At 31.6% G+C, this 143,537-nt stretch overlaps 1 protein-coding gene and 1 long non-coding RNA gene across 2 annotated transcripts; both read left to right on the top strand.

Annotated features, from left to right (window-relative positions):
- The first annotated feature begins 24,030 nt into the window (after positions 1-24,030).
- LOC126734164 (uncharacterized) lies at positions 24,031-98,121 on the top strand. The gene is made up of 4 exons (XM_050437695.1): positions 24,031-24,279; positions 93,155-93,331; positions 93,763-93,997; positions 97,664-98,121. The coding sequence occupies exons 1-4, from the start codon at positions 24,210-24,212 to the stop codon at positions 97,779-97,781; spliced, it is 600 nt and encodes a 199-aa protein (XP_050293652.1). The 5' UTR covers positions 24,031-24,209; the 3' UTR covers positions 97,782-98,121.
- A 25,757-nt stretch (positions 98,122-123,878) lies between these two features.
- LOC126734197 (uncharacterized) lies at positions 123,879-124,631 on the top strand. Its single transcript, XR_007660009.1, has 2 exons — positions 123,879-123,983; positions 124,309-124,631. It is a non-coding gene; the product is annotated as an uncharacterized LOC126734197 (long non-coding RNA).
- Positions 124,632-143,537: the final 18,906 nt, after the last annotated feature.

Below are 143,537 nucleotides of genomic sequence, written 5' to 3'. Positions count from 1 at the left end.
AGAAGAGGAATCTGTAGAACATTTTTCTTTAATACAAAATTATAAAACGACAAGCGAAATGGACGTTCTACAATCCTTTGCTAACATTTTACCAACTTTCTCTGGAAATCCAGAACATTTAGAATCTTTTATTTTTTCAATTAACGAATTTCATGAACTTTACTACAATGGAGAAGAAATTCAGAAAAAATTCGTGTTGAATGTTATACGCTCTAAGTTAATTGATAATTCTAGAGATTTTTTGATGAGTAGGCCAGATCTCAAGACATGGGAAGAAATTAAGGTAGCTCTAAGAGAAAAATATGGTGATCCAATAGGTTATCAAACTTTGCTTCAACAACTTAATTATATTAATAAAGATAGAAACGAACATTTACTAGATTTTGTACAAAGACTTAAACTGTTTGTGCAAAGAATTAACTGTAAGATTCAAAGTCAAAATATTGACAATAATTCTAAGTTAATCCTCTCCACACAAGCCGAAAAAACTGCTGTAATAGTTTTAATGTCCAATGTCCCCGAGTCGTTAAAAACGATGTTACTCATTCAAAACCCCGATAATTTAGATGCCGCACTTGTACATGTTACAAACTATAATTTAATCGAATCACAGATTAATTTAAAAAACCAAACTACACATAGACACCAAAACCCACAGCAAAACACGAACTCTTACCACAACCCACATTTTAACCAAAAATACCATAACCATAAGAATCAGCAACATCCACAACAAACTAATTTTAAAAATCAACCGTTTCCGTCTCAACCCGTTAATGTACAGCCTAGACCGGTAAAACAGCATTTTCCGACAAACGCCGAAGTTTTTGGTCAACAAAAAAATGTTTTTGCCCCTCAAAGAGACTTTAATCCAAGGCACTTGCCGAAACCAACCCCAATGTCGATACAATCTGCAGGACCCTCTCGAATGTATCAACAAGCGCAACAAAGGCCCTATAGAAGTCATTTTCAACCCGCCGGTGCTAGAAACTTTGCTTCCCAAGAATTAAGTAATTTAGAATGTAATTATGATCCATCAGCAGGTCAATATTTTGGTGAATATTATGATGAATCCTTATCGTATGATTGTGAGCCACACAAAACGCCTGTCATGCAAGAAGCAAACCTTATGCCCCCTAATTGTCCGGGTGGGTCAAATCTTGAAAATTTTCAAGAAATAGCCTCTATAGACCCATTAACTTAAATAATATTGCCCAGAAAGTCGAATTGCCGTATTTCTTTTTGCCAAAAATGCAAATTACTGTTCTGATTGACTCAGGAGCGTCTGAATCAATAATGAACCCCAATGTTGCAAATTTGTACCCTGATTTATTATTTCATGAACCCTTCGAAGTAACCGCGTGCAAAAAGACTTACCGTGAAAACTGCAATATTAATATTCCCCTTTTAAAAGAAATTGGAATTAGTACACCCCTAAAAATGCGTGTTCTTAATTGGCACAAAGATTTTGACGCACTAATAGGCACTAAAGATTTAAAAAATTTAAATGCCATTTTAGATTATCAAAATAAACGTCTTACGCTTCAAAACAACAAGAAAATTCAATTTTCACTTGCGTATAATAAGCCTCTCAGTCAACCAATTAAAAATATTAGTAGCAATGCCCTTAACATCCCTGTAAATCTTGAAAATGGAGATGCTATTCTGCCCTCTTTTCAGATTAATAATCAAGTTGTAATCCCAGATAGTTTAATAACGGTTAAAGATGGATTTTGTAAAATCCCAAATCCACTCCCCAACCATAATATTAAATTTGAACAACGAATGAGAGTTATTCCTAAAGAACATTTTGAGATAACTGATCCCCCCGCGAAAAATAAGTCTATTAATATTTCTAGCCAATTGCGTTTAAACCATCTTAATGATTTAGAAAAAAGCAAAATTGTCCCCTTGTGTCAAGAATTTAAAGATGTCATGTACTCAGAAGACTGCGACTTGACCTTTACTAGCCAAACTAAACATCATATTCGTACTACGAATGATCGCCCTATATATGCTAAATCTTTTCGTCACCCTCCAGCCATGTTGCCTGAAATTCAAAAACAGATTCAAAAGCTTTTAGACAACAAAATCATTAGGCCATCGATTTCCCCTTACTCCGCCCCTGTCTGGATTGTTCCAAAAAAGGCTGATGCTTCTGGTAAGAAACAATTCCGCATGGTAATCGATTATCGCAAGTTAAACGATGCCACCATTGAAAATAAATATCCCTTGCCTGTCATAACCGAAATCTTGGATAATCTTGGAAAATGTAGTTATTTTACTACTCTTGACCTAGCTCAAGGTTTTCACCAAATCGAAATGAGCCCTGATTCCATCGAAAAGACCGCATTTACTGTCAATAATGGACATTTTGAGTATTTAAGGATGCCCTTTGGCCTGAAAAACGCTCCCGCCACATTCCAAAGAATGATGGACGAAGTCTTGCGTGATTTCCTTTACAAATTTTGTTTTGTATATATCGATGACGTAGTAATTTTTTCGAAATCTCTTGCTGAGCACATCGATCACATCAGAAAAATCCTCAAAAGGCTCCGGGAAGTGAATCTTAAAGTACAATTAGAAAAATCCGAATTTTTGTCCAAAGAAGTTGCCTTTTTAGGTCATATTATAACTCCTGAAGGCATAAAACCAAATCCTTCAAAAATTCATGCCATCGAAAGATATCCTATGCCTAAAACCCCTAAGGAGATAAAATCATTTTTGGGACTTATTGGTTATTATCGTAGGTTTATTAAAAATTTCTCGAAATTAACCTTCCCAATAACAAAATGTCTAAGGAAAGGTCATGAAAAATTTATTGGTAATCAAGAGTACCAGGAAGCTTTCATCAAATGCAAAGAGTTAATTACTAACTCTCCTGTACTCGCATACCCCGACTTTACGAAAACGTTTCATCTTACTACTGACGCCTCTAATATAGCCCTTGGTAGCGTACTTTCCCAGAATGATCATCCCATTGCATATTACTCCAGAACCTTAAATTCTGCTGAGCGAAATTATTCTACCATCGAGAAAGAGCTTCTAGCTATTATTGAGTCCACCAAACATTTTCGCCCTTATTTATATGGCCAAAAGTTTATTATAGAAACGGATCACAACCCTCTTGTGTGGTTGTCAAAGATTAAAGAGCCGAATTCTCGCCTAATCCGATGGAAATTAAAATTAGGTGAATTTTATTTCGAAATCAAATATAAAAAAGGTAAAGAAAACTTCGTCGCCGATGCTCTATCACGGGTCGACATAAATGTCCTCGAGAAAAACGAGTCAATAGCCCCTATAACCGACGAAACAGTAGCAAATCTCGCCGATTTTGATCTCGCTGACTTTGCACTTAACGAACGTTATAACGAGCTTATCTCCGAAACTCTTGACCAACCTCAACAAAATGTCGATAACCTTAGAGAAAATGACCTCGACTCTAATGCCACAGTACACTCTAATAATGACACAGAAGGTAAATATTTACCCATTTCTGAACTCCCTGTAAATTATTCCTCCTCACGTCTAATTATAGAATCGGGAAATAATTTTGTACATAAATATACTAAACCTTTTAAAAAGAATCATCATTTTGTCAAAGTAGACAAAAATAATCTTGCAGATAATTTTAGTAAGATTTTAAAGGAAATAATTAGACCAGATATAAATTTTGTTATTTTTATCCCAAACTCCGATTTAAAACTAGAATTTCAGAAATATGTTGCCGCCAACCTAAACGGTTCCGCAAAGCTTTATATTTCAAACAGTTATTTAATTGATATAGAAAACCAAGATCAGCAAAAGGATATAATTTCTGAATATCACCAAAAAAATCATAATGGCATAACAGAAACCTATAATCAATTAAAACTTAAGTATTATTGGCCTCAAATGCGAGAAACGATTACTACCCTAATTAATACCTGTGAAATTTGTTTACAGAATAAATATGAAAGACATCCATATAAAATCAATTATGAAGGCCCTTTACTTGCAGAAAAACCATTTAAGACCCTACATATGGATTTATTTCAATTTTCTAATTGTTATTTCTTAACAATTATTGATTCCTTTTCTAAATATGCCCAAGCATATTATATCTCTGATAAAAATGCTACGACCGTTGTAAATAAATTACGCCACTACTTTTCTCATCATAATGTACCGAAGAAAATAGTAGTCGATAGAGGTTCAGAATTTAAAAATCGTTTATTTCAAGAATTTTGTGAACTTTTTTATATTGAAGTACACTACACTACACCTGGCAACTCCACATCTAACAGCCCCATTGAAAGACTACACTCTACCCTTCTCGAAAAACTCAAAACTCAAAAAATGAAAAACCCTGAGGAAACCCCGCAAAATCTGATGATTTCAGCAGTTTTAGTATACAATCAGAGTATTCATTCTACTACAGGTTTTTCACCTTTTTCGCTACTCTATGGCCCGTACTTTAACGAACCTAACATAAACAATGACCTGACAATTTACGAACAATATAATGAAAAACGAAAAAGCGAATTAATCCCCTTTCACCAAAAAGTTTATGAGCAAACTCACAAAACACAATCCAAAAATACTCAAAAACATAATAGAAACTCCAGCCCCATACCTGAACTTTCAGAAGGCCAAATTGTGTACAGAAAAAATCCCTATAGGAATAAGATGAATCCCTCATTTATCCCTACGAAAATTAAGACTATTAAGAAAAACGCTTTTACTGGACTATCAAAAAAGAAAACCGTAGTTGGTCATATTAGGAAACTTAAGAGATTAAGGAAAAATCCATCATCTTTACAGCGTAACCCGACTTCCAAGGATCAACCTTCTACAAGTCGACCCCCTGATGCCGAATAATGGATTCTTTATGGAAAAAATCGCCCCTACTATGACGTTAAATCATTATCATAGTACTTATGTATATTTTAATCTCACTAGTATTAAGTTTACTTTAGCGGGATTAACTTCTAATTTGTTTATATTTAATCATTTTACCGATAAGTATAATAATACCTTAAATTCGCTATTTTTGCAAGCCAATAAAGAATTAAATAACACATACGATTCTTATGAAAAATTAAGTTCGTTTAAGTCTTTAGTTCGCAAAAAAACGCGGATTGGTAAACCTTCTTGGAAGCTACGTTAAATTCATTACTGGCAATTTAGATAATGATGACTTAGAGACTATAAACCAACACATGCAAATCTTGAAAAGTAATGAGATTAATTCCATGCATAAGATTAACGAACTAAGTTCATTCGCCGGTCATATAACTGCTAGATTCCAGGAAAATGTAAATATAGTAAATAAAAATTCAGAGAAACTTAAAGCTAATATAGATGTTTTAAACGACACCATTAGACTTTTAGTTGAAATGCAAAATCAAATTCTGCAAATTAAAAATGTACACTCTTATTTAGAAAAATTATTACGCACGTTAACTTTTGCCCATTTAGAAAGCCTAGATCTTGAAATTTTAAATACTAAAGAAATACATGAAATTTGGAAGTATTTAGAAGTTCAATATCCTAAAAATTTATTATGGCCGATAAGACATATTACAGAACTGACATTAATTTGTAAAACTGGATTAATTTTATCCGATGACATGGCAATTCTAGTGATTAAGATCCCCATTTTTGGAACAAAAACATGTAACCTACAAAATGTATACCCCATTCCTTCATCAAATGACACTATTTTAGTGAGCCCTAGTAAGTTCTATTGTAACAATTTATGGTATAAAAAGTGTTTAGAGATTAATACGAATTGGATATGTATGGATCCAATTATTAATGGTTGTAATTTGTTAACAGACTGTATATTTGCAAAGATAAACAACAACTATCAAGTTCACACGTTAACCTATAATAAAGCTCTATTATTTTGTACAAAATCCCCTGAAACTATTTTTGAAAATTGTTTTCAGTTTGTTAAATATAATTTAACGGGATGTTCACAAATTCAAAGCCAATGTAATGTAATAATAGGTCAGCATAAGTATTCATTACAATCGAATAATTTGAGCATTAAAAATGTTGAAATTGAAAATTCTGTTTTAGATTCAAATGTTCATTTAAATTTACAACTTAAGCATTTAATGTATCCTGAAAAAATCCAGGAAGATCTTAGGGAACCAATTGTATTTAAAGACTCTGTTCCAGAAAAAAGCCATGTAATTAGCACTTCTGTTTTATTCCTAATTCTTGTAATAGTTATTATAGTTATAACTTATTTGTGGCAAAGAAAACATAAGGCGATTCCTCTGAAGACCCTCCAGGACATTATCAACGAGGACGTTGAAGAATCTTAAGGGAGGAGGAGTTATGTGCATGAACCGATTCCAATAAGTGTGCATATAAGCATTTATTCGTAGAATAAGCAGAATAGGCATTTATTATTTTACATCGTTTCTAGGTGGTTTTTAGATTTTATAAGATTAGTTCTAGCATAGAATTTGAACGATAATGTTATAATTATTAAGTTTAGTTAAATAAAACTTTTTTTAAAAAGCATACTGCTGGTTTGAGTTTATAATTCGCGCTCAGCGAACGGCTTGAACGGCTCGACTAGCGATTTACATTCGAGCATTGGGGTACCGTTAAACACGGCTCCTGATGTCTCGCCACCGCCCGGATCTCAATGGGATGATGATGCGATTAGTCTGCACGACAGATCCATCGTTACTAGTGTCAAGGAGTCTGACAATGATGCCTCAAATGTGTTTGATGAGTTGCCGGAGACTGTCAGAAAGGTTTTAGGGGTAGATTTGAATAGTTCTAAAAATGAGTCTTATGAATTACACGAGGCTATTAAATCTGTTTGGATTAAAAATTTATTACAAGGCCTGTCTAAAGAATCTCGTGATCAACTTTTGGAACGTCATAAAATTCCTAAGAACTGTTCTATTCTATCCCCTCCAAAAATAAATCCTGAAATAAATCCTATTCTATCACAGCCGTATACAAAACGTGACGAATGTCACACTAACTATCAAAATTTAGCGAGCAAAGGAGCATCAGCGCTGGGAAAATGTTTAACTTACGTCTTGGATGAGATTAAGAAAAATCCTGAATCGCCATTAAGCTCTATTCTTCTCCCAGATCTAGTAGATGCCGGAAATTTTTTTGACAGAGATATTTCACGAAGCTACTTCTACACGTCGTAGCTATATTTCTCAAATTTTGTCAAAAACCGTTAAAGAGGCGGTAAAAGACACAGTTCCGGGCGAATATCTCTTTGGTCCGGATCTAGGCGAGAAAATTAAAGCGTTAAAAAATTTCGAAAAATCTGGGAATGAAATGAGAGAATTTGCCTTCTCTAACAACAAATCAACTGCTTCAGGTATAAAAAGGGGAGGGGGGCAGTCAATGCGGCAACCAAACAGATTTCAACATTCTGCTGGGTATCAGCGTTCACAGAGTTTTCCGAACACTCGTAAGCCGGAAAACCGAGTACGCCCCTCTCATGTGACAAGAAGGGACATGAGATCGAAAAGGGGATAGCCTTCTGCTCGACGGGACTATCGCCCGAAATTTCAATAGAGGTAAGTAGAGAAAAATTGGCTGGGAGGCTCTCTTATTTTATTAGTTCCTGGTCAAAAATTACAAGGAATAAAACAATCCTATCCTGGATTAAAGGTTACCAGATTCTACTTGTAAGCGAGCCTTATCAAGGATCTGTCAATAACCAAATATATTCCAGGCAAATGTCACATAAAGATCTTTTATTAATGAAGCATGCAGTCAAGGAGCTTTTAAATCTTGGGCCCATCACACCTTGTTACAAGGACAATCAACAGTTTATTTCACCAATCTTCTTAGCAGAGAAATCCAATGGCAAGCAACGTTTTATCCTAAATTTAAAGGAACTAAACAATTATGTAGTTTGTCCTCACTTTAAGATGGAGGATTTTAGAACAGCGCTTAAACTGGTGCAGAAAAATTTTTGGATTTCTACAGTTGACTTGAAAGATGCATACTTTTGTATTTCAATTGATAGTTCCTGTAAAAAATTTTTAAGATTTTATTTTGAAGAAAAATTATATGAGTTTACATGCTTGCCATTTGGACTCTCATCAGCACCACACTGTTTCTCTAAAATAATGAGACCTGTATTAGAATTCTTTCGATCTAGGGGAATTTTGTGTGTTGGATATTTAGATGATTTTTTTATAACAAATGACTCATATGAAGGCTGCATGAAAGATATACAATTTGTTGTAACTACTTTACAAAACTTAGGCTTTGTTTCGACAAGAGTTCACTAATACCTCAACATCGTAAGAAATATTTAGGTTTTATTTATAACACGAGTAATATGACAATTGAACTTCCTTTGGAGAAAAAGAAAATCATAAAAGAACTAGCCAAAAATGTTAAAAGCAAAGATTTTTGTACTATTCGCTATCTTGCCAAATTTATAGGAATTTTAACGTCGGCTTGCCCTGCAGTAAAATATGGCTGGCTGTATACTAAACGCCTAGAAAAATTTAAATGCTTGGCTTTATCAAGAAACAATTTCAACTATGATATTTTGATAAAATTAAGAAATTCTGATTTAACGGAAGACTTGTGTTGGTGGGAACAAAACATATTAGAGGCCAATAATGAAATTTCTCAAAGGTGTTTTGCCATGGAAATTTACACAGACGCTTCTCTCACAGGTTGGGGGGCATGCTGCGCGCATGAAAAGACGCATGGTTTTTGGAGTGACCTAGAAAAATTAAATCACATAAATTTTCTTGAGCTGAAAGCAATTTTTTATGGCTTAAGATGTTTTGCTCCCAACTTACATCATTGTCCGGTGTTAATTAGATCAGATAATACTACTGCAATTTCTTGTATAAATCGTATGGGTAGTATACAGTCAGAAAAATTGTGTAATTTAACAAGGGCCATATGGCAATGGTGCGAACAGCGCAATATCATTATTTTCGCATCATACATCAACTCTAAAGATAATCGGCAGGCTGATGCAGAGTCTAGAGTTATATCTACGGAAACAGAGTGGTCTTTATCTATATCAGCGTTTAAAATCTTGGCTAAATGTTTTGGCACCCCCGATGTAGACTTGTTTGCCTCTAACATTAATAAAAAGTGCAAAAAATTTTGTTCCTATAAAAGAGATCCTGAGGCCATGGCGGTGGATGCTTTTACTATTAACTGGTCTACCTTTTATTTTTATGCCTTTCCGCCATTCTGCTTAATCCTTAAAGTACTTCAAAAAGTAATCCAAGATAGGGCTACAGGTATAGTGGTGGTCCCAGACTGGCCAGCACAGCCCTGGTTTCCATTATTACAAAAACTAAAAATCACAGAACCTATTATTTTTAAACCAGACTTAAACCTGCTTTCTTCTCCTTTCAGCCTGGTTCACCCTCTAGCCAACAATCTTTCATTGGTAGCCATGAAACTATCAGGAGAGCATTTATTGCCAAAGGACTGTCAGAATCTGTAGCTGAGACAATAATGTTTTCTCTCTCTGACGCCACTATAAAGCAATATGGCGGCACATACCAAAAATGGTGGAAGTATTGTCAGGAGAAGCACGTTTCTTTATACAATGCATCAGTTTTTCAAATAATGAATTTTTTACAAACTCTCATAGACAATTCAGACTGTAACTACAGTAGTTTTAACATCCATCGCTCGGCTATTTCCTTAATTTCCTTGGATAGTATAGGTACAAACCCTTTACTTAAAAGATTTTTGAAAGGTATTTCTAGAAAACGACCTCAAGCCCCACGCTATAACTACACATGGGATCCACAACCAGTTTTGAAATACCTTGGGAATTTAAAAGAAAATAGTCTTAAAAATGTAAGCAAAAAACTAGCGACGCTTTTAGCCCTTATAACGGGAGGACGCCTTCAAACTCTATCTTTAATTCGATTGTCAAATATACAAATTAAAGAAGAGAAGATTCAAATCTTCATTTCAGATTTTATAAAAACTTCTTTGTCTCTAAAAAATCAACCCCTATTAAACATACCGTTTTATAGAGATAATACTAAAATTTGTCCTGCAACAACTTTAATAAAATATATAGAAATGACAAAACCTTTACGAAACCCAGAGGACTTCCTCTTTATTACTCATAAAAAACCACATAAGAGGGCCACTAAGCAATCAATCTCTAGATGGGTAAAACAAGCCCTTACGGACTCAGGTATAGACACCAACATTTTTAAACCTCATTCAACTAGGCACTCTGCTACTTCGGCAGCCTTTAGGGCAGGTATTTCAATGGAATCGATTTGCAAAACAGCAGGATGGTCTACTGCAACTTCAACTTTTGCAAAATTCTATAACAGGCCGATAATAAACTCGGAGGAATTCGCTGTTAAAGTGCTAAATAATTATTCTAAAGGGAAATAATCTTTCTTTGTTAAATTACCTATATACAAAACAAAAACTGTATTTTAGTTAATGAAACGATCTTTAATATTCATTTAATATATAGGACTGAAGTATATGTTTGGTTCTTTTCCTTAATTGGATTGTATCTGAAAACCGACATTCTTTAAACATCTACCTAGTTAAATATATCTTCGGAATGGACGTGAGATATAATTAAACGATTAAACGAACTTACCTGAAGTTCGATCGTAATTATATCGATCGTCCATTCCGAAGATATACAAACCCACCCTACTCAAAAATCGACTTCCAGGAAACCTTATATACATACTAAAGAACTTTCCATCAATTTTTATGCCCTTCTTTTCAGATACAATATTTTATACTTTAAATAAATGAGCGGCATAGACGGATGACCCTGGGATGTAGTGGGGATGGGTAGTTTTTTAGTAATTTTCTAGCTTCTTTAAACTTGTGTGGCATGAAGTACACCAGCGGCGTACTACCTAGTTAAATATATCTTCGGAATGGACGATCGATATAATTACGATCGAACTTCAGGTAAGTTCGTTTAATCGTTTAATTATTTTTATTTAATTGCAACCTTATTATTTTTGAATTCTTACTTTTTAAATCAACACTGGTCTTGTTGATCTTGCAGGCATAAAAATAAAATTTTAAATGGTTCATTTTGGAATATCTATTCATTTTTGCGTCGTGTTGCCCTGGTTTTCCAGCCTCGGCTCGTGTTTTTTGCCGCCCTTCCTCCTCTCTGTCTATTGCACAGATGGTACCTATATTAATGTAATTGATATAGTAAATTATTACACTATATTTTTTTTTGTTTTTATCTTTTATATGTTTTTAGGGTTTAATGACTTATTTTCTTAATAATTATAATTGGGAAAGTCTTTATTCTTCTTTTAGTTGTAATTAGGTTAGTATGTTTTAACGGTCTGAGCAGCACATGCGCGCTAGCTCGTGTATGTGTTATCGGTTGTTTTTATAATCGCAGTTCAGTCCGCATTACTCTTAGCATTGTGTAAATTCTTGTAATAAAAAAATGTAATTTTCTATGTACAATGTTTAAGTGGTAATAAAAGTCTTTTGAATTTGAATTTGAATTTGAATAAGGACGAGGCGATAAATGGTGAGTTTCACATGATTACCATGGATGTGCAAGCTGTGAAGCTATCTCCGCAAATACCAGCTAGCACGTTGTACTATAAACAGAAATTGTGCCAAACTTCACGATTTATAATTTAATCGACAACCAAACCGTTTGTTATTGGTTTAACGTTTAACGTTAACGGTTAACTATGCCGGCAAGCATCCTGTTTATGCTTCCTTTTTAGTAGACTACTTACAAGAGCAACTTTTAACCCAAGAGGCCAAAAGACCTATCATTATTTATTCTGATGGCTGTACGGCGCAAAATAGGAATAGTGTGCTCGCTAATGCTCTTCTTTATTTATCAGAGAAGATGTTTCAATTACGCAAAAGTTTTTGGAAAAGGGTCACACTCAGATGGAGTGTGACTCTGTCCATAGTGCTATTGAAACCTGGTTAAAAAACAAAGAAATCTATTTTCCAAGTGATTATTTAAAAATCACTAAGCAAGCACGTATTAAAAATCACTATTTGGTAAAGAATATAGGCTACGAGTTTTTCAAAAACTACGGCCATAAAGATTTTTTAAAGTATGCCTCGATTCGGCCTTCAAGAATGAATAATGATAGGGCTATTGTGACCAATATTAGAACGTTACAATATTTTAATAGGCAAATTTCATTCAAGTTAAAATTTTCTGACGAAGACTTTCACTCCCTTCCCCTAAGACCAAAAAATGTTGAAAATTTAATATTTCCGCCTCTTTACCAATCGCCTCTTCCAATTACGAAAAAAAAGTATGATAATTTACAGAGCATTAAGGCTACAATTCCTAAAGATTGTTGGAGTTTTTATGAACAGTTGCCTTACAAGTAAAAATATTTTGCCAAGAAAAGTTTTTTCAGCTTTTATTTTTTATTTTTTTAATTTAATTTTTATTGTATTAGGTTGCTACATAAAAAATGCTTTTATAAAAAAAATTGTTTTTATATTTAGAAAAAGACCAGTTCACAAACCTTTTAAAGTACCTGATAATGTGATGATATTATTAGAATGTTAATAGGTATTTAATTATGTTAGGAAATAAGTTTAGGGTATTAGTACACACATTTTTATAACGTTTAATACTCCTTTAAACATATGCTCTAGAATATGCTCTTATTTTATTTTCTGTAATAAATACACAAAATTTATTTGTTTTTTTTCGTAGTTTTTTAAGAATGCAATTCCTCGTATCTGTATTATTTAGACACAGTACCTCGTAAATGTAATTTATTTTATAAAAAAAAAGAAAATTATTATTGTTTTCTAGACTGATGTCATTATGTTCCTGCTAAATAAATAAATGTATGAAAAAAATCATTACTTGTCGTTTATTACAAAAATTAAACAGTTTTATTGGTCTCCTGAGAAATTTCCAAAATGTTACTTACAAGGTCCTGCTTTTTAACCCTCGATATATAGATTTAAATTTAAAAAAAATAAGGTAAAATTTTTAGATTTAAGAATTTTAGTCAAAAATTGTATATATCTACAGTTTCAATAAGATGTATAATCTATTCAGCTTACTATTGGTGATTTACTTTTGGAAAATATCATGTCACAAACTTATAAATATACCTGGACTGCTAATGCAAATGGCCACCATGACTAAAAATGACCGCTGCCTGGTGGCTGCTATTTTTATAGTGGTTACGTCCTTTTGATGTTGGTCACTCTGAACATTTTCAGTGTAGCCAACAAAAGATATATCAAATAAAGGTAATGAAGTTGACAACGCTGATGTTTGACATGTGATCTGTCAATGAACTTAAATATAAAAAGTAGTGACTCGTACAGTGTCTTGCACATTCTTTACTCATAAATGAAGTCAAGTCATATTATAAAGGGTGATTCAAAATTGAGTGCAAAGATTTCAGGGGCGTATTTACCAGTTAAAAATAAGAACTCTTTTTTCATATAAACGTATCTCCTGACTTGCTTCGTTTTCTAGATACATAGTGAAAAGTTTTTTAATAAAAACGTTTTTTATCAATTATTCAAAATCCTTTCAGCCGATTTAAATAAAATTTGATAGGCTTATTTGTCGTCATAAAGGCCCTCCTTTGGTGGGAATAAAATAAATTTTTTAATTCCAGTGGCGTTTCAGGGGGCTATCTACTTGATACTTTCGCATCGATTATTGAGATTCGTTTAATTTTTTTTTCAAAATTTAACTTAGCCTAAGTAACAGATACTAATTACAAAAGCAGATTTTCACAACAAAAAACAAATTTATTAAAAAACTTTTACACTCTTTAAACGAAAACGAAACAAGTTGGGACATACGTTTTTATGAAAAACACTTCTTATTTTTGGCTGGTAAATACGCCCTTGAAATTCTTGCACTCAATTTTGAATCACCCTGCATATTCTACAAAAATCATAATTCAAAAATTAACGAAGGTACCTTATGTTTAAAATGCCTTAAATTTATATAACTAAAATATGACTTATGAAAAATTTTAAAACATCTGTACCATTGTTTTCGATACCTCTTCCCTGTCTATTCTAGTTGAGTTGTTTAAAACATTTATCTGTAGATCTTGTCTTTCTTTCTCTCTCTCTTAAATTATATTTTCTCTTTTTATAATTTTATTGAAATAATAAAATTTATTTTCTATTTTAATGTATTGATTAGCTCATTTGTGTTTTCTTATCTAAACCACAAAGTACCTACTTTTTAGTTACATCATTTTATGTCTTTTGTTTTTAAACCATATTCTAAATTGAAAGATATGCGAGATATTAGAATTGTTGAAAGGGGTATAATAAAAATCAAATGATAAAGTTTCAATAACCTTTATTTTTACTCTCAAAAATTTAAATGAAGACCATCATTTTTATAGTATTAGGATTCGTAAGATACAGGTTTATGAGAACAATAAAACACATATTTTAAAGTGCCTGCATTTATCCTTGTAAATTGTTTAAAACTTCGTCAATTTTAACAAAGAAAATATCAGAACTAATCCAATTATCTTAAATTCTTAATTAAATATAATTTTCTATTTCGCTTTTTGTAAACATAACCTCACAAGAACTTTTGTTGTTTTGTTTACCTAGAATTGGCACCACTGAAATTTGTCAGAGTGACCAACATCGAAAGGACACAATCACGCAAAATGGCGGCTATCTAGTAGTGGTCATTTATTGTTCAATGGATTGGCAGTCCAGGTATATTTATTAAGTATGTGTTAGAGATCTTACACGCTATTTTGTTCAGGTTCAAAGCAAAATGGCGGTGATTTTTAAATGTTAATCCAATAATAGAATAGAATTGAATATATTACAGAATTAATAACAAATTCGCATGTTACACTACTCGATTATACCTACAATACTGCACAGAAGTTTTATTATACATCTAGACATGAATATTTATATGTGCTGTTATTATGTTAAAAAGTAATAATGATAGCAAAGCTATACGAAAGAGTATAACTAGGGTGAGTAAAATCTTAATTGATTAATAGAAAAGGAAGGAAAAACACGTGTGTACTACATAAGTATATAGTGTAAAGCAGTGACAAAAACATATTTAGATTTTAAGATACTCTGGTTTAAACATATGTTTTCTGTGTATCAATCTTAGTTATACAGATCGTGTTATCGTGAGCTACGTATTATCCAAAATAATGGTAACACTGCTTGATTGCGGCTTGCAGGCGGCGGAATTTTTCGTTTTTATTTTTTGAACCGGGAGTCAGCAGACCTCACTTTGCTGTGTTACTGCACGTTGCATTAATAATTTTTGAGCGTTATTTTTGTGTTTTTTTCACTATGGCTGTTTATACCCCTTCCGAAAGAGTTCAACTAATTAAATGCTTTTATGGAGGCCAATCGGCAGTACAATGTAGAGATTTGTTTTCAGTGACATTTGAGAATAGACCGTTTCCTTGTGCAAAAACGGTTTTAAATGTGGTTACAAATTTGCAGACATCTTTTTGTCTTCAAGATTGTAAAAAACCTGTTGAAGTGGTCCAGGATATAGAACGGCGGGAAGAAATGGTTTGCAGTACCCTAGAACTTGATTCGACACGGTCCACTAGAAGTGTTGGAGAGGAACTGGGAATGAGCAATAAAACTGATGCTCGTATCTGGAAAAAATATGGGTACAAATGTTTCAAGTATTCAAAAACTCGGGAAATATTTCCTGAAGACCAGTGGCGAAGAATGGAATTTTGTAAAACCATGATGGAAAAGGTAAAAAATGAAAACGAATATTTTTTTAAAAATATTTTGTTTTCTGATGAACCTTCTTTTCCATTACATGGCAAACACAATCCTTTCATTGTTCGTTATTGGTCTCAGGAAAACGAACACAGAAGTTTTCAGTTTCGTACCCAGTATCCTCAGAAATTGGATGTTTGAGCAGGTATTTTGGGCGACAATGTTATAGGGCCATTTTTTATTGATTTTTAAAGCACTATAAACGCCCAAAAGTACCTTAAGTTGCTGCAAAACCAAGTTCTTCCTGCCATTCAAATCCTACCTGATGTAGACCTGGGATCGGTTTATTTTCAGCAAGATGGGTGTCCTGCTTATAACGCGGCTAGGGTAAAAGAATTTTTAACAAATACTTTTCCTAACCGTCTTATTAGTGGGACTGGCGATATTAAATGGCCTCCTAGATCTCCAGATTTGTCTCCAAATGACTTTTATCTGTGGGGTTACTTTAAGCAGACCATTTACAAGCATGAATTTAGTAGGCCAACAAATTTAGAGGAGTTGCGAAATAGCTTTTACGATAGGTTAAGTTTATTTGAGCCTTTTATTTAAAAAATGATATGTTGTTAAGTTTGTTTATTAGAGTTTTATTTACTGATTTTTTATTATATTTTTATCAGAGTTGATATTTTATTTTTTATTAGAATAACGCTTTAATTTTCATTATGCAAAACACAGCATATTAAACATTTTAAGATTACAATTCTATGCGGGTTTTACACATTGTCATGTCTGTAAAACCCGCATTAAAATAAATATTTTAAAAATGCCCGGATTTTCGAGTAATATTTTGGGACATTTTGTCGCCAAACGACGCAGCTCCCACGAAAGTCAGATGTTTACTAATCCCAAATTCCCCACAGAACACAAATATATAGCTAATATCTAGCTAATCCCGTCCTCGGGCAGGCCGGGGCGGTGCTCTGTCGCAGGCACTCGTACACGCGCGACGTTGCAAAATACACGATCTGTATATGAGTTGGCAACAGATTGTAAAACTTAGGGATTCATTGCATACATTACATAAACATTTCGGCTATTGTAATAAGTAATAGTTATTATCAGATTGTAAAAAAAATACAGAAATCATAAACTTCTAATTATTTAATAAGTACTAAAAACCTACTAGAACTATATAAAACACAAAAGTCTTGAAATGCAGATAAATATTGATTTTATGGTACTGACAAAAAAAATAAAATATTACGAACAATATATCTAGAGATATGTACCTATGTTAAGTGCATGCAAATATTTAAAACTTCGATACAGGTCAGATTTAGATATGTACAAATGTACGATTTATGTAAAATAGGATAAAAAACGATGAGCAACTCCTGCGTACGTATTTTGAAGAGGAAAAGTAGGTATTTTTTCAAGAATATATTAATTATTATTTATTTATTTAGGAGGACTAATTGAATTAAAAATTTCAAGCTGTTAAAGTTGTTCATTATTGCAAATATAGTGAGTAGATTGAATAGCGCTATTTATTTTGAAAACTTCCGATAAGTCCAATTTTAACCCCTTCTGAGAGACATGAAGGATTTTTGTATTTTGTTTTGGATATTGGGAAGTTATGACCTGACTCTAAAATATAGTTCGCAAAAGGACAATTGTAATCGGTTATAAAAGTATTTTTATTTCTGTTATCGAGTCTGAGATGTTTATTTACTCTAACCTTAATTATCCTTTTGCTTGGACCCACGTATCAAACTACATTCTGGACGGGAACAATTAATTCGGTAAACAACAGATCTATATATTACTGCTCTCTATCTGTGGTGTCGATCAATGGTTTTCCTTAGCTGTTCTCTGTTCTAAAACATATATTAGGCTTTAATTTTATTGTGGGAAGAACGAAGACCCTATGTTCAGTAATGGCATTAGCATTACTTGCATTAATTGTTTAAATACTTATATTAATCTCACTTTTCTAAGTAAATTTCAAATGACCCCTATATATAAAAATATGTCTGCTCGCTAACACCAAAATTCCTCATTCCCCTCCTAAAAACGAACGAGGAACCAGACGTGAGAGGAGTGGACAAGCACTTAAAAGGGAACCATTTTCGTGTATTCGATGCATTTTTGGTGTATACTTCACTAGTATTCAAATTAAGTAACTAATCCCGTAAACCTTGTCAGAGTTATCAAAATACCGGCCGGTAACGGGAGTGACTTGCAGCTCAAGTATATCGGAGAAAGGAATCAACAGCTTATGGTATGTTCATTTTTATTATCCTTTTTCTCTCATAAATTTAGCATGTTTGTTTGGTGTACCAACATGTGGGGGTGAGAGCAATAAATATAAATAAATAAAATAAAAGCTTTGATGAAGTTGTTGTAATAATTGCCAGCGTGAAAGACGATCAATATTGATAGCACTCAAGTCAAGTTCAGGAAAAGAATTCAAAGGGGCGAGCGTTAGGAAATGTCTTGGAGTTAAAACCTTAAAATCATTCGGGTCCGAGCTTTGAGGGCATAAGGGGCGAGAGTTAAGAACACTTTCTATTTGAATGAGGACGGTATTGAGTTCTTCAAATGTGAGTGTTTGTAAACCAATTACACGAACAAGGTGTGTTTTTACTGATTTAACACCTGCTTCCCACAAACCTCCGAAATTTGGAGCATAGGGTGGATTAAAATGCTATTACATTTTTTCTTCTTGTGAGGCGAGATGCATAAAAGAATTAATTTCTTTCTATGCACCATAATATTTCTAGTTTCACTCTTCTGCTAAGTAAGGACTTCTATACTACTATAAAATCTTAAATATTAATATTGAAATTACTCTGAGGTAGAGTAAAATTCAGTCATTAAGTTATTTATAATTTTATAGGAGTGATTAACTTTTGAAATTGTATATTTGGTGTACGCAAACAGACCAACTGAATGGAAATATAAATGTTTACCTTTAGAATATTCTCAGAATATAGGAGATTTGTAGTAAACCTACTATTCTTTTCAAACGTTACTGTTTAGTTATTGTAAAGACTATCCCATATAGGTATTCCGTATGGTAGCAAGAATTCTATCAGTCCCTTGTAAACAATTATTAGGATATTTTCACCTAAAATGTGCTTTAAAATGTAAAATCTGGGAATAAGTCATCGTATATTGTACTATTTATATTTCTTTATACTTCGTCTATTATATATATTTGACCCATTTTAAATGGTTGTTGATTGTTCTTCCAAAATATCTGTAGACTCCATCTCCCTAATATTCTTTACGGCGAGCATTACAGTAGCGAAATGTGGTCGATTGACAGACGTAAGTGATAAAGCCATATAATTGGTTTTGCTTATATTAAGAGTGAGTTTGAATGTTTGTAGCTAGTTTAATATCTTTGAAAGTTCATCTTCTGACAATACTTTTTGGCACGACTACATAAAGAATTTTTAAAGAATATCATCAACGTATGATATATTGAGTGTGATTAGTTTAGTTGAAGAATTTATATGAGTAATAACAAAGAGCCTAGTACGATACTTTTGTAACACCCATTTTAACTGAATCTTTAAGGCAACGAACAACTCAAGACCTGACTCTCGCTACAGACAGCTTCTTAAATACATATATGAAAATACGACAATCGCCATTAAAATCACGGAAATTATAGACACGAACAAAATTCAAACAAAAAGAGGAATAAGACCACACGACATCATCACGCCAAAGCTGTTCACACTTGCACTGGAAGAGGTTTTTAAAACTCTAGACTAGAAAGGCATTAAAATTGACGGCAAATATCGGAACTATCTACGGTTTGCGGACGATATAGTGCTCTTTAGCCAGTTTAGTGAGTTACAAGAGATGTTAGAAGAACTTCTTAAGAAAAAAGAAAATCCAGAAAATAAGATTACTCAAGAATTTAAATAAAGCAAAAGTCATGACACGCGACAATATGCAAATACATATAGGAGACTAAGTCGTTGACAACGTCAAAGACTATGTATATTTGAGACATTGTATCAAGTTAGGCAAAAAAATTAAAGCGCCTTTATAAACAGACGGGTTTATTTGACAAGGGCAGCCACGGTTAAACTGTCACACATCTTGAGAAATCGAACTATTTTAATAAATTTGAAAACTAAGGTTTTCAACGCATGTTTATTGCCTGTGATGACATACGGAATGAAAACCATCGCACTTACTGTTAAATCAGCTAACAAGCCACCCAAGACCATCCAAGGAGCCACAAAACGGATGATGTTAGGGATAAGCCTTAGAGGCCACATCATAAAAAAAGTATTCAGCAAAGAACAAAGTGGGCAACAGATCGCATCAACTCAACCACGACAAAGAAATATAGAAGAATATAGGGATGACCTATGTCCAGAAGTAGATTGTGAAGTGTTGTTAAAAAAAGAAGATGAAGCACGTTTGTGAAAGATTTTTTGAAAAGATAAGATAGGAATCTTGTTGATATAATCTTTGAACTTTTAGTTGAATAGAAATTTTCATATTACTAGAATCCCCATATCATATCCTGTTGGTAACGTTATTCTTAAACTATATTCGGTATTCTTAATTCTATTAGCGTATCTTTTCTCAGGAATATATGCAATATAACTTCTGAATATACTTCTAGCACTAGAAGGTCTAGAAAATTCAGGTACATTTTTCACAGGTTCTATCTTAGGCTTTACAGGAGATTCTTAAGGTAGAAATGAAATATAATTTTTTGTATTTAGAGAAATTATTGATGTATTGCTTAATGCAGGCAAAGCGCATTCATTCCTTAGAATATCTTTCATCATTGACCACACTATATTAATTGCTCTAAATACAAAAAAATTATCATCATTGCTATGAAAATCAGCATATATATTTTTATTGTAATCTTTAATAATTAATTCCTGTTCCTTAATTTTATGTCTATCAAAGTTGACCATCTTGGTGTGGTAGATATGGCCCACTCGCATCGCCCGATGAGATCTCATCGGATTTAGGCGACGTGAATTGACCCTACGGGACTCAAGTTTCGTCGCCATGCCGATGTGGTCGGTTTACTTTGGATCTCCAGGTGGAGACTTATCTGGGGGAATCCATCAGACCTGAAAAATTTAAGAATGGATCTATGTAATATAACAGGTTTGGACATGAACATAAACGCCGTGCAGCAACTCTTCAAACAAACAGACCTCACATTTTAGCTACGAGACGAAACTCGGAAATAACCAATATCCAGATCTCGTATACTGAATACGACCTTCACACCCGAATTAACTTTGAATTCGCCGTCTCCATAAGAGGCCTCACATCTTCACAGCGGGAAGAAGACCTGGAACCCTCAAGGTCCTCGCAACTGATCTTGACTTGTACAATATTACCGCATGTACACCACTAGAAACATCAGATCACAATACGTAAAGACAAAGAGATCACAACATTAATAAACGCAACAGAAATGAAATGAATTAGAAATGAAAACTTAGAATCCACCCATGCCGCGTAGCCGCTCTGCCGCCTCAAGCATTATTATGTCCGAGCTTACTCTGTCGCAGTTCCACTTGTTAGGGGTAAAGGTTCGAAGGGAATAACTAAATCAGCTTCTCAAAAACTTAAAGCTTTTTATGGAGAAGTGTAAATCTGTGGAATCGCAAAGCAAGTCTTTCCCGAACAATACAACTTACAGAACTTTAAGAAACATATTGACATCTTCGTAGCACTACCGCTACTCGTGATAATCGAGTACTATAGGGTCTGCTCTTTTGTGTCAGTATATTTCGTAAAAGAATCTTCATCATAACATAACATTCTATGAACATTCACCGAATCTTCATATAGAGGTTAACAAATATTCTATGAATGTTTTGATATATCTATGAACATTTTGCAAATATTTAGGCAGCTATCAGCAATTTGAATATTCTTAGTGGATTTCACCAAAAATACTTTAATTAACTCTTTACTCGTAGTTACTCTACAATGATCATGTAAGAATTTTCAGGAGAAGATTAAAATATGGTTATTTAATTTGAATATTTGTTGAATATTTTGTGTGGAACATTCACTTAATGTTTTCGTATTTCATATATTCCACTTTTGTTGCTTTACTCTCTTTCTGTGAATTTGCGATTTCGTGAATTTAAATAATGACGACCTATTGATAATTCACTTACTTGTACCTGCCTGCTAAAATTAATTTAAGAAAATCCTCAACGTAAACTGCCATATTAATAATAACAACTTTCACCTATATGACCACGTTTTTTCAGGAATGCTTCTATTCTTTCGTAAATAAAAATTAAAGTTCCAATTGTGTCAAATAATTTGACATGCTTTAACGCTCTTAGATCCTTGAAAGGAAAATTGAATTGGAAAGTTTTTGTGATACATAAAGAAGAAATATTCATATACATTCAATCTGTACCTTCGAACTGGAATGTTCCAAGACTATTGGAAAGAGAGTTTCCTAAAGCCTATTCATAAGTCGGGCAACAAAAGCAGTGCTACCAACTATCGTCCTGTCACTACACTTAGTGCAGTTCCCAAAGTTTTGAAAGCTTAGTATGTGACATCATCACACCCCTTCTTGAACCTCTACTAACTGATCAGCAGTTTGGATTTAGACCACGCAAATCTACAGAGCTGAACCTTCTTACTCAGGTGAACTTTTTGTTGGATGCCTTGGAGAAGGGATATCAAGTGGATACAATATACACAGATTTCTCCAAGGCATTCGACAAGGTACCTCACAATAATTTGTTGCATAAACTAAAAATGATTGGTATTGATGAACCTGTATTATCCTGGTTCAAGAGCTATTTATCTAATCGTAGACTGATTGTTAAAATTGGTAATTTTTTCCTAAAAATATTCAGGTGACATCTAGAGTGCCTCAAGGCTCTCATCTCGCGCCACTTCTTTTTAATATTTTTATTTAATGCTTTACTAGCTGCCTATTTTTGTTGTTTGTCGATGATCTGAAATTTAGTTGTATAATCGAGTCCCCTGAGGATTGGGACAAATTACAATATGATCTAAATAATTTGGTAGTTTGATGTGAAGGAAATGGTATAGAACTTAATCCAGCTAAATGTAAAATAATGACCTTTTTGACTACAAGATCGGTCGCTATACCCTTGAAAGAGCTCTTCTTTTTAAGGATTTGGGTGTCACTTTCGATACAAATTTACAATTTCCTCATTACTTAGGTAGTGCTATCAATAAAGCTTTCCGCATGCTTGCTTTGAAAACACTCTACTGTGCCCTGGTCCATTCTAATCTGGAGTATGTCTCCTGTGTGTGGTCTCCTTTCTATGGGGTACATATTGATGCTTTTCAACTAGTTGCACACCAATTTTTAAAATAAATTGCATATAAATTGAAGATCTTGGATAATTACAATAATGCAGATATATTTGATATGCTACATATGGCTCTCATCACTATCCGCCATAAGAGGAGGGATCTTATTACTTTTTACAATATCCTACATGGGAAATCTGGAGCTTCATAGCTACTTAAAAAAATCAATATTCATGCTCCACTAAGAACAACTAGAGCCACTGATAGCTTTCATTACCCAATCCACCGTACTAACTATGGTCTTAATAACTTCCTCACTAGAATAATGACATTAGCAAACCAACATCATGATATTGACCTTTTTGAAACTTATAACAAATTCCTGCGTCAATTTTTGGTAAGCTTATGTTAGATATTATTAATAATTATTACTTAATGATTTTCTGTATTTCTGTATATTACCTATATTATGTATTACTGTTGTGAATTTAAAAGTTTAACAGAATTGTAATTGGGCTTAGCTCGTTTATAAGTAAATAAATAAATAACTTAATAAATTAGTGGAAAACATACTCTTAAAAAATTTTGAAATATTGATAGAATTTTGGAGGTAAATTTCCTAAACGACCTGTGCTATCAACGGACTTCTAAACCAAGGTTTCTAATTCGTAAATTTAAATGGTTTTTACTTTTAAGACGGACACTCTGTATGTGTTCTCAGATATATAAATAAAATATTCCTCAATATTTTACACATGCATAAAATCCGCAGTTAAGAAAAATACAACTTTCCATGATCACGGTCTTATTCATAAATACAAGAAATGCGTGCACCAGACAGTACGTTGCGTGTTTTTCAGATAATTGTATGCAAGCTTTTACCCATAAAACATAAAAACAAACACGCCAAGCATGAAAACTTAAAGAACCAAATAAAAACTGCCATAAGAGAAAAAAACGAAGAATCGCAAATCAGCTCCTTCCTCCCCCCTCTGAAGAATTTATTTGTGTTGCATGTTTTTTAGCCTCGTTCAGTATCATACAAGATGCGAAGGTACTGCTGACCTGTCTGACAGTACTTACTACTTACTATCAGCCGTCGCTTGTGAAAGTTAAAATAACTTATGGACACGTGCTGATTTTTTGTTTGTTTTTAATTGACTGATTATTCAATATTTACTAGTGAATATATCGGTAATAAAACAATGATTTACAGGACAAGTTTAGTGCAAATGGTAATTGTTGTTATCGGATATTTTCTAATTTGCATGTCAGGTGAGTTGACATTCAGATTGTAAGAAATGAAAGGATATACATATTATGATATGGGAGTGAAGATGACCGGTTTAGTAAATAATTTTGTATGTTAATTTTGAACATTGATTTTATTAAGAGAATGAGGACTAGATGTTAATTTTTAATGGGTTTTATAAAATTAAATAAAAACTAGGACGTAAATTTAAAATAGAATAGCATGACTTAATAATTAATCGATATAACTTGACGAACTTGACTTAGATGCTTTTTAAATAAGCCGAGAAATTTTATTTATGTCGCACATTTGATTTATATTTCTATAAATTATTATTAAATGGTAAACGAATCAAATGGCACGTCTTTCATGCTTAGTATGAATGTGTTTAAATAAAAATGGCATTAATATAATTAATCCAAGCACATAGAGAAGCTTTCCTGAATATCATTGTGTGGTGTGTTTGATGAAAGGGAAGAACTGTTTTTATTTATATTTGATACAATATAGATAAATTTTTATTACTTTTATGCTAGATCAACAACAAAGTAATGATTAAAATCATTTAGGGCTTTTTTTCAGTGGCATAGATATTGTTAAGTTTTAACTTAACTAACTGAATTATTGATTATGATGATATGATATGATATGATTAAGTGTTAACTTTTTGGATTCCTCCAATTAGTACAGGTTTTTTAGAGGACATATGACCAAATTTCGAAATTCCTATATTTGAAATTTATCAAACATTGAGCATGAGGTACATAAAACGTTTCTCTAGAAAAACTCATGGAATTTTTGGTATTGATATTCTTTGAACATACTAGGAGTTTTCTTCTTTTTTGAGCATATTCTCAGCGAAAAAAGGGTAAAAATTATTCTTCTATTTTTTCCCCTTTTATCGTTGAAAAAATTAATCTTCTTTTTGTCAACAAAGGTTTAATACAAATCAAATTTTTAGGCATAACTTAGAACCCATCGACACTATTTTATATATTTTTTTGCTTTGACATATAGAGAGGACTGATAAAATGTGCCATAACAAAATTTTTTTTTAAGGTTTTTTTAAAAAATTTTTGGTTAAGGATTTAAGTATTTTTGGTCGGAACATTTTTTTTTTGCTAATACTCTTTATTTTTTGCATTTCTAAAAAATAATATTTGCATCAAGTAATAAGAATTTTTTAGTTTTGGCTAAAATCAGAGCATTTCTAACCAAAAATATAGAAAGATTTTGAGGTACATCAGTACTTATTTTGAGGTACAGGGTCTCCTTTTTTAATTTTCTTTCTTTTTCTAATTTATATGGTAATACTAAGATTTTTATTCATTATTTGATATTGTTGGATAGAACTTCAGAAACATCGTTTAAAGTATTTTCAAGTGAAGAAATATGATATCTGAAGAATTAACAAAATCTTATCATATGCCAAAACTATTACTAAGTTATCAACTATTGAATGTGCCTTTTTAATGAATTGTATACCGGATATCTTTAGTGCCTATCTAGTAGAATTTTGCAATGCACAATAAATGCGTTTGATAATTTATAGAATGTTCACAGGAATACCTAATATTCGCAATCAAAAGTACGATTATGCAAAGTGAAAAATCGTTTTGAGGTTGCATTTTATTTATTTATTACAAAATAATTTTATTATTTAATATTTTTAATAATTTTATGGTTGGCATTTACTTCCTTTCTTTCAAAAAAATATATTTTGACCTAATAGAAAAATCCAAGAGTATCCTTGACATATAGAGAACTTTTTCCTTAAGGGTACTATCAAGGTACTTTTTATTAAAATATAAATTAATGTGTAATTGGATTAAGGAACATTAATAAGAATAGCAAGTGTTTTTTTTTCCATTGAACAAAACTTGGTTTTTTATTATGTTAAAGCAACACTATATTACCATCAAATTTCATACATAGACATTATATATTTCGTATCTGCCTAAATTAGATCCTAACTTTTCATGCCTAACAAATGTATACTTTTAGAAAAACGGCAAATAAAAGTTTCGTTGATTACAAAATCATTAAAACTCAACTCACAAAAAAAAATTTAAATCCCCACACGAAACACACGTCACTATTTATTATTTCATTTGTCTCACGGTGCAATATGCAACACCTAAATGAACATTCACGGTTTCGATTTTTCTATTGATGTTGACATTCAATTGTTCCGATGGAATGGTTTGATGAAAATGGGATGTTAAACAAATTAGAAGCTATTATAAGTTAGGATTGGTGAGTAATTAACATACGGGGTAGTTTAAATTGAGATTTTATAAACGGTAAGATATACACAGGGTTGGTTAAATTTTGATATATTTGGGAAATCATATTACGGAAAAATAACTCCGCTATACCTAAGACTAATAATTTTGACTGAAGATAAGCTTAGATTCATATATCCGCAATGACAAATAATTTTATTCCAGAAAACGTATTGGTGTTAATCCAATGCAAAAAATACATTTTATTTAAATATTAATAATTGTTGTTTTAGTACAGCAATACTCGGCAGAACACGTTTGCAAATTTTATTACAATAGGATAAAAGCTTTATTTAAGAATAGTAATATTTTAATACAATTTTTTAATTTTATTGTTAGTTAGAAGTAACTAAACTTGAAATAAGTATAGCTTATATTTTATTAATAATGGGCTATTCTTAAGTAGAATGTAACTATAATTTTGAATTTAAAATACACATCTTCAAATAAAAACTAAGGTTTTTATCACAAAGAATAGTTATGCTTGTATATATTTTATAAATAAGATTATAAAATTTGTTGTATCATCGAAGTTGAAAAATGCGATACAATTTAAAAAACAAAAGGCACTTTCGCCCAGTATCTAATTTTCAACATTTTTTTAATAGATTGGTTAATGAATTAGGCTAGGTAAAAAAAAACTCAAATATTATGCAACACGTCAAATTAGATATACAGGGGGACGCATTTACTGAAGTTCTGTCAATCACCTCCTCACCTCCAGCTAACCTCACTTTAATATGTCAAATGGGAACCCCCATCGTGTGATACATCATAGTAAGCAGCGAAATTCTCTATTCAACGGTCCTAAAAAAAATGAAATCGGTAAATGTGTAAGCAAATAGTTAGCGAAAATGTCTAGAAATAATGAATATTTTATTTACGCCAAACTTTGGTATGTCAAATGGCTACCCCATGGTGTGATACATTATTTTAAAGGGCATTCATTATGCTATCAATGGTTGTAAAAAAAAATAAAATTGATTGACCAAGAAGCAATTAAAGTGTAAATCAGTAGGGTAGAAAAACAAATTTAATTAGTTTAACAAATTTATTTTATTAGCAAGACAATAAAAAAGCCTATTTTCAAACTTCTTACGAACATTGGCTAGGGTCTGCCCGTTAATTTCTCTGTATTCTTGAAATATTCTATTTTTTAAATTCTCAATACTCAGGTGGGGTTTTATAAACTTTGCTTTTTAAGTAGCCCCAAAAAAAAGTCTAGTGGGGTTAGGTCCGGAGACCGCGCAGGCCATTCGATTGCACCACGTCTGCCAATCCACTTTTCTCGAAAATTTTCATCAAGCCACTCTCGAACTACCAAAGTGTAGTGCGCGGGAGCTCCATCCTGCTGAAAATGTATATTATTTTCATTCAATAATATAGCACCATGTTGATCTACTTGATTTTCCATAGATTGGATGATGGAAGGGTATATTCGTAGCCGATCGATAGTTCTAGCCGTGACACTGGTTTCGTGGCGTCAAAATTGAAGCCGAGATTTGGTGGCGCACGCCGTACAGTGGAACGACTAAGTGGAGATACCGCGGGACCTAATATTTTACATTTTACAAGATAATATATTTTTTTTATTATTTAGTATTTTTAGGTATATGATAAATGTTTTAAATATTTATTATTATTTATTTTATTGGAAAAATATACATAAACGGTGTTTCAAATTCGTCTACCCTCAAAATACGAAAATGGATAATTTACCCCAAAGTTGCACATTATTTACTTATAAAAGAATATGCCATATAAAAAAATATATATATATATATTTTATGTGGTTTTGAAGATTATTGAAAAAAAAACAAATTTTCAAAAACTTATTCTTGACACTTTTGTGGGTTATCTTGGTTACTATGGGAAAGTTTTTGCATTGCTGTATTACTTTTTCGTAAAAATGTTAATGCCGAAAACAAAATTAGGTAGGTACCTACGCCAAATTTTTTCTGCTTATTTAAAAAATCGAAAATTTGAATGATTCCGAAGATAATCAAAAAAAAACAAAAAAAAATTAAAAATCCATTTTAATTTTTTCAAAATAAAATTTTAAAAAAATGAAATTGTTAATTTACCCACCTAATTTAAATACCGAATTTTTATTATTTTTAAAACTCAAAACTAGTATCAACATAGTTTGGTAGTTTAAAATTTTAAATGCGTAATCTTACTATAAACTACAATAATTGCAGTAAAATATTATTTCGAATCAACGCAAAATATGTGCCCCAGCGCGGAATTTTTGCCATCGCGATGCGGTTGTCGCCTCGCATGATTTCGGCTTCTGTTGTGAGGTATCGATGGAAGCGGGGATAAGTGTCCAGGATAGAACTATCGATCGGCTACAGTATATTGCATTTTCTAAAAGGTTTAAATCAATTTCGCCAGTTAAATTTTCTTCCAAAAAAATTGGCCCGAATATTTCATTCCCATAAATTCCTGCCCAAACATTAATTTTTTGGGGATATTGGGTATGGCTTTCCCGAAAAACATGCGGATTTTCATTATCCCAGTATCTACAGTTATGTCTGTTCACCAGGCCATTTAAAAAAAAGGTCGATTCGTCACTGAAGCAAATGTTCTTCAATAAATGGGGATCGTCGTCAATTCGCTGGCACATCACTTCACAAAATTGAATTCTCCTATCAAAATCATCTTCTCCGAGTTCATGAAGAATATGAATTTTATAAGGAAAGAACTTATTTTTTTTTTAAACTTTATGTACGGAACCAGTGGAAATATTTGTTAGTTTTGCGGCCTTTGGTATAGACAAAGTTGGATCCATAGCAAATTGTCCTAGTACTTCAACTTGGCATGCTTCATCGACAACTCTATTTTCATATTTTTTCTTATTGCAAATCGATCCCGTCTCTTCAAATTTTCGTATCAATTCTAATACGTATTTATGGCTCACGTTTTTATCCTGATACCTTTCATTAAATGCTCTCGCGGTTCTGCGAGCACACCGATCTTGAGCTCCATAAAGGAAAATTATTTCTATTCTTTCGGCTAACGTATACACCATTTTATTAACTCACTGTTTTAACTAAAGTTGAAAAATGACACGCGTCAAACTGACAGTTTTAACAATAATAAATCGCCTGCTTTTTAAACGCCTTAAAAATGTAAGGTATTGCAGTGTTTTTTTGTACCTATTAGGTAGGTTTCGCAAAAAATATAAGTGAAATAAATACACATACAAAGTTATAAGACTGCAAAGATTTTTGCAAAAAATTTGAAGACACTCTTTTTTCTCCCAAATAACGGTACACATTCTTTACTTAAAAAAATAAATAATTTGCTTGAACTAAATGTACTGTTTGTTACCACACATTTTAACTTCTAAATTGCTTGTATTTTTTTTTTGATGATCTATTATAAAAAATGTAAGAATTTTAAATTGATGTAGGTACCACACTAAAAGTATTCATATAAAATACCAAAGTTTGGCGTAAATAAAATATTCATTATTTTTAGACATTTTCGCTATTTGCTTACACATTTACCGATTTCATTTTTTTGGTACCGTTGAATAGGGAATTTTACGCTGCTTACTAGGATGTATCACACGATGGGGGTTCCCATTTGACATATTAAAGTGAGGTTAGCTGGAGGTGAGGAGGTGATTGACAGAACTTCAGTAAATGCATAATTAAACGTCCCCCTGTATATCTAATTTGACGTATTTTTTTTTTTTTTTTTTTTAAGTTATTAAGGGTGGATCGTTTTGAAATGAAAGCACTGTATAATATACGTGGACTAAATAATTCATAACAAAAAACATTTTATTCTATTCTAGGGTTTTGAGAATGAATTTGCATTAAAACATTTTAAAGTAACACCCCCGCCCATGAGGCATTTACATACAGCAAAGTAAATTTAAAAATGAAATAAACAGTTTTTCCAGTTAACTACTTTCCAATTAAGAAAGAATTTAAATTTAAAAACAAAAAATATTTAAAATTCCAGCACACAATGAAGAACACACGGTATTTATCCAACAAACTGATTTAAAAAAAAATACGGAGAAATCAAAACTCGATTCATTTTTATTATATACCTCTAAAGGGTTAATTGCATTGAAGGGATCAAATAACACTCGTGGAAATCACAAATTACAAACTACGTTTAAGGCAAATCATTAAACAAACAATTTGAAAGGGAAAATGAAAATTTACCGAATCGAGCCTAAATGAAATTTACTCGCTTCTGCTATTGGTCGAAGCTCGAAGTAAGTGTTAAACGATAAAAAACAACAAGAAGACCTACTTTTTTTTGGTTCAAATTAGGTATTTTTAAAAAAAGTAGGTCTTCTTGTTGTTTTTTATCGTTTTTAATTATAATATTCATAACAAAGTTAGGTAGGATATTGAAAAGAAGAAACGAGCTCAGAGATTAATAGATTGAACCTCAGCTCCTAGGTATATAAAAAAATCTATTATACCTCAAGTAAATTATTGTATTTAAAATTTATTGAACTTAAATTAAATTAAGTATATCGAACGGTATCGTTACAGATTTAAGTTCATATTTCTTTTAAATACGTGAATAAGTCTATTTTCTTCTTCTTTTCAATTGTTGAGCGTGTGAGATAAAAATTTCTAAATTGATTTTTGCTATAAGTGACGTAATACCCAATATAATAAGTAACTCATTAAAAGTATAAATCTGCTAGCTGCCTCCTAATTTATCGTCATCGGATTTATCCGTTCTTTTAATATAGTCGATTATGGATCATAGCTTTTTCTTAATGCCGAAGTGAATCGATGGATTTTATAATGCCAACAGAGCGATTAAAAAAATTAGATTGTGTTGTTGGCAGCTGGATATAATTCATTCTTCTCTGTCATTCACAGCATTTTTTCTACACCTCCCAACAATGTCATGAATTTCCTTTTTCCATTTAGATCTCCCATGAATATCTCATTTCTCTCTGATCGCCGGTTGAAATAAGAGTTTAGCTAATGTACATAAAAAAGTTATCTTTAAATCATGGAAATTGAGTCATTGGTTGGAGCTGTTTATCTTCCAATAATTTCGATGAGTGATATATAGTGTAATAATACGTTTTTCTTATTATTATGGACACTCCTTTAGCGGCTCATTCTTTTTTAGGTACATACTGTAGATATGGTAATATTTTATTATTTACTAATCCTGTTTCCTTTTTTTAGTTTTGGTGAGCACTGCTATGTCGATATTCTTTGTTTGGATTTCCCATAAAATGTCAGTCAATTTATTCCTTAATCCTCATATGTTCCACAGTTCATATCCGATATGCGTAGCGAAGGTAGTCATTTTTTAGAGTAATATTGATTCCGAGGTTTGCCATTCGTTGCAAAGAGGCATTTGACAAGGACTGGTAGTTCGACATCTAGGTTTTTATTCTCTAGGCTCAACCCATAGATATATAAAGGAGGGTCCTCCTTCAACATCATGGCTCAACCCAATATGACCTAACATCGAACTAGAAGGCACTGGATTGTAGCTGTAAAAAATATTTCAATATGGGGATCCATCTTTCAAACGACTACAAATTTTATACTTAGCGACATTTTATAAGGTGTGAAAAAAAATTAGAGACTAAATATCAGAAGACAGAAAAACAATTGAACCTCTAAACCCATATATAAATATATTTAAATAAAGTCATGTAAAGAAATAACAAAAAAAGTTTGAAAAGAATTCAACATTTTGCTTTGAATATTTTATGTATTGGAGACTTAAAAAAAAAATTAAATTAAAAAAAATATTAAATTTATTCTATTTTAAATTAAAGCCCCTAATTATGATTTTTTTAAAATTTATTTGTTTAGTGTTTTGCCAATATAATATTTATAAAAGAAGATACAGTATTTGCTAAAAAACATAAATTCATCTAATTTTAATCATATAAAGAAAAAATCGCAAATATTCGTATATAAATTTATTTATTTTATTTTACTTTTCTTTTATTACTTTATTAATTAGCTGCCTTAAATGACTAGTAAGGCAGCTTTTAGTACATTTTTATAGAGCCGTTTAGTATAGTCTCCCATCAAATAAAAGTATACTGGATAGGACATGTTTGGGATTTCTCAGGAACACATTCTAGGATATTCCCGAAAAGTTTTAAATCTCTGAAATATATGTATATACCTTTAACATTTTTTATATATCTATGGCATAGCTATTAAAGCTCGTAACAAATGACTTATTCTCTATAATTAGGTAACGTTTAAAGATATCTAAAATGTTTTTGTTATATCATTAGGCAACTAGCGTTTTTTCTTTTCAATTCATTATCATAAGTAGTACATTAAAAAGCAAAAAAAATACTGAGAACATGCTGTATATAAGTTAACAATGCTAAAAAATGGCATATAGAATGTCCACAATAGAACGGTAATCAAAAGTTATCATTATGCAAATTAAATTATAAGACATGGAAGTCAACTGGTGAAAAAAACCGTTTGCATTGAGCCAAAGCACGTTATAAGCCTAAAATATGGGTTAAGGTTGTCACAGTAAGATTTTACATTGTTTATCAATGAAAATCTGCGGTTAAGTATAATATACTTGATGTATGTATGTATATGGTATGTACGTAATTATATGGTGTTTTACTGGGCACACCCATATTTACTGTGGGTTATGCCGGATGGTATTTTATGGCCGTAATTAATCATTGAAAATCATATTTTTCCGCGCTATTAAAATATTGTAAAAAAGTATGAAACTGTGAATTAAGCATATAAATAATATAATTAATGTTATAGTTATAAGCATAATGTGTTTTAAAATTAAAGACATAAATGGTGTATTACTGTTTTAAAACAAGTAAAGACTCCTGGGATCTCCCACTGATGTCACATAAAGATTTGAATGTTCAGTACATTACAAGTATGTTCTGAGAACGCTTCGGTGAAACGTTTCTAAGATATCTGAAAAATTATTAATATTTCCTAAAATAATTAACTTTCAAGTTAATAAATTGATGCTAAGAGTAACAATTTTTTTGATGTCTATTATACAGTTATGATGTCTTTTTAGCAAATGTTTAATCTGCATTATGTTATTTTTTAGAAATGATTATTTTTTTTTGTATAATCTTTTTTAATTCAAATTTTTTTGAAAGGTAATTAAATGAAAAAATTGAAAAGAAAACACCCATTATTATTTTTTTATACTTTGAACTATAGAAACTTAAAAAAATTAAAGAGAACAAAGAAGAGGACTAATAGAAATAATACACTTGAAACTTTTTACAAGATATCTAGTTTACAAAAAAGTTATTGAAAAAGGAGTTGGAATTTATTTTTAACACATAGAGAAAAGTGCGACTGACATATACTTTTAGGAGATATTAATATATATCTCTTGGAAATTATTAATTTTAGAATTAAAATTTTCATTAATTGAAGGAATGTATAAATGTCCCGAATAGAAAATCTAACAGTAAAGAGACATGCATTGATCACAATTTTTTTAAATGCGAAAAAACCGATACTCTTTTGAACGCATTTTGCTTTAATATCACTATATCCGATCACTATTTATTCGGGGGAGAACTGCTGCCTGGCCTCAAATAGAGGGGGACACAATTGTTTAATTGTGTCACTGGAGAATACTAGTGGACGGTACTAATTTACTTTGTTTATCGAAGGACCACAGCCTATATGGCTGAACCAATTAACTTCATAAATGAAACAAAACTTTAACAATAAAAAATATGCTCATTTATTAGATCCGAAGACAGGAACATAGAACAGTTATTCGTTACAGCAGTTGTAAATTATGGATTGTCTTTGCTGTCTTTCTGTATACTTAAGTTAAGCTTATTTACACTCACTTTGCTTCTTAGCAGGTAACTTCACTTATTTCTTACTAACTACCAACAATGTTGCTTATACTCTAATCATAATGGGTTAAAGACTCTAACCTATAATAGAGATAATAGGGAAAACTTCCGTGAGCAACTTCTCACTCCGATCGCGACTACGACTCGCGACTCGACTCACACACTACTTCTCGACGACAGTGACCCAACCTGACTTCTGCAACAACTGAGATCGACTGTGTAACTAAATTTTGATCGTGTGACTTTTACCAGCTTTTTTACTTAGTGGGTGTAAAAATGCTCAATAAGTGCATCTTTCATCAACAAGGGATGTAAAAAAGAGCTTAAGATCTAAGAGCCTGACAGTTTTATAGCAATTTATGGGTTATATTTGTTGTCTTTAAAAATTTGAAGCGTTTGAAAGTAACCACTTTAAATTGATAATTTTCTGACCTGTGGGAACCTTCTAGGGATCGATGATGTCCTTAAAATTATAAACATAAACCAAAGAAAAATAATTACAAGGTGAACAAAATAGTGTTATTGGCTTATTTAAATTTTTTTTCATGGAAAAATGTTGTATGATTTAAACTAGGAAAAAAAAATCACTTCATAAATGAAATAATAAATATGACTAAAACAAACTGGGCTACAATTTGGCATAAAGTAGCGTTGGATGATTGAGTTCAAATCTATTTTGAAAAACAATTGAATCATGTACATAACAAAAAAAAAGGATCAGAAGTTTCAAGAAAGGCTTATTAGACTTCTCCCACTTTAATTAGGTCAAATAAAAGGAAATTATCTCAACAAAAAAATCCGGGAAGGATTCCGCTTAAAACAGAAGTTATAGCATCCTTGAGCAAGCAAAACTAAATTTATAAAAAATAGCTAGAAGGCAGTAGAAATTGTAGCTACAAATTATAGAAATGCGAAAAAATAATAAATAACAAAAATAAGAGAAAAACAAATAGTATAAGGCAAATTAAAATAGGCTGCTTAGTTTAATATGATATTGCAATGATTTTATTACTTTTTTTGTTGATTTGCAAAAGTCCCAGCAGCAGCAAAAATAATACAGACATTTAAAAAAAATTAAAATCACCCGGCTTAGATATAGTTCGCCAAACATCCTTACAAATATTGCTGAACATGAAAAAACCGTTGACCTATAGTTTAAACAAAGCAATAAATGATGGACAGATCACATCCCTCATATATCCCTCATCAAAAATTTGTCAAAAGTTTTTGAAACAGTATTGAAGGAACAAGATTTAGCCCACATAGAGCAACACAATACTTTGTCGGAAAAGCAATAAGGTTTTAGAAAGGTGGTCAAAGCATTTGACACAGTTTATATCCGTTTATGTTGCAAAAGCTTGAAAATTTTGGTTTCTTAGGAAAGAGAAAATGATCTTTTTAGAAGTTGTAATTATAACTAAGAGGGTTTAAAATGTTAATGTAAATACTGTAAATAATCCCTTGAAATTAACGTGTGGCGTTGCTTAAGGAACAGTTCTTGGACCTTTTCTATTTATAATTATGATGCGAGTATTATTTAAAAGGGAAGACTTGGGAACAGTTAAAAAATTAAAAAAATAATTTTTTTCTAAATATATTAAGTGGTTCAATAATAATTTGTTGAATATTAATTTTACAAGATAATTTTTATACCTTTTAGTTTTTAGTTGTTACAGCAATAATTTACTTCACTATACTTATTTAAATATAAATTTAAATTTAACAACTATATAAATAAAAAATGTATTCAAACTAAATACCTTGGAGTAGTAGTTGACATATGTATCGAATGTTAGTTTTTGTGTCGAAAAAATTAAGATCTCTTATACTTACATTCCACAGTACTAAGAGAATTTTTTTACATTAAATATTTAAAAACTGTCTACTATGACTGTCTAAAACTGTCTAATATCCATATTGCACCAGAAATAAAACCAAGCTAATTTCTGTCAAACATAGAGAAAAAAACTATTGGTCAATAGTCATTTACGTATCTGTCTTAAACGTAAATTGAAGCATTACATAAGAATGAGACATCAAGGAATGAAATACATTGTTTAATTGATGCAAAAAATAATTAAGAACATTTCCTTTTCCTTTCCCTTTTCAGTTATATTTCTCAAGGATTAAACTAAATTAAGTTAAATTTAAATTAATTTATTCCTTATTATGGAAGTAGTATTACTCTCTTATTTAGTTACTAAGTTTCTTGCATTTTGTTTGTTATACTTAGGACTCAATAATTGGAGGTTCCTCTTGTGGATGTAAATCATTTTTGGCTTCTTGTTATAAAAAAAATACATTTTTTAGAATAAATGCTTTTTAATAATAAACAGAAACAAAAAAAAATTAAATTTAAAAACTAATATTATTTAGTTAAAAGATGCGTAAAATTAAATATATAATAGAAAGTATTTATAATTTTGATTAGAGAAAGGCGAATGAATGATTAAAAAATAATTCAAAGTTGTCAAAAATGTAAAAAATATAAACAAAAATGTAAACAACTTAGAAACCTAATAAAAACTTAGATAAACAAAGAATTCTTATTTTAATAATAAATTTGCCAATTTTTAGTTATTTTAACCAAGATTCTAAAAAATTATTAGACGGATAACAAATATTAAAAAAAATTGTTAGAAAAGAAAAAAAAAGAAAATAAAAATTTAAAAATATATAGTTAATGCATAAAATAACATTTAAAAAAAATATTTTTAAACAGGCATTAAAGAAAGTTCATTGTTGGGAAATAACCCAACAATATCATGTTCTGTCATTAAGATGTATTTATTTTCATTTGGTTTATGTTTACAATTACTTTTCACAATTTGGTTTATGATTCCTAAAGAAAGATCATATAGCAATCAATATTAAGTAAGCTCTTAAACGCTAATACCATAAGTATAACCCATAAATTCCCTGTGAATGAAACTGACAAGTTCTTAGGTCTCTTTTTTCCGCATCCCTTTTCAATGAAATATGCACTTTATGAGCACGTTTGCACCAACTAAAGCAAAAAAAACTGGAAAAAGTCACATGGTTAAAGTTTGGTTGGTATAGTCATCTTAATTGCTGTCGCAGTCAGTTGGATTATTGTCGCGGAGATGTAGTTTGTGATTCTAGTTTCGAGTCGCAGTCGCGGTCGAAGTGAGAAGTTGCTCACGTGATACCCCTTTTTTCCATGAATTTTTAGACACCAATATGAGTCTCTCCAGACTCTTGGTGACCAACTACGTTCAAAGATGCAGTACGCAATCGAATTGAGTCGTTGTCGGAGAAAGTGTATGAGGCGCGTCGTGAGACATGATCATAGTGAGAAATTGCTCACGGCGTTTTCCCTATTACGCCTCACGTATATACTCATGGGTTGGGTTGGTCTCTTTTTCTCTGTTTACACCTTTAACGATGAAGTTTAAGTCCATAATCGCTAACAACCCAAACATGGGTCTCTATCATAACACTTTTAGTGATCTAGTGAATGTCTGCCAATGCACTTATACCCTGAACCCAATTAAAACCTACCATTATAAGTATAAATGTCTTTAGTTATGAGTTTGGTCGTTGTTTGTTAATGCAAAACACCATTGCTCCTAGTCAGTACGGAATGTTACGAAGTTGCGTGCTAAGAAGCAAAAGTTAATGTATCTAAGGTTAAATTAAGTATACATAAAGGCAGCAAAGACATCCCATGGTTTACAGTTGCCATACTGTACCATTTTCGTAGCTTTGGAGCTAATAAATGGGCGTATTTTGTATTGTACAAGTTTGTTTCATTAATTACCTTGATTAATTCAGCGCGCTCCTTCGGTGAAGGTAAAAAGTAAATAAATACTATCCACGAATACTCTTCATTGCACAAATAAGCAATTCTGTCATTTAAATGATTTTAAATTGAAATATTTTAACTTTAATTATGAATATTTTATTTTCTTTTAAAAACCTTACTGTCTATCATACCACCAAAAATCGTTTTTATGTAGTTTTAAAATTTAAGAAAGTTATTGCGATGCAACTTTTAATTTAAGCTTTTTAACTTTGATCATGGCTCTTCATTTATTTTTTACAATTCAGAAGATTTTACTGACTTTAACTAATACTAAACAGTCAATAGGCAAATATTTTTTGCAAAAATATTCAAATAAAATAAGAAGATAAATATAGTTTAAATATAAATATAAAATAAATAAATATAAAAACATTCTTTCCAGGAATATCCTAAAAATTTTTGACTTTCTTTTAAATCAAAAAGAAAAATCCTAAAAACTGCTACCAAAAACACACATTTCTAATTTCGTCGATAATCAATGTCGATATTTAATATTATTGCTTTTACATGTAGTAAGAGCAGAAGTTGTACGATAGTATGATTAGTACAATAAAGTTTGAATTCAAATATATAACGACATACAACTACAATTTCTGAAAAGTTCCACTTGCTTCTCTGGGGATATTTATAAAGGTAGGCAATGGTGAAATCTGTCTATCTGTAGATAATATCTCCTTGGTTTGCTTTTGTTTTAAATTTGATAATGGCTGAAAATTCTAACTAACCGAAAAACGGTTAGTTTTATTTCCTTTTTAAAGATAAAAACAGTGCGAGTGGAGTTATTCTACTAATGTCTTTTATTAGCAATATTTTTGTTTTTCCAATAAACTATGATTTTTTTTGCCTTAAGGACAGTAAGCATTTTAGATTAAGAAAAAAAATCATTTACCAAACAAAAGGTGCATCATGCCATCAAAACTTGTCAAGCAAAAATCCGGTAATTTCCTTGCAAGACCTAATCGTAAGACTCGTCAATTCAACCAGGTACATAAATTAAATTTATGTAACATACGAGTTTTAGAAAATAAATAACTTTTACCTTACTATCTTACAACCGTTAACCGGGAGTGTTTAACGAAAATTTTATTGTTTTAATATTACCTGCTAATGTGCCACATGGGATGAGATTGTATTATGCAGGTGAAAGTTACGGACGGACTTACGTATTAGTACATCTCACCCATATGGGTTGGGTCTCAGGTCTTGTTCTCAGCTGAGCACATACATAAATATAAAGATCTCAATATGTATCACCTTTTGTTATGTAATTGCTGTCTGATTTATTTTATCTGTTGTTTATTTAATTTTTAAATTGTTTTTTTATTTATATGGAATAATTAACACCTTTTATCCCCTTGTCCAGAAAAGATTAACAAGCAATTAGTCGACTGATCTCATATAAATATTAACTTATCGATTTATGTACATAGAGTTAAACAAACAATTACACCAAGCCCACATTGGTTTTATATCTCAGCACCTTTAATTGCTTTTTAATTAAATCTCATATTAGTATTGTCAAATCATAAATTGTTTTGCAATTTAAGACAATGGTAGTTATGAAAATTAGACATCTTGCCAATCACGCCGGTACAAGTGTTATATTTCAGCTGTTAGTTATGCCATTTTGCAGCATTAAAAAATTAATTTAAATGCTAATAGTGTAAACGATTGATTATAGAGCCTAAAAAAATATAATCAATAAGAAGTATTGTTGAAATAATCAAAATGTTCATCCAATTTCATGATGTGTTTAAAGAAACTCATAGAAATACAGAAATTCTACTATTCTTTATTTGATCGTGTTGAGCAAAGAGTTTAATTGGTGAATCTTGATTTCGCACTGATTCTTGATCACTGAAGAGCAAAATTAAAAAGTTAATAAAAAACAGATTACAATAATATAAGGGATATTAACTGCGTATTGTTTGCTAAGAAATCAGTAATATTGATAATGAATATATCATCATGAACCACTATGCAGACTGTGTAATTAGGGCGGTGAGGAAGTATCAGTCTAATAAAGACGCTATTAAATGTAGCAAATATTCTAATCTCCCCAGGCACAATCAAATAAACTTTACCTTGTATATAATCAATTAATGAAGGTGCTGCAGCTCTTTATTTGGAGAAAGTTACATAATTATTAGATAATGGTTGAGAATAATATGTGAAACGAACGGGGTCTCAAGGGCTGTTTAATATTAGATTATTATAAGATCTATTTTTTTGAGTGAAACATGAAGAACTAGTACTTGATAACATATTAACTCCAATCAAGTATATTTTATTAAAATCAATTGTAAAAATATGTAAGAAAAAAATCCTCATTCAGAATCTTAAAGAAGATCTAATGAATAAATAAGAGTTGTGTAAGCTGAAGCAGAAACTAATGAACACAAGCTCTCAATTTTGTCACTAATTGAGTTAAAGTAGTAGTTAAAATGTAATCTTACTCTCTAAAATCCTATATTTTTTTGATTTCATAATTTTTTGATGGATTTTTTGTATAACTCTTGGAATTTTTTTTTTCATTTTTTGACAATGGAAAAGTGACGTCTTGGACATGTGAATGCTTTTTATAGCGGTATGATTTGAAGAGGAATGCCTTTGCTATCTTTGTTGTTAAAGAGAATACTTGGTCAAGGGTGCAGCAAAAATTGAAAATCATTAAATTTTTTGATAAGTAAAACGTAGAATACCTTTGTAAAAAATAATCAAATCTATTTTCAATACTAACCAGTAATCCACGACATATCAAAACATTTTAATCGCATAGCTCTTTATAATTGACTTCATGCCAATAGTATGAGATACTAAAGAAGTCGGGAATTTTGCATATCCTTTAAGGCTCAATGTGGTTAAATCATCTAGATCTCGAATTCCTCATATCATACTTTGAATCCTATTTTCATCATAAATTCAAGGTGCGAAACACCCAATAACTTACGACAAGAGCAATAATTTATCTAGCGTACCTTTGATAACTGTCGTCGTCAGACTTTTGATTTAGTGGACTGTATTAAGTTTTTGAGATGGATTGAGATTTAATATGGTTCTTCGTTTTTTCAATGAATGTTCGAATGCATATTAGTGATGCATAATGGCTTACCTTGCTTCGTTGAAGTCGGGCTTGGTAGCGCTACCAGTTCGTCGTTCCTTCCATATCAGGCACTCACACTTTAGGTAAAGTTTAATTTAAGTCGTTATTAAAAGTTTAATTTAATTCGTTAAATAATTACTGCAGGAAAATCACCGGCGGTCAATATGTATAAGGCTGTTAGCGGTTAGCTGTTTTACAAAACCTACTTCCAAGTGTGTGTAGGTACTACTGCGCGTACTTCCTTCCAATTTTTGGCAAGGCATTTGGCCTGTATTGCGCAAGGTCAGTAAGGTTACAAACCCGCAAAACAATGTGCGTATTTTCGCGGAAAAATGTATTTTAAATAAAATAGTGAATTATTAAAGAACGATCCTATGATTTCCCAATTTAAACATTCCAAAAAATAATTTCAAAAAAATAAAAATATTTAATATTAATTAATCTTATATTGATATCCAACATTCCACCCACCAAAAACACGTTTTTTTTTTCCAAAAATAAACAAAAAAAGTAAATTACCGTTAATTAGAAAATAATTTAAGCTACTAATAATAAAAAATTTATTGTCGTGGTAGGGGACATATCTTAACCGCGGGCCATTGCAGAATCCCATTAGAGGTCTTTAGAGACACAACTCGTATAACACCGTCTTTACCCGGGTGCGTACTAATAATTCGAGCAAGAGCCCATTCAAGGGAGGGTTTTTGTTCGTTTTTTATCAGGACTAACAATCCTTCACGAAAATTGGGTACGTGGTTAATCCATTTACTTCGTTGTTAAAGCGTATGTGAATGTTCTTTCCAAAATTATCTTTTCCAAAAATCAGAATGCATACGTTGCAATAATTGCCAACGGTTGAGACGATTTAAAGATATAGAAGAATAATCAGATTCGGGAAATGAAGAAAGTGGTTCCAAAGTAAGGAAATGTCCGGGAGTCAATGGAGTGAGATCGTTCGGATCTTCACTAATTGGTGACAAAGGTCGAGAATTAAGAAGAGATTCTATTTGGGTTAAAAGAGTATACAACTCCTCGTATGTCATTATTTGATTGCCAACAACTCTATAAATGCCACTTTTTGTTTGTTTCACCATAGATTCTATTAGCCCATTGAAATGAGGTGACCCACTAGGGTTAAAATACCAATTAATGGAAAGCTTAATAGCTGCAGCTTTAGATAGCTCGATCAATTGGTTATTTGCTCCTTTATAGTTCGTTCCTTGATCCGAATATAAATCAGAGACTCTACCGCGACGGCTATAAATCGACTAAAACTAGCTAGGAAAGCCACCGAAGTCAAATCCGATGACAATTCAAGGTGAAGAGCTTTAGTGACGCAGCAAGCAAATAAAGAAATATAAGCCTTGGTTTCGCCCCCCTGTGCTACCCCATAGTAAGCAGAAAATGTCCTGCATAGTCCAAAGCTACATGAGAAGAAGCTTTAACTTGAGAAATCCTAAAAGATGGAAGGTCTGCCATATATGGTTGGGGTGCTTGAGGTCTCAAACTAAAACAAGTCAAACACTTTGATATGCAACGGTAAATTGCGTTTCTGGGACACATAATCCAGAAATTTTGTATAATTAAGTTATGCATATTTTTAAGGAGGTTTTCATTATGAACCTTCTCCACTATCAGATCAGTTAATCTGTGCCCTTTTGGCAGCAATATAGGGTGTTTTGCCTCATAAGAAAGGGATGCTCTATCCAACCTACCACCCACCCTAACACCTGATTCATCCAGAAAGGGTGCGAGCTTTCTAAAGGACTTGGGAATAGCTTGGTTACTTTTACAAGCTAAGATGAGCTCCTTAAAGCACTCATTTTGTATTTCTTTTAGCAAATGTGTCATAGAACTATTAAGTTCAGATATACTTAAGTCAAGTAAAGAAAATGTTTGCGATTGTTTGCGATGGCCGCAAAACAATGTGTGTATTTTCGTGGAAAAATGTATTTTAAATAAAATAGTTAATTATTAAAGAACCATCCTATGATTTCCCAATTTAAACATTCCAAAAAATAATTAAAAAAAAATTAAAATATTCAATATTAATTAATCTTGGATTGATATCCATATATAAAAAATCCCTATATAAAAAAAAATCCCTATAATCCCTATAAAAGGATCCACTAATCTATGTCAATGAGTATTTTAATTGTATCCATCTCTATCCCCAAAAGCAGGTGTACTTTTTAAATAAAATGTTCAGATATTTCAATCAGATAGAGTCCTGATTGAGTTGGGGAACCTGAAATTCACTAAATTTTTAAATCAGGCTATACTTGGAATAGGTCAAACTCAAAACGCCAATGCATTTATCAGTAGGCGAAATCTTAGCAGTATTGAACTGAAAGGATTTGAACTTGAAAAAGAAAACCCGGATGCAAATATAGATTTTTTAAGTAATTCAATATCTCCTCCATCTACACACATACATATGTGTGTTTCGTTTCTATGATATAAAAAGACAACCATGAAAAATGATCAACATGATATAGAAAGGATTTTGTTTATTTTTCTATTTAAGAGAAAGAAGAATTTCAGAAGACTTATTTATTCTTTAGATTTTCTAAAATGAAACTTATTGCACTTTTTCTCAACTTCTTGGCTCAACTACGATAATGATACAACTTTAAGCCAATGTTTAAAAATTCAGCCCACAATGATCTTTCTACAGTAGGGAGGCTGTGTGATGGAATTGCTATAAGTTATATTTTTTAATATATTTTTATCAGTATTATCTGCTCAAAAGTGTTTTAATTATATCACAGCTAGAATTTCACAAACAGCAGATATGCACCAAAATACCACTCGATTCAATCAGTTTACTCTTATAGTTTATCTATTATCTCGACTTAAAGCTGAATGATGATAGTTGTAAAGTTGTGAGTTCAACTTCTCCCAAAGATGACATCTCTTAGGGCTTGATTGAAGATTAAACGAATATAAAAATATAAATGCTTTGTAATAGCATATAAATTAAAAAAAATATATATTTCTTCGATCAGAAAACTGGGGAAGTATTCTTAAAGAAAAAAAAACCAAGCAAATATTCTCATTAAATATTCTTCCCAAGTAAATACTCTCTAGCCGCTAAAACAAAAATTATTATTAATCCGGAAAATAACTGTAAAAGTCGTTTTCTTAAACCTATTTTGGAAAGTGAACTTATTACTGTAATTGGATCTTTGGAAAATAGTGATTCAAATATTAATGTTGGCATATCTGATATTTTGATAGGCATGGATGAAATATAACAGATACTTCATAGTCCCTCTTTTACATCTGGTAAATATTATCTTCAAGTCTGGAGTTTACCCTGAATTATTAAAAAATACAATAGTTATACTACTTATTAAATCCGGCGCAAGGGATGAGTGACAAAATTATAAACGCATAGCTCCCACCAACAGGGTAACTAATGACATAATTAATGCTTTTAACACCAATATAAAATGTATGACAATAATCCTAGTCCTGGCTAAAGCCTTTGATACTGTTCCACACCGCATCTTGCTGGAGCGCTTATAAGCTAAATCTGTAAGAGGAAATATTAAATTTATTAAAATTATTTATCGAAAATCGTTATCAGCAAGTTAAGATAGGTGAAGTTAACAGCAGCAAAATTTTAGTAGGATGTTGTGTGCCACAGGGAACGGTCCTAGATCCAATATTATTTATTCTCTATGTGGATTAGTATATTTTAGATAATTACAAGCTTACAAGCGTATAAGTTTGTGTACAAGTACTTCGATAATTACAAGTCAGGGCTGGCGCATGGAATGAGGTATTTCATAAATCCGATCAAGTCCTTGGTAAGTTTAAAGAATGACTAGATTTTAGTTTATTATCGCTTAGTATTGACAAGACTCATGTGTTACTCCATGACAAATGCAGGAATGCCTTATAACTTTAGGACTGTTAAAATTCATGATAATAGTTGTAATAATGTAAAACCGTACTTGTGTGCGGATTAGTGCAGTCAACGAAATTAAATATTTGGGTATCTGTTTCGATAGGCATCTAAAATGGGAGACACTGATGCAATATATTTGTGGTAAACTAAGAAAACTTATGTATAAATTCTATATGCTAAAACAAAGTTTGTCTTATACAACAATACTAAATGTATATATAAAAGTTTGGTAGAATCGATTATTAACTATGGAATTTGTATTTGGAGGGCTACCAGTAAGACTTTCTTGAATTCTCTTGAAATTACCCAGAAAAGAATAATAAAGATATCTCTTAAAATATGCATTCTACCGAATTATTATTCCACGAATTTTATTTGCTTACTATTACCAAATTATATTTAAGATCAATAATTAGACTCTTTAGTAACCAGAAAATTGACATTAATACATTAATCCACTCAATAGCAACTAGATTTTCCGAAAATAAATCAGTAATTCCATTACCTCCAGTGCGTTATACCGCATTTTATAAAAGTATGGTCTTCTTAGCTCCAGCTGGTTTGGGGTCCTTTTTAAAAAATTTTTAAAAATGCTCGGACTCGCCGATTTTTGATTTTAGGGGGACATTTTTTTTAATACTTTCAACCTCTTAACATCAATCCCTTGGCGGGAGTTGCAACCACCCTCAAAATCTTAAATAGGAGAGGGGGTCAAATGATTATTCTAGTCATAATTGCCAAGTTCGAAATTGCTAACTTGAGTTTTTGCAGTATGACAGCTTGACAAAGATTGTGAAACAATACCATTGTTTACTACTTTTAGAGCTAGTTTTTAGAAGTTATTGATTTACAAAATAAAAACGCTCGCAACCATCCATTTTTGATTTTAGGGAAACAATTTTTTGTTTAAATCTTTAACCCCACAACTTCAACCCCTTAGCAGGGGCGATATTCACCCTTATTAAAAAGGGGTACCTATGTTGTGAAAGGTCATCTTTTGAAAGGTCATTCAATTTTCTTTACAATAGCGCTTTGTTTTCTAGATTTGAGCTACACATCGCCAAGCAATTGATTTCTAAACATTTTACTGGATATTTTAGGTGTGTGAGTATAAAATTGTTTTTAAACTATCAAAAATTAGTTAACAATCCGACTTTATCTTAACAGTAAGTAAACAGTAAGTAAATAATTAAATCACATCAACTAGTAAACAAGTTGTTGTGATTTAATTCTTTTTGTGCTTTTCTTTCGATTCGATAAAAATGGTTTATTTTATTGCGGAGAGAGTGGAAATTATTGAATTATACTTTATAAACAAACAATGTGCAAGACAAGCGGCAACTTTGTTTAATGAGAGACATGCAGATAAACACGTATATCATGGTTACATCATAGAGTTAGTGGCAAAATTTCGGGAAGCTGACTCGATGGCAAATAAAAAACGGAATATTAAAAATCCAGTGAGAAATGAGGCGGTAGAAGTCGGTGTTCTTGGTGAAGTTAGTATGAACCCTACATTAAGTACCAAAAAACTTTCTCATGTAACGGGAGTCTCACGGACCACTGTACAGAGAATCCTAAAATATAATAAATGGCACCCATATAAAATTCAACTTCTTTAAGAATTAAATGAAGATGATAACGATCGCCGTTTACAGTTTTGTGCAATAATATCCGAACTAATTTTAAATAATCCCAAGTATCTTTTAAATTTTTGCTTCTCAGACGAATGTTCATTTTTTCTCAATGGCTGTCAATCGTCATGATTGTCGGTACTGGTCCGACACGAATCCAAGGATCTACCATGAGGTTCATACTCAACACCCTCAAAAATTAAACGTTTGGGTTGTTATTTTTGGTGATCACATAATTGGGCCATTTTTCTTACCGGGAGAAATATAAAAATACCATAAATGGAGATACGTACTTAGACTTTTTGGAGAATGCCGTTAACCCAGCATTAATTGAAATTATGGAAAACTACCAACGCTACCATAAAGAAAATGCGATATTTCAGCAAAAGGGCTCCTCCCCATTATGCATTACCAGTACGGCAGTTTCTGGATGAAACGTTTCCTGGTAGATGGATTGGGAGAAGGGGTGCTATCAAATGGCCCGCGAGATCACCCGATTTATCTCCCCTTGATTTCTTTTTGTAGGAACATCTGGAATCGAAAATGTATGCCATCCAACCTGAATCGTTAGAAGATTTACGGAACCGCATCATTCATGAATGCCAACAAATAACACCCGATATTTGAACAGTTACTGTGACACTTTGAACAGTTACTGTACTATTGTATGGAGGTAAACGGCGGACATTTTCAACATTTAATCAGATAATGCGCAAGTATTAATCAATAAAATTAAATTAGATTTCTCTGGAACCCGCACCTGAAATTTAAAAAACAAAGCGTTATTGTCAAGAAAATTGAATGCCCTTTCAAAAGAGGTTAAAATTGTGGGGTTAAAAATTTAAATAAAAAATCGTTTTTCTAAAATCAAAAATCGACGGGTGCGAACATTTTTGTTTTGTAAGTCAAGTAAACCTTGCTGGACTATTTTCAATGGGCCACCCTGTATAATAGATTGCCTCAGGAACTAAGAAATAAAAAATTTTCTGAAATTAAACGAATAATTAACTCATGGCTAACCTTCAAGAAGATATACTTCTAACAGTAGTATAGGATAATTTACTGTAATATATTGTTCTTTCATATATGTGTGTTGTTTTTTTTTGTGTTGTTTCGACTAACGACAAATAAAAAGCATTTTCTGCTTATATTTAATAATCGATGATTATATAGACACACGCACAACTTTTAAAAGTAATAGTGTGTCTAGTCTTAAGTAAGTGTTATTCTCGTGAAATAAAGTGATTATTTATTTATTATTATTTATTTATCTTATTGTATATTTTATAAGCCTACAAAAATATTCAATATTAACAGTCGTCAACTGATTACTAGTTCAAACTAAACAAAACGCAGATGATAAGTATTTTCTCCTTAATATATTAGATCCACTTAAAGTTGGAGTGAAGGAAGTGAATTGGGAGGGTATGTAAGGTTATACTATTACTTTATGGAATCTATTGAAACGATGGTCGCTTTGGGAATTATAGACTTTTTTTAGAAGCGTCAGTAAATTTATCCTTAAAATTCGAGCAACGAATAATGAACAATACTAAATATCCAAAAAAAAACTGCATGAAAAGGTAGATTCTTTAAATAATTTTAAATCTTGTCTGGCTTAACCTTATCATATTATAAAGCTTATCGTGAAACATACATGTGTACTCTTGAGATTACTTAAAGACATGAATTGTGGTTTAAATTAATATATCAATTGCTATATGCAGGGTGTTCCATTGATCATGTTACAAACTTCTAGGGCAGATAGAAAACGTCAAAAGAAAAACAAAAGTTCATATAAACATGGGTCCAAAAAAGCTTCCTCAGGGAACTAGAGCTCTTTGAAAATAATATTTAAAAACTAGTTTTTTTTTTAATAGCTCCGGAACTACTTTAGCTACCGCAACCAATTTTGGGAGGTAAATTATTGTTAGTACGTTTATTCTTTTGAACCTACTAAATAAAAAAAATATTTACCAGGGGCTTCAGAATCAGGGGGGTATTTGGTAAATTTAGGCCAATTTCTTTAAGACTTTAATTTCTGCCCGTTTGGGCATTAGATTATGATGTTCCTATGTTTTTTACATAAAAAAGGTGCTCTTAGTAAAAGTCGGTAAATATCACCCTTTTTGTGGAAATTGACTAAAACCAAACTAAGATACAGCACCTGAATTAATTATTTTAATAATAATAATAATGCTAATTTATTGCCACTGTCAGTATTTTTTAAATTTGTCACTGTCAGGTTTTTTTTACATGATATTAATTCCCTTTTTATTACGGTTAAGTAATGGAATATTACACTTTTGCTGAATACGCCGATATGCTTTTAATTTATGGGGAAGTTCGATGTAATGGTAGAGCTGCTTCTCGACTATATGAAGAGCGGTTTCCCGAAAGGCGAATCCCAGCTCACACACTTTTTGAAAGGGTCAATCAACGGCTCAGGGAGACTGGCTCCGTTAAAATAAAACGCCAAGATAATGGCGCGCAAAGGAACATCCGAATCCCGGATTTTGAGGAAGAAGTGCTTCAGCGATTTGAAGATAACCCATCAGTAAGTACTCGAGCAGTAGCTGATGCGATGCATGTAAATCATGTTAGGGTATGGAACGTTGTTAATGAACAGCTTCTTCGGCCCTACCACCTGCAAAAGGTGCAATCATTAGGACCCAATGATTTTATGCCCCGCGTGAATTTTTGCCAGTGGTTTCTTGACTGGTGTACAGAAGAACCTCAATTTCCAAAATATGTCCTTTTTACTGACGACGCTTTATTTACAAAAGAAGGCACTTTTAATTCTAAGAATAATCATGTATGGAGTGAGGAAAACCCTTATGGTTATCATTTTAGGAGCTATCAACATAAGTTTTCGGTCAATATGTGGGCCGGCATTGTTGGAGAATGCTTAATTGGTCCAATTATGTTGCCTCCTCGTTTAACGGGAAATATTTATTTAAATTTTTTAAGAAATGTACTGCCAGAACTATTAGATGATCTGCCCCTAAATATACGACAGAACTTATGGCTACAACACAATGGAGCGCCAGCTCATTTTTCACTTGTCCGCGAGTTTATAAATGAACATTTTGGAAGGCGCTGGATTTGCCGTGGAGGCCCTGTCACCTGGCCAGCGCGCTCACCAGATTTGACACCCTTAGATTTTTTTCTTTGGGGGCATATGAAAAGTCTTGTATATGAAACTCAAGTCGAATCAGAAGAAGACCTGGTGGCCAGAATTTCCGCAGCTGCTGAAGTAATCCAAACCACGCCTGATATTTTTAACCACGTCAACCTTAATATGGTGCGTAGATACAATAAATGTATCGATCGTGGCGGCCGGCATTTTGAGCAATTAATATTTTAAGTTTATTTTTGTAATACCAATCTTTAATAAAATTTGTTTACGTTTCTAAAATTGTTAATTTGTTGGTTTTTTATTACACTTAAAATCATTTAAACATTTTATGCCTCAAGGTAATTAAAGTGACAGTTAATTAATTTGAGTACCAATTTAATAAAGTGGCTACCTTAACTTTTTGTAAACATTTATTTTTTATTTACGCCAGATTTTTTTATTAATTGTTTATTAATAATAATAGGTAATTCATTTTTGTATCTCATAACTTGCTTTTCGTCAATTTTCACATAAAAGGTGATATTTATTATTTACGGACTTTTACTAAGAGCACCTTTTTTATGTAAAAAGCATAGGAACATCATAATCTAATGCCCAAACGGTCAGAAATTAAAGTCTTAAAGAAATGGGCCTAAATTTACCAAATACCCCCCTGATTCTGAAGCCCCTGGTAAATATTTTTTTTATTTAGTAGGTAAACATACTAACAATAATTTACCTCCCAAAATTGGTTGCGGTAGCTAAAGTAGTTCCGGAGCTATTAAAAAAAACTAGTTTTTAAAGGTTATTTTCAAAGAGCTCGGCCCTGAGGAAGCCGGACCTATGTTTATATGAACTTTTGTTTTTCTTTTGACGTTTTCTATCTGCCCTAGAAGTTTGTAACATGATCAACGGAACACCCTGTATAAACCATAATTTGTTAATATAATATGACTTTGGGATCATTTTGACAAATGATTTAGAGCATCATTAAAATATATTTTTTTTCAAAAACAAACAAATGTTACTATTTATAGCTACTATCCCCTAGATTTCAAATCGAAGACTTAAAGAAGCTCTTGTTTAATTGAAAAAAAGGGAAAGCCTATAAGAGCTTGTGGATTCCGTGAGCGCAAAACAATTTGGTAAAATCCCGTTTTAATTAAATTTTAATTTTTTTTAATTAACTCCGAAAACACTAAATTATAAATTGGTTAGCACGAACTAAAACATTTTTTATCATGGTTCAATAGATACAAGCGTTTCATTAAATGCGGGTTGCACTATTGTATAACTGCTTATTAATCCAATTTTATTCTCTTAGTCATGTGTTAATTAAATGCTCATTATAAGAATGCATGTCGTAATATTGTAAAAAAAAAAAACATTTGTAAAAACTATGACTTAAGCGATGTTTAGTTCTTCCGTCAAAGATAAATGAGTCCATTTAAATTTTTCATGTGTGAGATGTAATGATGTTTTTATACACATGACAAGCAATTGGAAAGAGAAGAAATATACGAAAATCATGCCAAGGCAATTGATCAATGGTAGTCAAAACTACGGCCATAATATCCAAGTCAATATCATTAAAAATTGTGTCACAGTTATTGGTATTGTTTCGTTACAAAAAAAAATGGGCGTTGATATTATGCTGGGCATACGCAAGTGAATAATTATTATGAAATATGTAACTACCTATTACATTATGTATTTTTCATATGTGCAATTATTAAATTAAATCGGTAGGTATATCGGATTTATTTTATGGTGGTTTTGTTTTTAATGAGTTACTTAATGGTGTTTTTATTGGAGCTATTTACTCTACACTTTTTTTCAAGAATTAGTTTTTTTAATTTTTTTAAATAAAATAACTGTTTTATTTCTTTCATTCTTAATCAAAAGCTAGCACGTCAAACACAGCTCTCTGGCGTTCTATTATGAAAGATATATTGCTTCGTGATTTAGATATTAGCCACGTAAACGGCATTTTCGAAGTATAAATGGGTTTGTAGGTAAATTTAAAAGGGTTTATTGCAACTAGGCTGACAAATTTCAATTTTACGTGAGAGAACGAGAGGCGTCATTGTTGAAAACCAATTAAGAAAACAATCCTGTTTTAATTAATTTTATTTTTCTCGAGAAGAAATTGTATTGCCGAGAACTTAATATTAAATTCAACTTCAATTAGATTTTAAACATTTATTCCAGAGACAATATTAATAAATATACTTTTTTAATATTAGACTTTTATAACTACTTATTCAGTTTTATTAAAATTTTACAAAAGAGAAAGACCTTTTCATCCAAAGTACAGAATTTTAATTAAATTAAAAGATGTAAATTGAATACTATTAACTGAATTCTCAAAATAATAATAACAATTATTATTTCTTTTACTTTTTACGCACTAGTGTCTAAAAACAAAATCTTATATTTATTTGAAATTTGAGGTGAGCAATATAATACAAATAGCCCTGCTTAAAATTTGTGTTATGAAAATATGGAAATTCTGATTATTGAAACGTCGGTAATTTCCCATTCATAAAAAAGAGAATAATTTTACACATTTATTACATAAATAACTATTTTAGGTTGACACCATAGTGTCCAACAATTTTTAGTAAAATAAGGTTTAATATTATTAAAAAACTTTATATTATAAGTATATTATTCATATCAACAGATGTTCAATTTTAAGAAAGGTTCATAGAGTGTAAAACTGGGTGTTCCATTAAAAATATCTGCATACATTCAGTTTAAAACATACGACGACGTTGATCCCATATCTAGATCCCATTTGCTTTTATCCTCTATTATCCATCATCAAATAAGTTTGTTACGCTCATTATTTGCTGGATTGATTTTCCTCTTTCCAGGTTCTTTTTGGGCTCCCTCTTTTTTGCCGATGGTATGGTATCCAATTCATTATTTGTTTAGGAATTCTGTTTTTGTTCATACGTTGTACATGGCCGTATCAGATTGGGATCTATTTTGGTTGTTTTTACTATTCTATGTATTCCGTCATTTTCCAAGTTTCTGAACCGTACAATAAATTGATTTTAATTAGACTATTATATTTTTTACTCTTCCGTATATTTTTACTTCGTCAATTGCTATTCGTGCCTGTATCACTCTCGTTTTAATTTCTTTGTCGTCTGACACCGTTTTATCCAATGTACTTCTTAGGTATTTACATTCTTCACAGGCTTCTATGTCTTGTATGTTTTCTAGCTCTAGATTATAATTTTCTCTGCTTATGCATAAGTACTTGATTTTTTCAAAATTCATAGTTAGTCTCCAATCGTTGTAAGTTTCTTTTAGTTTGATTTACTACATTATTTTTTTTTTGTAAATTCTACTCAATCTCTTAATATTGTTCCATACAATCTGCTAATTGTACTTATAACTGATATCTCCCTTTAATTATGACAGTATGCTTTGTTGCCTTTTTTGAAGACAGAAAATATTTATGCCACGTTTCATTGGCTAGGAACTTCCTGTCCATTCATACATTTGTCAAATATTTGTGTTAAATATGTTATCATTATAAATACTTCTCAATTAAACAATACAGCTAAACTCTGGAAAACTCTTCAAGCTTTAAATGCTCGCTCACAAAAAAACACATTATACCAAGTAACCTCTCAAATCCTAATGAAATTAATAGTTATTTTACATCCTTTTTGCAATCCATCAAATAATCAAATTTTATATTATAACACCCATATATTCAACCCAGAAATAAACTTCAAATTTTCTTTAGCTACAATAGATGAAATACACTCCGCTCTACATAACATCCGAACTAACGCTGTTGGTATAGATCAAATTAATGCAAAAATGCTAAAAATATGTAGCCCTTTAATAGATCATATAATTTTACACATTGTTAACACGGCCATAGAGAAGAAACAAGTCCCAACAATCTGGAAAACTGCTCTGAGAATCCCACTACCAAAGAACAGTCAGCTCTCTCATTTTTCTGAGTTGAGGATCATAAGTATTCTTCCCACCTTGTCAAAAATTTTTGAGCGAATCCTTTATAACCAAATATTCACTTATTTTACTGTTTTTAAATCCTGCCTGATAATCAATATGAATTTCGAGAGAATTTTAGTACAGTATCTGCTTTAGCATCTGTGCTTGATGATATATTCAGGGCCTGCGATGAAGGCTACATAAATATTTTGGTACTTCTTGACTTCTCCAAGGCCTTTGATACTCTGGATCACCGTCTCCTATTAGCTAAGCTAAAATATTATGGGTTCGACGCGGACTCTGTTCAATTAATTAATTCATTTCTAAGCAAACGATCGCAAAAGGTGGTCTATAACAATATTACGTCGAATGCATTGGATGTTCTGTCGGGTGTGCCACAAGGAGCTATTTTATCACCCCTTCTATTTATTATTTACACCATTGATATAATTTTCACACCTAAATACTGTAAAACACAAGCATACGCGGATGACACACAAATCTATGTCTCTTTTGATTATAACAAATCTCAAGAAATGGCCGATAAATAAACGCTGATCTTCAGCTAATTAAAGAATTATCTGCTGAACATAACCTAAACTTAAATTCTGACAAAACTATACTATTATGTATTGGCAGCAAAATCAAAAGAAACTCTATTAAAAACAACTTAAAATTAAAAATAAATGACACTACATTAAAATTTGTATCCAGCGCAAAAAATCTTGGCTTAACTATCGACGAAGATCTCAGATTTAGTGCACACGTTCAGAATATAACAAGAAAAAGCTTCTGTACGCTGAAATTATTATATAATAATCGGCACATTCTTAACTACTCGTTGAAAAAAAGTTTATGCGACACATTAGTACTCTCACATTTTAACTATGGTGACTTTATATACGGTCCATGTCTTACAGCTCTCGATAAACAAAAAATACAAAGGGTACAGAACGCATGCTGTCGATTGATATATGGAATCAGGAAGCATGACCATATTACTCTATTTTACTACTAATTTATTCATGATGAGTTTGTTGATTAAACAGAAACACACGCATTTTGTATTTAAATTTATTAATATTAAATATTTTAAAATTATCAGGTATGGAATTATATAAGGTGATTGCATTATATGAAATTATACATAGATGTTTTATGTAACGGGATGATGAATTTGTTTTTGTTTCTAATATTTTGTCCATGAATGCTTGTCCTTGGCAGAAATTTATTTTTAAGAGTATTCGATGTGTTAAAGTGGTATTGAGAAGCTTATGCACAAAATTTGAAATATGTAGTTTTCTACGGCTTTCCATATTTAGCCAGTTAGATTCTACAGTTTTTTGAGTAATATGATCATGCTTCCTGATTCCATATATCAATCGACAGCATGCGTTCTGTACCCTTTGTATTTTCTGTTTATCGAGAGCTGTAAGACTATATATAAAGTAACCATAGTTAAAATGTGAGAGTACTAATGTGTCGCATAAACTTTTTTTGAACGAGTAGTTAAGAAAGTGCCGATTATTATATAATAATTTCAGTGCACAAAAGCTTTTTCTTGTTATATTCTGAACGTGTGCACGAATAAATCTGAGATCTTCGTCGATAGTTAAGCCCAGATTTTTTGCGCTGGATACAAATTTTAATGTAGTATCATTTATTTTTTATTTTAAGTTGTTCTTAATAGAGTTTGTTTTCATTTTGCTGCCAATACGTAATAGCGTAGTTTTGTCAGAATTTAAGTTTAGGTTATGTTCAGCAGATATTTCTTTAATTACCTGAAGATCAGCGTTTATTTTATCGGCCATTTCTTACGATTTTCTATAATCAAAAGAGACATAGATTTGTGTGTCATCCGCGTATGCTTGTGTTTTACAGTATTTAGGTGCGAGAATTATATCAATGGTGTAAATAATAAATAGAAGGGGTGACAAAATAGCTCATTGTGGCACACCCGACAGAAAATCCAATGCATTCGACGTAATATTGTTATAGACCACCTATGTTTTTAATTTATTATGACAACCAAGTCTTTTTCATACTTTGTCTCCTGTAATTGTGCATCATTAATACTATAAGTACATTTGACTATATTTTTATTAAGCGTTAGAGACACAGAGCAATACTTTTTTTCATTAAAAGTAAAATGATTCAAATTACACCAGCTTACAACTCTTTTTAAATTTCTCTGTAAACTATTACAATCCTCCATTCAACTTATTTCCATTACATTATAAAGTCATCAGCAAAATATAAGGTCTTTGAATTTAGAAATTGGAACCCCAGTAGTGCTAGATAAACATTAGATTTAGCACCCTTAACTTTAACATATCTCTACCTATCATTTAAATAGGAGATAAGTAATGTAATTAAACTAATTGTCACATTACTTTATAGAAAGAGTTTATTATCTGATTATGCCTTACTTCATCAAAAGACTTCTCCATATAAGTTTAAGGTATCTATTTTTAAAAAATTAAAAGCGTTATGTACACATTAACAAAATGTTATTAAGTTAGTTAATGATGATTTTTTCGCATCATCATCACTTTACTTTATCATATAATCGATCAAATAATATAATTTTTAAAACTTTTCATACGGAATTCAAAATAGTAACAGGTTTATCACTTCATTCCTGTCTCCTTTCTTTAATATTGGAATCAACTTACTTGTACATTAAGCCTTACGATAGATTAAAGTTTGTAAGCCGAGGTTAAAAATGTACAAAAGAGGCTTTCCTAAAAAATCACCGCGACCTTTAATAATATATCCTCAAACCCCATCAGGACCAACAGATCTCTTGCCTTTTAACTTTGTAATAGCATTTTTGGTTTCCGATTCGGTAAGATCTCTATAACAAAAAAATCCTTGGAGCATACCTTACTCTGACACAAGCTCAGTTAAGAAAACAGAACAAAAATACTGAGCAAACAAATCTGCAATATTTTGAGCGCCATTCACGGAAACTTGTTATAAGGCATTTGGGCTGGTATATCTACTTCTAATTGCACTTGTTTTCCTTCAATGTTAACTGTATTTCTTTTTGCCTTTATTGTATTCTTGTTTCTGTTAATAGGCTACTATAGTAATATATCCACTGTTCTTCTAATGTTTTCGAATATTTCAGTTCGCGTTGATCTAACTTTATTAATGAATCACCATGTTTCTGTATATCTTCTTCTACCTACGTATGTATCCATTTATTTCCTGGCATTTTTTTAACCCACATCTTATTTTTAAGATGATTTAGTTTATTTTGTGTTTTTTGTTTAGTCCTGCTATATGCTTTTTTTTCTTCTATCTTATAATTTTATTCTCTTTCATAATTAGATAATCTCTTCTCAACTTCGGTTTTCGAGTTTGTTATTCCCGTGTACATATTTATGTATCATTTTATGTTTGAAGGAACCATTCATTATTCTCAATTCTTTTTGAGCGCAGATGTCGATTACTCGTGCCTCATTATCATTTACAGCTTCTTTTTTCTAGGTTCACACTATATTATCTGCATAATTTCCGATTTAAACGTAAAATTTCATTAAACGTATTAAATTTTTTTTTAAACTAAATTTTTTACTAACAAAAAAATGCAGTAATAGATTATCGCGAAAATTAAAATGGAATAAAACACGTATTCAGCGTAAAAATTAATGCACCAATATCTGCTTAGCGCGTTCGGCCTTAGGCCGTCATCAAGGCTATGACTTTGTCAAAAGAACTACTTTTTTAAAACTAAAACAACTACGTGCTTTTTTACTCCGATTAACAAATATATCTTTAGCTCCTAATTTTTTATGTTTAAAAGCTTTAGTTAGTTTTAAAAATTTTATAGCTTATCGGTTTTTTTTACGTGTTCGTGTAGACCTAGCCTTATATTTGGCGTTGCTACAGTATAAAATCCACACCTTGGAATAGGATTGTTTTGGTATCGATATAAATTTTTTCTAGCAGACTTCTAAATCATATTTTGGCTTTATCTCTCGAGCTTACCGATTGTTTTTGTCTTGCAGTTTTTGTAATATTATTAAAACAATAGGTGCCATATATAGGATACTTTTAGTTAATATTTTTTCTTAGTTTTTAAGTGTTCTAGTTGTTAGGCTTTTGGCTACTTATTATTAACAAAGTCTAGTATTATTTTTGGCTTAGTATTTTTTTCTTAACACCCCCTTTTTAATTCTTTTATTTTTAATTGTTTTAACTGCGAGTTTGTCATTTATTTATAATACAAAATACGTAATATGTTTTATTTTAATTTGAGTTTCCCGACAGAAAACTCAGGTAGAAACTTGCTTCAAATATCTGAAAGAAATAAAAAATAACCTAAAATATCTGGAATCGAGTAAGAAATTAAAGTAATCTACGGAACTGATTCTGAAGGCCTGAACGACAAATATTCAATTTCCTGTAATAAAATTAAAAATAACAAAAATTTAAAATATTAAAAAATGATTTGACCTTCCTGAGAGACATTTAAAATTATTTCATAAGCTTGGAAAGTATGAACAATTATTTAAATTTCCTATGTGCTATGAAATATTTAAAATTGCTTGAAATTACTGAAAGAAGCAAAACATGAATTTAAAAGACTGGAATGAAATAAAAAGTTACATCCGATGCCTAGAAGACATAGGTATAATTTCAAAAACATTTTTTATGGAATATAAATCTTAGAATCATAAAAGAAATAACTTGAAAGATATAAAAAATTACTTTCAAATATCTCCAACAATATTAAGAAGTATTCTAATGTATAAAAAAACACATATATTCTAGATTTTTTGAAAATTTGCTTGAAATGTCTTATATAAAAATTTAATTCGAAAATTAATAATTGGAACCCTATAGTAATTTTTAAGTATCATTTTTATCATTTTAGGGTAGGTATCATTAATAGCAATCTAGTGGAAAATGAAAACCTAATAATCAAATTTCAAAGATAAAAAACAAAAGACTCACAAACACTATAAACGAAGTAATAGTAATTATATGTAAAATATATAACAAGGAAAAGACCAAACACTTTCTAACCCGCTAATTTTTTTATTAAAGACGTAGTATTACAGGTATTTATATAAAATAGATTCTTATTAATTATTCTTAATCTAACTGTTTAGTCTTTTAATCACGGCTTTTGTATTTAGTATCATTGATGATAAAATATACGAGCAAAACTGCATTATTCTGTCTTCTATATTAGAGCATTTGAAACTCGAATGTTTTCAACGGTGACCTGTACGATGCCACATATGGGAATTCTTTATTTTTTTCTTACATACAAGAATCTTAAAAAACCTTTGTGTACCTTTTTAATCATGTCCGAATGTGATTATGCTATAGATCACCAGATGTTTGAGGTATATATCAGATGTATCCTCACAAGGACATTATAAATTCAATGAACGATAAGCCTTATTAACTAGTTCGTTATAGTGAGAATTAAATTTTATGTTGGCCTAAAATGTTACACCCAAATCTGTGATAATGTTCTTTCATGTCATTTTTGGTATCACCAACATAGTAATCCCCAAGAAGATAGTTGGCTTTACGGGTATCAGTTTTCAATTTTTTAACATTAAGAGATTTATCCGCTTAATATATAGGATCTCAGAATATTTTTGTAAATGATAATTTTAATAATTACGACATTTTGTTCGAGGAATTTTATAACAATTTTAAACAACTTATTCATTATCCGTGTACTACACTAAATAATTTTGTTTAATATTTATTGAATTACAGATTTATTCGTTTAATATATAGTCTGTTAGAAGTTCGATTTCCGATATTTCATCGACGTGTTGTACGTCCAATTTTATCTACAAAAATCCATATAAATACTCTTCATATCTCTGAAGATCACTGAAACTGATTTTTCTATCACTTTTATGCCCTTCACACGCATAAGAGTTGTCTTACTTTAAAGATAAGTGAATTTACTAGCTTTTAAAACCAATTTTACAAAAATACTCAAAATATTAAACAAAAAACTTTGATTTTGATAAAAAGTGTGGTAAACTGTGTGGATTTGTTCAGTAATTAACTTAAAAAAACCAGGCCCTTAACATATCTTTTTTCTTCTAGTTGGCACGCAATAAATTATGTGATTAGTTTATTTAGCTTAAGTTATTTGTTTAATGGTGCGACACTGTATAATAGCTAAATTTGATTTATCATTCCTGCGTTTCTCGATCCTTTATTCCATTATGCGAGAAACAAAGAAACGAGACAATCTGTACTCTACTTTTGCGTCACGTGACCGGGCAGGCCAATCGAGGCTCTCCGCTTTAACCTGCGCGATCGCGACGAGTCAACGGGGGAGAATCGTAGAGAAGAGGCTGTGAAGAAGTATTTTTTAGTTCGTTCAGTTTAAGAATATAACAAAAATGTAACTCAAACCATTAAAGGCAAGCTGTAAATTGAGTAGCCTTTTTTATTAAACCGATATTGGGAATATCTTAGCCCAGCCAGGGGCAACACAAGAATCCCGAAACATTATGCTAACCAATAAACATCAAATTATTATCGGCACTTATGCACAGAATAAACGATCTCAGATCTGAGATCGTTTATTCTGTGACTTATGCTAGTAATTTACGTAAATGGCCTGGCAAAAACAGGTAAAAATTCACTATACCTATGCAAAATAAGTCCCTATACCTATGCATGTAATATTTAATTAGTTAGTAAGGAAGAGAATTAAGTTCGACGAATAAGTACGTGTTATGTGAAAAATACCTTTATTAAAAAATTAAATTAACAAAATTTGCTCAAAGTGGTCACCATTATTCTGATCGCAAGCTATTGACCTCAATCCAACCTGCTGAGTAGCTCTCATAATCATTTCTCGATCGGTCTTAATCTCCTCAGCTGTAGCCATAATCTTTTTTGGAAACTCTTCCCTGATTTCTGGAACTTCCTGGTACACTTTATGTTTCATAGTTTCAAAAAAAAGTCCAGAGGTGTTAAATAGGAATGAGGTGGCCAGGCGATTGTACCACTACGTACAATCCCTGTCCTTACCTTTCCGTAAAAATACCCCCCTTTCTTACTACCTAATGAAATGGTACCTGCATAGATCTAGGGATTTAGGGATTTAGTAATTTCTTAGTAAAATTGGTTTTATAAGCTGGTAAATTTAATCACCTTTAAAATAAGACAACTTTTATGCGTGTAAAGGGTATAAACATATAGAAAAATGAGTTTCAGTGAAGTGTACAAATTCGAAAAATAAAACTTTGATATGGCTCCCATCAAGCGGGTGAAGAGTGCGATCTTTATTTATATGTTTTTTTTGTCGATATTATTAGACATACAACATGTGTTTAAAGTATCTGAAATCGAACCCCTAACACACTGTATATGATTAAAATTTGGTAGTTTTTTTTTAATTTATTTATTTACAGTAGCGGCTTAAGGTTTACATAATAGGAAAGACACCAAAATTATTAAAAGTAATAATATAATTAAAGTTTATTATTACATTTTACACCAAATTATTATTAAAGAGAACTTAGAGGCGTAAATATTACTTCAGAATTCCAATTATTAAGTTTTTATATCTTTTCTTAAATTAATTTGTTAAGATTCCAGTATATTTTTGTAAGTAATTATGGTAAGTTTAAAATCGTTAGCATACATCAAACTTGCAGATAAAGAGACACACTCAGGTAAGTCAGAAATGAAAAGTATAAAAAGTAACGGACCAAGTTTATTCTTCCCTGAGGGACTCTTGAAGTTGAAATAAGTATATTTATTTGACAAACAGTTACCAATTTTAGTTACGTTAATTCTCCCTGAAAAGCTCACTTTGACTCGGTTGCCTAAGTGATTTGTTCTGAGAGGACGTAAATATTTATGTTGTACATATAAATTATCCTGATGGATATTTTCAAGTATTTTTTATTTCTAATTCTTTAATTCATCGCCACTGTTATACCTGCATTTTTAATTTGGACTTAAAAAAATCCAGAATGTGTTTATATAATCAATTAAATGACCTTCTATTAAGATCTTATATCAGTTAAATTTAAATTTAGTTTAAAATTTAATTTTAGCTCTAAGGAGCCGATATTCAACATAGTAAGTATTTTCCTTACTACTTATTTGACGATGAATATTTTATTTCAATTATGCTTTAAATCGTAAGAAAACTAGTTAGGAAATTTAGCGGAGGTATCGAATTTAATTCTTGTTCCTTAAATCAGCGTATCTAAAAACTGATACATTACCTCGTAACCAAGTATTAAAACCGATACGAACATCATAATATTGAAAATCTGTGAATAATTTCATTGTCCTTCCTAAAAATATGAACAAAAATGAACCACAGGCCGCCACTATAAATGAATAATTTAAAAAAAATCCACGAACTTTGTTTAAAATAATTAAACAATTATTATAAAATTCTTCAAATAAAATATCATAATTATTAAAACTAATATTTTCAAAAATATACTGGCATTTTAGGGAAATTATTTAAAAGATAAAAAATTAATTCGGAATTCTGAAGTCATCAGCGAAGTTCTTATTAATAATAATTACTAAATCAAACGAACTTACCTGTAATGAAGTTCTATTGTAATTATATAAGTCCTCGTGAAGTAAATAAGACAACAACGTAGTATCCCTACTTTATAACGCACACCACGAATTTTAAAGTGAACCAATAGCTTCCTATATACCTGCGCAGACATACCCCTCGGTCCTCCAACGTCATCCGGCTCATTATTTTAAAGACTAGTTAGTCTGCAGTGCCACAAAAAAGGGGTACCTACACTTAAAGACAGGGAGGGTGGGACTTATTTACTTCACGAGGACTTATATAATTACAAATATAATTACAATCAAACTTCATTACACGTAAGTTCGTTTGATTTAGTAATTATATTACGTCCTCGTTCCGTAAATAAGACAACAACGTAGATGTTCAAAGAATTTGTGCATCTGTAGACTAATACAGGAATCTTTTATTACAAAATTAGAAATAAAAACAAACACTCTAGTGGCAAAAAACTTTTTTATAAGGCATAATTGTTGAATAAACTAAGTATAACCCTAAAGTTTAAGTAGAGACTTTATACTGCAAATGAGACACTACTCTAAGCAAAAAACAAAAACAAAAAATTTTCCAAATCTATCAGCTTTTATATTCTTAGCTAATGACTAAATGGTAACAAAATAAGTCAATCCAAACACAACAAAAAATAAGTAAACAAAAAATATATATACAAAATATAGAAATATATTCTATACACTAACTTCAATTTGTATTTAAATAATATATTTAAATAACAAGGTTACTTTAATTAATCTAATATAGCCCTTGCATAAGAATACGGATCAGAAACAGGTTTCTTATAAAATTTAGCAAATGTTTTTGAGTGATCGGTCCAGCCTGCTGCTGACCTAATAACATCCATCGAAACACCTCTACGATCTGCTAGAGATGTAGATGCGTGTCTCGTAGAATGGAACCCGTATTCTGAGATATTAATGCTTGACTTAACCATAACATTCTGGATCCATCGAGAAATTGTTTGTGATGACGCATTGTGATAGGGTCTTTTAAAGGTTATGAAAAGTCTATTGCATTCTGAATTTCGCATGGATTCTGTTTTGTTCAACTAAAATAATAAATTGGTAGCTACGCAAATGGTCTTATCTTGTTCATGAAAAGGAAAAGAAATGATGGGTTGTTTTCTACTTGGCCCAGAAGTTTTTATTCAGTTACGAATAAATATTTGAACCCCCTGGGAGGAAGATTTTATATCTTGACATTCTATTACTGAGAGGGTCTGAACTCTCTGGCCAGAAGTAAGGGCCAACAACATGGCAAATTTACGTGAAATTAGTTCCATAGAAACAACTTCATTTATTAAAGACCTTAGATAATTTAAAACCTGAAAAGGATTCCAAGTGTTAACATATTTAGGTAAACTGGGTCTTAAATGAAAGATACCCTTAAAAAACCTTTTTACAATTAAGTCTTCAGCTAAAGAGGGTCCTAAAATTTGGGCTATAGCAGAACGATAGGAATTTAGTATTCCATATGAACAGCCCCTGCTGTATTGCTCCTGCAAAAATTCTAAAACGACTTCAGTTGAGGCAGAAAAACAGTTCTTGTTTCATGAATGACAGAACTGGTACCATTGTTTAAGGCCCGAGTCATACGGTTTCATGGTGGAAGAAGTAATTCAACATGCCAGGCAAACATCCACCGCGGCCTTTGGTGTCCCCCTCTTTTCTAAGGCCTGCTGGATAAGTATCCTGCCACCAGGGTAAGTTGCCTCCAAAGAGGGTGCGACCGAGACCTATCAAAACATAAAAGTAATTCTTCATTAGGTTTTAAATAAACAGGAGGTATCTTTAGAAGAGATATAAAAACGGGGGTACCAAGGCTGGGTGGGCCAATAAGGTACAATTACAATACCCTCTGCTTTATATTTAATAATTTTCTGCATAACTTTAAGAATTAAAGAAAATGGCGGGAAATCATAAAATTTAAAATCTTTCCAGTCAAGAGTAAAGGCATCTACCTTAAATGCATGAGGGTCTGGGTGCCAAGAAACAAACCGGGAACATTTGGAATTGATGCGAGTTGCAAAAAAGTCTATGCGTCTGATCGCCCAAATTTTAGGATTACCTGTTTGTAAAATTTATCGTTCAATTCCCATTCTGTTTCGAAATCTAACCTTCGAGATTCTGAATCTGCAATCACATTCTCCTTAGTATTGATGTAAGAAGGATGGCTAGCAAGATTCCTCTCTTCACACCATTGCGAAATTTCCCGACAGAGGGAATTTAATTTAGGGTACTGAATCCCCCCCACTCGATTAATGTAGGCGATGGCCGTTGTATTATCGATACGCAGAAGAATGTTTTTATTATTAAGATTACTAGCACAGCATTTGAGACTAAAAAATGCAGCCTTCTATTCTAAAAAATTTATGTGCTCTTTCTTTTCTTCTAATGACCAGAAACCATGTAATTTTATATTGTTACAGTGAATGCCCCAACCTGTTAAACAAGCATCTGAAAAAATTTCTAGATGGAAAAAACTTAATTTGATAGAATTACAACTGTTTTCTTCGAAATTTTACAAGTTTTGGACCTTAGCAAAAATTTAACACATTTTAAAAGATGAGGCTTTTTGTCATCCGGTATACACAATGTCATATTTAGTGAATTATAATTAAACCCCAGATAACGACATGTCTGTGAAGGGGTTAATTGGCTTTTATTATAATTAATAACAAAACCCAAATGTTCAAGAAAATTTACAGTTTTTAAAAGATTTTCTTGACAGTCTTTGAATGTTTTACCCAAGAGCAAAAAACATCAAGAAAAAGTACTGAAAGTAAGCCTTTTCCTCTGAGGTGAAAAAGAACAGGTTTCATTAATTTAGTAAATATAAATGATGCACAATTAAGGCCAAATGGCCTACAATTATATTCAAATAATTCACCGTTAAACATAAATCTTAAAAATTTCTTATAACTTTTATTGATGGCAATTAAATAATAAGCATTTTTAAGATCCAGAGTAGACATGAAAAAATTTTCATGAATAATGTTGGAAACCGTTCTTTGGTCTTCCAGTCTATTGACTTTAAGTTTAAAATTAAACGTTTAGAACCGTCAGGTTTTGGCACTAAAAAAATAATAGAGATATATTCTCCTCTACGATGATCTACTTTACTAATAGCACCAGAATCCAACAATTCGTCAAGTGACTCCCTTAAGGCAGTTTTTTCTGAGTCTGTCCACTGTCTCTCGGAAGGCCTTAAGCATTGTCTGGGCTTAGTTACAAAGGGAATTTTTAAACTTAATATCCAGGATAAAATATTTTTGTCATGGGTAATTTTTTTTCTCAATTTTTTCCATTTTTCCAAAAATTTTGACAAACGTCCTACTAAACTAACCTCATCGTCTATCGACTGTGTCTCGGGGCTGGACGGTCGACGACAGTCCTGGTTGGACGACCTTGTCTGGGTCGCATAAGGCCTTTGATGGGCCAACTGGGAGGGAAGTGTCCTGTTCTGCCGTCCACCTCGATAGTTCCCCTTTTGCTGCATTTGTCGAGGTGGACGTTGAGAGTTTCCCAGAACCGGTCCCGGAAACTTTTTGGTTGAGGTACTAGGTCTGGATGACCTCGCAGGCTTTAAGTCCAGTCCAACCTTTTCGATGTCCTTGAAGGCCCTTATCCGCTCTCCAAGGTTTCTCCCGAATAGCCATTCATCTAAGATTGGAGTCCCTACGAGAGACCTGCTAGTTTAATACAGAAGAGATCTCCGGATTAATTTGGGGACTATTCAGGAGAGGACAGTTCTCTGCCGGTGGGTATTTATTGAATAAGCTTTTTACTGTCTCTTCCTTAAGCCCTTTAGTAAGAATGAAGGACCACCGACTAGCAACATCTTCATAGCAACCAACATGAATGTTAGGGCCTCGTAATTCTGGAGGTGGCTGCTCGTCCCCCAAAAGAGCTAAGATGGTGGCATCCAAACCTTCTCGGTTTTCTGTAAAAGAAACTTACTGTTTAGAACTTTGCTAATAAGGATGTTTGTACTTTAGCGAGTACTTTAGGAAACTATTTCCACAGTAAGCAAAGAAAAACTACTATTACCATAAATAGTAAAAACTTATACATGGTTTTGTCTGAAATACAGCATAATATCACAGGAAAAGGTAAATAATTTTATTAAAATACATTAGGATTAAAGAAAAGCTAGGTAGATGACACCAGTCTTAAAAGTATAATATTTTATTATACTGGTCCTATTTATTTAGTATAATATACCATACTATATACCAGTCCTTTTATATATATATTATATTATATACCATAATATTATACCGAATTAAACTTCAAAATAAAACCAACAGGGGTTATTCAATTTTTTCTGTCAAAATAATCAGAGTTTGACCTTTCATTGGCGGGAGCTCTAATGTCAGTTGAATTAGCGGCTAAAACCAATAATGGTACATCATCACCCTCCGAATATTCTGAAGAAATCAAATATTCGTCAACGGGGTCAGCGTTCTCAGTCTGAGAGCGAGAGCAGCTCGGATTTTGAAATATAGACGGCGACACTGACCTCAACGATCTCCTGACGTCACTCTCGTTCTCGCTCAGGTTCGGGCTGTTCCGGCGGTCGTTCTGTGAGCGAGAGCGGCCATGATGGCGTCTTTCACACCCTTTCTTCAACCGCTTTTTCAATTTCGAAATTTTACATTGAATATAATCCTCTTCGTCCAAATCTGAATTGGAATAACGCCTCTTACGTTTCTCTGACATTTCCACACACAAAATGAATAAAAAACTTAAAAAATTTGGCTCACACACGCGAAAAACTACGAAAAACCCGGGTGCAATAACGTGGCGTATGGCACGAAAACAGAGAATGAGCCGGATGACGTTGGAGGACCGAGGGGTATGTCTGCGCAGGTATATAGGGAGCTATTGGTTCACTTTAAAATTCGTGGTGTGCGTTATGAAGTAAGGATACTACGTTGTTGTCTTATTTACGGAACGAGGACGTAATATAATTTGGTGTAAAATGTAATAATCAAATGGCTTTTAATAACTTCAGTATCTTTTCTGTTCAACTAAAATATATAAAATTTTAATCCTATACATTAAACGAGTAAATAATTATAATATAAAGTTAATGCAATAAAATGTCGTAATATTGAAATTAATATTTACAAGAATATACTAGGAATATAACGAGCTAATTAAATAAAAAGCTAATTAAAAGAAGATTTATTGACATATATTTAATTTTGGTTATTATGCATACTGATTATGCATATTACAAGATTAAACTAGATAATTATTTTTTAATGGAGATTTGGAACCCAGGATATGCGTACTATTAGTAGATTTAAATCATATAATTCATTATTATTTTTAATATATTGTAAAAGTGAAGTGCAAAGCTTTTTACCTTTAGTTAGTTCATTATATTATCTCTTGTACAGACCTTTAATTTAATCAAATTTATTTTTTTTTGTTTTGTTACATGACTTATTTTGTTACATGGTTTATTTTTTTCTTTTTAGATTTTTGCATTTAGCATTCTTCGCTACAGGGTCTCTGAAAAGTTTTTTAAGAAATTCGTTCCTTTGGACCATATTGATAACAAAATTTTAAGTTGGTATCTCAATAAACGTATCATTATTATTAAAATTAAAAATATATTTTTAAGAATTTTAGAAATATTCGTGATTTTTCCTAAAATAAAAATTAAAAACCTCAAAAATTAACTGGATAATCAATCACAATCCTATGAATAAATAGAATAATAAATTATACCTCAAAACGGCTATAACCGAATAATATTTACTTTAAAAAATAATACAATTATGCTTTTAAGTTATCACTAAGACTGGAAATAATGATATTAAGCGCATAAAATTATGTGAATATATATATTCGATATATAAGTTATATATATATATATATATATATTCACATAATTTTATGCGCTTAATATCATTATTTCCAGTCTTAGTGATAACTTAAAAGCATAATTGTATTATTTTTTAAAATAAATATTATTCGGTTATAGCCGTTTTGAGGCATATATATATATATATATATATATTTTATATATATATTTTTTATTAATATATATATATATATATTATTAAAAAAATCATATATAATTTATTTGTAGAGCTTGGGCAACTAGTACATATCTAAGTAAGAGAGAAAAAAATAGAGAAAAGATTACGAAGAGGTCAAATGGGTTCAAAGGAGTTTAAATTCATTAAACAAAAATCATTTCTAATAATAATAATAATAAATTGTCTTTTAGTAAATACCACAAAATACATATTTTCAAAAAATAAAACTATTGTATATGGCCTGCTAATAATTGCCAAAAAAAGTAAAGTATAGAATTTTTGTATAAAATTTTCTTTGGCCTAAATTTTAGGTTAGAAATAAGATATCAACATGCGGTTTTCGCGAGCCTACTTGGGCATCAAAAATCATACTTTCTAACACAAATTTACCATTTCTGTCAGAATGTTCAAAAAAACCCTCTGGCGGCGACATGTGAAACTAACAAAACTTTGAATATTAAAATAGTTAAAGCCCAAGAATGGCTCTTTTTAAAGAACACATAAGTTTTAAAGTCGACCAAGCCATTTTTAAGATACAGGCTGTTTTTTACAGAAACCTTTGAATACCCTTCATCACTTTATTTTCAGAGATACAGCAAAACCTGTCAGGCAAAAAAGTTTTAGATTGTCCTCTACTTTAAAGATTTTTTTGTTCATCTCATTGCGGTCATTTTAAAAACTTATAATATTTTCCAGGTTTTTTTTCTTGGCCGTTTTAGTAATATTTTTTACCGCAAGCCTCTGCGATGAGTACGTTCCGACCTCTTATCTTAGTCTTGTCGACCTCTTTCGACATTCTTAGTTGGCCACCCTGTACATATTACAATTATTATTATTATTAATTGAAAATAAACAGCTTAAGCTTTTTCCTAAATTGGATAAAGGCTATAGACTTAAAAACTATCAGGTAATGCATTGTTTAATTTAATGGCATTATAAACAAAACTTCTTTTAAATAAAGCTGTCTGGTGACGTGTTATAGTAAGTGAATTCACGATACGAAGACTTTGTATATGTCCAATGCTTCAACAAAAGAGATGTTGTCATTAAGCAGTTTATCAAAAAAATTATCCACGTGAAATTTTCTACAAGTCAAAAATAAATCTTGTGCACGAGTTTTGAACTTTCTTGATTCTATACTTTGTATCCATATCTAAACAGGATTCATATATAAAGTCGCAGTAGTTGAAATCAGATAGTGCCAAAGGTTCCCAGAGATTTTTCCGAATATGATTGCTCGAAATAAGTCTATTAGCGGATCAAAGTTTTTTTATTGTACGAATGGAATTTAAGTAAATTGCAAAAAAGTAAAAAAATTGATTTTAAAAAACTAATTATTTTTAGAGATGATAGAAAAAATTCGCAAGTTTCATACAATTTGAAACTGCTTACAATTTTGCATTTAACTGAGGGGTAATAAGATAAATATATAATAAAAAAGACATGCATCGAACTGCAGTACAACATAAGAAAAAATACAAAATTTGTTGCTATACCCAAAAAATTTGCTAATACGGGACGATTTGACAACTGCGTATCATTTTGAATTTAATTTTAGAATATTCAATTATATATGTAATAAAAAGCATTCACGTAAATGCAGACCAACTGACAAATGTTTACAAATATTAAGAAAAATAACTGTTACTAACTTATTATTGTTTTATGGACATGTTTTAGCAAGCTTTTGTTTTTTCGGTATGTTTCAATATACAATTTATTTGGTTTAGTATGTTTGCTTTAAAAAAAGAGTTACTACAAAAAAAACAGAAACATCAATCAAGCAAAATCTAAATTTTATTACATTAATTTTCATTATTATCCATGGCAGCGATCAACTCGTGATCCGAATCGGAATCACAGTCATCTTTTTCCTAATCGTCATCCTGAAAGTCTATTACTTGTTCTTTCTCCTCATTTTCACTGGCGGATTCATCTATTGGACCATCTTGTACCTGCAATTATATCTTCGATATTTTAAGGTACTTCATCCTGTGTAAATCATACGAAACTGTAGTTGTTTTCTTCAATTTTCCGTCTAAAGTTTTTTGGTACTAGACCATTATTCGGAATTGGTTCCGATGAATCTTTCGATACATGGCTAATGTACGAAGTTCGCAAAAGCGGCTGCAGAAGTTCATGCTTGCAAGGGGACAGAGTGCAAGCGTTAATGTCTCGCAGCTTTTGCCGGAATTTGGCTCAATGTCCTAGCCGTAGGTCGTGGAATAAATTGTAAGACGCACCTTATCTACACTTTTCCAGCCTCTCAAGCTATATTTAGATGTGCAGTATAATCTACAAATGAATTACTCCATTATTTTAAGCGCCTGTTCAAAATGTTCACTGCCAGGGTTTTGCAGGGTGAAAAATGCTTCCTGGAAAGATTCGTTAGCGCAGTACAACTGCCATGGTTTTATTTTTTCTTTTGGATAACCAACGAGATATAATAGCAACCGGTTAGTGCGTGGAATGGCCGCAAGCCACGGCATATGTTTTCTCCCGATGCATTAAATATTTACCATGTCGATGATTACCGATGCTAAGCATTACCCATATATTTAAACTTTTTGATATTTTCTCCATGTTGTCCAGGAGAATGATGAGGTTGTTGGTATCGGAGTATTGTATCAGATCTTCTTTGTTTTCACCGAGCCGGGACAGAAAAAATACTATTTAAGTGTCGGCCTCCTCATAACCTTCACATTTTAAATAGACATTTCACACACAACTGGTAATTCTTCAGCTGTATATCTTAAGAATCTGTAGAATGAGACAAACACAAGTTTGTATTTCAATAGTTAAAATTCTTATTTCAATATTTTAAATTCTTTCAATACTTTAAAACGAAATATTGTCTTTGAAAGTTTATGAGGCTAATGTAGAAATTTAGCATTAGAAAGTTGCTTTTTTTAAGTATATTCTTTATATTCTTTAAGTATATTGTTTTATATTCAAATTATTTTAATTTATGTACTTAACCATTTAGTCTTTATATTACTCTTAAATAAAATAGTATATTTAAGTTAGTTAAGATAAGTTTGTGGATACTTTTTTGGGCTTGTAGTCTGTTGTATCCCTATATGGTCACAAATAAATAAATCAATAAATAAATATACTCTGGCACAGAGGCCCAAAAATCGTAAACTTCCTACCTATATCAAATCGACATATACGGATCAACGACATCAACTCTTTATATATGCAGTAAAAATTGATATTTTGTGGTACACATCAATATCATCATCTTCTGATCGCCTTTTAATTAAATGCGAAATGGCAAGCAGTTTCAAATTGTACAAAATTTGCGATTTTTTCTTGAACTTTATTTATTTTTTATAATAAGATGGTTTTATTATACATGCTTGCCCTTCGGGTTGACATTATTTTATTACGAAATTAATATTTTTCTTTGTTTGAAGCAGCTTCTATTTTTCTTTAAATTTTACAAGATGTCCCTGAATTTATTTAAATATGTAATGAATGGCACGCTTTCTGGGTACTTTTCATTACATGTGTTTTAAATCTTAAATCAGTGTCTAACCAAATATCCAATTTTTTTGCAATATTAACGACAGGAATATTAATACCATTAATATGTATATTTATTGCTCCCTTATTATGTTTAGCCTGGCCTTGGACCCAAATATTAGCATGGAAGATCTTGCTGCATTAAGTTTTAAATTATGTTGACTAGGTAACTCACTCACAATACCAAGATCCTTGTTTATTAAATTATTGACAAGTAACATGATGTCCGATTTACAACTCAAATATGATTGAGTGTCGTCAGCATAGGTCTGAATTTTACAATGTTTAACTGAGTGCAAGATACTTGAGGTGTAAATTAAAAATAAAAGAGGTCTCAGTACAGTACCCTGAGGAACACCAGATAAAATAGATATTTAATTGGACATTTGGTGTATAAACTGTGTTTTTTCCTTAAAGGTTAGCCAATTACGTACGAAAACAATAATTTTAGTAAAATTATTCGAAATACCTTTTAGAGTGAAATGCGAATTTAGGTTAAAAAAACGTAAAAATTTAGATTTTTTATTTTAATTTTAAGTATAGTATATTATAATTAGAATTTTGTCGAGTTGGTTTCAGTACTAAAGTTCTCACAAAAATCTGAGAATGTTAATTTTATTGTTTTTTGGATCATTTTTTGTATTAATATTTCTTATGAACTAATATGCATCTCTAATCAATCTTAAAATTTCATTTTGAAATATTTCTACCATTTTAATATTAATGTTAAAGCTATTCGATCAATTGTTAATATTAAAAAATAAAAAAACTATCATTATTAAAAATAAAAAAAAACAGATCAGCACTTGTTTGCAACACCTGAAATACTTACGATTCAAGTGTTAAACTGCAATAAATCAATCAACCCAAATATATTCACGTAAATGAAGATTACAAACGCAAACAAATAAACAATAGGCACATTCTATTACTCCATACTCATTATAGTAATATAGTTTTGCAATTTTATGACGGTCGACATGTTGAAACGCTTTATTTTCTTCGATGTCAATTTTTGCAGTGGTGCAAATGATGCCACCAATCTTAAAAAGGCAAAAAACCTGTAAAAGAAGAACTTGCTGAGAGAATGGATTTTTAATTTTCTAATTTATAAGTTCTAATAATTTTTAAAACAGAGTCGCCTCGGTACTGATTTACACCTAATAAACCCTTTATTAACTTAAATATCCACTTGAATAAGTATTAGATTGTATAGCCGTATAAGATACATCTGATTCAATGCAATTCCGGTTATAATCTAAGGTGAAAACCAGTGTTATCTGATATAATTATAGCTAATAATTGCACAATACCGGTCAGCTGCCTACATAGGAATGCATTAACATAATAAACAATTCAAACAAGCAATATTGGTTTACAGGGTGAACTGATTATTAGTAACCTTGGATAAGATGTCCTTTCCATGTACCACCGTTGATTCAGATTGAGAGATAAATTAACTAATTTCTGGGGATTTTTAGTTAAAATAAAATACACCTACTAAATTGAATTGCTGATATGAAAAGAAATTAATAAAAATGGATGTAAGGGACACAGTAGGGCATGAAAAATAGTGACTTTAATATATCATGTAAAGTTTAATCTGTAAGAAAAATTTATAACAATTTGGTTTTTTTCAATTTATTTATTGAAACCATAGTTAGACTTTCCTTGCAAATTAAAAACAATGCTTTAGAACAAAATTTTTATTTATTCAAATTTTTATTTATATAGTAATTAAGCATATATACTTGTTATTGTAATTAAGCATATATATACTTGAACGAAAATTCACTTAAAAAGAGAGGCAATAATGAAATTAAGGAAAAGTTGAAAAAATTATACTTATTTTTTCCATATTAAATTTCAATAATCTTTTTGGAGTAATTTTTATTTAGTATATGTAATAAACCTTTCGTAAGTTTTTGTAAATCCATGTTTGGTTACATTCTCATGTATCTTAATTTGTTTTAACCTTTTAACCTTGTCTGTGGCACTAGATCTGTAAGATGTATTGACAGAATCGCTTAATTTTTTATCCCTGATGACGGACATGTTATATGTCCGAAACATGTAGGATTAATATTTTAAATAAATTTAGTGGAGGATGACCGAAGTATTTTTAGTTATCCATTCATTTTTTTATTACTAAAAACTTGTAATTTATTAATATTTTTTAAATAGTTTATATTTCTTTATTAAATGTATCATGTTATTGTCATGACATTTTTTTTTCTCTCAGTATTCTTTTAAATTGATGTTAGCAATATTATCAACATATTATATTTTTTATTGTTTTTTATCTTTAATTAATTAATGCTACTAGAATCTAGCAATTTTTTGGTTCTGAAGTGGATTTATTTACATATATATAAATAAAAATAGTAACATATTTACATATATATTCACTAAATTCATATGATCAATAGTTTCTAATTTTTTCTGAAAGAGAAATTGATTTTGGTCTCTTTTTTGATTTTTTTCTTAAGTTTCATTAGTAATTTGTAATTTTATAAATTTTTTGCTTTTTAACGAAATTATTTATTAAATTTATGTAAGTAATATTTGTTAGCTGATTTTCCTCCTATTTTGTTTATTAATTTGAACAATATTGTCATATTTAATTTTTTTCTAGCCAACCTCTATTAAATTTTATTACAAAAATTATGCGATTGTTTATTATATCTTTTTAAGAAACTTTATTAAATTAATTAAATATTTTTTGAAGTGTAGTATCTTATTTTCAATTAAATTTACCATTTTACTTCTTTGATTTATTATTTTCGACATTTTTTTTATTATATAAAATAAATTTAGATCATTACCATTATAAATTTTGTTTAGTCTTTTTTATCTATTCATAAATCCAAAAATCTTCCTATGATTTACCTTCTTATTTTAAACCCCACTCCAAAATGATATTAAGACTGGCATTATTGGTTGCTACCTGGCGACGCTTAAGGTACTGGGTGTCAGCACAGATATAACTAGCTAACTGCGTTAGCTAGTTATATCTGTGGTGTCAGCGTTGATTGAAAAGGGAAAGGATGCGCAGATACTGTATAAAATTTCGTGACCGCGGCAGCCAGCCGTTCTTTGCTTTATCTAGCAATTTAGAAGCTAAGAGGTGGCGCCCCCATACGTAGGAATGATGAAACTCGCTTGGCAGCCTTGGTATTAAAAATTACCAGACATAATATCGCAGAGAAATGGAAGTTTTCGCATTGCGCTATTTCTGTTTGAGGACATATTCGCATATTCCATAGTATAAATTTCGGAGAAAATATTGAAAGGTTTAGTTTCATATTTTGTTTTTTTTTTTCTAATTTTTAAGTATAAAATCTAATAAGTAATATAAGTAATATAATTTTGCTTATTTTTAAAAGTACAGTATATTATAGAGTTTGCCTACATTTCGGCAGAACCAGAGGCTGTTATTTTTGATACAAGGTGCAAAAATATACATATGGTAAAGTGTTTTAAGCTTTTGGGCCTACGGCTTATAAATTTAAAAAAAATACCTTGAAAAAAAATTAATTTTAAAAACATATCCAGGGTGTTCCGTTCATCATGTTACAAACTTCTATGGCTGATAGAAAACGTCAAAAGAAAAATAAAAGTTCATATAAACATGGGTCCGGAAAAGCTTCCTCAGGGAGCTAGAGCTCTTTGAAAATAACCTTTAAAAACTAGTTTTTTTTATAGCTCTGGAACTACTTTAGCTACCGCAACCAATTTTGGGAGGTAAATTATTGTTAGTACGTTTATTCTTTTGAACCTACTAAATAAAAAAAATATTTACCAGGAACTTCAGAATTAGGGGAGTATTTGGTAAATTTGGGCCCATTTCTTTAAGACTTTAATTTCTGCCCGTTTGGGTATTAGATTATGATGTTCCTATGCTTTTTACATAAAAAAGGTGCTCTTAGTAAAAGTCGGTAAATGATAAATATCACCGTTTTTGTGAAAATTGACGAAAAGCAAGTTATGAGATACAAAAATGAATTATCTATTATTATTAATAAACAATTAAAAAAAAATCTGGCGTAAATATAAAATAAATGTTTAAAAAAAGTTAAGGTAGCCACTTTATTAAATTGGTACTCAAATTAATTAACTGTCACTTTAATTACCTTGTGGCATAAAATGTTTAAATGATTTTAAGTGTACTAAAAAACCAACAAATTAACAATTTTAGAAACGTAAACAAATTTTATTAAAAATTGGCATTACAAAAATAAACTTAAAATATTAATTGCTCAAAATGCCGGCCGCCACGATCGATACATTTATTGTATCTACGTACCATATTAAGGTTGACGTGGTTAAAAATATCAGGCGTTGTTTGGATTACTTCAGCAGCTGCGGAAATTCTGGCCACCAGGTCTTCTTCTGACTCGACTGGAGTTTCATATACGAGACTTTTCATATGCCCCCAAAGAAAAAAATCTAAGGGTGTCAAATCTGGTGAGCGCGCTGGCCAGGTGACAGGGCCTCCGCGGCCAATCCAGCGCCTTCCAAAATTTTCATTTATAAACTCGCGGACAATAAGTGGAAAATGAGCTGGCGCTCCATCGTGTTGTAGCCATAAGTTCTGTCGTATATTTAGGGGCAGATCATCTAATAGTTCTGGCAGTACATTTCTTAAAAAAATTAAATAAATATTTCCCGTTAAACGAGGAGGCAACATAATTGGACCAATTAAGCGTTCTTCAACAATGCCGGCCCACAAATGACCGAAAACTTATGTTGATAGCTGCTAAAATTAATACCATGGGTATTCATCATCCACCAAGGGTTTTCCTCACTTCACACATGATTATTCTTAGAATTAAAAATGCCTTCTTTTGTAAATAAGGCCTCGTCAGCAAAAAGGACATATTTTGGAAATTGAGGTTCTTCTGTACACCGGTCAAGAAACCACTGGCAAAAATTCATGCGGGGCCTAAAATCATTGGGTTCTAATGATTCCACCTTTTGCAGGTGGTAGGGCCGAAGAAGCTGTTCATTAACAACGTTCCAAACCCTAACATGATTTACATGCATCGCATCAGCAACTGCTCGAGTATTTACTGATGGGTTATCTTCAAATCGCTGAAGCACTTCTTCCTCAAAATCCGGGATTCGGATGTTCCTTTGCGCGCCATTATCTTGGCGTTTTATTTTAACATAGCCAGTTTCCCTGAGCCGTTGATTGACCCTTTCAAAAAGTGTGTGAGCTGGGATTCGCCTTTCGGGAAACCACTCTTCATATAGTCCAGAAGCAGCTCTACCATTACATCGAACTTCCCCATAAATTAAAAGCATATCGGCGTATTCAGCAAAAGTGTAATCCATTACTTAACCGTAATAAAAAGGGAATTAATATCATGTAAAAAATACTGACAGTGACAAATTTAAAAAATACTGACAGTGGCAATGAATTAGCATTATTATTATTATTAAAATAATTAATTCAAGATACAGCATCTTAGTTTGGTTTTAGTCAATTTCCACAAAAACGGTGATATTTACCGACTTTTACTAAGAGCACCTTTTTTTATGTAAAAAGTATAGGAACATCATAATCTAATGTCCAAACCATGTTGGGGCAAAAATTAAAGTCTTAAAGAAATGGGCCAAATTTACCAAATACTCTCCTGATTCTGAAGCCCCTGGTAAATATTTTTTTTATTTAGTAGGTTCAAAAGAATAAACGTACTAACAATAATTTACCTCCCAAAATTGGTTGCGGTAGCTAAAGTAGTTCCAGAGCTATAAAAAAAAAACTAGTTTTTAAAGGTCATTTTCAAAGAGCTCTAGCTCCCTGAGGAAGCTTTTACGGGCCCATGTTTATATGAACTTTTGTTTTTCTTTTGACGTTTTCTATCAGCCATAGAAGTTTGTAACATGATCAACGGAACACCCTGTATATGTTACTCACCTTTAGATTGACTTTTATGTTTTATAGGGTAAGTTTTTAGCTGAAAACTTTTAAATGTCTTTTTTTTAAATCTAAAAATGTCTACTGTAGATTTGATAAAGGTCAAGAATATGAAGACCGAAACGTTATTAAAATTATATGTTAAAGCAAGATAAATTTTATGTTTTAACAATTACCAATACCCAAGAAAATAATTGATTTCAAAAATACATAAGCAGCATACATAACCCAAAAACAATCCAACCCTATATATCCAACCAAAGAAAATGGTAAAATTGGATTATTTTTGGGTTAATATTCTGGTTTGATAAATAGCATCATATTTCTTAAATTGCCCGGGCATTGGGCATTATGAATAATCGCCATGTAATTACATTGTTCATATTATACGAGCCCCGTCCCACTTCAGTTGGCCCAATTGAAAATTCTTAATTATTCTTAAAATTTCTGTTTAAACCCCCAAAAAAAAAGACAAATTTTATAGTGTTATATAGTTTTAAACAAATAATAAGCTTTACTTACTCTATAAACACAACGAAATGGGAAAGTAAACTTATTTATATTGAACATATATTTATTTTTTAAAACAGTCGCAATTCTTTGAGGCATGGGGTTTATTAAGTTCTGATACTACCCCTGATTAAAACTATCCCAAATTTCTTGCTAGTGGATTTCGGACCTAAGGAATAGAACACTTGTATATGCCTAAAGAGTTAAAATAAAATAAAAAATAGAAACAAGAAATTTATTTCTACTATTTAAAATATGATTCAAAAATTTATCAATCAACCAAAATCTAATTTTAGAGATAACACATAATGTTTATATGAGATACTTTTTGGTATTGTAATATTGTGGAATAAAGATTCTCAATAAAAGAATAATAAATTCATTTTTTACTAAGCGGGCCAACTGAAATAAGACGGGGCTCGTATATATTTTTACCAGAAAATTTTACATAACGAAATAATCATAAATAAATGGTAGTAAAAGTATTTACATATAAAGATGATTTAAACAATCTTTATCAATATTTTTTATTTTATTTGTTTAAACATTGACTGAAGAGGCAAGATTTAATTTTCAATCATTGATTAGATACGATACGTATTTTGCTATGCGGCTTCTTAGAAGTTTGTTTTTCTCTCGTTTGCTGGTATTTTTCAGTTTCCCATTTAAAAAAACTAAAAGAATTTTCAAAAACCTAAGAGAATTGTTTTTTCTCTTCCTAGTATTAGTACATCCCCGATAAGCACACTCGTTAATTTTGCTTGAATTTGACATAATTCAAAACAATAATAATACAAAATAATACGCCAAACATGCAAAAACTCCCTTAGACGATGCTGGCGAGCTCCGCTAAACAATAATGAGACACAAACGGCAAAAAGATTTCCGCGCGCGTTTGAGCGTGGCGCCATCTACCCGCCGCGCGCTTTTTGGGTCACGTTTTTGCCCGTAAATATGCGTATCTTCTCGCCTCTTCAATCAACGGTGTCAGCTAAAGTCATCTAGGTGGGCGAAGCCTTGTAGAGAAGGCCGTTGATATATAAGAGGAAGAGGATAGAAGACAAGAAGTAATCCTAATGGCTACCATCGTTAATTTGTATTCATCAACGACAATCTGGGTGAATCGAAAGCTTCCAAGCCAAGCAAGGAGAGTTGGCGGCAAACCATAACAATACAGTTTGCTTAAGAGGTTTTCATGCCAGACCCTATCGAATGCCTTTAAAATATCCAGACGTAGGTATTACAGATAATTCACTGTATTTCTCGATATCTGCAATCTAAGCATGCGTGACATAGGCCAACACATCACCAGTAGATTTGCATTTGCAAAAATCATACTGACAGTTGATAATGATATTGTTTAGTGGATTCCAAATATTTAAAAATTTGTATTTTTCCCTGTGGGTCTACGGTAGAATTTGGGGCGAACATCTGACCCAGCAAGTCTGCCTTGTCCATTGCGACCATTGCAATAGAACCATTTTCAGTAGCCAAAGGTAGAATTTTTGACCTACAGAAATCTTGATGAACTGCTTGTGCTACAGACCAAAACGCTCTTGATCCAATTGGGCAATTAAATAGTTCAGTCTCTCATTATATTTTTCTTTGTAGATATCGATAGTCTGCTTGCATGTATTACTTAAGGCAACAAAGTTGCTGTTGAGCATATAAGCCTCCTGATAATTTACGTTATGTAATACCGACGGTTACCAGAGACCAATAGCCTTGGAAAAGTTAATGAGGCACTTTGGTCTGAGAAATTTGATGTCCCTGTGCAAACTGCAAATATTTATTTGAATGGCAGGCACTCCCTGAAGACGTTTTCTGTAGCTTCTGCCTTCTTCTAAAACCAACGGCACTCTCGAATATCCGAAATACTGCAGTCTTAAGTGCTGTTGTATAGTTAAAAGAACCGGCACTAGTCGGATGTTGCGTGTCTAGATGCAGTAATTGTCTGGCCTGTCGCAGCAGTGCAAGTGCAGGTTTGGAGTTCATCTTTTCGGCCGTAAATGCTTTAATGCCGGCTCTGTTGTTCGAGAACATTCAGACGACTGTGTTATGGTGTCTGTTAAAATTTTCGGTCCGCATTTTAACACAGTAAATACTTCAGCCTCGAAGACAGTAGTGTGCTACTTCAAAGAGTAGGTCCTGGTTGTATCTAACCTACACCAGCTCTATGGTTCATTCTGGAGTTTTCTGTGTTCCAGATTATTAATGTAGGTATTTTAAAGCCTTGCCACTCCCCTCTGCCTACCTCATAGTGGATTGTCACAGGTGCCATATCTCCTCATCAGAAAATAAGGACATTCTGTGAACAGCTCTGGTTAGAGCCATTCGCATAAGCTTTAGCTAGCAAGCAAGGTCAATGCAATTTTTAATAAACTTAATAGTCTTATGGCTGGAATCTTTGAGGTAACTTTGGTGGTATTGCAATAACAATCAAAAATTAGATGCGTACAAAAGTTTTGCATTCAAAAATTTAAAAATCCATTCTTAATAGGAGTCCAATCCCCTTAACTTTATTGTCAACTTTATGGTTTAGCTAATATTTAAATTTTGTTCATGCTTCATTGGATTTTTCGATCTATTAGTTAGATCTTTAGAATATACGGCCACATGTAGGTAGTTTTAGTTTAGTTTTAACCTTTTCCCGAAGATTCGCTAACAATGTTATCAAAACACGTGTTGAGAACAAAACAAAGAGGTTTGGATGGTGGTAAAAATGTTTTGTGGTTTAAACTTTTATTACAATATAATATAAAATTTTACAAAATGTTTATATTATAGCAAATTCCTTGTTTCAAAAAGCCAAGTTATAAAAATTTAATACATTTAACAACTAGAAGTAATTAAATCAAGTTTTCTACCTCCGAAGGTAACATTTTACTATAAAAAAATCTAATTCCAACGTTGGCCCCGTAGTCTTGCATCTGACAATGCAATTATTATTAAAAGCACAGAATTCCCGGTGTGTTTGCCCAAAGACAAAACCGACATTGCGTAACTTCTAAGCAAATTGTTTAATTAGATAATTAAGCCAAAACTCGTTTTTCAGAACCGCTTAGATTTTCGTTATATACGCGAAATAATTTCGACGCCCGTCTAGATTACATTGTATTTATTTTGAATCTCTATAACAAACGGAGGTTAAAATGGATAATTATGGGGTATTAAATATTAAATGAATAGACTTCGTAACTTAATATTTTTGTTCCAGAATAGTTTAAAAATCATTAGTTACTTATTAAAGGGAACCAGTTTTAGTGTAGATCTTAATTATGACCCTAAATAAAGGTTTGAATGATTGTAAATGGTTTCAATATTTTAAAAAATATAAATAAACAATTTTAAATTTTTTTAATATATTCCTAAGTAGCATTAAAAAGGATAAAAAGGATTTGCATTCCAGTAAGATTCCAGTAGACTTTTAATAACGGCTAATCGGCTAATAAAAAAATCTAATTAGATACATCAAGCCAGGAAAACACAATTTCCAGACGATGCAAACAGTAACTTAGAAATAAAAAAAAACGACATAGTAAAAAGGTCTAATTTTCATTCTTATATCATCATCTCAGTCTGAGGTAAAATAACATTATATTTTTTCTATTTATATTTCTTTTGTGCTAGAACAAAACACAAAAGATCTGGACAGCAATTTTGAAATACATGAAATGAACGCAAATGAAAGAAAGTTATATTTTTAATCTTACACCACGCTCTCTGTCTGAGGTATGATAGGCAATCATTGAGAAATTCTTGGTGAAACAAGATTTTTGTCTAGTGACTTTTTTTTTAACGTGGTTCAATTCTGCGTGCTTTTCTTCCATAGTCATAACAATGAATATGACTAACCCACTATATGACTTTTAAATGCTCTTTGAAGAAGATTATTTCAACCGCATTTTTCACTTTATTAAAGGACAAGGAGAAGGCATTGTCGATTTTAATACCGCAACTTAAAGGTATTTATTCAAAACAAAGTTGGCATTTAATATTTTAACCTCATTTTTTCCAACAAACAGAAGTCATTATAGAAATTTAAATATTCAATTAATAAGAAGCTATTATGGATATTATAGACGCCATTGAAGGTCTTAATTGTTTTTATTATATAACTATTTATAATTATAATAAAGTAAAAGTCTCATCGGCTATAGAATGTATTTAAATCGTTTTATTTATTGTCGTAAATCTTTTTGCTTATATGGAGACAATCTCTTCCTATGTTATCCAATAGTATCAGGACAGGTTTCATATAATAGTAATAGGTTTAAAATGCAATGGCTAAAACACTTTTTTTAAACATGGAAATGTTTTTTGTTCACACTTAATGACTAAAAACTTAAATAAATGTTTTGTATCGATGAAAATATTCGTTATTATTCGTTATATTTCGTTATACCTAAAGTAAAGAAGACAAACTCATATAATAAATATGGTCTAATTAATTGGGTGCCTACTTATGAGAAAGCTTTACAAAAACTTGTACAAAACATAGTACGGAAGAGAGAACATATTTTTTTTTATATTAAAAAAAAATTATAAATAATTAGTGCCGACCCCGGTAGCACCGTGGGCAAAGTATTCACGATGCGATCGTGTGGTTTCAGGTTCGAATCCTGGCATGGGCATTGTTGTTTGTGTCTGTCTTATAAAACGAAAGCACTTGTGGTTCGGAACTCACATTAAACTGTAGGTCCATAATAAACAACAAAATTAGGCGGCCGTCGAAATTCGAGGCGAGTCCATTGTAATTGAGGCAGAAGAAGAAGAAATAATTAAAGTTTTAAGAAAATCCTTCTTGTGAATATGTGGTTGGTACTTGTAATGCACTTTTCAGGGCGATTGATTGTGCTAACTTTATGATGTGTTAGTCTTTTTTTAGGTTTCAGGAGAGCTTTTGAAATATGATCAATCTGTTTTTTACAAAAATATTTGATCGAATTTGTGAGTTAAAAATACAGCGTAAAGGAATGGTTTTAGGTCCATTTTTGGTTTAATACCCAGTTATTTATGTGATATGTTAAGGATCTTATATAAGTCCAAAACCTAAACAAATTCAAGCTGTTCTTAATAAACTTTGTTTTAAATAAATATTCCTATTTTAGTTTATTTTATTTTTGTCTTGTTCTAATCATTTTATTTGTACTCTTTTTATTTCTATTATTGTAATTTCTTAGGCCGAAGATAATTCATTGATCGAATCGTTGTTAAATAAGTAAGAACGTCTGATAGTATACATGCTGTCTATTATAAAAACCGCCAACTTTAAGAGGTGATTATACAAGTGATTTGCAACAAAAAAGTCGTATAACATTTTTTCCAAAAGTTGTTAGTTCTTCTGGTATTTAACATGTTTTGATTTTTCAAATTTCTTTGTTTTTTTTTTCATATAAACAAGAAGATCTCCGTTATTCTTATCATCATATAAAATTTAGATATACCATCTGAAAGAGATATACATTTGCTGTAAGATGGGTATATTTAAGTTTTTGAGTAATTTTTTATACCGGGTGTTATCAGAGGTTAAATGTAACATTTGGGAAATGTACAAAATTAGTGGTATCTTCTTCGTTGTCGTTTTTCTAAAATTTGGTAAATAGGGACATGATTTTTTTTCTGCTAAAACTACTGCATTTAATATGCTTTTCAATAATATACTTACTTTTGTGATAGCTATTTATTTTTACAGCAATATCATGGGCAAAAGAAAGAAAACTACAAAAATTGAAAATTTTCAAATGTTATATTTCTTGATTGACCAAAATTAAAAAATAAAAATTTCATTAAACAAACCTAAAATTATAACAATTTCCTACAATTGTTATAATTTTATAATTATGTTATAATTATAGAAGTATTATAGGCCCGAAAAGGCGACTTCTCATTAATTCTATCCATACGTTGACCCTTATCTCATGCTGAAAATGTGAAACAACACGTCACTTGAATTAAGCTGTATATTAGCTAAGTTTGAATTAAGCCACTTTTTATAAAAATAATATGTTTGAATAATTATTTAAATAAAAAAAATGGAAAGTTGAATGTTTGACTTATAAAAAAATAGTACTAAAGTATGTAGGTTCATGGTTTAAAGGGAATATTACTTGGGTTTTTCAGAAAGGGTTAAAAACCCCCTTCAAAAAAGATACGCCCCTAAGTTTTTTTTATAAAATTAAGTTCAAAAGGAAAATATGACATACAAATAAAATAAATACATGTTTTCTCGTTAACATCAAGTTTGTTTTATTAATAAATGACAATTTTTTTAGTAGAGTAATTTTACGCCAGAAAAAGTATAATATACATATGGGAGTTAATGGAAACAATTTTTTTTTCTTTGAGTGTCGGTACAGATCATAGATCTAAACTGAAAAACAGAATTCAAAAAAAAAAACACAACAACAAATCTTACAAGTTAGTATTGACTTAAACTTTTAATAATAAATGTTTGTTAGTGTGGTAATTCCTTGTAAAACATTACATGCTCGGGAAGTTTTATCACTGACGTTGAGGTAGTGCACAAGCTCATTAAGTCGTTAAACTTTTCAGAGGAAATTTTGGGCCCAGAGGGATGATTTAAGCGGGGTGGAGTAAATTTAGCTTGCATAGCAGTGCGTGTTAGTGTGATACATTGATAATCAATTTGTAGGTGACTGCTTTTAAAATAAATTTTGTCAATGGTTTCTTTTTTCAACATTATTTCGCGAATAATTTTCCAGTCGATAGGATTTCCGTCATCGACTATTCTTACTGAAAGAATCTTCAAATTTTTTGACAGCTCTTTAAAATTTAGAAAATCATCAGATGTAAGAGAATGCACAATACAAGGATTTTGGCGCCTTGCTAATCTTAATATCGGTGTTAGCTGTGAGGGTACAAATAAATCACCAGATTTTTTAATTGCGTTATCAATCGCACTATGTGCAGAATCACCCTCACTCTAACCATGATATGGCTCAAAAAATCGCAGTGAAATGGTTTCTATGTTTTCTAATGAGCTAGTAATAATATAGATACTACAATGGAATTTTTGTTCTTGCCGCTACATCCATCAGAAAACAAAGAAACATTTTTTGTGCCTTTTTGGTCAAGTTCGTTAAGGTAGATATACTAGCAAGTAGAAGTTTCACTACAACCCCGCTTACTCAAACCCTCATGCCATAAAAAACAATGACACTCCTTAGATTTAATATTGTAAATAGTGAAGTTATAGTTCGCTAATCTACGTTTATAAAATAACTTGTTCTCGTTGGTATACCTATTACCAATAAAAAATTACTTGTTGGAGATCGAATACAGCACATACTTTGGAAATGTCTGGATCGTTTTTTTCTTGCTGCTTCTTACTCCGAACACACTTTTTTTCGGCTACATGCTGCTGGTACTCTTGCTCTAATTCTCTTTTTTTGTCGGCGTTACCCTCTCGGTAGGAAAAACATAATCCGCACTGGTCTTTTTCCGGATGATGGAAAGATAATTTAAGACTTTTGAACACCTGGAGATACAGTTGATAGCTAAGGTTATTATCACTATTCTCATTTGTAAACATGCTATACATTTTTTTAATTGTAAGATCAGGGTGAAGTTATTCACGCTTGGAGTTTTTTCGGCAATAGTGCGATTCCATCCGAGGAAATCTTTTAATATGTTCTAATATAAGCTGTCGAATATATTTATCATGTTTTTTTAAATTTGAACATCTACCTCCACGTTTGTCTTTTTTAATAATACCAGTTTATTTTAATTTGGCTAAGGTATTATGTACAAATTTATCAGTAATGCCTAAAATAAGTATTAAGAAACATTGTTTTGCACACAGGTATTGGTATTGAGTCATTCCCCGGCAAAAAGTAATAGTTACTTTTTTCCCGTCTAGAAACATGGCCTTTTTCTGTTGTTTTCTGTTTGGTATCTCTACGCTTTACAAACCGAGCTAGAAATTCCCTCTGAAGTTGTAAGTTTCCAGTCCCATAAAAGTCATTTAGAATTTTGTGACATCCTTCATCTGTTATTATTAAAAAACATTTCCCTACTTTATTATAAAAAGAACCACTACACCTGGCTCGAAGAACCTTCCTGGCAGGTATTTGCTTTTTACTATTGTAACTAAAATATGCTTCACCTAGATTTCTAAGATGGGAAGCAACTTTTTTTTTTATTTTCCTTCTTGTGTGCAGTCAAATCTGTCTCATTTTCCTTAGAATTTAAGTCAACTGTGAAGTCCTCTGGTACTTCTGAAATCTCTTCTATTAAGCTGACTACAGGAAGCTCATGCATGCGCTGACACGTACCATCCTCGGAGAAATGAGTCCAACACAATAAGCGCAGGCAATTTGGACACGCAGCAAATACCTCATCTGATTCTCTGCAATGTGGAACTTCACAGTGCTGAATGTATGTCGGATCTTTATCCGAATCATCTCGAAATTCGCACGGTTCGGAGTCGGAGAACAGTTCATTGCTAATACCAAAAACTTTCTCATTACTGAGAGGTATTGTATTATCTTTAGGTTTTTCCCTCGGTTTTTCCACTTCAACAATAGCTGCAATCTTGAGTGAAATGCTATGTGCACCAATAAGCTTCTCTCTTAACTTCTGAAGCGGAAGATCTTCTTCGCTATCGCCTATAATGAGTTTTTAGACAACAAATTTAATGGAATATCATCAGAGTCGCTATCACTACTAGTGAAGCTATTTTCGATCGCAATCACTGTTAATACCATCACCAAATCACCAAAATACCATTTCTTATGCGGCTTCCAATACATTTTTATTTCAGTACCCATTTTCACTACCGTATCTGATTTATTGACACACTCTATTTGGCTAATTAAAATGACATTTTCAGTTCCATCTTGCCATCTTATAACTACTTCCATTTTAACAACCTAACCTTGTGGATCCTTTAATCTATTATAAAAGTAAATTCTTTATAGAATACAATTCATAAAAACAAAACCTCCTATACATTACCAATTACTAACCACCAGAAACTCCCAAAAGCCACTATAAAATAAAATTATTGTAGTAATAAACCTCACCATTAGTCAACACACTAATAAAACGTTTGTTTATAAACTATTTTAGGTTAGGTTGTTATTGTTTACTGGCGCGCACGTCGCGTGGTGTGAGTGGGGCGGAACACAAACGCTACAGTTTTAAAATACGACATGGGCGTAAGTGGAGTTAAGCCCCTTCGTCATATTATATACCGTCCTTACGTGAGTTAGATCCAGACCTATTTGCGGAATGGGTAGGTAGATAGATACGCCCTTCTGCCATATAATACTACTCTCAAAAATATAATCTTTTCGAGGCTTATCTCAAAAATGGCTTTTTTTGAGATACGCCCCTATGTCTTTACAGTGACGAACAGTCGCGAAAGGAACCAGTTTCCCCCACAGCGTCTGAACACTTCTGGAAATGTACTTCTATGGGGTTACCGTCTATTAGGAAAACGAAGCCCATACTCCCTTGCTGCCTCCCGCGAGTTTCCATTTGCGATACCGTAAATAAATAAAATTTCCCGATATTCAATGTTTGTGAAACTAGGCATTATTTTTTTAAGCACGTTTAAATCAAATTACTTATTTAACTACTTTAAGTCGAAGTGAAAACTTAATGACAGTTCTTGTCAAATTGTAAATATCTATGCTTTTATTTTAAAATCAAGTAATCAAATTTCCAAAAAATGGTTTGTGAATTTCAAAATTCATTGCCATTTACAAATTGTTGTAAATGGCAATGAATCCGCAAAAGAAGGAAAACCTGCCTTTCTTCCTAAAGAATGAATATCGCGATATGTTATTTCTTTACGACTTCTCTAATGGAAATTTGTGGAGTTGTTGTGTTAGGGAAGATAGATCTACAAGTACTCACCGCATTGGTGCTCAAAAGATCAAGAAATATAAAATTTGAAAATTATCAATTTTTGTGGTTTTCTTTCTTTTGCCCATGATATTGCTGTGAAAACAAATAGCTATTACAAAAGTAAGTATATCATTGAAAAGCATATTAAATGCAGTAGTTTTTGCTGAAAAAAAAAAACATGTCCCTATTTACCAAATTTTAGAAAAACAACGAAGAAGATACCACTAATTTTGCACATTTCCCAAATATTACATTTAACTTCTGATAACACTCGGTATAAAAAATTACTCAAAAACTTAAATATACCCGTCTTATAGCAAATTTAATTCTCTTTTAGATGGTATTTCCAAATTTTATGTGGTGCTAAGAATAACGGAGATATTCTTGTTTATATGAAAAAAAACAAAGGAATCTGATAAAATCAAAAAATGTTAAATACCAGAAGAACTAACAACTTTTCTAAAAAATGTTATACGACTTTTTTGTTGCAAATGACTTGTATAATCACCTCTTAAAGTTTGGCGGATTTTATAGTAGACACCCTGTATATTAACAAAAAGTAAATAATAGAGAAAAACTGAAACCAGAATTTTGTTGAAACGTTTTGTGATATTAAGGGTGTGGCTTATAAAACACATCTCGTGAGAGTAAGCAATATAAAATAACTGGTATAAATAAACGAAATAAAAAGTAACTTTAGTAATATAACTTACGGAGTACCTCAATGCACTGTAGTTGAACCATTATTATTGATTACATGTGTCAACGCATTACATAAAATTAGTGTTTTGGGGCAGATAATCTGTTACGCATATAATATTGTTATATTTTACTCTGGTGATTCAAGAAACTCTGTAAATCTTACATCTGATAATGATTTTAGAAATATTGTTAACTGGTTTTAAAAAAAAAAACAACTGTCTTTGAATACTTCCAAAATAAAATATGCTTCTTTGAAGACCAGAACCAGACACAATAAAAAGTTTGAGGATTACATTAGACACATTTTTAAAATGGGACACACAAGCAACTGAAAAGAATGAAAACTCTTTTGTAAAGACTTAAAAGTTTTTTTACCATCACCGTATGATATAAAGGCGACTAAAGAGTTGCTCCTGGTCAGATACTCATAGAGCTTATCAAACTTTTTGATATTTTTCGGAACCTCTTTAACAATATTTATGATAAGGAAGAAATTCCTAAACACTGAATATCATCCATTTTGTAGGTACTCATACCCAAGAAATCAAATCCAAAAGCAGGCGGAAATTACTGAACTATCGCACTTGACTCGCAATGAGCCACACCTTAAAGTTGTTCTTAGAGATCCTTACAAAATGATTTGCAGGAGACTCAAGTTGCATGACAAGTTGCATCAGCTGATCGTTAGTAAGAAATTAACTCCGATGACGTCAATTACTAAGCTCTATTGAGGCCAAAAAGCTAATACAATGGTAGAAAATCACCAACAGAAGAAATTGAGATTCTTAGTAGTGATATTAGTGAGATAAGGTTGCATCCGATCACCGCTGGTATTTAATCTCGATATCGAATTTATTAAGAGCGAGGATAAATTAGTGGGAGTAGTTAATAGTAATAAATAGAAAAGTAATTAATAATATGAGGTATGCTGATGACACCATCTTGTTAACAAGTAATATTAAAGATACACAAATGCCGGTTAGAAAAATGAAATGATCAATGTAATGGTAATGGACTAAAATTAACTTAAAGATAACCAAGTTAATAATAGTTATAAAATTTTCACAAGATCTGTACCATGTCAACCTGACGGTAAAAAACACGATAGAGAATATGCCCACATATAAATATCGTATATATAAATATAGTAACCTAGATGGAACAATTTGGTGACAAAACAAGAGAAATAACAACAAGGATGGAGATAGCCAGCTCAAAATTTATAAAAATGAAAAAGTTATGTCAAGTCGAGATATTGACGTAGAACTACTTTTTTACACTTTTGCACAAAGTTCAAGTATTACATTCAAAAAAAATTTAACGAACAAACTACAAGCCTTTGTGTGGTGCTGCCATAGATACGCGGATTTCCTCAAGCAATAAAATTACAAATAGCGAAGTACTGAATTAGCTTTGCCTTGGAACTATGGTCAGTTTGTTTGCTTGCAACCTCTCTGGTGCAATAATGCTAAATGCTTCTGTAGAAATGGCAAGAAAATACTTTATAAAATCATAAAAATTTTTATAAATCTTTATTTTGATAGGCACAAAACAATACCTACTACTCTTCCTCTTTAATAAAATATGAAGCTTCTTTTAAAAATGAAATACGATAAAAAACTCTATAAAGAAATCAATATTTAAAGTTAAATGAATGTAAAAAACGTATATTAGAGAAAAAAGCGACAACATGGCAACACCGCTCAATTGCGTTATTGATTTCACCGACACAAGGAATCCTTACCACTGACGTCAAAACATATTCACATGATGAATTATTATTAATAATAGATTATGCTTTAAATTATCCACAATATTACCGTTTATGAACTCTTTAAGCCTTTGTTTAATGTACTTCATGAAAGTAAAAGTAGCTATATAATAAAACACATTTTTATGGAACTTAAATATTTTAGAATTATTATTGATTTCTTATTAAGTTTTTATATAGGTTAATTTCTATGTTCCTTTATTCTACGTTTATGATGACGGTTCTCCCTTGATATGATGTTATGACAGTATTGATATTTACTTGTGAAAAGATCGGCTTGAATCGCGTTTTTCCCATTGTGCGGCACAAATGGCAGCATTGTAACAGTTCACAATAACAAATGAGACCTTTTTCCTTTTTCAACCAAAAACTAAAGAAAAAACACATAACTTTAAAAATGCCGAATGTAAACACAAAACCGTTTGACAAGGTGACATTTCACCATCACATCAGTTTTTGCTTGCGGAGTTGCCATTCCAATTTTTTCAGAAACGGTGACGGTTGTTAATTGTTTTTGGGGTGAAGATGTTATTTTTGTGCTTAGAATATGTTATATTTATAACTACTTTTTATTTTTAATGGAAATTAGTTAAATGAACAATATTATATGTGTTAATATATAGCTAAACATTTCTTGACAACAGAGAAGCGGTGAATATCTTTCTGAATAAAATACCCCCCTTGCCCCTGACACCACAAAAAAATCAAACTCAAACAAAGTGGTTCTTTATCAATTTTAGTCTTTCAAGACTTTTTGTCATAACTAGAATACAGGACATAATGACAATTTTAGAATACCGAGGCATAGGACAGCAAATTATCAGACATCATTTGAGCTTATCGCAACATAATTTTGTAATAATTTAACCGGAAAAGTTTAAACTTACAAAAGTTTAAACTTTCTCAATATAGTAGCATAATATATACGACATATTTTGTTAACGTATATGTATTATAAATTAATTTTTTTCTCTTAAATATGGAATTAAGAACGTCTTCTTTCATTGATGAATAAATGTGTTGTAAAAATGGTTGGCTCCCTTGTAGTGTTTGTTGGTTATCGTGTTTAAGGTGGCTAAGTTTAATACGAATAATTTAGTTTGAGAATCTGCACATACTTGCGACCATATTTTTTTTACCGTTTAGAATTATGCTTGCCACCGATTTTTTATTTATTAAAAGCTTACTTACTTAAATTTTAAGGTTTTATTAATTACTTATTATTTACTAAAAGGTTTTTTTAATTTGGGTATTTTGTTTTTTTTTATTATGAGACTTAATATCGTACTTATTATATTATCGCATTTAAACCAATAGGGCCAAATACATTCTTACAAAATTCTAAAAGACGGTATGTAGCAATCATAAAAAAAAAATAAAACATTTGACCCTAATCCTCAACGTGACTTGATATAAATATAAAAACGAGTATAAGTTTCAGTCATAAGTCTCGTAACCCATATTTTGTTTTTTATACTCACTTAATTCTGGGAACTTTTAAAATTACAAGGTCATAGGATAAATAAGAAAAAAAAGTTAACAAAAAATATTATTTTAGGTATTGCAGGTCGGAGGAATTTTTAAATCATTGTCAAGATAGATGAATAATTTGTGGCATCAGAGCCGATAAGAAAATTACATAATTTTTTTTGCTAGTCGTTTATTGATAAACCTTAAAAAATATTGCTGAATAACTTAGAGTTTTTATGTTTAATAAGAACTTGTTGATTGTTTTATTGTCAAAATATTTTTTGATCGTAGAATAATGACAAATGTTAATAAATTCATGGATATGACGAGAATATGGTCAAAAGGTAGTCAACGTATGCTGTAATGTACTTCAAGACCTGTTACTTTTAATAGTAACTTAATTTGCAAGTTAATATCAGTCCAGTAAATATAAAAATTAAAATATAACCAGTATATAGCATTGGGGCCGAGACCTTGTCTGATAAATTTCAATTTCTATATGAACTTTTTTAGGGTCACGCGAACAATGCATTGAACTAGTCATAGTTGACAACGAATTGCAGTTTTTTAATTAACTGAAAGGTATTTTTAATTAATTGATACTTAAATTATCTAGGGATGTTTGTAAATTGTGTGAAAATTAGTTTTTGTAACAAGGTCATCGCAAATCAACTTTATATGATTAAACAGTTTATATAAATTTTTTTTTAACTTTGAAAATATAATTTTTGGTTTTTCACTAAGGAAGAATTGCTTTTTGTTTCAAGATGGATTAGAGCAAAAATCAAGGATCAAAAGACCGAGAGCACCACCATCTGAACCTGAAAATGACGTAGAAAGCGACTTTGAAGAAAGAAATAATGAGTTGAACGACAACTTTCTACCTCCCGGATTCCTTAGTCCTTCAGTTTTAGAATATTTCGAATTGGGAAAGTCGATACCTGGTAAGCAAATTCGTTTATTCATTACGCTTCCGGAATACTTACTTAAAGGCCACTTTAATATCCAAACAAGATATATTTCTACGACAGTGCTGTTATTGTGTTCCTTAATGGTAACTATAACAATAAACTACATTAACATCTAATGACCATAAAAGTTGTTATTGATACTTGTAATTAATAATGAATAACACCTCCAATATGGAGCAAGGCTATTCTTAACTAAAGCAATAATAATATCCTCTACGTCAGAGTAGATTTTTTATAACTAATTAATAATGAAAAAGGCTAAGGTCGATTGAAGTTAATAACCCAAAACGTTGTTCTCCGGGTGTTTGTATAAGAAGATAATTAAAGAATAGTAATTAAGACTATTGGCAAAACATGTTATAATGAGTATGTTTGAATTTATGCCTAATGAGTTTTTCTTGTAGGTCGCCCAGGTACAGATTACCCAGTCTTAGGTATGGTACCCTATACGAATTTCTATTGTGATGAGCAAGATTATCCAGGTTTTTACGCTGATCAAGAAACGAGATGCCAAAGTTGGCATTATTGCGATATAGATGGCAGACAGACTACCTTTCTATGTCCGAATGGAACCCAGTTCAGTCAACTGGTACTAGTTTGCGATTGGTGGTTTAATGTACGTTGTGATCTGAGCAAAAAGTAAGTTTCAATTTAAAAAAAATAAATATATAGTATTTTAAAAGCATAGTACCAACTTAAATATAATTTTAATTGCATTTTTAAGTTGATATTAAAATTAATTAAAGTATTGAAGAAATAAAAAAATAATTCATTTGAATTTGGATATAGTGAACAGCAAGAAAGGTGCATGCGCATAAAGGTTTCCTTATCCACCCGTCATACTGAGGGTTACCATAGGCAAAGACAATGATATTCACTGACATAAATAAACTATATTTGTTTACCAAATATTAGAATATTTAGAACCTAGCGCCCACGAACAAAAAATACATTCCAATGACGTTGTCTGCTGCAGTTTTTCCACCTCACAGCACTAACGACATTGTGGATTGTCCGCAATACGTAGGTTATGGAGATGGCATCTTAAGAGTCAGTGTGCAATTAAAAGACCCATCCCATAATTAGCTGGCAGAGGACCCAGATATGTGTGCCTTAGATTGTCTTATGCCAGGTGCTTCCATTTATCTCCTTTAGTAATGCGACAGCTACCCATTTAGCTATGCCGATTATAGGGTCGGATCCTACCGGTAGTTGCTCGGATGGCAGCCTAGCAAGGACCAGCATTGTCTTTAACCCTGTGTGGCGACGCATCCAGACAAGTTTCACCCTGCAGATTTTTTTTATCAGTTCCGCTAGGAAATTATCTGTTTGACCGAAACAGGTAGTGTCCATAATTTCAAATTTTCTCTTTACAATTTAAAACAACGAATGCTTCAGCTTAAAAGACAGTAGCGTATTTTCCCAGCGAGTAGACCCTCCGGGTATATGGTATAACCAGTTTGTATAATATATAATCAGATAATAAGAAGATACATGAGAAATATAAAAAACTTGATTAAAATATATTATTAAGATCAAGTTAGGAACATCGAAGTATCAAGAACAATTGAAAAAAGAGATAAACTATATATGATTATAATACAAAGCGAAAAAACATACGTAGGAATAAGGATAAATAGAAGGGCGCACCATGGATATATATCAAAGTATTAATTAAATTTGTATCAAAAATGGAGCCAACCTATGCCAGATCAGCATAATGATCACAAAATGCCCAGGGATAAAAACGTATTCATCTAGTACCAAAATAAAAAGTGTCTCTGGGTGATAAGTTTCAACAGTATAAGAAATTAAATAACATTCAGTTATGATTTATCTTCATTTGTATAACACCATTATAGAAATTATTGCAAAAGGGGCTACGTATGAGGACATATTTTTCAAACGGATCCACTAATTTGTAGAATTCAAACTCAATTTAATTGATCTTGGAACATGCTTCTTGGAATCTTTTCTCATATGATATTTTAGCTACTGAACAAAGCTGTATTAAAATTATTTGAATATTACTTAGATATTAGACCCCCTTCTAGCTAAAACCTACGGCTAGTTGAAGTATTTATTGCCATATGCCCATTTGATGCAATATATGCATACATCATCTTTTCCAGAGTGTACATATTTGCCATCTTAAGTAACAAATTAGGATGAATGATGTACGGCAACATGAATTTAATCTGATTTATAAATTCCTTATTAATTCTTTAAGAATACGACATAGACTTTTCGATCAGAAAAATAAAAAACATCATAATTAATATTTTAATATTACATCTAGTTTGACGGAAGGCTTAATAAGTCAAGAAAATAAAGAACGATATGATAAAAGATTATCAACTAGACGACATAGATTCTATCTAGCTGAAGACAAAAAATCTACTTGTATAGCAGAAATACAAAACGAAAAAAAGGGCATATCTGGTTTTGTTATTAGGTTGTGAAAGTGATATGAGGAAAGGTAGATAATGCAAATTTTAAAGAATACTAAGTTTTAATAAAGATTAGATTATTTCATAAATTCTTATTCTATACTATTCTATCTTTGTTTTCTTGGACTTCATTTATTTTGGTCATTTTAAATTTCTACTGGTTAAGCCTCCACATTTTACAATCCTTGACTTCCAATAAAGACAGGAGACATCTTAAATGACTACTATTCAGAATGGCAAAATAGAAATCTAGTTTACATAAGAAGAAAGATTATTCCGTAGTTAGTGATTATAGGAAATGAATCTGTTACCTATTTAAAAAAATCCAATTAAATTCATATCTATTTAGTATTACAGATCTTAAGCATTATATGGTTTCTGCAGTCAAATCAATTTAAAAGAATCGTTCAGCCAGTTCAGCAACAAGGTTTATTTAAAGCTGATTAGAACAGACCCTATAACAAACAAAAATATACTCGAAATAAATATTACAATGATAAAGTAAAAGTTTTAATTGTTAACGTTAATAAATCAGAAAAGTCCTGTAAAGAAAAGGACTCCTATGGGCCTTCAACCTAAATTCATTTTAATATGCAAGGTAATCCATGAGAAAACCAAAAAGGTTATCAATACAAGAAATTTAAATTAAAGGAAGAAGTTTTTGGTTCTTTATTCAAATTATCCAAAAAAGTGCTTTTAGAATAAAAGAAAAGTAGAAATCTTCTTGTGTTTAAACATTATGAATGTAACTGAAGATAATTTTGATTCGGGTTGGGTTAATTCAGTATCCCAGAGTAATATGGTCTATGTATTTTATATAAGGCGAGCAATAATTCACTGCTGGCAATTGAAATATCTTTGATTGTTTTTGAATTGGTACTCTCGATAATGACCATCGCATAACCCAGACATAAATACCAGGAAAAACCAGGACGTAGATACTTGAAATGATAACGACAATCAAAAATATCATTTCAAGTTTTACGATGATAATGCCTTTCCCTTCTAGTAAGGGTTATACGTTGTCTCATTCTCCTTACAGTCCACATCTGGCACTGCCAGGTATCCTTCTTATTTCTCTGTTGAGAGAGAGCTTAAAGAAAACTAATAAGACTATTTAGAAAACGGCTAAGAAATCGTGGCAGCATCTGAAGAAGATTCCGGACGGAACTTCCAAAAGGCATAGACGTAATGGGGATCGCATTATGATGAACCACATTAGGGCTATTTCGCAACTACTAAGGATTTGTTCGATTAGTTCAATAAATAAAAATTCAGCCCCACTACTTTTTCATACTTCTATCCTATATTTTATATGCTGTTCTAATTTTACAGTTAGAGTGTTAATGATTTGTATTACTCACCTTGCTTAAAATATACACATTTTAATAAACGGATATGCTGACCGCATTATTCAAAGGTGTTATTAAGATTAAGGTGACCGTACCGAACATCTTAATAAGTGGGTAACTTAAGATTAATATTTTCAAAAAAAAAAAATCGGGTCCTATTATAAACAATGACGATAATTTTCTACCTGCAAAACATAATGACGTGGTTTTCTAGCAAGAAAAATTATTGAATGAAAAAAATAAAAACGTGCTTATAACGCAACCATTGTATCTTATAAACTATTAGTAATCATCGTCAAGGTTTATTTTTTGTAAATATTTTTAACATTCATTCATATATCTTTTTACTCGCTGTGCCGAGTAACAATAATAATAAACTTCCTTGTTGGATAAATGGAGCAATTTATTTTATGGCTCGTAATTATGTGGTTCTGTGTTTTTTTAAGGCATTTAACTTTTGTTATTGTTGTAAAAGTTCTATAGCTGAGTTATATAATTTTTAGGTTATACATAATCAACAGTCGACTCTATGGCAGGCCCAAGATGGACCCAACAAAACCCCACCGCAGCATCACAAAACAACTATTAGAAGATATTTTTAATGACGAAGATGAAAGATAAACACCATGACGATTGAAGAAAGATTTTTATTTAACTCTTTAGTTATAAACAAAATAATATTGTCGTTTTGTTATCACCTTTCTTGTTCTTGAAACCAAATTTACATGGTGACTTTATTAATATTTACGTAAAGAGTTTTTGTTAATATTAGCATGTAAAAGGCCAAACAGGGTAAACATCCCGAACAGATACAACTACACTTTTGTTTGTTTTGTTAGCAATAAACCAGTTTCGATATGTATATTTATGTTGAAATGCGATTTCCATGTTATGACTCTTAGTTTCAGACTTTGTTTATGCTCATAATAAAAATGCAAAATAAATAAAAGTATTAAATCCCCGCTTGCAAGTTTATTTAGTTACAAAGTCCAATAAAAAGTCTTTAATCTTGTCGATGCGATTGTTTTAAAATTCAAGATATATTATTAAATCACAAACACGCTTAGTTTATTTATCAGACTAAGAATACATGTATACCATAAAATTATTTAGTTATAAAACTAATTATTAGTACTGTCTTTGTAGTGTAGCATATAGTTTTAATACTGTGACTTTAGTTTTAAGCAACAGAGCCATAGCTGATATCAGTATAAAAGCATATTAATGTTTCAATAGATCAACTGTTATTATGTTAAAATGATTTTTATTAACCGCAATATTTTTTCTAAGGTTAAAAGTATTGGATTGAATCTGTAAGCAAATTCAAAAATTAGTAATGTTTAGGTTTAGTTGGATATGGGGTCAAAACCAAACCCAGCCTTTCAAATTCTTCCTTTATGCCAACGTTTAAGCCTACATTAGGCTTTCTTCAGGGTGACAGAAATAAGTAACGCTTTTTTATTGCAAAGCATTAAATGGAACATTGACACAACGTTTAAGATGTCGATTAAGCGTCTATTTTTGGAGAACCTATACCAACTCACTAATTTTTGAGTTATTAGATGACATCTTCAAAGTTGTGCCAATGTTCCATTTAACTCTTTACACCGAAAGATCTTAACTTATAATAAGGCTTAATATAGGCTGAATAATTAGAATATTTATTTATATACAAAGCAATAACTTAAGCTTAAATACTTAAAAATAATATAATAAAAACTATAACTTATAAATTACTCAACCAATAGCAATGTTAGGAATATGCATTTTGTGAAATACTCCATTCAAAATTAAAAAGAAACGTTATAAAGAAAATGCATTACATTTAAACTAAATTAAATTCCAAATACGGCCTGAGCTCATGGCCCCGGCCAGCCTCTCCCTGAAATCCCTCTCAACATCAAAAAAATGTAAATTATGAAACTCACTGGCCAGCTTAACACAATGACAAATATAACTATTGGAACCATAGTTGGTTCTATGAAAAGGGACATCAAATACAAGGTTGCTCCGAGTTGTTCGAGCAGGCACATGAAAGGACACCTTCCGAAGTAGTCCGGGACAATCGACCTTAGAGTGGATCAGTTTGTAAAACAAAATCATGTAATGAGAAATTCTTCTTCAAAAAAGTGGCAAAAGATTAAGAGTTTGATAAAGGACATGGTAATAAAACTCTTGGTTGTTCATGTAGTGCAAAAAATTTTCTCTGAACCATTTCAATTATATGCACATGATTAGCGTAATATGGATTCCAGACCGACGAGGCATACTCAAGTTGGGATCTTACTAGGCTACAATAAAGTATTTTAAGAGCTGACACACTAGAAAACTCTCCAGAGTGGCGCTTTATGAAACCCAAAAGTCTTAGAGCCTTATTTGAAATGTGTTCAATGAATGATAGTTCGGGGTCAACAGTAACACCCAAGTCCTTAATATTTTCGGCGGTTGACAACTTATTTAGCTAAATAAAATATTCAAAATCTATCTGACGTCTTAGTTTAGAAAATCTCATAAAAAAACACTTCGAGACTTTAAGCTCCATTCCATTTTTCTGACACCACCACACCAAACTATTTAAATTCTGCTGCAGCAAGAAACAATCTTGAATGTTTTGAACTGCATAACTGAAAGCATAACTTAAAATCATCAGCGAAGAGAAGGCATTTTAAGTGAATGAAACAACCATACGTTGAAGAGCAGTGACTCTATATGAGAGCCCTACGGAACCCCGGAAGGAACAGGAATATCACGTGAGAGAAAATTATTCAGTTTGATAACCTGTGAACGTCCCGTCAAGTAACTTCTTAACCAATCAAACATAGCTCCAGAGATACCCGCGCGAGTTACGTTTGGGCTGAGGGCATCAAAGTTTTAAAACAAAACAAACTTTATTTGAAATACCTCGTATAATGTAACAAATTTATATTTTTGGAAGTTAGTTAATAGTTAATAGAGAAGTAGTGGTATATTGTGCTGGCATAAGCTATAGTAGGGATGTAACTCGCGTTCTAATTTATTTAACAGTATGTGATGAGGAACCCTGTCACAGGCCTTGGAGAAATCGGCGTAAATAGAATGCACTCCCCACCTCCCTCCAAAGCTTCTGATAAATAGTGATTTGTATAAAAGGAGGCTTAGCTCAGTATTTTTCTTGGCTATAATAAAGTAAACCTAATGCTCTGGCATCAGAAGAGAAGACAGTTGAGAAGTAAGAAATCTAGTGAACAGTCTCTCAAGGACCTTCGGTACAACGCGGAGGATAGAAACCAGTTTATAGTTCTTAAAGTTGGTTTGCTCTCCAGATTTGTGGATAGGAACTACATAACTGGTCTTCCAAAATTCCGGAAATTTTCCGAGCAATAGTGATCGATTGAAAATATGTTACAGGGGACGAGCCAGAACAAATGAGCAGCTTCGAAGAAATAAAAGATGAAGGCAGTAAAGCCCTGGACCCTTGTTGATGTTTAACTAAGGCAGTTCAGAATAGACGTCTGCTATTGGGATTTCGTAGTTTAAGATGTGTGTGTTATTTAGTGACGGATGACTGTCATTAAGATTGACATCACTATCGTGAGTAAAAACTGATCCAAAATAAGTAGCAAAGATATCTGCTGATTCTGGCCCGATACTTGCAGAAACATTCTCCAATGAATTGTCATTGGGCAATTTGAAAAGTCATTAGACAATTGTTCGTTGTCGATTTAGAATTGATATAGTTCTAAAAATATTAGGGGTCTCTATGTAAAGAGTTTTCAATATCTTCAATATAATTTGCGTGGCATTGCTTAGAAAGGGTTTTACATTGTGATCATAACTGGGAAAAAAATGTGATAATCTGCAGGTATTTTTTTCAGTGGTACATAAAGTTTTAAAGTTTTACTTCTTACTTCAATGTTATCAACTATTTTTCACTGGGTCCCCTCCACAAATAGCTGTAAATTATCCATGACAATTTTTTTCTTATTTTTTGAAGCGAAACACATTGCAGAATATTAGATAGGATTTAATTACAAATTATTGCTCGACAAGAAAGTTGAAACACATGACAAGTCTCCATTTATTGTACTACAACCCTACATACATCATCAGCTTTAAAAGAATAATAAATTTGCATATTATCCGCAAAGCCCTGGATACTGTCACATTTAACAAGCTCCAGAATTTATATAAAACCTGTTTGACTCAACTTAAATTTTCTAATATTACCAGCTGCTCTCTTTTAGAAAGATGAGACCTAAAAAAGTTTAATGAATTATTATCGAATCCATAATAGGTCAATTTTGCTGAAAGTAGGCTGACTGTGATCATGAGCGATGAGCTGTGATCGAACGTATCGGAAGCTTTAGAAAAGTCAAGCAATACGAGCGCTGTAGTATCACCCTATCCAAAGCATCAATGATTTCTTGAGTTACTTTTAACAAGGCAGATGCGGTGTTGTGCTGATTTCGGAAGCCAGACTGGTCCTGCGGAATTATGTTATTTGTGATAAGGAAATCATAAATCTGTAGTTGAATAAACTTTTCTAAAATTTTTGAAATTACTGGAATAATGGATATAGGTCGAAGGTCGATTTTAGCTAAAAGCATTATAAAAGAAGCCTTCCAAACATCAGGATCAACACAAAACAACCTCTTTCCAAATAGGAGTTTATAACATAAGTTAGTGAGGAGCAAGATGTTGAATACAATGTTGGAGCTTATTCGCTGAGATGCAGGCACTACCACAGGTATTAGATTTAAGGTCTAAAACTATTTTTGAAATTTCTGTTACAGTGGCTAAACGACTATAAACTGATGAAAAATATTCATTAATTTGGTCAGAATTTTGAAGGTTTATAGGTATAGAACGGTAAGAAGAATTTCTGAAGCTGAGGTTTTATATTACTTTCGATAGTTTTTTACTATTACTTCTATTTTGATGAAATGATTGACAGAAATTTGTCAAATATAAAATGAAACGTCCCCCTGTGTATCTAAATTGACGTTTTTTAAAGAAGTTATTAAGGATTCGTTTTGAAAAGAAAGCACTGTATATTTTTAAGCTATTGTACTTACTGATTTTCCGGCGATACAAGTACAATTTGGGAGGTCAGTAGCCACAACAGGTGAAGACAAATACCAAGGCCGCCTCTACAACGTCAGTAAACAATTTACAAGAAAAGGGACAATTTACCCATAAGTATCCTTTTTAAACAAAACCAGGGATTGGAGGTAAGCCTTTATTCATCACTTTGCATGTCATTATTGGTCAATCACGGGAAAAGAAGTGCTCCTGTAATATCGGATTGCAGTTCAAGCTGAGTGGCTTCGCCCGCATTAATGTATTGAACAATAGTCAGTAATTAGTATTAAAAGAGACGTTAATACTTATTAATCGCATTTCAATTCATATATTACATAATCAAGTATCGTCATAGTCGTCGTTGTTCATACCCACTACTGCATTCCAGAATTTACATGTATTCATAATGATGTGTTATTTTAGAATTTAGTGTACATAGTTTCAATCAGCTACATTCATATTTACATTATATTTTATTTTATCGCATATAGGCTAAATTTTAGCATATACAATTAGAATTTGTAAAGAAGTTCTAATAGTGCAATTCTGTCAAATTAGCAAATTTGTGTCAAAGAGTACAAAATACATACCTTTGTAATTCATTTGGATCATCAGAGGCTGCTCATTTTTCATACCTCTTATATTTCTTTGGGAAATTGAACACATTTTTAAACTAAAACAAACCTTGTCGAGTTTTTCATAATGGCACCAAGAAAAGGAGCAAAGGGTAAAAATGAGTTAGATGAAGATGAAACACTACCCCGAATTTAAAATCTAGTAAGAAAGAAGGGTATGATTAGTTCAAAATTATCACGTTTATTAAACTATTTTAATTCTTCAAAGGAAAATGCTAATCCATCAACAATTCTTGAAATTGAATTGAGGTTGAAATAAATCGAAATAAAATTGCTCACAGAGTTTTCAGAGATTCATTTTGAACTCGAAAGTTTAGATCCTGATAATTTCACTGAACAGGACCTAAATGATTTTGAAACTTTATATTTTAAAATAATTGCTGATATTAAACAATTTCTTTCAATTAAAACAACTTCAAGTGATCAGCAAGTTATACACAATGAATCCATTCATTCTTTACCACCCTATATTACATCCTTACAACGTCTCTGTTAAAAGGCAAAACACAAAATTGCCTGTCATTGAATTGCCTAAGTCTTCTGGCCAATATAATAAGTGGCTAGAATTCAGGGATTTGTACACTTTTCTAGTTCACAAAAATAATTGCCTTGAGCCAATCGAGAAATTTCAATATTTAAAGGCTACACTAGAGGGTGCGGCAGCACAATCAATTCAGGCTATTAACATCACAAATGAAAACTATGATTTGAAAACAAAAGATTAATAGTGCATAATCACATTAAATCCTTATTCAATATTTATGATAGAAGACCGGATTCTGCTAATTCATTTCGCAATGTACTAGACATTATTTCGAAAAATATACGCTCTCTTAACAATTTAGGTGTTATAACGAACTCTTGGGATCCATTAATCATATATTTAGTAACCAGTAAGCTAGATGTTGAGTCAATCCGGGAATGGGAACAATCAGGCTTCGCTGAAGAACTGCCCTCTTTGGCAGAATTATATGATTTCCTGTCATCTCGTGCAGATTTCTTAGATAAGGTAGCAATGCATAAGGGTAAACCACGCAAAACCTTCATTGTCAATCAACCGTCAACTTATCAGAGTTCTAACTTATGTTGTTTTTATTGTAAACAACAGCATGCAATCTAACATTGTCCTAAATTTACTGCTCTTTCAGTAGATCAGAGATAGTCTACAATTAAATCACAAAAATTATGTGTTAATTGTTTGCGCAGTGGCCACAAACTAGATAAATGTCGGTTTAGTCATTGTAGACATTGTAAACAACGGCATAATTCATTACTTCATAAACAGCAACCTTTAATTCCAGTTGAAGATGGCCACCTTGTTTCAAGTAAAGAAACTACTCAAGGTCAAGTTGCCTTATATAATTCAACTAAGAGTCAAATCTTACTAGCCACAGCAGTGGTGCAAGTTTTCGATATTCATGGTAAAAGGCATTCATGCAGAGCCCTCCTAGACAATGCTTCAATGTCTAATTTTGTATCCCAAAATTTTGTGAATAAATTAGGCATCACACAATACAAAATTAATTCCTCAATCCTAGGAATTGGGCATTCAGTGTCTAATATTAACAAATCATGTCGAGTCAAATTCAAGTCTTGTTATAACAACTTCAATGTTTCATTAGATTGTTTAGTCATTCCAGAAATCACAGGTGATTTAGCTAACACATATTTCAATCCAGAATGTCTAGATATTCCAACTAACTATCATTTAGCTGATCCAGCATTCTTTGAGCCCAATCACGTTGACTTACTTATTAGAGCTCAAGTATTTTGGGATATTATTTCTGCGGAACGCATTACTTTAGGCCCCAATAAGCCTATTCTGCAGAATAGCAAATTGGGTTGGTTGGTGTCAGGTCCCATAGGCATTCCTAACTCATCAAAGAATACCCTTTGTCATTTCTCAAAAACCTTAGATATTCAAAATCAGTTGCAAAAGTTTTGGGAAATTGAAGAGGTTTCAACCTCATTGCCAATCCTTTCAGAAGAAGAACTCTTAGCAGAGAAACATTTCATCGAAAATGTTGAGAGAGATTCAGATGGCAGATTCATTGTAGGGATTCCGCTAAAGAAGTCTTTAGAAGTCTTGGGTGATACAAAGGTTCAAGCAACACAACAATTTTTATCCTTAGAGAGAAAATTACATAAAAATCCGAAGTTGAAGCAAATGTATCAGGAATTTATGTCCGAGTATCAAAGTTTAAATCATATATCACCATTTATACCTTCTAATAATCAAATTTGTTATTTTTCTCCCCATCACGGTGTGCTACGTGAGAAAAGTCAAACTATCAAGCTCAGAGTCGTCTTCAATAGTTCGTTTCCAAGCACTACTGGTTTATCATACAATTCAATTCAAATGGTTGGGCCAGTAGTTCAGGACGATTTAGTTTCTATAATCTTAAGATCTCGACAGCATCAAATCGTTTTTTCAGCAGATGTTTGCAAGATGTATAGGCAAATACAGGTAAAGCAAGAGTTTCGCCCTTTACAATTAATTTTATGGCGAAGCGATCCAAAGGATGATCTAAAGGTTTTCGCTTTAAACACTGTCACATATGGTACGGCTAGCGCCCCTTTCTTAGCAGCACACGGTGTCTTAAGCAGTTAGCATTAGATCACATCTCATAACACCCTCAGGCATCAAAAATCATAAGTAAGAATTTCTACGTTGATGATTTGCTCGCAGGAGCAGACTCAGTGGAGGATGCAACTCGGTTATGCCTCGAAATTTCCTCAATTTTAAAGTCAGCATGTTTTGACTTACGAAAATGGAAGTCCAACAGCAAAGATCTTTTATCAAACATTGCACATGGAAGTTGAACTCCTGATCATTTTTTCGGGTCTTCAGAAAAAAACAAAACCTTGGGCATGTTTTGGCCTTGTGAAACAGATAACCTTTCATTTCATATCGATATCCCCTCAAAAGTTGGGCAATTCTCAAAACGACTTATTTTGTACGAAGTGGCAAAGATTTTTGATCCCCTTAGTCTCTTAAGTCCAGTTGTCATTAAAGCGAAAATACTTCTACAGATTTTATGGACACTAAAACTTTCATGGGACGAACCAGTTCCAGTTGACATAGCCAAGAAGCGGTTACATTTCAGATCGCAACTGTTTAATTTAAATAAATTACAAATTTCAAGAGGTATTTCAGTAAAAAATCCAGTCACTGTTCAACTCCATGGATTTTCGGATGCATCAAATAGTGCATATGGAGCATGTATCTATGTTCGAACTGTGGACGAATATAATAAAGTTCATGTCGAACTTCTTACATCCAAAACTAGGGTAGCGCCACTCAAATCTTTAAGCATTCCAAGATTGGAATTATGTGGCACTTTACTTTTGGCACAACTGTATATCAAGGTCAAATCTTCTTTAACTTTACAATTCAGTGAAGTCTATTTTTGGTGTGACTCGACTGTAGCCCTTGCGTGGTTAAGATGTTCACCCAACACTCTACAGGTTTTTGTGGGAAATTGCGTTTCCACTATACAACAAATTACTCCAATTGACTCATGGAGATATGTCTCTACGGATCAGAACCCTGCAGACATTCTATCAAGAGGAATGCTACCCAACGATATTATTAATTCAGAGATTGTGGTTTCATGGTCCATTGTGGCTTCGTGAGCCATCTATCAATTGGCCCTTAGATATTCACATGCACAAACCAATAGCTGTTACAGAATTGCCACATTCCACCAACATTTGTGGAAATCGAAAATCAAAATTTATTTCCTTTCCACAAATTTTCAACTTTTACTCGTATTACTCGAATTATGGCATTCTGCCTTAGGTTCATTTTTAATTGCCGAATTAAAAAAATCGATAGGCATTTTAGCCATTTGACAATATCTGAACTTCGCAATGCCAAAGGCATGTTAGTCAAGCTATCACAGCGTGAGTCATTTTTTGATGACTATCAACAACTGTTAAAATTTGGGGTAGTGTCAAATAAAAGTAGGCTACTCAGTCTCACTTCTTTTATTAAAGAAGGAATTATCCGAGTTGGTGGAAGACTAAAGAACTGATCGTACTAATTTCATAAGAAACATCCAGCAGGGTTATGTCCCAAGCATCACCTAACCAAGTTGATTCTTCAGCATGAACACAAAGTGCTTATACATTTCGGCTCTCAATTATTGCTTGCACACATCAGAGATAATTACTGGCCTATATCTGGTAAGAATTTAGCAAAGCGAATTATCAAAGAGTGCCTCATTTGTTTTCGTTTCAATCCTACTTCACCTAACCCTATCATGGGTAATCTTCCAAGTTCCCGAGTCAGTCCTCGAATTCTGTTCTCTGATGTTGGCATTGACTATGCTGGACCTTTTCAAATAAAGGATCGAAAGGGACGTGGTTGCAAGATCAGCAAATGTTATTTAGCACTCTTCATTTGTTTAACAATAAAAGCGATCCATTTGGAGCTGGTTACTGAGTTAAGCACGTGGGCCTTTCTTGAAGCTTTTCAGAAATTTATTGCAAGACGTGGTAAACCATTGAATGTTTATTCTGACAATGGTACTAATTTTGTAGGTGCATGCAATTATTTGAAGGAACTAGGTACCTTCCTAAAAAGCAATTCACCAACACTTAAGGAAAATCATCTTTTGAAGTTTCATGGCATTTTATTGCAGCATATTCTCCTCATCATGGTGGTTTGTGGGAAGCTGGTGTTAAAGCGGCAAAACATCACATAAAAAGGATTTTATTTAACACAATATTGACTTTCGAAGGTCTTTACACAGTAATTACCCAGATAGAAGCTATTCTAAATTCACGACCTTTAACGCCACGCTCGACAGATCCAAATGATTTGCAAGTGCTCACCCGAGCACATTTTTTAATTGGGCGATCACTTCAATCTGTTATTCACCCTGATTTACAGAATACTGCTATCAATAGATTATCGAAATTTGAGCAATTAGAACTTTTAAGACAATAAATTCTGGTCGCGCTGGACCAAAGAGTATATTTGTAATTTGCAAACTAGACTTAAATGGAAGAAGAACCAACCGAACATTCAATTAGGGACTATGGTTCTTATCAAAGACAATCACTTGCCACCGTTTAAGAGGAAATTAGGTCGCGTTAATACCTTCTATCCAGGGAATGATGGTGTTGTGCGCATTGTATCCGTGAAAACTATATCGGGTAACATTAGATGCACTGTTACCAAACTGTGTCCGCTTCCAATTAGTGAAAATTGACATTTAGCAAAGTTGACATTGTTTAGAATAGTTCTAATTTAGTAAGTCTGTTATTAATAATTATTAAGTTCATTTTCATTTTTACTTCATTTATTTCAACTAACCTGCGTATTTTCATTTTTTACTTAGGTTAAGTCATGTTTTTTATGTTTAGTGATTTGTATTCCTCTAGTTTTCATTGAAAGTATTTTCATTCTTTCAAGGTGAGGGGCATGTTAAGGTTTACGTTAATTAAAACACCTAAATCGTTTTTGACAGACAGAAGAAAAGTCACGTTGTTGTCAACGACTAACTAACGCCGTAAAATAAGCCCTCCACTTTCTTTACACATTAAGTGCATTTCTTAAATAAAGAAGTGGTTCACGATGGACTTGTTTGTTTAATTTAACTATAAAAAAAAATACAGTCCACAATTAACCCTTGCTGTTCCCAGCAGCAGAGACACTACACAATTTGGTGATCCAGCAGCGGAGCAGCAACAAAACAATCACAAACTCTTAAGTAAGGCAAAATGTACAAATGCACAGTACGTATCTACGAATAACGTCATTACTCCATGTCGGCAATACGAAAAAGATGATAATACAAATAAAAATAATAATAATAATAATTTATTATATTTAATTTATTTTACTATATATAATAATATTATTATTATAATATTATATTTGCACAACAAACCAGTGCCAAATCTGTGTGGGACAGTGCTAACATAAAGCAAGAACAGCACAGGTCTAAGAATGGACGCTTAAGACCATTTTTATGCATACAGATTCTGACGAAAAGTATTCTGATCGATTTGTCAAACAGATCTGCTGTCTTATACTTACGTACGATTCCAAGAGAGAGAAACACAATCTTATAGCCCCTCATATTAATATTAATGTTAATATTTAATGTTATTATTAATGCTCCTCTCTCTTGGAATAATATTAAAACTGTTAATAATAATATTAATACTAAAGAAAGAAAGTCTGCTCTTATATATAGGATTTTTTTTTCTACCTTAAGCATACTGGTATAATCAAAATATGGAAAGATTTTTTAAGTCTTAAATTACAACAATATATTACAATTAAAATCCAATGAAAATATTATATAACATAGCATCAATAATGTAATTAAAATATTTTAACACTAAGAACTTCGAGTAACATGTTTATTAAAATTGCTGACACAGACTGATTCTCTAAACACGAAACTTCTATATATATATATATATATATATACAGTTCTTGTATGTATCTATATGTATAGGGTGGTCCATTTAACTTGAGACCTACCTCACAATATCTCAAAAACTAAACATGTATCCAGAAAATGTTTCATGTGAAGTTTGAATGGATTCCAGAGGACCATAAGATGACGTCATTGGCTTGACCTTGAGTGGACGTCTTCAAAGTCAAATGAAGGTCAACTTCATTTTTTTGCATTGAAACCTATATTTTTTTAATAGTATCTGACTAAGCGTTACAAAATAAGTAACTTTTATCTGACACTTTTTTACATGCGACCTCTCGTTTTCAAGATATTATTTCTTGATTCTTTTACGATTTTTTTCCTTGACAATGATATTAGAAAGAGGAATAACTTTGGTTCAGCAATTCTTCAATATTGTTGTGACAAGGCATTGTTGATCAATGATCAATGCAAGTTGTTAAGATGCGAAAATTTTCTATAGTGAACAGATCTCACGAATTTATCCCAGGTATTTCAGTATATGTAAATTGTAAACAAATACTGATGAATAAAGTAAATGAGAGATTATTTTGGTTCACAGTATTCGTTCAGTTATCAAGTATTTGACTATTTTGTTGAGTGATTATGGAATGCCTAACAATAAATGAAAAAGTTGAAATGGTCCTTATCTATGGTGAATCTGAATGGAATATTAATAGAGCCATTGGACTGTATACCATGCGACATCCTCAACGGCGACTTCCATGGCGAGCATCATTTTATGGTGTAGTGAACCACTTTATAGAAGATCGAAGTGTGAGAACGATAAATTGATCACGAAAGAGAAGCATTATTGGTCAAAATAATGAAATTGCCGTCTTAGCTGCAGTTGCCCATAATCCTGGAGTCAGCTCACGATCATCTTCTTCTGCTTCTGAAATCTTCAAAACAAGTGTCCTGAGAATTTTGAAACGCCACAAGTTTCATTCGTATCACTTGTCGTTACATAAGAGCTTCACGGGAATGATTTCCAAGATCGAGTGTTGTTTTGTGAATGGGCCCAAAATCAGTTGCATGAAAATAACAATTTCTTTCTGCGTCTTATTCACCGATGCAGCTTAATTTATAAACTATGGTGTAATTAATCGTCATAACATGCATTATTGGGCAGTTGAAAATCACAGGTGTCACAGGTGGTTTCGAGCGATAGAACATCAGCGGCCATGGTCTGTGAATATCTGGTGTGGCATCATCAATGATAAAGTCATAGGACCTTATTTTATTGATGGTGTCCTTACAGGCCACAAATACCGTAATTTTTTACTGGAGATTCTACCAGTATTTTTGAAAGATGTGTGTTTTGAAGTGAGACTAAATATGTGGTACCAGCATGATGTCATGCACATTATTCACGCGTTGCACGCCAAGTGTTGGATCGTGACTTTAATGGACGTTGGATAGGTCGTGGTGGAGCAGTCCACTGGCCGCCACGGTCACCTGATTTGACGCCCTTAAATTTTTTCTATGGGGTTATTTGAAGGAGATCGTATATCGCTATCTACCAACGACTCCCGAAAATATGAAGCCGCGAATCACAGAGGTTTGCGGGCAGATAACTCCACAGATGCTGCACTCTGTTCATAGATCGTTTAGAAATGTATAGAAGTGGAAGGTCAACACTTTGACATTTATTGATATAATTTTCTGACTTTTTTGTTTCAATTTCTTTTATTTGAACTTTGTACGTTTTATTTTCAAGTTTTCGATTCTGTTGATAATAAAATTCTATCATAAGATACTTTTACTCCTTTTGATAGATCATCAGATACTACCTACAAGGGCAAATGTCATTGTCAAGGAAAAAAAATCGTAAAATAATCAAGAATTAATATCTTGAAAAGGAGAGATCGCACGTAAAAAAATGTCAGATGAAAGTTACTTATTTTTTAACGCTAAATCAGATACTATTATAAAAAATAGAGGTTTCTATGAAAAAAAGTGATGTTAACCTTCATTTGACCTTGATTCCCTGGAAAACATTCAAACTTCACATGAAACATTTTCTGCATACGTGTTCAGTTTTCAAGATATTGCGATGTCTTAAGTTAAATGGACCACCCTGTATATATAGAATAGACGCTTGAGGCCATTGTCATGCATACCGACTCTGACGAAAAGTATTCTGAGCGATTTGTCAAGCAGATCTGCTGTCTTATACTTACGTACGATTACAAGAGAGAGGAGCACAATCTCATAGCCCCTCAGCTTCTCCAAGAGCATCCTATGGCATTTTGAGTCAAAAGCTATCCACAGATCAAAGAAATGGCCTGCTACTTTGTTGTTATTTTATATATTGTTAATAATATAATCAATAATATAACAAGTTTTGTGTAAAAGACCCTCTCGAAGAACTTTGATCTAAATTAAAATAAATATATCATTCTAGTTTGCTATGTCAAATCTGTCACCTTCTAAACATGATTTCTTTACAGCCCTAGTTTATAATGCGTAACTGGATGTAAAAATTATTGGAAAGATAAGATTTAGTAGGTACGTTGAAATTTAAGTTCGCTTCTATTACATTAAGCATATAAAGCATTAGGAAAAAGAAAAGAATTCTCTTTAATCATATTGTTATGTTTAAGTTTGATTATCTGTTTGATCAGATTTGCTCTTATAAATGTTAAAAGCTGTTTTTGCTTTGTCAGTTGAGCTAAGAATGTTATTTTATTCATAGATGGCTTAATGTGAGAAACGTAGGTTCTATATCTCATTTTTATAATGCAAATAATCTACTATTGTCTTATATTCTCTTTGTTGTTTTATACCATACATACAAATCTTTAATGAACTCATCAGATGCTTTTATTTCAAAACTCACCCATGACGTTTTCGTATTATTTATTTGGGTACGTGGAAAGCATTTATCAAAATAAAAATTATACTCGTAATGCCCTATATCATTTACCTTAATAGTTATAGTTGCCGGCAGACATAACTCATGTTTTTGAAGGTGGTAGACAATGGTACAGTGAAAACATCTTGTCGGACTTGCATTGTCTTATTTATTTACACTACTTTGTGTTACATTAAATAAATAAGACAATGCAAGTCCGACAAGATGTTTTTTTTTTGACATAACTCATGTTAGCTACTTCATCAAAGAACCTGCTTGAACCAGTCAAACAATGCGAATAGCAGGTGTCACAATAGTTGTAACAGGTAAAATGCAGGAGTTTTGTCAGATAACCAAAATAAATCATCTGGCGGTGACTATAACTTCTGTTCTGTAGTTTGAGGCTCTTTTTTTAAATCTCAAAAATAAAACTTAATTTAAAACGTAATTATTAGATAAGGGATAGGGATTTGATTGCAGCCTGAAAAGCAATCAGAATTGCACAGGTGATTCGCGCCTTTGCGTATCAACCGGGCGCAATCCTTCCGGAAAATTCATTCGAATAACAAAGTGACAATAATAAACCTAATATTTAATGCAAAACCCGGAACTCTGGCAGTAACTACGCCACTCCGGGGAAATTAGGCGTATAAGGATCATCCCAAAACGAATTAATGGAAAACGCACCTCGCATAGGAAAATTATTGTGGGCGCGATCATTCGGAAAATCACATCGTTGTGGCGAGACGAGATGCACTTTCCGTGTATATTTCAACAACTTTCTCAATTTTCTCGATTGCAATATTCTCTTTTTGGGTGAGAGCGGGTTTATTTTACGGCTATGGCATGCACAAAGGGAGCAAATTGATGAAATTGAGTTCAGGGGCGCCGACCGTGATGCGTGCGTATTAATTACAATTTTCACATTTTTATCCTTAATATTTGTTGATAAATATAACATAGTGTATATTATATTTCCTATATAATATAACATAATATAGTAAATAAGTGGCTTAATTTTAGGCGTTTTAGGAGTTAAGAAATGAAGTAATAATCTAATTGGCGTCGGTCCAGTCTCCATTGATGTAGGATGTCTATTATGGATGGAAATTATATTTCTTCATTTAGGTATCCGCTAAACAACCTTTTTTTCTTCCCCTTTATAGTTTCATTTATTGTTGTTTTTATGTCTTCATTGTTTTCTCTGCGGTTCTCGATGTTGGTATTTTCCAATTCGGTAATCGACAACCAAAAATAATCAAATTTCTGTAAGAAAAAGTTGATGACACGATATGTCGTGTCTGTTTTGCTATAATTACATCTGATGCTGAACCTATGAATTTTTCAAAATTTTTGTTTGATTCTCTTCAACTTTACTTTTTTTCATAAGCCTTCCCAACTATGCCGGAAATGATATCTTCAATATTTATTTTACTAGGGTCTCAGATGTTTATCTACTTATCAATCAGCTGTGCATATGAGAAGAAAGTGTCAATTTAAAAAAATTCTCTTTGCACTAAACCACAAAATATTAAAACAGACTTACAACTTTTGCTGACCAGTGATGAAACGGTTGATTTTTTAAATACCAGCATTAAAGCATTAATTTGATTTCAAAGATAAATATTGGTATCAGAAGCATTGGTTAAATATATTCCAGCTACTTATGAGATACCAGTTTTTTAATGACATTCTATTATTTAATTTCCTTGCTATAATTATCTCCACCAGTAATCTGTATTTTCTGTTTTTTTAGCAGCATATTTGACAAATTAACCTCAAAATAGTATATTGGTCGCAGATACTATCCAATATATCTATTTAAGTTGGCAACAGATGGGAAACTTTTTAATTATTAGTTTTATAAAAGTTGTTCTTTATAAAAAGTTCTCCATGGTCCAAAACGTGAAATGCAATAATTAATCAAATTATTATCAAATTTTATTAGTCGTATACGAGGTTTGTCAAAAAATGTGAATTTTGCTCAAGTACCTTTATTTTTAAAAATACCGAAAACTGTTATAAAGAGAAGTTGGTAAGAACTAAAAATGTTGTTTAAATCTAAAATTAGATCCTGATATATAAATAATATTTTTTACACATTTTTCTCAAGTTATATAGGGATAGCAAACATATATTATATTTTTTATTTATAACAAACATGAGAGCCTTTACGTTAAGAAATTAATGAGCAAATTTTCATAAAACAAAATAATTAATAATAAGAACTAATCTTCTCATTTTTATTGAACATTTATACACTTATAACCTTTCAATTATTTAACATCTTTCTTGTAACAATTTAGAGATGCATTTAAATTAATAATATCATAATAACAATTAGGTAATTGTTGTAATAATTTTATCAAACATTATTCGCTCCTTTAATTTGCCTCAATTTAATAACCTTCTCTTTCCGTACACGTAATTGCTCTAGTCTGTCACAAAAGTTTTTCAATACCCTTCTATAATCATAGCATGAGTAAGACTTTGAACCTATTCTATAATGGTTCTTGTCATATACCTTTGAAGAGATACTGAGTGGCGTCAAATCTGGAGAGCCAGATGTCCAAAAAATTTCCGAAAACCTATAACTCTTCCATTAAAACAATTTTAAAGGTTTTATAAATTCCTTTATTATTACCTGATATTTAACCTACATGTGCACCATCCTGTTGGAACCATATTTGTTGACGCTGAAGCAGGGAAACGTTATCCTTAATTCATTATCCAAAAAAATAAATGAATAAAAACGGTTCGCATTCAAACACTCGTGAAAAAAAAGGTTTAGTTATTTTATGTCGCTAAATTCTACACCACATATTTGTTTTGAATGCATACTGCTCATAAGTTTAGATACTAAAATTTGGACTACCGATCCTCTGGCAATTTTGGGAAGAAATTATTCCATTTGATAAAAATGTTTCTTCATCCGAAAGAAGAATATGTCTCCATAAATGTAAGGTTATCTTCTAACATTCCTCGAATATTACAGCAGAATTTAAAGTGTGTATCACAATCACCTGGTTTTAATGTATGAATAAATTGAGACTTGTATGGGTTAAACCTGTTCTTTTTTTAAATTTTTGAAACCGTATCTTTGTTAATAGGATATGACTCGCAAGGATTTTTTAGGATGTTCGTCTACATCTCCAAATGTTGCTGGGATTTCTACTAAATTTTAAGTAGGTAATAAGAAAACCGATGACTTTATAATTCATTTAGTCGTAAATCGCCCTGTATGAAATCTTTCTAGATATCAATTCAAAATTTTTATGACAATTCTTGAAAATTTTACTGGTTTTATCTTCTTATAAATTTATACTGTAAAAGTTATCTAGTGGTGAGGATTGTCTATCCGTAATAGATTCTGCATGACTTTAAATAGTAACATTAAGAGATAAAGTTCCTTTATTGACTATTGTTCTTTTACACTTTTGGACCAATACATTTTTGTCATTTGGTCTTGATGTTTTTTGCTAATATAATTATTCATCTAGTTCTTGTTCTTAGTGTTTTCTTAGGATTATCTTCATGCTTTATTACACTTAGTCTCATATGAACACTATGTCTCGTTTTGGATAAAATTGTAGGGTATCTCTGTCATTTTTTAATATATAGCTTTGTGGTTTTTGCGACTCTGTATCACTTTTTTAAAAAAAATCTAAAGCCACAAATAGAAATATTCTACTAACTATTTTTGTTCCTAAAATGTTATTATTACTCTATGTATAATACTAATTATGTATATGTCGAAGCAGCTCTGGAATTATTTTTGAACAGGTAAAGAATCAGCTTATTTTATGTTGTTACAAAATTCAAACAATAAAAAAGATGCTGTTAGGTTTCTAGAAAGACGTCAGCCATCTAGGTCTACGGTATTCAGATCAAAATCTAATCTTTTAAATTATGGCTACTAATCAAAGGCTAGGCAACCTCATATTGAAATAAATAAAATTGGCAAAAATAATATTTTAGCGTGTGTGGATAAAGGATCTCCTAGAAGAAATCCTCTAGAACCTCAGAGGTAGAAGTTTCAAAAACAAAAGTGCAAAAAATAAAAAAAGCATAAATTAGAACTGCATTCAGTAATCAACTATAATAATCAAGAATTGCATCTTAACCATTCATTTAAATGATTGGAATTTTCTATTTAGTTTCTAATCAAAACTAATAAAGATCCAGTTTTTACAAAAAAGAGGATTTGATCTGACAAATCCCATACAAGCGATAAAAATACGGTGGTTTATTTTGGAATATCTATTCATTTTTGCGTCGCGTTGCCCTGGTTTTCCAGCCTCGGCTCGTGTTTTTTGCTGCCCTTCCTCCTCTCTGCCTATTGCACAAATGGTACCTATATTAATGTAATTGATATAGTCAATTATTACTCTATATTTTTTTTGTTGTTAGCTTTTATATGTTTTTAGGGTTTAATAACTTATTTTCTTAATAATTTTAAATGGAAAGTATTTTCGTTTTAGTTGTAATTAGGTTAGTATGTTTTAACGGTTTAAGCAGCACATGCGCGCTAGCTCGCGTATGTGTTATCGGTTGTTTTTATAATCGCAGTTTAGTCAGCATTACTCTTAGCATTGTGTAAATTCTTGTAATAAAAAAAATGTAATTTTTTATGTACAATGTTTAAGTGATAATAAAAGTCTTTTGAATCTGAATTTAAATAAGCAGCAGAGGTATCTTTAATAGGCAAAATACAAGACATTGGTATCAAGAAAACCAACAACATAAAATCTATGCAAATCGGCATAATAAAAAAGATGAACTTCGAGCCTCCACCGAAGAAGCATTCAGAAACTGACAAAGGTAACCCTTATAATATAATATATTTATAATATATTTTTTCTTGGATTTGTAATTAATTTTCTAGCTCGATTCTTGTAATAAAAGTAAAGACGCCAGTCGATCTCAGGCTGAACTCATTAAGCAAGTTTCGGACTAAAATTAGGATGTTATTTAGGGTAAATGGCTTATTTTCTTTCTGGTGTTTAAAATTTTGGAAAATTTTTAAAATTTTATAATAAAAATTAGTTATTTTACGTATTTGCGTTATTAAAATTTGCGCCTCTAATGAAGATTTTGGTTCTCTACTTTCAATATTGTTTTTAATTTCTTAATTTGGATGTAGAATGTATGTTATGGAGAGTACATATACTTGCATCTTATAATATATATTTTAATGATTGGAATATTTTCTATACTTTCACAATTATATCATATCTATTAAATTCAATTTTTGCATTCTTTTTTTTTTTGCTTCTTGTATTATTAACAAATGGGACTGCTGGGGTTTATTGCCATTATTTTTTACATATTATGGATTTCTCAGATTATTATTATTTAGGTACTATTAAGTTATATTTAGGTATAGTAATTTGTTTACGGTCAAAATTGTTTTCATTGGTATTTAGGAGGGTCGTTTGTTTTTGGTTTGTGTGTCATAGGTCTAGTCTGGTCGGGGGGAGGATTTGCTCCATGGGGGTGCAATATATATAATGTTTTTTTCTAAATAATAATAACCCACAGGTGCACGGGGGTGCTGACGTTAGTAACTTTTCAACAGCACATCTAAACACCCGGTCAAAATACAGGTTTCGACGAATTTCTCAACTATGTTCAATAATATAAATTTGATATTTTTCGGCTATAAGAAACGTGGCTAGCTGTTGAGTGTGATAGTAAAAACTTGTTAGCACTTGGGTACATTCTTGAGCGCCAGGATAGGTAAACTCGTCGAGGGTTTATAAGTGATATATAAGTGATTATGTATGCTATGTATGTACATTAGAGACTCGATAAAATAGGAGAGTTATATTTAAAGATATTTGACTAAATATTTAATATATTAGTTTAAAAATTAGGCTTCAAGGCAAAACTTTATTGCTTTTAAACCTTTATAGACCTCCCACTCTAAAATGTGACTTTTTCTTGGAAAATCTGGAAAATATTTTTCGTAATAACATTTTTGCGTATACGATTATATAATTTTAATGGGGGATATTAATATTATTATGTTGATTGACTCTAATAAAAAAAAAATTTCAAAATTTATTAACAGAGTTTAAAGCAATGGATCTTAGAACCAACAAGTAGACACAAATTCGGGAAGAGAGAGCCTTATTGATTTAATTATCTCTAATGTTGAGTGCCCTCCGCACTGCTCCTTTTTTGTGCCAATATCTGATCAGGTTAGTGGTTTCAATTTAGATTTTGGAATTTTTAATATGCAAATCAGGAATCATAATATATAAAAATATATATAATATTAATAAAAAATAACATATTTATTTATTTACAAAGGAAACAAAAACTTTTTTGTCTTTGTATTAATGAAAGGAAATGAAAAAGTTTAAACACATGCCTAATTTGCAGTCTAGTAAAATTTTTCGTTTCATTCTTATGGATTCGAATTTTTGTTAAAATATCTATAGTTAGTATTATGAATTATATTATAACTTTTAAGTTAAGTCTATAAGTTGAATTGTGTGTTTGTGAAAGTTTATATATTATTGTATATATTTTATCTGAAGGGAAATTTACTTTAGAAACTATATAAATATACATTTTACTGTAAATGTGGATGTTAAGGTGGATATTTTGACTAAAAACATATATGTATATTTAATAAATTAATATGCACCCATAAAAAAAGAAGAAAATTAAAATAAGCCATTTATTCCGTGGATAACACCAAACATAAAATTATTTATTAAACTAAGAGATAAAGCTTTAAAAAAATATCAAAAAAATAAAACCAATAACAACTTAAAAAGAACGAACAAACAAACTAGAAAATTAAAACTACAGGGATTTACAAAAATACAACCTAAATAACCTAAACTGGGGCCAAAATAAGGCTCTTAAACAAGATGAACTACTTAAAAACTAGACACTATAGATAAAAATAATAAAACAAACATAAGTAGAACCCTAAATAAATCCTACGAATCAGCTTTAACCACAGAATACTAATAAAATAGTACAAAAACTATGAGAATAATTAACGTTTTTACATTTTCATAATATTATTAGGAATTTAAGAAATTATACGAAACATGCGATTATAAGAGAAAAAATAACTTATTTTAATCAGTTTTCTAAACAAAAGGGCAAAGATTTTTGGTATTTCCCAAAAATCTTTATGTAATATTACAAACAAATTAAATAATTAAATATTACAACCGATAAAAATAATTTAATATCAAGTGACCTATTAAACCCCATGCAATTAAACCAATATTTTGAAGAATGTACTAATAAAACTAACACAGTCTGTCAAGAATTAATTGATTTTTATAATTCTAGTAAATTTACAAATAATAATCTTGAATTTTTTTCCAGCCTGTGGATCAAAACTCGATAATTAAATATATTAATCAAATAAAAAGTAAGGCTAAGGGAGAATATAATTTATCAATTTGAGCTTTGGTTTATCAGCTTGATATAAAGCTTTGTCTGCCATTTTGTTTAAACCATTTAACAAATATTATAAACTCTTGTTTCTTAGAAAGCTTATTTCCGAATAAGTGGAAAAAAGCCGCTATTGAACCTGCGTCAAAAGTTTTTAAGCCTAAGGAAATACAAGATCTTCGTCCTATAAGTATTTTATCCATTCTCTCTAAGATCATAGAAAAACACATATATTGCCAAATCTCGAAATACATAGATTACATTTTGAATAATTTCTAGCTCCCAATCAGGTTTTCGTAAACATTGTAATACAATAGTTACGTTAGTAAATAACACAACTGTAATAGGACCTGCTCAATAAAAAAATTATAGTACAATTGTAGCTTTATTAGATTTTAGTAAAGCTTTTGACACGATCTTTCATAATTTACTTCTAGCGAAATTCAAATTTTTTTGGTTTTTCTGTCCAGGCTTTAACCCTAATATTAAATTATCTAAGTAACAGAATGCATTGTGTCTCCGTTACTAAGATGGCATCTTAGAGAAATCGACTTATTTAAATATTACAACTGGTATGGCACAAGTGTCTATTTTGGCTACTCTTGTTTTCTATACATGTTTTAGACATGAATTAAACCTTGCAATACTCTAAATTACAACAATATGCAGATGACTTCCAGGTATAAAACTTTTGCACTTTATTAAATTACAATACTCAATTAAATAGTGACCTGAATAAATTAAATAAATATGCACAAGTCATAACTTAAATTTAAGGAAGTGACTCCGCTGCCGGCGCCGGTTTCCAAAAAAAAAAATAATATGGGTGCCGGCTCCGGCAATCCAATGAAGGGAGTATGGAAACCGGCGCCGGTAGCCGAGTTATTCCACGTTGTTTTGACTCGGGAACCGGCGCAACGCTCATAACCTAGAAATCTCTTTTGTTTTGAAGTTTAGTTAATTAGTTTATTTCACTGTTTGAAGTCATGAAAAATTATGTTCGTGTTAACTAATATAGGTAATTAATTGCTAACTGTTAATAAAAGTAAAGTATCTTCTAAAATAGTGAAGAGCAAAATGAAAGTGAATGATAAGTTTTCTTCATTTGAGGAATTTGAAAGTGCTTTATATAAGTTTAAACAAACTACTAATAATGAATATTGGTTCCGCGATAGCAGAAGAACTGAAAAACAAAAAATTCGAAATCCTAATACTATAGTGAACATCAACTTATCGCTGAAATACTATTATATTCGCCTAGCATGTGTTAGAGGAAGAAGACCATTTAAGAGTAAAAATGAAAATTCCTTGAGAAAATCTAGTACTTTCAAACAGCAGTGCCCAGCAAGTATTTTCATAAAAGTAAGTAGCTGTAAACAATTTCTGAATAATAAAATAAAATAAATCATCTGAATAAAAGAAAATAAAGATTACCACAATCATACGTCGTCAAAAGCATATTTTAATTCTCTTGCAAAACAAAGGTTAAATTTGCCCGAAAATATTAAAGTTAATACGCAACATGCTTTAAACGCAGGAGCAAATAAAAAAATTATTTTAAATCAAATAACACAAAAAACGGGCTGTAGACTAACTTTAAAAGATCTGACCAATTGAAATAATAGATCAAAACCTCAAAAGAAAAATCTTGAATAATGTGTTAGAATTTAAAAAATAATATATACGTATACCCTGAAATAATCTTTATTGATGGAACCTATTGTCTTGTTGATCTTCGTTTCGCTACATATATCATAATGATAGAAGATGGAAATGGTTTAAGTGAAATTGTTGCAATTTGCTTGCTTGCCGAAGAAAATGAAGAGTCTCTAAATTTTTTTATCAATTCTTTTAAAAAACAAAATCCTGCTTGGGAAAGAGTACAAGTTGTTATGTCTGACAAAGATAAAACAGAAAGAAGCGTTTTTTCGAAAAGTTTTCCTAATGCAAAATTAATGATTTGTCTTTTTCACGTTTTTCAAATATTTAATAGAGAAGTGTCAACTAAAAAAATGGGTATTACATCTGAGGAAGTTCAAATCAGCAAAGAGTATTTGCAAAAATTCGCACATGCATTGTCTGAAAGTAATTATGATGAGGTTTACACTCAAATGATTATGAACGTACCCGAATGTGTCAAAAATTACTATGACGCAAATTGGGAAAATATAATTGATCAATGGGTGCAGTACTTAACTTTGAAAAATCAGTGCATGGGGAACAAGACTAATAACCGATTAGAGTCTATTAATGCAAAACTAAAAAGTGTAATTACAAGATACAGTCCACTGGAATATTTTATTGATCATCTTTTTATTATCATTAACAGTATGCGAGCCGGCAAGGATGTAAAAAAATTACAGATGCTAAACAAAACATTAACACGACCATGTAAAAACAATTCCATAGAATGTTTGTACTATGAACATTTAACTGACTTTGCTTTTCAGAAAATTGAAAGACAGCTTAAACTTAGTAGCTCCTATAAGGACATAAAACAGCTCGATAATGGGACATTTTTGGTTGTAACATCAGAAGGTTTGCTTCAAGTTACGGCTTTAACTTGCAAATGTCTATTTAGAAAATCGACAGGGCTTCCCTGCAGACACATTTTTAAATGTAGATCTGTTAGATCATTGTCTTTATTTGATGTTAGTTTGTGCCCAACTCGATGGACTAGATCCTATTGTGAAAAAATATTAAATGATTGTGAAGCCATTCGCCCACTTCTTGCACCTGTCCATGATCCAGTTAATAATAATTCTGATTGTAATATTGACGGGGATCATACTGTAAAAGTTTTGCAAGCCTTAAATAAAAAAACAAGGTATTTAAGTAATCATGAAAAATTCAATCTAAGCAAGAGGGAGAAAACTAGCAAAACTAAGCAGTGAGGTATCAACTGGTATTTTTTATAAAAGACTAAATATTATTTAAACTATCGCAGAGCATTGGACTGACCATCAAGATTCAGTTATTTTAAAATTATTTAACAATTTAACAGAACACAGTAATCAAGTATCAGACCAACAATTTCAATCATCAACAGCAACAGACATGGAACTACAGATACAAACAAGTGAGACTTTTATTGAGAATGAGGAATATCTACAAAAAAACACCCAAAACCTAACTGAGTTTACAGAGTTGTTAAATAAAAAGACAAATGGAGATGACAACGAAGATATTATTCTGGAGTTTGTAGTTAATACAGATGGTGAGCCTTTCTCAAATGCAAACTGCAATGAAGAAACAGTTGAATTAGGTTTGTAAAATTTTTCATATGACTACGACAGTTTGACCATTTTTTTCTTTTTTTTTATAGCTACAGAAGCAAATTCGATGATTGAAATAAATAATATTTTTGACCAAAATAAATCGACTGCTGAAAAACCTATAAATGCTGTTTTTTTCGAAAAAAAAATGCTGCCGATGAAACTAATTCTTCTAATACTGCTGGTAAAGGAAAAATTATTATAATATTGCCTTAAGCATTTATATGCAGGGTGTCCTGTGCGTCGATTCTTCATTTGGGACTAAGGAGCATCCTTAGGAGAGAATAAATGCATCCTATTGGTCAAAATGACTGAATGTCTACAATAACGGTAACTTTTGACACTAATAAAAGTATTTTTAAACGAAGTTTGGTCACCTAGAGCGGCAGACAGACACCAGGAGACACAGACCAGGAAACAAACTTCTATCGAAAATTCTGTTATTAGTATTAAACATGACAGTTGTCGTAAAATTTTAGTGAATTTGCCCAATAAGGTGCATTTATTCTCTCCTGAAAATCGACGCACTGGAAAATTTGAGAAAGCTCTCGGATAATTAAAAAAATATATTTATTTCTTCTGAACCTTTGACACACAAGGCGTTGAAAATGTAAGCATTAAAATGTACAAGGTGACCCATCGAGGACGGAACAAGCTAATTTTTTGACTTGTATGTTTAAAAAAAAACTGAGATAGCCATCTTATGTTATATTTTTGTCCTGTCTATCCGAAAATAAAAATAGAAAAAGAATTGAACATGAAATAAAACTGATTTTTTGAAATAAAAATGATTTTTCGATTCCTCTTATATTTTTCTATATAAATATCCAATTTAAAAAAAAAATAAATAAAATAAACATTATATACTGTTTGCAAAAACCCATAAAAAAATATTAATGTGATAGGTATTATTACCCACCTAATGTTACCTTGCTTGAGTAAGTAGTAAAGTAAGTCAATGAAAATTCATCAAAAAATTTTGTGTTAAAGTTTACTTTTTAATTTTTCTCATAAGAGTTTGACATGCTGTTTTATTTACTGTTTTATATGTTCAATTGTTTTTTGGTTATCATTTCGGTCCGGTAAATTAATCAGGATAAATAAGTAAAGTTTTAAGGACATCATTTTAAGAGGTCCTTAATAGTGTCTATAATATAACATTTTTGTTTAGAATATACAAAGTAATTTAAAAGATAATCAAAAAAAATTCCAGGGGCGGACTCTATATAGAAGGCTGTATCATCACAGGGACGCCCGGTGATTTTTTTAAACTGAATGTTACTAATTATATTTAATTCAAAATTTTATTTTTGGATTTAATTAATAATCTAAATCCAAGAGATTTTCCACATTATCTAGGATATTTGTATACATATTTTATTTAGCCTTTATTATCTATTAATTTAAATGACTGAAAAAAACATTGTTATAATTCCTAATGCTTAAATTATGTTACAGAAAAAAAACCGATTGTTCCATGAAGGAAGATCTCGAAGATAACATGACGAATCTTCAATCTACTAATGGTGCCATTCAATCTTTGGAACACGAGAGTAACGAAAAACAAATCCAAGAAACGACCGTGAACCTGCAAAAAATAAAAATGCCATCGAAAATTCGAAAACGGGGACGCCCAAAAGGTTTGGGAAACACCGTAATTGGACTTAAAAAGTTCAGGAAAAAATGAAATATTTAATTTTACCCATATACCTGTATTACGGTTTGTTTTTTTTTATCGTAGATACTTAAAATACTTAAAAATATACATTTTATGTTTTGTTTTTTTTAAATCTTTTTTTTAACTTATTTGGTGGAACCTACCGAAGGTAGTAGGTATTGAGGATGCCGGTCAAAGAACTTTAGCCGGCATCCATAATAGAAACCGGCGCCGGCAGCGGAGTCACTTCTTAAATTTAAACCCCATTGATCTTGCATATTGCTGTGTGGTAATAATAATATTAATTATAATCATATTAAAATTCAAATTCAAAATAATGTGTTGCCTATTGTTAAAGAATCAAAAAATCTTGGCCTAATTTCAGACCCATTTTTATCATTTGGGTCACATATTGCTGGTAAACTTCGTATTGCGCACATGCGGTTAAAGAGTTTAAATAAATTAAAAAATTTAAAAGATTTAAAAATCATCTAAAGTAAAATAGAGGTTATGCGAACGTCTTGTGTTGCCATTGGTTGATTATGGAGATATGGTCCTCTGGTTGGAACCTTTGGTGAGATGCTCAAATTACGAGACAGTTTTACTGTCTCGTAATTTATGAAGATATTGTTTACAGTAAATCACTCACATGAATGTTGTATGGTAAAATCCAAAAATTACAAAACTCTCGAATGAGGTTTGCTTATAATATTTCATATAGGTCTCACATTACTCCTTATTTAAATAATAATTTGATTTTAAATATGGAAAACAGGATAAAGAGTCATATGTTTTTTATTAATTTTATTTATAGAATTCTCAAAACAGGTCAACCAGTGTATTTAAAGGATTTATTCAATAGTTTTTATCATAATTATAATACACGACACATTGACTATTTTAGAGTACCAAGGCATAGGTCAGCTAATTATCAAAAATCATTTGAGTATATTGCAACCAGGTTTTTTAATAATAACTTGCCATGAGAGGTCAAGTCTTTTATCAGCAAAAGTTCTTGTTGTATATTAAAACCATGTTGCTTAATGAGCAATTAGTTGGGGGTATGAATTGCGCCTAAGGAATATCTCTAAGTATGTCTAAGTGTGCCTGATGGTTCCAAAAATAATTAAATTAAATTTAAAACATTTAACTTTGAGTAGCTGCACCTTCCTCTGAGCTTTATTAAATATTTTCTTTAAGCACATAATAAAATAATAAACCTTTTATATTTCTTTTTTTTTTTGACAAAAAAAAAACAAAAAAAAATATTTCTGTGATATACGCGTCTATGCAAAATATGCATTAGGTTGCTTATGTTATCGGTTTTTTATAAGCGCTGCGCAGGTCGTTGTCACTATATTGTTATTTTTAATTTTAATTAGTGAATAAAGTATTTTTGAATTTGAATTTAAGTACAATTTTTAATGTTAAATCATAAATAATGTTAATAATTTTTTTTGCTTTATATTTAACAGTGATATTTTGAATTTATATTTAAAATAAAATTAAATAAATAAAAAAAAGTTATAATTAAATGCACGTGTAACAGAATTCATGTTCTACTATTTAAAAAAAACTATATTAGGATTAATACATCAAATTTTATTCGCAAAAATTTTTACAAAATTTGGACTTTGGTTTTTGCCCTGTATTTCAGGAACAAAAGTAGTTGGAATATTTCTGTTTGTGGCTTTAAACAATTCACAAAAAAGTGATTCAGGGTTGCGAAAACCGTAAATTTATATCTTAAAAAATGACAGAGATACCCTGCAGTCTCATCCAAAATGGGATACAGTATACATTGCTATGTCAAATGAATGATGCTATGTCTTGAATGTTTCTTATTCTCCTATGAATTTTGTATCTATTTTTAACTACTATTTCTATTTTTTATTATGCACTTGCAACTTTACTTCTAATATTTAGCTTTACTTCATTCTATTTGAAATGCCAGTAAACATCTACTCTGTTTACTAGCATTTCAAATAACATCTTTAATATTTGTTTTGTTGTCAATAGATATTAAGTTTTATATTTTGTTATCGTTCTTACTATTTTGCGTAATTATGTAGATATGCAAGAAACTGGAAGTTTGATGAGGCTTCCTTTTCTAGCAGAATCTTTTTAAAACTACCCTCTTATGATGATCTACTGAGATCTTTCATTATCTTTTGCAGGTTACTATTGCTTTGTCGATAAAATCGTCTTATAAAAGTTTTTTAAACCAAGGGCTGGAGAGATGGAATCTCTAGGTCCCAAAGAAATAATTATTCGAGTATTCTTCCTAATTTTTAGAATTATCAATTCCTGCACGAGATGTGTAGAAATTTAGAGAAAGTATAGACTTAGTAATGTATGTTGTAGATGTCGGTTATCTTAAAAAATAATGTAAAAAGTAGGAGAATCAGATCAAACTGTGTGTAAAATATTTTTTAACTGCTATTTTTTCAATTTACCACTTAAATATTCGTAAACATATAGACACTTTCCACTTAACTAGAAGATGTCAAATATGTGTTTAATTTCTTCTATAAGCATTCATCCCATCAACATTGTCCGAATTCTGTGTCGAGACTTTTCTGACAAGAGTATTTCGGAGGATTATACTGGATCGGTTGCACGGTTTTATAAGCAGATGTTTAGTCAGCCCAAATGTTTTCCTGCTGACCAAATTTATTTGTTACTTTTAAAAATAGAAAAGGAACTCGGGCTACTTTCATAGATTTTACTAGGCCATTGAAAAAGGCTGGAAGAATTTGTAGTTTCTCTCCTAAGATTGTTTGAGTTTATTCCACAATATTAAATCTTATACTTTAAATAAAAATTACTGTTGATGTTTAAAGAAGGTATTCTAAATCTTGTGAAAAAATAAAGAAACTCATTAAGTTATGAAAAAATCAAAAATAGATGTTTTCAAGCATCTATTTTTGAGGATATCCAAGAATAGGATTTAAGCAAACATTTGATAAGCTTTGAGAAATATTAATTAAATGAATTAAACGATAAAGTTTAATCCCTAACCTGTTGTTTAAGGCAGGATATTTAATTTATGTAAACCGCTAATTCATGCTTGAGGTCAGACTGACATTTCTGATTGTTTTCTACCAGATTCTGTATTTAAGTTTATAATTGTTTTGGTTAATTGGTCTTCTAATTGGTAATCTAGGACAACTATATATTTGAAATATAATTTTAAGTTTTTTGTGCCTTGAACCTTCATGTGGGTTTAAGTTTACAGTAAAGGTTACAGTTTTCTTATTCCCACAGTAATTACGTTAAATAATAATATAAAAAAAATGATTTTCCGTATTTAATAATAAATGAATCAAAAAATGCAATCCTGTTAGCCAAACCTCGTCAATAAATTAATTTTCCACCGCTCCATCGCGACTATTATTATAACGTACCCGTGCGGAAAATAAAACTTTGTTACCATCGAGTTTTATAATCTGTTGCGACAGGCGTAAATTCAATAAAAAATCTGATGCAGTCACGTAATTGACAGATCGTAAAAGTGTTTGCAGATAAGAAAACTTTCGTGCAAATGATATCGTAGAGGTGTATCGTAGAGTGTGTATTGTTTTTAAGATGAAGATAATGTAAATATTTTAAACTAAATATTTTAAACTAAAGTGTTTATGAATATTTTAAATTGTAATGATATTTTATTAGTACAGAAGCTACAAAAAATGCTTTAGAAATAATTAGTCCAAATATTAAAAAGCCCATATAAATATTAAATTAAACAGAATAAAAACATATTTATTAACTTAATTCGTTGTATGCTCAAACTATTATTCTAACTTTTAAAACCAATATTAACTTACGTAGCTGTACACTACGACGACTTCATCTCCTAATAATTAAATTATTGTAAACTTTATAACAAGCTGCATCCATATGTTGATACCTAGATACTAGAGGACATAAACTAAGCAACAACTAATAATTGGCACGTCTTGGGTCCAATATTCTAACTCTTGTATGTTAATTATGTTAGGAGTCACGCAATACATCTTTACTTTAATAGTTACATTATTTAGTTTTAATTTATTTTTTTTATGTATATAATTTACGAAATGAGCAGTTAAACTTTTGGTCATTGATGGAAAATTAAACCTTTTTAATTTGGCAATTAAAATACTTAGTTTTCTCTTAAACTAAGTATCCTTTTTTACATAAGTCCATATAAAATGCTTTACTTAAGCTACTAATAATAAAAAAAAAATTATTCGCCTTTTAGAAATGTATGATATGATATGATATTACATTTTAGGAATCTATGTAGGGTATGATGGCTCAAAATGATAGTAAAAAGAAACTTTTTTTGAATGAAATACCCTGTATATATCTTGAGTCAAAAATAAGTAGTCTTCAAATTTTATGTAGGTTACATCAGAATTAATGCGAGTGTGTAATCTATTGATAGCTCGCCACTACCTGCTGGTCTACTGAGCCCCACATCTTGAGGAGCTTCAGATTCTCTTCAATGATGGACAGTCAAATAGAATATGACGTGTCTGATGTATGATGTATCTTTTCTTGGTTCTCCAGGCATAATGGTTGATTTATTAATCAGCCTAATAAAAGTATTTGTGAACATTATTTATAGCAAATAAATTAGCGCATATCGTCGGCCTCATATGAATTTTGCGTAAGTCCAAAAATGTAAATTTTACAGTAGGCGAAAAATAGTTATTGACTAGTGAACAGTAATGTAACTTCAAAGACTTTTTTTAAATTATGTTTTGTTTTATGAAAACTAATATCGGAAATGTCAGTAAAAGAATTTTCTTTTTTATTTAAACAAGTTAAAGGACTTAGGCAGGAATCATATAAAAACTCATCGCATTTTAGACATACGCATATTTCATATTAAAAATACAACTATTATAATTGCTAATTATTATTTGATTGTTTATTAGTTGGTTTTTAAAAAACATTAAGTACTTACATTCTTAGATAGCATTACATGTTATACAAACCCTTAGGATTCATGTTCAAAATTGTCATAGAAAGGATGGTAATCTGGTTCCATAGTATTTTTTAGCGATTGAAGGTGTTCAAACTTTTCCCTTTTAATTTTTAATTTACCTTGATAGAGTTTTGGTAGCTTTTCCATGGGCATACTCAAGTATTTTTTATTAAATCTGACTGGAAGGATTTGAAATTCACCAGAATGCCTAATCTTATATTCAATGGATCCGTTTGAATTATATTTTAGAGCTCTAATATCTTGTACAGTAGGGTCACCAGTTTTACGTCCAGGCCGAATTGAATTAAAAAAGTTAATTACAGAAAAATCTTTAAAATAATCATGATTCAAATATTGAACATAAAAAGGTCTTGGGTTTTTTCTCGCAACTTTTATCAAATTTACGTAATCGGCAGGTACGTTTATTACCCTGCCTGTAATCTTTCTTTCAATTGTGGAATGCATAGAATCGCATTTCATTTGTGCATGACCCTTCTCTAAGTATTTTTGAATAACACATACTTTTTTTTCCATTGAAAAATTTAATAGGGCATTAAACAAAGTGGAATTGCGATTCTGTGCACCACAACCGTCACTGTAAAGAATAATAGTTTTAGTATTTGGATCCATAGTTGGCAAAACCATGGTATCTAAGAAGGTACAAATAATCGAGATAAAACAGTTTGCCTTTAACTCCCCTTTCCCTTCGTACTACAGAAAACAGTAACCTTCCTTTGTATGTAGATTAAAAATAGTAAAATTGTGCAGAATCAATTTAGTTTTGTAGTAAAGGGCAGACACGTTTGACTGTGGACACAGTAAAACAGATTGGAGATCCATGGTAAACACTTCAAGGGGTGTCTTTTTACTGCTTGTCTTTTTCTTTTTTATTTCTTGCCTCCTCCTTTTTTTTATATGTGCTTCATGAAGTAGATCGGAAACGTTTGTGTTGTGTTTGGTGCCCTACACAAATATCACATTCGTCCTTTTTGGTACTGAAGAGAGATACATTTAGTTCTTCAAAAATAGGGTTAATCCAACTGGTTCTATTTTTTTATCTGTTAACCAAACATTTTTATAAAAATCATAGAGTTCAGTTTTGTTTTTCCAGCGGGGTTCTAGGTATAGCTTTGAAGACGATTTGCGGCAGTAATGAGATTCTAGCTTTGGTAAATTATTAAGAAAATCTTTAACTGATTTTTTTTTCTTAATATTTCTTATTTGGTGTTTTTGGTCGCAGTCTTTAGTTTTAGTTTCTACATTATTATTTTTTTTATTTTTGGGTGAATTAAAGCTATTATTTAACCAGTGAGTAATAGTTCTTATGGATACACCAAGTGTGTTGCAAAACATCATTTTGCATACTCTAACTCTCTCTTTTTTATGTCAAGAAAGAAAGAATAAGAGCATTTTCTTCTGCTTTCCTACTCTTCCATTGACAAAAATGTTTTTCTCCTCCCATGTATACTTCAAGAATTTTTGAAATATTTTTTGTCTTTGTTTGTCATTTAAGAGATAACATTTAAAAATAATTTTCTTTGACTTTTTAATTTTCTTTCAGTTCTCTGAACAGAAAATTTGTTATCCTTTCTGCCCATATACGAATCCCCTTCTTGTCTCTTCTTTTTGTTTATGTTGTACTCCCATCCTTGACTGTCGCTCAACCTGTTTTTCTTCCTCTTACGCTTTTTGTCTCCATTTTCTGGAATACTCTCCCTTTCACTTAGGTCTTCATCTTTATTTAATCTGGAATTCTCTTTGTTCTCATCATCAACTCTGTCAATATTGTCAAAATCACTTAAATTTCCCGTTTCATTTGCATAGATCTTTTCAGAAATATTTTCAAAACTTGTGGTGCTTGTAATTTCTAGATTTTTTTGGTCGCTAGTCCGAACATTATTATTATTGGTCAGATTTGTGCCCGTATAACTCTGACTAGCCTCTTCGAAAGTTATATCGGCGTTGTTTATGGTATCCAAGTCAATAAAGGCATCTAAAGTATCAAATTATCAGTTTCTTCGCCGACAAAAAAAAACATGCTCAAGGTCTTTTGAGATCCAATGGAGTTAAAGGTGCTATTTTAACTGGCAACTGTCCGTGTCTTTCTAAATGCATTTGTAGGCAATAGGCAGACCTGTCTTTCAAAGCTCTCAAAAACTTTCAAGGCTATTTTAGCAAGTTGTTGAGTTCCACCATACCAGATCCATAAGACATCATATTTTTATGACTTGTGTATACAGCCAGAATACTTATTTTAGGTTTATTCTTTAGGATTTGTCGCATATTCTACGGTAGTTCCAACGCCAAATGACATTTTAAAGATGAGAGTTACAATTTAGCATTTTATCCAGGGTAAACCCAAGATATTTCGCTTCCCTTGCTAACGAATAATTTCAAGTAGCTCTCTGTTAACTACCATAATGGTTCTAACAGGAAATTATTGACACTAAAATAAAAATTATTTTATCAATTAATTGAATCGTTTTTCTATGCGCTCCATCATATAATGAATATTATTGTTTCTAATTTTTTGGTTTAATTAATATTTGGCATTAATATACATATTATTATTTAAGGCGATTACAATTATGAATTTCTAAACATCTAAATAATAAAACTAACATTCAATTTATTTATGCATTTAAAAACATTTAAATAATTATTAATTTTTAAAATTTTTTTATTTAGTCAGCTTGATGCAGATTTACTAAGTTAGTTCAAATTTATAAAAATAAAAAGGCAAATATATTTAAGTAAAAAGGCTAAAAGATCTGTTAACTAGCCGTATGTTATTAAATATTCCTTGCCGATGTGTTTTTTCTTTTAAATATCTTATTTTTAAAAAATCAGAGATATCGTAATAACTGCCAGTTTCTTTACTGTATATTTAAGTTTTTCTGTGTATATCTTTACGATTTCTTTCATTGTTCTCCAATTTTTGGAGTATTACATATAATTTGCAGCATAGTATTTCGTAGCTCTTCTTAGTAACGCCGTTTTATATATAGCTGACCGTTTATCGGTAACAAGTATGTGCGATAGAACCGGACGATTATTATTTATCCAACCACAAAACTGCATACTCCTAACATAATTTTTTGGTTTTATCACAAGAGCTGTACACGCATTACACGGTAAGGATATAGGCCATACTCGTCGAGGGTGTTGATTCTCTAACGAATGGAGTAGCATTGAGTAGTGGATCATGACGTTAAGTGTGGAAAGCTAGAGTATTATGAATTCGATCAGACTTTAGTTATGTTCTTTCGAGCATACCTTAAAAGAAGAAAAAAACGGATGGTGGTGATGGATAACCTGGACTTTTCACATTCTCGTAAAATTATTTTAGTCCTTGGGCCAATTCTTTATTTGGTATATATTTCTGATATATTTAACTTTGTATAAACTTGCAAAATACAAAGCTTTATAGATGATAGACAATTACGGCAATCATTTAAAATAAATCAGCTGCAAAAAGCTGCAATTAAAATGAACTACCACCTGAAACCAATATATTAATACGCGCAGCAAAATAACTTAAAAACGTATGTACGTTATTATCCTTGACCCAATAAGTTTACGGCTTTAAGATTAAAAAACATTTTCATATTTAACCTTAGGAAATATGATAGAGTACTACGAGTTGGGTTGGCAATTTAGATGAAATTGGTCCTATTTCCACTACTATTAAAAGCAATACTACTTCACATACTAAACTAAAGAATAAGAAGAAACTAAAGAATCCAGAAACTAAGAAATCCAGACAAGTTACCGAAAGCGGACTAAACACATTTCACAGCATTAGTTCTAGTCATAGGATATTATTGACTGTTTTGCATTAATGTGTGACACAAAAAATGTGACCTATTTATGAATGTATTAAATATACCTCTATCGAAGTGCTTTCCAGAATAATGGGTAAATGTCAGATCAGAGAATGGTATGGCCTGGGTTGGTCATGATCTGTTATGAGGGAACATCTAAGGTTTCCTGTGTACATTAGTAAGCAATATAATATACCTAAAAACAGTGACATTAATAAAAAATATAAAATTGATTACAAAAAAGCAAGGTAGAAGCATTGTAAGGGATTACAGGTAGACATAATAAAAATTGTGTATTATTTAAATATTATTAAATATTACATAATTTTACAACTTATAAAAAAATATTAATATTATCTTGAAAGAAAATAAGATTCATTTTATAAAAATGCATACCTGACAAAAATATATTAAGCTCTTAGTTACATAATTAAAAAACGATTGCCTAGATAGTACAAGCCTTATAGAAGAAATAGGACTTACACTCTGCTCGACATTACCTTTGAGGAAACATGGCCGAGTCCTACATGGACACTTCTTTGGGCCGTTGGTTAGTATAGGGATCTCCATTGTCTAGCCAGCGTAGGACTCTGCTGCATTAATCGAAGGGATATACATTGGGGGGATATGGTTGTGGATGTTGGATCCTCTTAAAAGGAAAAGTCTTGACTACGTCTACATGTGGAGAAGCACGGTTGAGGTGCGACTCGTCTTCAATTCTTGAGACAAACAGCAGCCTGAATTAACTTCAGCTCCGACAAATCCTCTTGTAGAGGGCAACTCCCAGATAACACCAAAAAGCTGCATAAAAAGCCTAGAAAATATGGAAAAGTCTATCCTTCAAAAAGATGACCAGACCCGTGTATTTCCTTTCCTAAGAAAAAACATCCACGAGGGATAAATGACACACTCACTTCCGGCTCCTGCTGACAGCGGAACAGTCAACAGGGCAAAGTAGGTTATTTTCAGCCCGGACGGAGAAGGTGACCAAAAAGAAGGAGAAAAACATGAGACTTCACCCTATCTCTGAGATGCGAAATGCTAAGGCCGAGCTCCACTCCCAAAACTCAGGTCTTACAGAGACGGACTGGTTTCTGGTCACAACGGAAGACGAGCCTGGCTTGAGCTCATGTTAACCACTGATCGAGGAGGGTTACACCTTCTCCGCGGTGAGGTTATCTAACGTCGGTGGAGATGAATTTCTGTTGATGTAGAAAATAGGCGCTTAAGCGTACCCAGCTAGCAACATCTGAGGACTTAAGAAGAGACTGGAAGGTTTAACCTTCATGGTGAACAGGGATCTCGAGGAAGCCAGTTGGATACTCTTTTTTTAACTGGTCACTGTCCGAGCTTTTCGACTGACCAGAGAACGTTCGCTAGGGCGAACATCTCAGCCAAAACCTCCAGGCCACCAGAAGGAAAGCTTTAACCAAGTGGGCTAGTCCTAACCTTATGGATGTCCCCCCTGGCGCTGTTAAGGGTAAGTCAAATCCACCGCAGAATTAGCGAGCATTATGACTGGTAACACTAGAAAAATTGTATTAATATGTTATGAATGTTACTTTTTAGGGAACAAATAAGAAAATTAAGGGCCACAGGCTTCAAAATCATAGCCGGTAAGGAAGGAGACAAGATGCCCAGAACGCGTCTCTTAGTATTCAGGGAGCTCCAACTGACAAGTTTGCCACAAGAAAGCTCCAAAGATGCTATGGCAGCTGTGCTAGAGTGCCGCATGCGGCAAAACATACAAGTTCATATTTATGTAGTTTATATATCCCGTATGACAACTTTCCCTGACGGAAGCATTCAAAAAATAAAATATAGTGGGGATAGCGATATGACGCAGGTGCGCATAACATTGTATGGAGAAGTACAGACAGCATTATTACAATATGTGTATAGCGGAAAAAGTTATAGAGAACAAAGAAATGTTACTTGTTCTTTCCTTTGACGTGGAAGGGGCATTGGGAAAAGGAAAATATTTATATACAACTACACTACAATGGGAAGATCTTCAAGATCTGAACTGGGACAACGTGCAAGTCTAAGTCTATAAGAAGACTCAGAGGAAACGGGCCGATTCAATAAGTGGGCCCGTAAGGGTGAGTGATTTTGAGGCTGGCAAAAAGGAACTTTGGACTAAGAGAAGTAGAATTAAGCCTACTTGGTGAGCTCTGGCTCCTCCACCCTTACTACTACTACTACTACTACAAAATTAAAAACAAAATAATAAAGAAGCTTAATTTAAAGTTTTATTAGTCTTATGGGAATTTAACACATAAAACAGGAAAAGCTCTAGGGTTCTCTTTTTTTACTTCTGATTTGTTATTGCAAGTTTATGTATTGACTTTTGCAGCCAAGACCTGAGTTGGCCAGATGTGTATATTTAAGGACACAAATTATAGATTCTAAACATATGCATTTCCTACAATTTTAATTCGGCCTAGAGAAACAATTAATTGATATAAAATGAAGGATTTCCCTAGATCTCTCAAGACAAACAATAATATATCGATGCTAGTCATTTCATCTCTGCGGATAAACAACGAAGGGAGGGAGGATTGCATTGTTGGCAAATTCCAAGTCCGCAAGTAATTTGAGTTAGCGCGTCGCATTTTGGCTTCCACGTGTCGGTTTCTGTTGTTGACCGTTTCCATTACTCTGGGATCCGGTCTGGATAAACTCTGTCCGGACTCCGATTTACCTCGTTAAGGCGCGATAATTGTTCTGCGCCGCAAATTTATTAACGATAATATCTTTTTGGTGGGCAGCCCGTTTTAATCGAGTAAATTGTATTTCGCATGCGGCTCATCAGGTACAAAATTTGGATTGCGTTTCCCAAATGGCTTTGTTAGGCAATTTTTGGCAAAAAAAACTCGCCTAGCCTTTTACTAAGCTTTGTGAACTGAATTGTTAAATAGTCGCAAAATGCATTTTTTAAGCAGACGTTTATAGGATTTTCATCATATCATTTTTATGTGATTTTGGCATAACAGCTTTAAGCTTATTTGAAAACATTTTATGAGAAAAGCGGTATATAAAAGAATAATATTTTAAACCAAAACAGCATGAAATCAAATATCAAATTGATATTTTCGCTTTTGCTCTAGCGCCAGCCACTTCAAAGAGAAATTGACAGCTTTAAAGGCAATAGTGATGTAAATGATTTTATCGTTTCTCGCATGACAAGCTGCAATTTAAAAATCGTATTCAAAGTGGAAGTAAATGGAATTAGGATGCCCTTTGTAAATGAACGTTTAAGTGTCAAAATTGGACGATTTTTAAAAATATTTTTAAACCCTAAATTCACCTTAATGTTTTTAAAACCATACGAATTATAAGAGGTACAATATTTTCAATTGGTCACAAATTAAGACTTGTGAATAAGACAAAGCATAAGAAAAGCTAAGAAGTTATAACTATCAAGTTGTAGATTCTTTATTTATTGTTGTCTTATTATAAATAGTTATAGTCTAAGTAATATTATGGACGTATTATAATAATTTATGGAATTTATGAGCTTGCTGTGGTTGTTCCTGAAACTGATTCATACATAATAGAACTAGAAAGTGAAATGGAATTGGTATATTTTAATATAGATCCAGAGATCCAGAGATGGTAAAGAGAAACTGAGGTGGTATTTTACTCGCGAACCGTCTGAAGAATTTGTTCTTAACGTAGCTGAGTCTTTTCCTAGCATTAACTCTAAAGCTTTTTTTATCGTTTCAAATGAAGACTGAGTTGTTTTTCTAAAAAATAAAATAATATTAATAATTATAATGATAATACCTCAAATAAGATAATACAAATAATAATAATAATAAAAATAATAATAATAATAATAATAATAATAATAATAATAATAATAATAATACTAATAATACAAATAATAATAAACTGTTTCAGAACAACGAGAAACAGTTTTATCAGAGGCTTAGAAATGTCACCAATAACGACAGCGGTAAACCACCATCTAAACGACAAGTCAGGGAGTTTTGGGAGTCAATCTGGTCCATACCTACAACTCATAATGTCGAAGCACCCTGGATACAAAAAGAGATTGACAGAATGGAAGAATGGACGACCAGTGGACGAGCCTATATATCTCCTAAGCTGTTGAGGCAGATAGTGGAGAATTCCTTCAACTGGAAACCAGCTGGTAACGACCGAATTCATAACTTTTGGTACAAACGGTTTAAATGCACTCATACACATTTAGCTCGTCATTTCAACAGATTTTTGCAGGAACCAACCACAATGCCAACGTACATTGCGCAAGGACTAACATATTTGCTGCCAAAAGATAATGATACTAAAAAACCTGCAAAATATAGGCCTGCCTGCCTACAATCTATAAACTGCTTACAACATGCATTGAAAAAATAATTTATAAGCACTGCGAAGACCATGGAGTTATCGCTCTAGAACAAAAGGACTGCATTAAGAGGTCTCAAGGATGTAAAGAACAGTTACTTATAGACACTGTAATTATGGAACAAGCAATACAGAATCAGAGAAACTTATACACCGATTTTATAGATTACCGTAAGGCTTTCGATACCGGTCCACACACTTGGCTGCTTAAGGTCCTTGAGATTTATAAAGTCGCTCCACCGCTTATCAATTTATTAAAACATATGATGGGTTTTTGGACCACACAGGTGAATCTTAACTGCAGAAATAAAACTTTAGCGATCGAGCCTATTAAAATAAAACAAGGCCTTTTCCAGGGAGATTCCCTAAGTCCCCTCTGGTTTTGTCTGGCTCTGAATCCCCTCTCCCATATGCTTAATCAAAGTCAGCATGGATTTACCGTTAAAGATAACAGGGAAAACCTATATAATATTACACATCTAATGTACATGGATGATATCAAAGTCTATGCTGGGACATCAACGCATGTCAACTCATTGCTGCGAACAATTGAAATATTTTCCCACGACATTAAAATGAGCTTTGGTATCGACAAATGGTATTTGGTATCAATGAATGGTAAGAACATAATTAAAGCGGTTAATACCTACGCTATCCCTATCTTAACGTATTCTTTTGGAGTCATTAGGTGGACAAAGACTGATATAGAGGAGATTGAGAGGAAGACCAGAATAACCTTCACGACGCTTCGAGCACACCACCCTCAGTCAGCCATCGAAAGACTTACTCTTCCCAGATCCAAGGGTGGCAGATGACTAACTGATATTTCTTTTCTCTTCAAAAAAGTAGCAGATCTTCAGAAATACTTCCTCACTATGAGGGAAACCTCTTCTCTTCATAGAGCACGGTGCTAGCGGATAACGGATACACACCCTTGAATCTCCGCGCAGGTATAGCAGAACACATTACTGTAACAACATCAGAGCACACAGCCATTAAAGTTAACACATGGAAGCAGAAGGCAATACACGGAAAGCATCCTCACGAACTTAATGCCGAACATGTCGATTATGAAATGTCGAACTACTGGTTGACTGGTGGAGATCTATTTCCTGAAAATGAAGGCTTTATGATGGCTATACAAGACCAAGTGATTGCTACAAGAAATTACCTTAAGTACATTACTAAAGATGAGAAAGTAATCGACGGTCGATGTAGAAAATGCCTGCGCGTACCGAAGACAATTCAACATATAACATCAGGATGCACATCTCTATCAGCTGCCGAATATCTGCACCGACATAACTGTGTGGCAAAAATTATTCATCAAGAACTGGCAAAACTTTATCATCTAATTGGCGAAACTTGCGCCTATTACCAGTACAAACCAGAAACTGTACTTGAAAATGACGACTTTCGCCTCTACTGGGACAAAACTATTTTGACCGATAGAACAGACTAGATATAATCTTAATAAACAAAGCCCAAAAAAAAACCTTTCTAATTGACATAGCAGTGCCAAATACCAATAATGTCCTAGAAACGACACACACTAAACTTGCTAAATACGTAGATCTAGCTCACGAGATAAAACAACAATGGAGGCAAGATAATGAGGCAATATAATGAATTGTCCCTTTAATACTGTCCAAAAACCTTAACGCATTGGGTCTTTCCTCCTGGACGATTGTCACTATACAAAAATCTGTTATACTGAATACATGCAACATTGTTCGAAAGTTCCTAAATCTACCATAGCAAAATTCATCTTGCCTTCAGGCCGATGAAATTGACAACACCGCTATCAGCAAGCTAAAACAGAAAAATAATAATAATAATAATATTAGTAAAAAATAAATAAACGATACCAACGAGTAAGTAACAATAGGCCTGACCTAATACTAATCGATAAAATTTCTAGAAAGGCAACCCTTATTGATGTAGCTATTTCTAATAATAACAACCTAAGAGCGAAAGATAATAAAAAGATTATTAAGTACAGAGATCTAGAACACTAAATACGAAGACAATGGAACATGAGAGAAGTGCGGACTGTTCCAATTATTGTCAACAACTGGAGTAAGTGGAACAACACCTATAAGCTAATGCAGAAGTCGACGCTATTATCCACATCTCGAATCGTCAAAAAGTTCATTGGAAACGCAGATAACGTCAACTAGTTTAAGAAACATATAATATCATTTAAGTTTAAGTGTATTTTTCCATGTAGGCCAAATTCACCCGTTGATAATCGACCTAGGCTTCTTTTTGTGGGTGGAAACTGTAGTAGAGTGTTCCTGAAGAAATTGCGTCTGAAGTTTGAAGCTAACTACAAAGTCCAGTGTTTCCTGAAGCCAGGAAGTACAAACAATGAACTGATTTATACTGCATCATCTATGGTTAAGGAATTTACAGAAAATGATATGTTGATTTTAATGTTAAATGGTATTTGCTCATCATTCGATATTTTAAGAAAATTTATACATTTACACAGCAATAGTTTAGTGATGACAAGCCCTTACATGTATCCAAACCATAATGTAATTTATAATAGCAATAAGGCTCTCTATAGAATATTTCACGCAAATAATATTAATCTAAATAGAATTTTAGAGTCTAATCATGCCAGCAACTTTGGATCAGATTTAGCATCATTACTGTATACCCATATTTTAAAACATTTCAAAAGTAGCATTTTATCAAAAAATGTGTCCACAATAAAACCAAGTAATCAATCTGGACCTCTAGATACTGGCTGTGATAGGGATTCTTTTTTATAGATAAATGCACAGAAGATGAAGCTCACTCACATTCTATAAATAACATTGAAAATAAGCATGCGAAAAGTTTCAGTAGTTTTATTTTAAATATACAGTCTCTAAGAAATAAAATGGACGAGCTTCATCTTTTACTTGATTCATGTGATTTTCCTGATATTGTATTACTAACTGAGCACTGGTTAAAGCCTAACGAATGTTTCTTAATATCTGATTATATTCTCATATCAATTTTTTGTCGGCAACACTCCATACATGGAGGAACAGCTATTTTAGTTAAACAAACAAATAAAGCTTTTTTCTGTAAAATTAATAAGTATGACAGCTTTCTGTTGGAGAAGGTTTTTGAATTCTCCCTTTGTTTTTGTAAGCGATTTAATTTATATGTTCTTTGTGTTTATAGACCACCCACAGGAGATATTGCTATGTTCCTGGACAAACTTGATTCTCTATTATCCCAATTGTCTCTACACTCCATGGTTATATTGGCTGGTGACTTTAATATTAACTTCACTGATGTAAGCTTGCCATCATATCGTACATCCCTTTTAAGTATATTGGAATCTTATGACTTGAAGATGCATGTTCTTTCACCCACACGTATAACATCCTCATCTGCAACTACTATTGATTATTTGTGTACAAATTTAAATGATGTGTCATGTAGAGTACTCTCATCTGGTATTTCTGACCATGAAGCCATTCTCGCTAGGATTCCATGCAACACTGTATTTCCTTCATCTCATTATATAGGAAGAATTTTCAGCAGAGCAAATTTTAATGCTTTTTCTTCTACTGCAGCTTTGGTTAATTGGAATGCAGTTGAAATGGCTCCTGACCCGTTTACTTTGTTATTTCATGTGCTATGTGACAAGATCAATCAGTGTTTTCCTAAAAAGAGGCTTAAAATGAAAAATAGAAAACCATGGGTCACAGCAGGCCCCAGAACTTCAGCTAAAAACCTCCGTTTTTTGGCTAAGCTGTGCAAGTTTACAACTAATGCAAACTTTATTCTTTATCATCAGAAATATCGTAGTCTATATAGAAAGACGATAAAAGCAGCTAAGGTTAAATATTATAGTGACCGCTTGAATATGTCCTCAAATAGGCAGAGAGAATGTTGGTCAATTATAAATGACTTCAGGCATTCTCACAAGAAAGTTTCAGAACCAAAAGTAAGACCAAATAGTTTAAATGATTATTACTGTAATATTCCTCATTTATTGCTCAAGGATGTGAATACTAATATTGATCCTTTGCATTATATTCAACAAGTGTCAGTTCAAAATTCTTTTTTCTTTTATCCTGTTAGCCTTACTGATGTTAGAGATGCAATTAAAAGCTTAAAAAACCATAAATCAGCTGGAGCTGATGGAATATCATCAAAATTACTACTCCTTTTGCCTGACTCAGCATTGAATGCCTTAGCTTCTGCCATAAACAATTCCTTTCATAATGGCATCTTTCCAGCATGTTTGAAGGAGGCAGTGGTTATCCCTCTTTATAAGGGTGGAGATGTGAGTGAGCCTTGTAATTTTCGTCCAATTTCTATATTATCTACCCTCTCCAAGATAGTTGAAAAACTTGCAAAAATCAGAATTTTATCTTTTTTGCAACATAATTGCATTTTATCTGCAAATCAGTTTGGATTTCAAACGGGAAAAGGGACTCATGACGCTGTTTTCGGCTTTTTGGAGAGTGTCTATGTGTCCTTAAATTCTGGAGAGTCCGCGGCGGCAGTGTTTTGCGATTTATCCAAGGCATTTGATTGTGTAGATCATGGAATACTGCTGTCTAAGCTCAATAATTATGGCTTTAGAGGTGTGGCATTGCAATGGCTGGAATCCTATCTGTCTAATCGTACCCAAAGAGTTACAGTATCTGGATGTTTATCCGATTCCAGATCCCTTAAAACTGGAGTACCTCAGGGTTCAGTGTTAGGACCACTATTATTTTTGCTCTATGTAAATGATTTGGGTTCATTAAAACTGCAGGGCAAAGTGGTTCAGTTTGCTGATGATACCACCATTTTATGGAATCATAGAGATTCTGATAATGTTAGAGCCCAGGTTTTTAAGGATCATAAGATTTTATCGGAGTGGTGTGCTGCAAACAGGCTTGTATTTAATGTGGGCAAAACCTTTATTATGGGATTTAAGTGTGACGTTCAGGGCCTTATGTTTAGTGAAAACTCCCCCTTGCAAAACAAAGAAAGCTGTAAGTTCCTTGGTATTACCATTGATGGTCGCCTTCGCTTCGAAGATCATATCCTAAATCTTGCATCAAAATTATCCTCTGGATGCTTTGCAGTAAGAATGGCGGGGCATGAGCTGGGAGGGGTAGTTGCGCGTTCAGTGTACTTTTCTCTTATCGAGTCCCACCTTCGTTATGGCTTGCCTTTTTGGGGTTTAAGCAACAAGGGATTATTAAACATAATTTTTGTGATTCAAAAAAAGGCAGTTAGATACCTATGTTCCGCTGGGTTAAGAGATTCTTGTAAACCTCTCTTTATATCTCAAAAAATCCTAACTCTTTTTTCTCTTTTTATCTTAGAAACAGCTACTCTTATTCATAAATGTCCTAAACCTCCCTCTAACACTGGTCATATGACTCGCCAGGTTAACGATTTTCCCTTACCAATCCCTACATCCTCCCTCACGAAGAACTCACTTATATACCTCAGCAAAAAAATTTACAACCATGTTCCTCTATGTATCAGACAAATTTTAGAAGTTAAGAGATTCAAAAAGGAATTAAAATCACTTTTATTATCCAGGGCATATTATAGCCTTGACGATTTTTTTAATGATACCTTTTAACCTGTGCTCTGACATCATTTTAGTGTTTTAGTTTTGTTTCCTGTTAAATAATGTAATTTACTTCTTCTAAATTCTGTTTTATTGACAGCTTTACTTATTTTTTAATGAAATTTATCAAAAAGATGCTTTTTTTTCTCAATCTGTTTTGTTATGATTAATTTTGGTAATGTGTGTAAATTTTATGGTAAAGTGTTTTAGAAGTTATGTTTGTTTGAAATTTAAAGTGAATTTGGAATTTTTTAGTTTTTAGGATGCTTGTAC

Source organism: Anthonomus grandis, chromosome 3, assembly GCF_022605725.1.
Source record: "Anthonomus grandis grandis chromosome 3, icAntGran1.3, whole genome shotgun sequence".
Lineage (NCBI taxonomy): Eukaryota > Metazoa > Arthropoda > Insecta > Coleoptera > Curculionidae > Anthonomus > Anthonomus grandis.
Note: the sequence above shows the minus strand (reverse complement) of the source record. Positions and strands in the feature narration are given on the sequence as shown.

Excerpts from the sequence above, each read along its gene's own strand:
- LOC126734164 (XM_050437695.1), top strand. The coding sequence starts at position 24,210 with ATGATTTACAGGACAAGTTTAGTGCAAATGGTAATTGTTGTTATCGGA. Across the intron at positions 93,332-93,762 it reads ATTGGGAAAGTCGATACCTG|GTCGCCCAGGTACAGATTAC; the intron begins GTAAGCAAATTC and ends TTTTTCTTGTAG. Across the intron at positions 93,998-97,663 it reads CGTTGTGATCTGAGCAAAAA|GTTATACATAATCAACAGTC; the intron begins GTAAGTTTCAAT and ends TATAATTTTTAG.